We start from the raw sequence: 108,612 nt of genomic DNA on the forward strand, positions 1-108,612 counted from the left end.
ATGTATTTCGGGAAGACATGGTATCAACAGAGTCATAGGAATGTGGGTATTAACAAATGAGTAGGTCCTTTCGTGGCCGTTGTTAGTAGTGGAAGATTTATACAACACAGATCAGTGTAGCAAGAGTAGAAATACCTACAGACATGTTCGAAGTGGATGCTACTGTAAACATTTTACGAAACTGAGGAGGCACAAATAACGTCACTTGTGGATTTGAAGAAAAACTTCCAATAAGAGTATTCTTAAATGTTTCTATGGTACCGTTTCCAGCTATTTCAACCAGTAAATGATTCCATTTGTTTGAAAATCCTGTTGAAGAAAAAGTTTCACCACATTCAGAGTAAAACGTCACCAACGAGATTATGTCCAGAACTACGAATGAAATCAGGCGAAATTCTCAATAATTAGCTTATCAGATCGAGGGTAACGAAGCCTTTGATGATCTTGAATCCCTGTATTAGATGAACTCTTAACCTTCTATTTTCTGAAGCTAGATAGATAAGTCGTCCAGTCAGATCTCACGAGGTTTGCTTCTCAGTCATATTACCTCGCCTCTATATTAAATTCTATCCATATCTTTCTTCATGTATAGTGTCGTAACGTCATTGAATCTGTCTTAATTGCTAATGCTAAGAACTTTAATTTCTCCCCAAGCAATTTCAAAGCCATACTATCATGAACCAAATTATGATGAGAGCATTGACAAAACACGAAAACATAAAAAATGTCGCGACCGGTCAAATCCTATTAGGCCCGCATTGCAAGTCGTTAGCAATTTTACAGAACTTACTGTTAAACGTGGTGGTATATAAGCACGAATATAGTACATATGAACGCACACTTTTCACAGAACGCATAATGTGTTTATAAGAAGTGCGCTGTTTCCTACGTTAGTAAAGCAACGCAAGGAATCTGGCGAAGAAATACCCATTCACTTTCATACACATATTCGCACAGACACGTGTATATATATATATATATATATATATATATATATATATATATATATTTTTTTTTTTTTTTTTTTTTTTTTATACTTTGTCGCTGTCTCCCGCGTTTGCGAGGTAGCGCAAGGAAACAGACGAAAGAAATGGCCCAACCCCCCCCCCCCCCATACACATGTACATACACACGTCCACACACGCAAATATACATACCTACACAGCTTTCCATGGTTTACCCCACACGCTTCACATGCCTTGATTCAGTCCACTGACAGCACGTCAAACCCTGTATACCACATCGCTCCAATTCACTCTATTCCTTGCCCTCCTTTCACCCTCCTGCATGTTCAGGCCCCGATCACACAAAATCTTTTTCACTCCATCTTTCCACCTCCAATTTGGTCTCCCTCTTCTCCTCGTTCCCTCCACCTCCGACACATATATCCTCTTGGTCAATCTTTCCTCACTCATTCTCTCCATGTGCCCAAACCATTTCAAAACACCCTCTTCTGCTCTCTCAACCACGCTCTTTTTATTTCCACACATCTCTCTTACCCTTACGTTACTTACTCGATCAAACCACCTCACACCACACATTGTCCTCAAACATCTCATTTCCAGCACATCCATCCTCCTGCGCACAACTCTATCCATAGCCCACGCCTCGCAACCATACAACATTGTTGGAACCACTATTCCTTCAAACATACCCATTTTTGCTTTCCGAGATAATGTTCTCGACTTCCACACATATATATATATATATATATATATATATATATACATATATATATATATATATATATCACATACAAACCTCCAACATCCAGGATCGAACCCGGGACCCCTGTGACACAGGCGGGAATACTACCGCTAGGCTATTGGCCTGGCTAATAGGAAATAACTATTCGAATACTATGTACTCGAATACCCTTCGTCTCACATTGGTGAGAAACGGGGTCTATACCGGTTATTTCCCAACAGGCGCACACAGCCAGCAGATAACATTTTACAGAACCCAACTGTACAACGCGGAGGTATATGAATACGAATAAAGTGCATATGAACGCGCATCTTCATAGAAAATACAAACCTCCAGCTGACTAGGATCGAACCCGGGACCCCTGTGACACAGGCGGGAATGCTACCGCTAGGCTATGGGCCTGTCTAATAGGAAATAACTATTCGAATACCATGCACTCGAACACCCTTCGTCTTACATTGGTGAGCAACGGGGTTTACACTGGTTATTTCTCATAGCCAGCAGATAGCATTTTACTGAACCTAGCTGTACACCGCGGAGGTATATGAATACGAATAAAGTGCATATGAACGCGTACCTTCATAGAACATACAAACCTCCAACAGCCAGAATCTAACAATGGGCCCCTGTGCCACAGGCGGATATGCTACCGCTAGGCTATGGGCCTGGCTAATACGAAATAACATTTTTCAACGGTCCCAGAACTTTCGCCCCCTCCCCCACCCTATGATTCACTTCCGCTTCCATGGTTCCATCCGCTGCCAAATCCACTCCCAGATATCTAAAACAATTCACTTCCCCCAGTTTTTCTCCATTCAAACTTACCTCCAAGTTGAATTGTCCCTCAACCCTACTGTTCCTAATAACCTTGCTCTTATTCACATTTACTCTCATCTTTCTTCTTTCACACACTTCACTAAACTCAGTCACCACCTGCAGTTTCTCACACGAATCATCCACCAGCGCTGTATCATCAGCGAACAACAACTGACTCACTTTCCAGGAGCTCTCATCCACAACAGATTGCATACTCGCACCTCTTTCCAAAACTCTTGCATTCACCTCCCTAACAACCCTATCCATAAACAAATTAAACAACCATGGAGACATCACACACCCCTGCCGCAAACCAACATTCACAGAGAACCAATCACTTTCCTCTCTTCCTACACGTACACATGCCTTACATCCTCGATAGAAACTTTTCACTGCTTCTAACAACTTGCCTCCCACACCATATATTCATAATACCTTCCAAAGAGCATCTCTATCAACTCTATCATATGCTTTCTCCAAATTCATAAGTGCTACATACAAATCCATTTGCTTTTCTAAGTATTTCTCCCAAACATTCTTCAAAGCAAACACCTGATCCACACATCCTCTACCACTTCTGAAACCACACTGTTCTTCTCCCCTATCGGTGGGGATAGGGGAGAAAGAATACTTCCCACGCATTTCTCACGTGTCATAGAAGGCGACTAAAGGGGACGGGAGCGGGGGGCTGGAAACCTACCCCTCCTTGTATCTTAAATTTCTAAAAGTGGAAATAGAAGAAGGAGTCACGGGGGAAGTGCTCATCCTACTCGAAGGCTCAGATTGGGGTGTCTAAATGTGTGTGGATGTAACCAAGATGAGAAAAAATGAGAGATAGGTAGTATGTTTGAGGAAAGGAACCTGGATGTTTTGGCTCTGAGTGAAACGAAGTGCAAGGGTAAAGGGGAAGAGTGGTTTGGAAATGCCTTGGGAGTAAAGTCAGGGGATAGTGAGAGGACAAGAGCAAGGGAAGAAGTAGCACTACTTCTGAAATAGGAGTGGTGGGAGGACGTGATAGAGTGTAAGAAAGTAAACTCTAGATTGATATGGGTAAAACTGAAAGTGGATGGAGAGAGATGGGTGATTATTGGTGCATATGCACCTGGGCATGAGAAGAAAGAGCATGAAAGGCAAGTGTTTTTGGAGCAGTTGAGTGAGTGTTTTAGTAGTTTTGATGCACAAGACCGGGTTATAGTGATGGGTGATTTGAATGCAAAGGTGAGTAATGTGGCAGTTGAGGGAACAACTGGTGTACATGGGGTGTTCATTGTTGTAAATGGAATTGGTGATGAGCTTGTAGATTTATGAGCTGAAAAAGGACTGGTGATTGGAAAATCTGGTTTAAAATGAGAGATATACATAAGTATACCTATGTAAGTAGGAAAGATGGCCAGAGAGCGTTATTGGATTACATGTTAATTGATAGGTGCGCGAAAGAGAGACTTTTGGATGTTAATGTGCAGAGAGGTGCAACTGGAGGGATGTCTGATCATTATCTTGTAGAGGCGAAGGTGAAGATTTGTAGAAGTTTTCAGAAGAGAAGAGGGAATGTCGGGTTGAAGAGAGTGGTGAGAGAGAATGAGCTTGGGAAGGAGACTTGTTTGAGGAAGTACCAGGAGAAACCGCGTACAGAATGGAAGAAAAGGTGAGAACAAAGGACGTAATGGGAGTAGGGGAGGAATGGGATGTATTTAGGGAAGCAGTGATGGCTTGCGCAAAAGATGCTTGTGGCATGAAAAGCGTGGGAGGTGGGCAGATTAGAAAGGTAGTGAGTGGTGGGATGAAGAAGTAAGATTATTGGTGAAAGAGAAGAGAGAGGAAATTTGGACGATTCTTGTAGGAAAATAATGTAATTGAATGGGAGATGTTTAAAAGAAAGAGACAGGAGGTCAAGAGAAAAGTGCAGGAGGTGAAAAAGAGGGCACATGGGAGTTGGGATGAGAGTATCATTAAATTTCAGGGAGAATAAAAAGATGTTTTGGACGGAAATAAATAAAGTGCGTAAGACAAGGGAACAAATGGGAACTTCAGTGAAGGGGGCTAATTGGGAGGTGATAAGAAGTAGTGGTGATGTGAGGAGATGGAATGAGTATTTTGAAGGTTTGTTAAATGTGTGTGAGGATAGAGTGGCAGATATAGGGTGTTTTGGTCGAGGTGGTTTGCAAAGTTAGACGGTTAGGGAGAATGATTTGGTAAACAGAGAAGAGGTAGTAAAAGCTTTGCGGAAGATGAAAGCCAGCAAGGCAGCGGGTTTGGATGGTATTGCAGTGGAATTTATTAAGAAAGAGGGGGGGACTCTATCGTTGACTGGTCGGTACAGTTATTTAATGTATGTATGACTCATGTATACATTTAGACACCCCAATCTGAGCCTTCGAGGAGGATGAGCACTCCTCGCGTGACTCTTTCTTCTGTTTCCCCTTTTAGAAAGTTAAAATACAAGGAGGGGAGGGTTTCCAGCCCCCCGCTCCCGTGCCCTTTGGTCGCCTTCTACGACACGCAGGGAATACGTGGGAAGTATTTTTTCTCCCCTATCCCCAGGGATATATATATATATATATATATATATATATATATATATATATATATATATATATATATATATATATATATATATATATATATATATATATATAAAAGAAAGAGACAGGAGGTCAAGAGAAAGGTGCAAGAGGTGAAAAAAAGGGCAAATGAGAGTTGGGGTGAGAGACTATCAGTAAATTTTAGGGAGAATAAAAAGATGTTCTGGAAGGAGGTAAATAGGGTGCGTAAGACAAGGGAGCAAATGGGAACTTCAGTGAAGGGCGTAAATGGGGAGGTGATAACAAGTAGTGGTGATGTGAGAAGGAGATGGAATGAGTATTTTGAAGGTTTGTTGAATGTGTCTGATGACAGAGTGGCAGATATAGGGTGTTTGGGTCGAGGTGGTGTGCAAAGTGAGAGGGTTAGGGAAAATGATTTGGTAAACAGAGAAGAGGTAGTAAAAGCTTTGCGGAAGATGAAAGCCGGCAAGGCAGCAGGTTTGGATGGTATTGCTGTGGAATTTATTAAAAAAGGGGGTGACTGTATTGTTGACTGGTTGGTAAGGTTATTTAATGTATGTATGACTCATGGTGAGGTGCCTGAGGATTGGCGGAATGCGTGCATAGTGCCATTGTACAAAGGCAAAGGGGATAAGAGTGAGTGCTCAAATTACAGAGGTATAAGTTTGTTGAGTATTCCTGGTAAATTATATGGGAGGGTATTGATTGAGAGGGTGAAGGCATGTACAGAGCATCAGATTGGGGAAGAGCAGTGTGGTTTCAGAAGTGGTAGAGGATGTGTGGATCAGGTGTTTGCTTTGAAGAATGTATGTGAGAAATACTTAGAAAAGCAAATGGATTTGTATGTAGCATTTATGGATCTGGAGAAGGCATATGATAGAGTTGATAGAGATGCTCTGTGGAAGGTATTAAGAATATATGGTGTGGGATGCAAGTTGTTAGAAGCAGTGAAAAGTTTTTATCGAGGATGTAAGGCATGTGTACGTGTAGGAAGAGAGGAAAGTGATTGGTTCTCAGTGAATGTAGGTTTGCGGCAGGGGTGTGTGATGTCTCCATGGTTGTTTAATTTGTTTATGGATGGGGTTGTTAGGGAGGTAAATGCAAGAGTCTTGGAAAGAGGGGCAAGTATGAAGTCTGTTGGGGATGAGAGAGCTTGGGAAGTGAGTCAGTTGTTGTTCGCTGATGATACAGCGCTGGTGGCGGATTCATGTGAGAAACTGCAGAAGCTGATGACGGAGTTTGATAAAGTGTGTGGAAGAAGAAAGTTAAGAGTAAATGTGAATAAGAGCAAGGTTATTAGGTACAGTAGGGTTGAGGGTCAAGTCAATTGGGAGGTGAGTTTGAATGGTGAAAAACTGGAGGAAGTGAAGTGTTTTAGATATCTGGGAGTGGATCTGTCAGCGGATGGAACCATGGAAGCGGAAGTGGATCATAGGGTGGGGGAGGGGGCGAAAATTTTGGGAGCCTTGAAAAATGTGTGGAAGTCGAGAACATTATCCCGGAAAGCAAAAATGGGTATGTTTGAAGGAATAGTAGTTCCAACAATGTTGTATGGTTGCGAGGCGTGGGCTATGGATAGAGTTGTGCGCAGGAGGATGGATGTGCTGGAAATGAGATGTTTGAGGATAATGTGTGGTGTGAGGTGGTTTGATCGAGTAAGTAACGTAAGGGTAAGAGAGATGTGTGGAAATAAAAAGAGCGTGGTTGAGAGAGCAGAAGAGGGTGTTTTAAAATGGTTTGGGCACATGGAGAGAATGAGTGAGGAAAGATTGACCAAGAGGATATATGTGTCGGAGGTGGAGGGAACGAGGAGAAGAGGGAGACCAAATTGGAGGTGGAAAGATGGAGTGAAAAAGATTTTGTGTGATCGGGGCCTGAACATGCAGGAGGGTGAAAGGAGGGCAAGGAATAGAGTGAATTGGAGCGATGTGGTATACAGGGGTTGACGTGCTGTCAGTGGATTGAATCAAGGCATGTGAAGCGTCCGGGGTAAACCATGGAAAGCTGTGTAGGTATGTATATTTGTGTGTGTGGACGTGTGTATGTACATGTGTATGGGGGGGGGGGGGGGGTTGGGCCATTTCTTTAGTCTGTTTCCTTGCGCTACCTCGCAAACGCGGGAGACAGCGACAAAGTATAAAAAAAAAAAAAAAAAAAAAAAATATATATATATATATATATATATATTTTTTTTTTTTTAACTATTCGCCATTTCCCGCGTTAGCGAGGTAGCGTTAAGAACAAAGGACTGGGCCTTTTTTGGAATATCCTCACCTGGCCCCCTCTGTTCCTTCTTTTGGAAAATTAAAAAAAGAAGAGAGGGGAGGATTTCCAGCCCCCCGCTCCCTCCCCTTTTAGTCGCTTTCTACGACACGCAGGGAATACGTGGGAAGTATTCTTAATCCCCTATCCCCAGGGATAACATATATATATATATATATATATATATATATATATATATATATATATATATATATATATATATATATATATATATATATATATATATATAAGGTGTGGAGAATATATGGTGTGGGAGGCAAGTTGTTGGAAGCAGTGAAAAGTTTTTCTCGAGGACGTCAGGCATGTGTACGTGTAGGAAGAGAGGAAAGTGATTGGTTCTCAGTGAATGTAGGTTTGCGGCAGGGGTGTGTTATGTCTCCATGGTTGTTTAATTTGTTTATGGATAGGGTTGTTAGGTAGGTGAATTCAAGAGTTTTGGAAAGAGGGGCAAGTATGCAGTCTGTTGTGGATGAGAGAGCTTGGGAAGTGAGTCCGTTGTTGTTCGCTGATGATACAGCGCTGGTGGCTGATTCATGTGAGAAACTGCAGAAGCTGGTGACTGAGTTTGGTAAAGTGTGTGAAAGAAGAAAGTTGAGAGTAAATGTAAATAAGAGCAAGGTTATTAGGTACAGTAGAGTTAAGGGTTAAGTCAACTGGGAGGTAAGTTTGAATGGAGAAAAACTGGAGGAAGTGAAGTGTTTTAGATATCTGAGAGTGGATTTGGCAGCGGATGGAACCATGGAAGCGGAAGTGAATCATAGGGTGGGGAAGGGGGCGAAAATTCTGGGAGCCTTGAAGAATGTGTGGAAGTCGAGAACAATATCTCGGAAGGCAAAAATGGGTATCTTTGAAAGAATAGTGGTTCCAACAATGTTGTATGGTTGCGAGGCGAGGGCTATGGATAGAGTTGTGCGCAGGAGGGTGGATATGCTGGAAATGAGATGTTTGAGGATAATATGTGGTGTGAGGTGGTTCGATCGAGTAAGTAATAATAGGGTAAGATAGATGTGTGGTAATAAAATGAGTGTGGTTGAGAGAGCAGAAGAGGGTGTTTTGAAATGGTTCGGTCATATGGAGAGAAAGAGTGAGGAAAGATTGACCAAGAAGATATATGTGTCAGAGGTGGAGGGAACGAGGAGAAGTGGGAGACGAAATTGGAGTTGGAAAGATGGAGGGAAAAAGATTTTGACTGATCGGGGCTGAACATGCAGGAGTGTGAACGGCGGGCAAGGAATAGAGTGAATTATATCGATGTGGTATACCGGGGTGGACGTGCTGTCAGTGGATTGAACCAGGGCATGTGAAGTGTATGGAGTAGACCATGGAATGTTGTGTGGGGCCTGGATGTGGAAAGGGAGCTGTCGTTTCGTTGCATTATTACATGACAGCTAGAGACTGAGTGTGAACGAATGGGGCCTTTGTTGTCTTTTCCTAGCGCTACCTCGCACACATGAGGGGGAGGGGGTTGTTATTCTATGTGTGGCGAGGTGGTGATGGGGATGAATAAAGGCAGACAGTATGAATTATGTACTGTGTATATATATATATATATATATATATATATATATATATATATATATATATATATATATATATATATATATATATATATTTTTTTTTTTTTTTTTTTTTTATACTTTGTCGCTGTCTCCCGCGTTTGCGAGGTAGCGCAAGGAAACAGACGAAAGAAATGGCCCAACCCCCCCCCCCCATACACATGTACATACACACGTCCAGACACGCAAATATACATACCTACACAGCTTTCCATGGTTTACCCCAGACGCTTCACATGCCTTGCTTCAATCCACTGACAGCACGTCAACCCCTGTATACCACATGACTCCAATTCACTCTATTTCTTGCCCTCCTTTCACCCTCCTGCATGTTCAGGCCCCGATCACACAAAATCTTTTTCACTCCATCTTTCCACCTCCAATTTGGTCTCCCTCTTCTCCTCGTTCCCTCCACCTCCGACACATATATCCTCTTGGTCAATCTCTCCTCACTCATTCTCTCCATGTGCCCAAACCATTTCAAAACACCCTCTTCTGCTCTCTCGACCACGCTCTTTTTATTTCCACACATCTCTCTTACCCTTACGTTACTTACTCGATCAAACCACCTCACACCACACATTGTCCTCAAACATCTCATTTCCAGCACATCCATCCTCCTGCGCACATCTCTATCCATAGCCCACGCCTCGCAACCATACAGCATTGTTGGAACCACTATTCCCTCAAACATACCCATTTTTGCTTTCCGAGATAATGTTCTCGACTTCCACACATTTTTCAAGGCTCCCAAAATTTTCGCCCCCTCCCCCACCCTATGATCCACTTCCGCTTCCATGGTTCCATCCGCTGACAGATCCACTCCCAGATATCTAAAACACTTCACTTCCTCCAGTTTTTCTCCATTCAAACTCACCTCCCAATTGACTTGACCCTCAATATATATATATGTATATATATATATATATATATATATATATATATATATATATATATATATATATATATATATATATATATATATATATATATATATATATATATATATATATATATAATATATATACATATATATATATATATATTATCCCTGGGGATAGGGGATTAAGAGTACTTCCCACGTATTCCCTGCGTATCGTAGAAGGCGACTAAAAGGGGAGGGAGCGGGGGGCTGGAAATCCTCCCCTCTCTTTTTTTTATAATTTTCCAAAAGAAGGAAGAGAGTGGGGCCAGGTGAGGATATTCCAAAAAAGGCCCAGTCCTTTGTTCTTAACGCTACCTCGCTAACGCGGGAAATGGCGAATAGTTTAAAAGAAGAAAAAATATTCAACGAATACAAAAGTAACGAGTGTGTATGACTTGTAGGTAAAAGAGCATGTAAACGGATAATGCTCAGTGTCTTGCGCTTTCTTGTAATACACTGTTTAGACTGAGTCAAGAAAAAAATAATAAAAGAAAGCCCTACAGTACAGTAGACCATCCTGGGTACGCAAGGCAAATGAGTCAAGAGATATGTCAATGAATCACGGCACAGTTTGCCCTCGAGCACTTCACCTCGCTTAAGTACATGATCAGGTTACAGTATTAAGATTGTGATTGATATTTTGACGTTTCTGATTCAGTATTTATTCACCTCAGAGATTTTGTTCATCCAATGGACTGGAGTAAGGCTAGGCTTGTCACAATACCTACCTCAGTAATTGATAGAAATATTGTTGAATGGTATTTTTCCAGACAGTTAGCGTATCAATATGAATTAAATTGTTTTTTCTTTAAATTCAATTTGTCAAAGAAATTGTAAACATATTTCCCAGAACATAGATTAAGCTGATCTTCTAACATGATTCATTTACCTGTCTGTTGACTCGTGCCAGAGAGAGAGAGAGAGAGAGAGAGAGAGAGAGAGAGAGAGAGAGAGAGAGAGAGAGAGAGAGAGAGAGAGTTCAAAGTTATATGCCTTCCTCCTTGCCAGGTACGAGCTGGTTCCACAACTGGACAGCATGTGGGGCGTCAGGCTACCTAATGGCTCCTGGACTGGCATGATGGGCCGAGTCCACAGACAGGTTAGTACTGCACACACACACACACACACACACACACACACACACACACACACACACACACACACACACACACACACACACACACACACACATACAGAGGCAGAGGTACAGAGATGTGCTCCCGGACTTAAGAAAGCTTTGCTAAAAATTTTGGTGGGTTTATTTCCAGCAGGAGTACCATGTACAAGTACTGGGGGTAAGTGTAGTGTGAAGATCCCTTACTGATATTAGATAATGGACATTATGTCTTATTGTCTAGATTGTAAGTTCAGTAACACTGCGAGAACGAAGACTGTTTTCAAATCGAATGCCTAGAGTTTTGCCAACCAAAGCAAAACAAAATGTTTAGATACTCTGACTCCAAAGTATCTCCAGATAATGAATTTTGTGACCGGCTGACCTGGGGAGATTATGTGTCTAAGATCATACACATCATTGTCACCGCGAACAACACGTATGGAAAACCAGATGGCAACAATGACAACTGTTATCAAGAAAAATAAAGGCCGGATAAATTCTATTCTTATCCTATTTGTATGGCAAAAAATTATGTTGATCTTGTTCTTACTAATATGGGGTGCAGTTGGAGACCTGAAGCTCTACCTGAAACAGGATAACAAGAGGACACTGGAATAAAGCAGAGCAATTAGTCCAAGTTCTTCAGACTGCAGACCTCTGGGGGCAGTCAAGTTAAAGCCAATGTCACATACTAATACTACTCAAGTTTTCGTTTCTTTTCAACTTCATGTTTATACAGAGGTCCATATAACAGAGAGTATCACTAGCTGGCAGTGGCGATAAGATTTACGGTAGAATAAAGCAAGAGGATGAGATAAGACGTATCACCTGAGAAGAAAGGTTTGGACGAGTTAGTTCAAATGATTAGAACGGAAACACGATAAGAGATGAACACAATTAGATTAGGAAGAGATCATGAGAGGTATCATGAGATGAGAGCAGATCATGAGGGGCGTCATGAGATGAGAGGGGATCGTGAGAGGTGTAATGAGAGGGGATTATGAGAAGTGTCATGAGATGAGAGGGGATCATGAGAGGTGTCATGAGAAAGGAACTCAATAAACTGAAAATCAAAATAGATAATCCTGAACACAGAGAAGGTCGGAGGGAGCTATTCCAGATGTTCTAGAGGCTTTATGACGAGGGGAAATGTGCATTACACAGAGTACAGAAACCAATGAAAATAATGGCTCCAGAGGTGCAGTTTCTGTGGCTGATCAAGAGTCTCGGGGTATGTTGACTGATGTAGTGAGGCAGGAGCCTGGGGCACTAGGACTGAGGTGCTGAAGGCATTGTAAGGCTGCAGAAAGAATAATATGTCCTGTTAGAGATGGAGCAGTCAGCAAAATTTATGATCCGGTGGATGAAAAGTTCAGAAAAGTGAAGAGCAGACAAAATCAGTGTTTGTCTGCAAATATGAAGATTACAGAAAATGCTAGAAGCACAAAGGCTGGTGGATCAAAGCTGATGGACTTCGATGCAAGGTGTGTGGCATCTAGATTAGGAAGATTAGTCAAGCAGGAGTTCGATAGACGTAAATGTTTGATCAGTTTTGAATAGATGAAGAACAAACAACATAAAGAGGAAAAGTAAAAGGAAAAAGAAATGCCCATTAAAGAGTTAAGGCGACAAAATAATTAACAGTTGCAATTTCTCTGATGAAGAAGAATATTAGCAGTTATAATCTAGACGACCCATTAACGTTACGTTTGATTTGGAGCCATCCAACCAGGAGGTACTTACCCCAGGCGGCTATGAAACCTATAAGCGTAATACGTCGAGGGATGAGAAGGGAAATAAAGCAAACAATGCAGTCAGAAGGAAAAATACGAGGAAAACACCAAATTAGGAACGAAGATAGATTACCCTCCCCAACACTGCAGGCAGGTTAGGAATGTAAGGCGATGATAGTGTTAAGCTGAAAGCACTGTGGCAAATGTTGATGGATCAGTGATAAAGGCGGAGAGTTGGAATCTAAGGAACGCTTAGGAGAAACCGCACCTAATTATGTTGTAAGTATGGGAACTAACTTTCTAAAGAGATGAGATCTCATGTTTGTCTAGATGGGTAAGGATAGTAAGGAGGACGAGGGAAGATAAAGGAGGAGGCTTGGGTCTCCTGACAAGAGACAACTTTGAGTTTCAGGAAACAGTAATAGACATATTCAACAAATACCTAACAAGATGGGTAACTGGAGGAAAAAGTGCATAGTAGTGTTGATGATGTATAACTTTCCGATATTTTGAACGATCAGGAATTATGACAACAACGAAAGAACAGTCAGGGTAGTACATGAAGCAGTAAAACATGCATATCTTAAAGATGGTATAGTACTGATGGGCGATTTCACTCATGAAAAGATAGACTGGCAGAATGCAGATTCTCATAGCAATAGAGTATCATGGAGATACAACTTCTAAGAATGTGTTCAGGAAAATTTCTTATACCAACTTGTCGGTCAACATGTTAGTATAATAACTAATACACTGTCATAACTTAATCTTATCTTCACACCATACATGAAACACGAAATGAAAAAAGGAATCATTTAATGCTTAACACGGATTACATGGTAAATGAAGAAGTTACAACAGATGAATCAAGACTTTAGACGATGATTTGATCGCAGAAACTACCAAAGCTTAACAGTTTCTATGATAACTTATATTGAGAGACGGAATCTGGAGTCAAGGAACCAGAGCTCTGCGATGAAAGATAATGTGATATTCATAATGATGGAATGAAAATACATGTATCTCCAGCCTCAAACACAGAGGGAAAGTTAAGTAAGAGGGAAGAATAGTTTCATCAACAAGGCAAGGGAACTTCGATCGGGAAGATGTAGGCGACATTCCAGCAAGCCAATATACGACTTTTATAAGAGAGCAAAGAACGACTACTGCAGGATAGAAAAGAAAGAGCAAAGAAACATTGAAATGAATATTCTGGACATGACGGAAGAAAATTCAACATTCATGAAAATCTTCAGGAGCAAAGTGTCACTTAAAGAGCAGTTGATATGACGAAAGGGATTATGAGAGTAGAATTATGGTGGATAATGTTATAAGGAAGTGTAAAGAACTGGATACAAGTTCGGAATCGTTTCGACAGTGGAAGACATTTTAGCCCCAACACTAGTGTGATGGGGAGGAGATGAGGCTTTGGAGAACACTGAAATCTCTAGGAAAGACATTAGCAGAACATTGAAAGGTCTTGACCTATACATGGCTTATGGAACAAATCAGATTTCAATATATCTACTGAAGATATGTGTAGATACACTGGACAGACACACCTCTTGAAAGACATTCATTTTTTTTCGCTGAAGTATGGAGTACTGCTCACGGTGGCTCATCGTCCTCCTCTTTGTTTTCTGCAGTGGATTTAAGTAATTCTCCGTCTCATCAATTATCCTGGCATCACATATTGCGTGTTAGTTGAAAACGCTAACTGCTCGAATATGATCGCTCCTAATTGGGAAATAACTATTCGATTACAAGTAATCGGATAACCTTCGTCTCACACCCATGAGCGACGAGGTCTACACTGGACAAACTCCATTAGGTTCACATTACCAGCAGACAGAACCTCGCCGTACAAAAGTGGAGACATATCATAACACGGATATGGTGCATATGAACACGTACTTTCATAGAAGACATTACGGGCGTTCATAGTCTACCGTTATCGTTCCCGACTACTAAGCAAAAGGTCCTGGATTCCATCCTGGATTCGATCCTGGCTGTTGGAGGGTATTATGTGTGAGGATGTACAAAAGAAAGCGGCAGGAGGTCAAGAGAAATGTGCAAGAGGTGAAAAAGAGGGCAGATGAGAGTTGGGGTGAGAGAGTATCATTAGAATTTAAGGAGAATAAAAAGATTTTTGGAAGGTAGTACATAACGTGCGTAAGATAAGAGAACAAATGGGAACATCGGTGAAGGAGACGAATGGGGAGGTAATAACAAGAAGTGATGAAGTGAGAATGAGATGGTGAGTATTTTGAAGGTTTGTTGAATGTGTTTGATGATAGAGTGGCAGATTGCTTTGGTGCTTTGGTCGGGTTGGTGTGCGAAGTGAGAGGGTCAGGGAGAATGGTTTGGTAAATAGAGAAGTGGTAGTAAAAGCTTTGCGGAAGATGAAAGCCGGCAAGGCGGCGGGTTTGGATGGCATTGCAGTGGAATACATTAAAAAAGGGTGTGTCAGTGCTGTTGATTGGATGGTAAGGATATTCAGTGTGTGCATGGATCATGGTGAAGTGCCTGAGAATTGGCGGAATGCATGTATAGTGCCATTGTACACAGGCAAAGGGGATAAAGGTGAGTGTTCAAATTACTGAGGCATACGTTTGTTGAGTATTCCTTCGAAATTATATGGGAGGGTATTGATTGAGAGGGTGAAGGCATGTACTGAGCATCAGATTGGAGAGGAGCAGGGTGGCTTCAGAAGTGGTAGCGTATATGTGGATCAGGTGCTTGCTTTGAAGAATGAATGTGAAGAATACTTAGAAAAACAAATGGATTTGTATATAGTAATAATGGATCTGGATAAGGCATACGACAGGGATGATAAAGATACTTTGTGGTGGGTTGTAAGAGTATATGGTGTGGGATGTAAGTTGCTAGAAGCAGTGAAAAAATTTTACCACAGATGTAAGGCATGTGCACGAGTAGGGAAAGATGAAAGTGATTGGTTCCCAGTGATTGTCGGCTTGTGGCAAGGGTGCATAATGTCTCCATGGTTGTTTAATTTGTTTATAGTTGGGGTGATTAAGAAGGTGAATGCAAGAGTCTTGGAGAGAGGGGCAAGTATGCAGTTTGTTGTGGATGAGAGGGTACGGGAAGTGAGTCAATTGTTCTTCGCCGATGATACAGTGCTGGTGAAAAAATGCAGAGGTTGTTGACTGAGTTTGGCAAAGTGAGTGAAAGAAGAAAGGTGAGAGTAGATGTGAATAAGAGCAAAGTTATTAGGTAAAGTAGGGTTGAGGGACAAGTTAATTGGGAGGTAAGTCTTAATGGAGAAAAAGTGGAGGAAGTGAAGTGTTCTAGATATCTGGGAGTGGATTTGGCAGTGTATGAAATCATGGAAGTGGAAGTGAGTCACTGGTTGGGGAGGGGGTGAAGGTTCTGGGAGCGTTGAAGAATGTGTGGAAGGCGAGAACGTTATCTCGGAGAGCAAAATTGGTTATGTTTGAAAGAAAAGTGGTATCAACAATGTTATATGGCTGCGAGGCATGGACATTAGATAGGGTTTGCGGAGGAGAGTGGATATGTTGGAAGTGAAATTTTTGAGGACAATGTGTGGTGTGAGGTGGTTTGATCGAGTGAGTAATGAAAAGGTAGGAGAGATGTATGGTAATGAAAAAGTGTGGTTGAGAGAGCAGAAGAATGTGTGTTGAAATGGTTTGGTCACATGGAGAGAATGAGTGAGGAAAGATTGAGGAAGAGGATGTATTTGTCAGAGGTGGAGGGAACGAGAAGTGGGAAACCAAATTGGAGGTTGAAGGATGGAGCGAAAAAGATTTTGAGCGATCGGGGCTTGAGCATAAAGGAGGGTGAAAGGCGTGCAAGGAACAGACAGATCTGTATACTGAACCATATAAGACATCATCAGCGAGGTCATCAGCAGTGATGACCTCGTCACGGCGACGACCAATAGAGGTGATCCGCACTGCCCTCGTCAGGGTTGCCCAGACATGTTATGTGGGATTAAGGTCAGGTGATTTAGAAGGATGTGGCAGTAGAGTTATAAGTGGATGTTGCCCAGACCATTCCTGAACGACCCGACCACTAGTGTGCATTGAAGTGTTGTCCTGAAGTAAGTAAAAAGTAGAGATTGAGGACGTTTCATCAGAATAATTGCTGCTCCATAACAATTTTCACGTCACCTGCTGGTCTTCCTTGGGGGGTTGTGCAGCGGAGCTGCCCAGGCCTGCGGTGGTTCCTGGTGGCATCTGTGTCTTGGTAGCGACCATCCTAGCGTGGGTGTTGACACGCCAGGCCTCCGCGAAAGCTCTTCCAGTTCCCCCCCCCCCGTGAAGGATGACACACCTTGCTGGCACACCTTCTGAACACTCCATAGTGAATGTCATAATCTTCAGAATTTACAGTACTGACTCGCATGGTGATCCAGATTTTAGCCATCCACAAAGTCTGCCAGTATTGCACTTATAGTAGCTGACCGTAAGTGAATCTAATACATGCCTGCTATTTGGAACAATTCATTTTTAGTGCACTGGTACAAATCATGCAAGTTTGGGGACTCCACAAACTTGTTCACATTTTTTTCTGCCATAATTGTATTTCTTTTTTTTTTTGCACGCAAAACAATAAAGATTTTGGAAATCTAAGACTAATGCTGTGTCAGGATTTGTAATATATTCCTTCGTTCACCAGGAGGTGGAGATGGCCCTGGGTCCTTTCACAATAACCCCTCAGAGGACCAACATCTGTGACTTCTCCATCCCTCTGCGTCATGAGAACTTTGCTATCCTCACCCCACGACCTGACCTGCAAAACGACATGTCAGGCATCTTGAAGCCATTCACTCTCCAGGTATGTTATATGAGAGGATAATGTGGACGTTTTTCATGATAGCTGAGAAGGCATGAGGATGAAGCCCAGAATAGTCGTCGTCAGAGAAGTGTTATGACGAAATCCAAACTCGTCGGTGTCAGAGTGAGGATAAAGAACAGGCTCTTTGTCATTAGAGAGGTAGTGAGGACATAGGCTACGGGCAATGCAGCCCTAATCATGGCCATTTCATTATACACACACACACACACACACACACACACACACACACACACACATATATATATATATATATATATATATATATATATATATATATATATATATATATATATATTGGAAAGTATCACAATTTTGCGAGAGATCAAGATATTCTTATGAGTCCACGTGGAAAACGAAACACGATAAGTTCCCAAGTGCACTTTCGTGTTATAATCACATCTTCAGGGGAGACACAAGAGAGAAATAAAAGTCAGTTGATATACATCCAAGAGACGAAGCTAGGACGACGTTTGGTAAACATGTGGTTGTTCTAAACATACAACGAGCGTTGATAAACTTATCATTTTACAAATTTAATCAACAATAAAGTTATCTAATTTGTACAGACCATCACTAATATAAAGACTAAAATTCTTTGTGTATTTAATGATAGTAGATTCAATGATAATTCTCTTGGTAATAGAGTTAATAACTGACATGGCATTACTCCAGTCAACACAATGATCATAGTTTTAAACGTGATTAAACAAGGCATTTGATTCTTGTCCCGTTCTTATACTATATCATGTTGCTTAAGTCTAACAGAAAGATGCTTACTAGTCTGACCAGCATAGAATTTATCAGTGCCTTGTATTTATCCCCTCCTTGTATTTTAACTTTCTAAAAGAGGAAACAGAAGAAGGAGTCACTCGGGGAGTACTCATCCTGCTCGAAGGCTCAGATTAGGGTGTCTAAATGTGTTGGATGTAACCAAAATGAGAAAAAAGGAGAGATAAGTAGTATGTTTGATGAAAGGAACCTGGATGTTTTGGCTCTGAGTGAAACGAAGCTCAAGGGTAAAGGGGAAGAGTGGTTTGGGAATGCCTTGGGAGTAAAGTCAGGAGTTAATGAGAGGGCAAGAGCAAGGGAAGAAGTAGCACTACTCCTGAAACAGGAGTGGTGGGAGTATGCGATAGACTGTAAGAAAGTAAAACTGAAAGTGGTTGGAGAGAGATGGGTGATTATTGGTGCATATGCACCTGGGCATGAGAAGAAAGATCATGAGAGGCAAGTGTTTTGGGAGCAGCTGATTGTGTGTGTTAGTAGTTCTGATGCACGAGACCAGGTTATAGTGACAGGTGATCTGAATGCAAAGGTGAGTAATGTGGCAGTTGTGGGAATAATTGGTGTACATAGGGTGTTCAGTGTTGTGAATGGAAATGGTGAAGAGCTTGTAGATTTATGTGCTGAGATAGGACTAGTGATTGGGAAAACCTTGTTTAAAAAGAGAGATATACATAAGTATACGTATGTAAGTAGGAGAGATGGCCAGAGAGCGTTATTGGATTAAGTGTTAATTGATAGGCGCGGGAAAGAGAGACTTTTGGATGTTAACGTGCTGAGAGGCGCAACTGGAGGGATGTCTGATCATTATCTTGTGGAGGCGAAGGTGAAGATTTGTAGAGGTTTTCAGAAAAGAAGAGTGAATGTTGGGGTGAAGAGAGTGGTGAGAGTAATTGAGCTTTGGAAGGAGACTTGTGTGAGGAAGTGCCAGGAGAGACTGAATACAGAATGGAAAAAGGTGGGAACTAAGGACGTAAGGAGAGTGGTGGAGGAATGGAATGTATTTAGGGAATCAGTGATGGGTTGCGCAAAAGATGCTTGTGGCATGAGAAGCGTGGGAAGTGGGCAGATTAGAAAGCGTAGTGAGTGGTGGGATGAAGAAGTAAGATTATTAGTGAAAGAGAAGAGAGCGGCATTTGGACGATTTTTGGAAGGAAATAATGCAAATGGGTGGAATATGTATAAAAGAAAGAGGCAGGAGGTCAAGAGAAAGTTGCAAGAGGTGAAAAAGAGGGCAAATGAGAGTTGGGGTGAGAGAGTATCATCAGATTTTAGGGAGAATAAAGAGGTGTTTTGGAAGGAGGTAAATAAAGTGCCTAAGACAAGGGAACGGAACAAATGGGAACTTCAGTGAAGGGGGCAAATGGGGAGATGATAACAAGTGGTGGTGATGTGAGAAGGCGATAGAGTGAGTATTTTGAAGGTATGTTGAATGTGTTTGATGATAGAGTGGCAGATATAGGGTGTTTTGGTCGAGGTGGTGTGTAAAGTGAGAGGGTTAGGGAAAATGATTTGCTAAAAAGAGAAGAGGCAACAGGGAAATTTTATGGGAGGGTATTGATTGAGAGGGTGAATGCATGTACAGAGCATCAGCTTGGGGAAGAGCAGTGTGGTTTCAGAAGTGGTAGAGGATGTGTGGATCAGGTGTTTGCTTTGAAGAATGTATGTAAGAAATACTTTGTATGTAGCATTTATTGATCTGGAGAAGGCATATGATAGAGTTGATAGAGATGCTCTGTGGAAGATATCAAGCATATATGGTGTGGGAGGCAAGTTGTTAGAAGCAGTGAAAAGTTTTTATCGAGGATGTAAGGCATGTGTACGTATAGGAAGAGAGGAAAGTGATTGGTTCTCAGTGAATATAGGTTTGCGGCAGGGGTGTGTGATGTCTCCATGGTTGTTGAATTTGTTTATGGATGGGGTTGTTAGGGAGTTGAATGCAAGAGTTTTGGAAAGGGGGGCAAGTATGCAGTCTGTTGTGGATGAGAGAGCTCGGGAGGTGAGTCAGTTGTTGTTCGCTGATGATACAGCGCTGGTGGATGACTCGTGTGAGAAACTGCAGAAGCTGGTGACGGAGTTTGGTGAAGTGTGTGAAAGAAAAAAAGCTGAGAGTGAATGCGAATAAGAGCAAGGTTGTTAGGTACAGTAGGGTTGAGGGACAAGTCAATGTAAGGTAAGTTTGAAAGGAGAAAAACTGGAGGAAGTGAAGTGTCTTAGATACCTGGGAATGGATTTGGCGCAGCGGATGGAACCATGGAAGCGGAAGTGAATCATAGGGTGGGGGAGGGGGCGAAAGTTCTTGGAGCGTTGAAGACTGTGTGGAAGTCGAGAACATTATCTCGGAAAGCAAAAATGGGTATGTTTGAAGGAATAGTGGTTCCAATAATGTTATAAAGTTGCGAGGCGTGGGCTATGGATAGAGTTGGGCGGAAGAGGGTGGATGTGCTGGAAATGAGATGTTTGAGGACAATATATGGTGTGAGATGGTTTGATCGAGTAAGTGATAATAGGGTAAGAGAGATGTGTGGTAATAAAAAGAGTGTGGATGAGAGAGCAGAAAAGGGGGTTTTGATATGGTTAATCACATGAAGAGAATGAGTGAAGAAAGATTGACCAAGAGGATATATGTGTCAGAGGTAGAGGGAACGAGAAGTGGTACACCAAATTGGAGGTGGAAAGATGAAGTGAAAAAGTTTTTGAGTCATCAGGTCTGAACATGCAGGAGGATGAAAGGAGTGCAAGGAACAGAGTGAATTGGAACGATGTGGTATATCGGGGTCGACGTGCTGTCACTGGATTGAACCAGGGCATGTGAAGCGTCTGGGGTAAACCATGGAAAGTTTTTTGGGGCCTGGATGTGGAAAGGGAGCTGTGGTTTCGGTGCATTATTACATGACAGCTAGAGACTGAGTGTGAACGAATGTGGCCTTTGTTGTCTTTTCCTAGTGCTACCTCGTAAACATGAGGGGGAGGGGGTTGTTATATCATTTGTGCCGGGGTGGCGATTGGAATGAATAAAGGGAGATAGTATGAATTATGTACATGTATATACATATATGTATATGTCTATGTGTGTATAAATATGTATACATTGAGATGTATAGGTATGTATATTTGCGTGTGTGGACGTGTATGTATATACATGTGTATTTGGGTGGGTTTGGCCATTTCTATCGTCAGCTTCCTTATGCTACCTCGCTAACGTGGGAGACTGCGACAAAGCAATATATATATATATATATATATATATATATATATATATATATATATATATATATATATATATATATATATATATATATATATATATTAGAAAGGATCACAAATTTGCGCGATTAAGATATTCCTATGAGTCCACGGGGAAAATGAAACACTCTAAGTTCCCAAATGCACTTTCCTATAATAATCACATCATCAGGAGAGACATAAGAGAGAAATAAAAGTCAGTTGATATACATCGAATGGACGAAGCTAGGAAGCTATTTGGTAAACATGTGATTCTCCAAAATATTCAACGAACGTTCATAAACTTATCATTTTACAAATTCTATCAACAATAAACATGTTTACCAAATGGCTTCCTAGTCAACTGACGTTTATTTCTCTGTTGTGTTTCCCCTGATGATATCATTATTACACGAAAGTACACTTGGGAACTTATCATGTTTCATTTTCCCCATGGACAAATAGGAATATATATATACCTGCTGCCTTAATTCATTCCCGTCGCCACCCCGCCACACATGAAATAACAGCCCCCTTCCCCGGACGTGTGCAATGTAGCGCTAGGAAAAGAAAACAAAGGCCACATTCGTTCAAACTCAGTCTCTAGCCGTCATGCATAATGCACTAAAACCGCAGAACCCATTCCAGATCCAGGCCCCACAAAACTTTCCATGGTTTACCCAAGACGCTTCACATGCCCTAGTTCAATCCATTGACAGCACGTCGACCCCGGTATACCACACCGTTCCAATTCACTCTATTCCTTACACGTCTTTCACCCTCCTGCATGTTCAGGCCCCGATCGCTCAAAATCTTTTTCACTCCATCCTTCCACCTCCAATTTGGTCTCTCACTTCTCGTTCCTCGACCTCAGACACATATATCCTCTTCGTCAATCTTTCCTCACTCATTTTCTCCATGTGACCAAACCATTTCAAAACACTGTGTTCTGCTCTCTCAACCACACTCCTTTTATTACCACATATCTCTCTTACCCTTTCATTAGTTACTCGATCAAATCACCTCACGCCACATATTGTCCTCAAACATCTCATTTCCAGCACGTCCATCTTCCTCCGAACAACTATAGCCCACACCTCGCAACCATATAACTTTGTTGGTACCACTATTCCTTCAAACATACCCATTTTTGCTTTCCGAGATAATGTTCTTGCCATCCATACATTTTTCAACGCTCCCAAAAATTTCGCTCCTTCCTCCACCCTGTGACTCACTTCCGCTTCCATGGTTCCATTCGCTACCATATCCACTCCCAGATATCTAAAACATTTCACTTCCTCCAGTTTTTCTTCATTCAAACTTACCTCCCAGTTGACGTGTCCCTCAAACCTACTGTACCTAATAACCATGCTCTTATTCACATTTACTCTCAGCTTTCTTCTTTCAAACACTTTGCCAAACTCAGTCACCAGTTTCTGCAGTTTCTCATCTGAATCAACTACCAGCGCTGCATCATCAACGAACAACGACTGACTAACTTCTCAAGCTCTCTCATCCAGAACAGACTGCACACTTGATCCTCTCTCCAAAACTCTTGCATTTACCTCCCTTACAACCCCATCTATAAACAAATTCAAGAACCATGGAGACATCACGCACCCCTGCCGTAACCCGACATTCACTGAGAAACAATCACTTTCCTCTCTTCGCACTCGTACACATGCCTTACATCCTCGATAGAAACTTTTCACTGCTTCTAGCAACTTGCCTCCCACACCATATATTCTTAATACCTTCCACAGAGCATCTCTATCAACTCTATCATATGCCTTTTGCAGATTCATAAATGCTACATACAAATACATTTGTTGTTCTAAATAATTTTCACATACATTCTTCAAGGAAAACACCTGATCCACACATCCTCTACTACTTCTGAGACTTGTTCTTGTCCTGTCAACAACCCCTGACTTAACTCCCTTGAGCATTACCCCGCCACACATGAAATGACAACACGCGCGCGAGGTAGCGTTAGGAAAAGACAACAAAGGCCACATTCGTTCACACTCAGTCTCTAGCTGTCATGTATAATGCACCGAAAGCTCAGCTCCCTTTCCACATCCATGCCCACAAAACTTTCCATGGTTTACCAAAGACGCTTCACATGCCTTGGTTCATTCCAATGACAGCACGTCGACCCCGGCATACCACATCGTTCCAATTCACTCTATTCCTTGCACACCTTTCATTCTCTTCATGTTCAGGCCCCGATCGGCCAAAATCATTTTCACTTCATCCTTTCACCTCCGATTTGGTGTACCACTTCTCGTTCCCTCCACCTATGATACATACATCCTCTTCGTCTATCTTTCCTAACTCATTCTCTCCATGTGACCAAACCATTTCAAAGCACCCTCTTCTGCTCTCTCAACCACACTCTTTTTATCAAAACACATCTCTCTTACCCGCTCATTACTTACTCGATCAAACCACCTCACAAACATTTGTCCTCAAACATCTCATTTCCAACACATCCACCCTCCTTCGCACAACCCTATGTATAGCCCACGCCTCGCAACCATATAACGTTGTTGGAGCCACCATTCCTTCAAAATACCCATTTTTGCTTTCCGAGATAATGTTCTCGCCTTCCACACATTTTTCAACGCTCCCAGAATTTTCGCGCCCTCCCCCAGGCTGTGACTCACCTCCGCTTCCATGGTTCCATCCGCTGCCAAATCCACTCCCAGATATCTAAAACACTTCATTTCCTCCAGTCTTTCTCCATTTAAACTTGCTTCCAATCCAGCACGTGTCCCTACCCTACTGTACCTAATAATCTTGCTCTTATTCACATTTACTCTCAGCTTTCTTCTTTCAAACCCTTTGCCAAACGAAGTCAGTAGCTTCTGCAGTTTCTCATCCGATTCAGCCACCAGCGCTGTATCAATAGCGAGCAACAAGTGACTCACTTCCCAAGCCCTCTCATCCACAACAGACTGCATACTTGTCCCTCTCTCCAAAACTCTTGCATTCACCTCATTAACAACCCCCATCCATAAACAAATTCAACAGCCATGGAGACATCACGCACCCCTGCCGCAAAACGACATTCACTTGGGGCCAATCACTTTCCTCTGTTCCTAATAGTACATATGCCATACATCCCCGATAAAAACTTTTTACTGCTTCCAGCAACTTGCCCTCCAAACAATATACTCTTAACCCCTTCCACAGAGCATCTCTACAAACTTTATGATATGCCTTCCCTAGATCCATAAATGCTACATACAAATCCATTTGTTCTTCTGAATATTTCTCACATACATTCTTCGAAGGAAAAACTTGATCCACACATCCTCTACCACTTCTGAAACGACACTTCTCTTCCCCAATCTATACATGCCTTCACCCTTTCAGTCAATACACTTCTATAAAGTTTCCCTGGAATACTCAACAAACTTATACCTCTGTAATCTGAACACTCACCTATATCCCCATTGCCTTTGTACAATGGCACTATGCCTGTATTCCGCCAATCCTTAAGCACTTCACTATGAGCCATACATACACTGAATATCCTCACCAACCAATCAACGACACAGTCACCCACGTTTTAATAAAATTCCACTGCAATACCATCCAAATCAGCCGCCTTTCCGGGTTTCATCTCCCGCAAAGCTTTCACTACATAGTTTACCAAATCATTCTCCCTATCTCTCACTTCGCCAGAGAGCGTTATTGGATTATGTGTTAATTTATAGGCGCGCGAAAGAGAGACTTTTGGATGTTAATATGCTGATAGGTGCAGCTGGAAGGATGCCTGATCATTATCTTGTGGAGGCGAAGGTAAAGATTTGTAGAGGTTTTCAGAAAAGAAGAGAGAATGTTGAGGTGAAGAGAGTGGTGAAAGTAAGTGAGCTTGGGAAGGAGACTTGTGTGAGGAAGTACCAAGAGAGACTGAGTGCAGAATGGCAAAAGGTGAGAGCCAAGGACGTAAGGGGAGTGGGGAAGGAATGGAATGTATTTAGGGAAGCAGTGATGGCTTGCGCAAAAGATGCTTGTGGTATGAGCGGCGTGGGAGGTGGGCAGATTAGAAAGGGTAGTGAGTGGTGAGATGAAGAAGTAAGATTATTAATGAAAGAGAAGAGAGAGTCATTTGGGCGAGTTTTGCAGGAAAATAATGCAAATGAGTGGGAGATGTATAAAAGAAAGAAGCACGAGGTCAAGAGAAAGGTGCAAGAGGTGAAAAAGAGGGCAAACGAAAGTTGGGGTAAGAGAGTATCATTAAATGTTAGGGAGGATAAAAAGATGTTTCGGAAGGAGGTAAATAAAGTGCGTAAGACAAGAGATCAAATGGGAACATCGGCGAAGGGGGCTAATGGGGAAGTGATAACCAGTAATGGTGATGTTAAAAGGAGATAGAGTGAGTATTCTGAAGGTCTGTTGAATGTGTTAGATGACAGAGTGGCAGATATAGGGTGTTTTGGTCGAGGTGGTATGTGAAGTGAGAGGGCTAGGGAGTATGATTTGGTAAACAGAGAAGAGGTAGTAAAACCTTTGCAGAAGATGAATTCTGGCAAGGCAAAGGGTTTGTATGGTATTGCAGTGGAATTTATTAAAAAAGGGGGGTGAATGTATTGTTGACTGGTTGGTAAGGATATCTAGTGTATGTATGACTCATGGTGAGGTCCCTGAGGATTGGCGGAATGCATGCATATTGTGATTGTACAAAGGCAAAGGGAATAAAGGTGAGTACTCCAATTACAGATGTGTAAGATTGTTGAGTATTCCTGGGAAATTATATGGGAGGGTATTAATAGAGAGGGTGAAGGCATGTACAGGGCATCAGACTGGGGAAGAGCAGTGTGGTTTCAGAAGTGGTAGAAGATGTGTGGATCAGGTGTTTGCTATGAAGAATGTATGTGAGAAATACTTAGAAAAGCAAATGGATTTGTATGTAGCATTTATGGATCTGGAAAAGGCTTATGGTAGAGTTGATAGAGTTGCTCTGTGGAAGGTAAGTTGCTATTAGCAGTGAAAGTTTTATCGAGGATTTAAGGCATGTGTACGAGTAGGAAGGGCGGAAAGTGATTGGTTCTCAGTGAATGTCGGTTTGCAGCAGGGGTGCGTGATGTCACCATGGTTGTTTAATTTGTCTATGGATGGGGCTGTTAGGGAGGTACATGCAAGAGTTTTGGAGAGAGGGGCAAGTATGTAGTCTGTTGTGGATGAGAGGGCTTGGGAAGTGAGTCAATTGCTGTTCGCTGATGATACAGCGCTTGTGGCTGATTCGTGTGAAAAACTGCAGAAGCTGGTGACTGAGTTTGGTAAAGTGTTTGATAGAAGAAAGCTGAGAGTAAATGTGAATAAGAGCAAGGTTATTAGGTACAGTAGGGTTGAGGGACAAGTCAACTGGGAGGTAAGTTTGAATGGAGAAAAACTGGAGGAGGTGAAGTGTTTTAGATGTCTGGGAGTGGATTTGGTAGCGGATGGAACCATGGAAGCGGAAGTGAGTCACAGGGTGGGGGAGGGGGCAAAAGTTCTGGGAGCGTTCAAAAATGTGTGGAAGGCGAGAAATTTATCTCGGAAAGCAAAAATGGGTATGTTTGAAGGAGTAGTGGTTCCATGAATGTTATATGGTTGCGAGGCGTGTGCTATGGATTGAGTTGTGCGCAGGAGGGTGGATGTGTTGGAAATGAGATGTTTGAGGACAATATGTGGCGTGAGGTGGTTTGATCGAGTGAGTAATGAAAGGGTAAAAGAGATGTGTGGTAGTATAAAGAGTGTGGTTGAGAGAGAAGAGGGTGTTTTGAAATGGTTTGGTAACATGGACAGAATGAGTGAGGGAAGATTGACGAAGAGGATATTTGTGTCTGAGGTCGAGGGAACGAGAAGTGAAAGACCGAATTGGAGTTGGAAGGATGGAGTGAAAAATATTTTGAGCGATCGGGGCCTGAACATGCAGGAGAGTTAAAGGCGTGCAAGGAATAGAGTGACTTAGAACGATGTGGTATACTAGTGTCGACGTGCTGTCAGTGGATTGAACTGGGGTAAACCATGGAAAGTTTTGTGAGGCCTGGGTGTGGAAAGGGAGCTGTGGTTTCGGTGTATTATACATGACAGCTAGTGACTGCGTGTGACCGAATGTGGCGTTTGTTGTCTTTTCCTATCGCTACCTCGCGCGCATGCGTGGTGAGGGGGGGGTTGTCATTTCATGTGTGGAGGGATGGCGACGTAAATGAATAAAGGCAGCAAGCATGAATTATGTACATATGTGTGTATTTATATGTATACGTTGAAATGTATAGGTATGCATATGTGCGTGTGTAGACGTGTATGTACATACATGTGTTTGTGGGTGGGTTGGTCCATTCTTTCGTCTGTTTCCTTGCGCTACATCGCTGACGCGGGAGACAGCAACAAAGTATAATGGAAAAGAAAAAAAAGAATATATATATATATATATATATATATATATATATATATATATATATATATATATATATATATATATATATATACATATATATATATATATTCCTGGGGATAGGGGAGAAAGAATACTTCCCACGTATTCCCTCCGTGTCGTAGAAGGCGACTTAAAGGGAAGGGAGTGGGGGGCTGGAAATCCTCCCCTCTTGTTTTTTTTCCTTTTCTTTTCTCAAAGAAGGAACAGAGAAGGGGCCAGATGAGGATATTCCCTCAAAGGCCCAGTCCTCTGCTCTTAACGCTACCTCGTTAACGCGGGAAATGGCAAATAGTATGAATATATATGTATATATATATATATATATATATATATATATATATATATATATATATATATATATATATATATATATATATATATATATATATATATATATATACAGAGAGAGAGAGAGAGAGAGAGAGAGAGAGAGAGAGAGAGAGAGAGAGAGAGAGAGAGAGAGAGAGAGAGAGAGAGAGAGAGAGAGAGAGTATCATTGAATTTTAGGGAGAGTACGAAGACGTTTTGGGAGGAAGTAAATAAAGTGCGTTTGATATGTGAACAAATGGGAACATTGGTGAAGGGGGCTAATGGAGAAGTGATAACGAGTAGTGGTGATGTTATAAGGAGATAAAGTGAGTATTATAATAGAGTGGCAGATATAGGGTTTTTTGTTCGAGGTGGTGTGCGAGGTGACAGGGTTAGGGAGAATGATTTGGTAAACAGAGAGGAGGCAGTAAAAGCTTTGCGGAAGTTGAAAGCCAGCAAGGCAGCGGGTTTGGATGGTATTGCGGTGGAATTTCTTAAAAGAGGGGGTGACTGTGTTGTTGACTGGTTGGTAAGGACATTTAATGTATGTATGACTCATGGTGAGGTGCCTGAGGATTGGCGGAATGCATGCATAGTGCCATTGTACAAAGGCAAAGGGGATAACAGTGAGTGCTCAAATTACAGAGGTATAAGTTTGTTGAGTATTCCTGGTAAATTATTTGAGAGGGTATTGATTGAGAGGGTGAAGGCATGTACAGAGCATCAGATTGGGGAAGAGCAGTGTTGTTTCAGAAGTGGTAGAGGATGTGTGGGTCAGGTGTTTCCTTTGAAGAATGTATGTGGGAAATACTTAGAAAAAGCAAACGGATTTGTATGTAGCATTTATGGATCTGCAGAAGGCAGATGGAAGGTATTAAGAATGTATGGTGTGGGCGGCAAGTTTTTAGAAGCATTGAAATTTTTTTATCGACTATGTAAGGCATGTGTGTGAGTGGGAAGAGAGGAAGTTGATTGGTTCTCAGTGAATGTCGGTTTGCAGCAGGAATGTGTGATGTCTCCATGGTTGTTTAATTTGTTTATGGATGGGGTTGTTAGGGAGGTGAATGCAAGAGTTTCAGAGAGAGGGGCAAATATGTAGTCTGTTCCAGATGAGCAGGATTGGGATATGAGTCAGTTGTTGTTTGCTGATGATACAGCGCTGGTGGCTGATTCGGGTGAGAAACTGAATATGGTGACTGAGTTTGGTAAAGTGTGTGAAAGAAAAAAAGCTGAGAGTAAATGTGAATAAGAGCAAGGTTATTAGGTACAGTAGGGTTGAGGGACAAGTCAATTGGGAGGTAAGTTTTAATGGAGAAAAACTTGAGGAAGTGAAGCATTTTAGATATCTGGGAGTGGATTTGGCAGCGGATGGAACCGTGGAAGCGGTAGTGAGTCACAGGATAGGATAGGGGACGAAAGTTGTGACGGGAATGAATAAAGGCAGCAAGTATGATCTATGTACCTGTGCATATATGTATATGTCTGTGTATGTATATATATGTATGCCTGGAGATGCATAGGTATGTATGTGTGCGTGTGTGGACGTGTATGTGTATATATGTGTATGTGGGTGTGTTGGGCCATTCTTTCGTCTGTTTCCTTGCGCTACCTCGCTAACGCGGGAGACAGAGACAAAGTACGATAAATTAATATAAATACATAGGTATGTTTTATTCATGTATTTTATTGCACTTTGTTGCTGTCTACCACGTTAGTGAGGTAGCGCAAGGAAAGAGACGAAAGAATAGCCTAATCCCCTCAAATGCACATCTATATACATCAACGCCCACAAACGCACATATTCATACCTATACATTTCAAAGTGTAAGTACATATACATATACATATATACACATGTACATATTCATAAATGCTGCCCTCATCCATTTTCGCCGTTACCCCGCCACACATGAAATGGCAACCCTCTCCTCCCGCGTGCCCGCGAGGTAGCGCCAGGAAAAGACAAGAAAGGTCATATTCGTTCACACTCAATCTCTAGCTGTCATATGTAATGCACCGAAACCACAGCTCCCTTTCCACATCCAGGCTCTACAAAACTTTCCATAGTTTACCCCAGAAGCTTCACATACCCTGGTTCAATTCACTGACAGCACGTCGAACCCGGTATACCACATTGTTCCAATTCACTCTATTCCTTGCACTCCTTTCACCTTCCTGTATGTTCAGGCCCCGATCGCTCAAATTCTTTTTCACTCCATCCTTCCACCTCCAATTTGGTCTCCCACTTCTCGTTCCCTTCATCTCTTACACATATATACATTCTGTCAATCTTTCTTCGCTCATTCTCTCTATGGGACCAAACCCTTTCAATATACCATCTTCTGCTCTCTCAACCACACTTTTTACATTAACACAAATTTCTCTTACTCTTTCATTACTTACTCGATCAAACGACCTCACACCACATATTGTCCTGAAACATCTCATTTCCAACACATCCACCCTCCTGCGCACAACCCTATCTATAGCCTATGCCTCACAACCATGTAACATTGTTGGAACCACTATTCCTTCAAACATACCCATTTTTGCTCTCCGAGATAATGTCATCGCCTTCCACATATTTTTCAACGCTCCCAGAACCTTGGCCCCCTACCCCACCCTGTGACTCACTTCCGCTTCCATGGCTCCATCCGCTGCCAAATCCACTCCCAGATATCTAAAACACTTCACTTCCTCCAGAGTCTCTCTATTGAAACTTGCCTCCTAATCTACTTGTCCGTGAACCCCACTGAACCTAATAACCTTGCTCTTATTCACATTTACTCTCAGCTTACTTCTTTAACACATTTTACCAAACTCAGTAACCAACTTCACCAGTTTCTCACCCGAATCAGCCACCAGCGCTGTATCATCAGCGAACAACAACTGACTCACTTCCCAAGCCCATTCATCCACAACAGACTTCATACTTGCCTCTCTCTCCAAAACTCTTGCATTCATCTCCCTAACATTACTCAGTCCATCCTGGCCACAACATCTCTCAACGCGAAACTCATTCCATGCCTTGCCATCACTAGCCATCACACCTCTTAACGCCACTACTCACTCCATCTTGGCCATCTTACCTTTCACCACCACTACTCACTCCATTCCTGGCCACCACATCTCTCCCTGCCACTACTCACTTCATCCCTACCAACACACCTGTAATCACTACTTCTCGCTCCCTCTCTTGCCACCACATCTCTCACCCTCACTATTTACTCCACCCTGGCCATCACACCCCTTACCGACACTACTCACTCCATCCCCTGCAACCACACCTCTCACCCCTACTACTCACTCTATCCTGGCCACCACAACTCTCCTCGCCACTGCTTACTCCATCCATGACTATCACACCTTCTACTGCAACTACTCACTCTTTGCCTCGCCATCAAACCTCTCAACACCACTACTCACTCCATCCTGGCCAACACACCTCTTACCAACACTACTCACTACATCCCTAGCCAACACACTTATCCCTGCCACTACTTACTCTACTTCTGGCAACCACACCTGTCACCACCATTACTCACTCCAACCCTGACCAACGCCACTTTTCACTCCTTCACTGACCATCACAACTCTCACCTACCACTACTCACTCCATCCCTGGCATACACACCTTTCACTGCCACTACTCACTCCATCCCTGGCTACCACACCTCTCACCTCTACTACTCATTCCATACCTGGCCACCACATCTCTCTCCTTCACTTCTCAGTCCTTCTCTGGCTACCACACCTCTCCCCGCCACTGCTCACTCCATACCGTGCCACTGCTCACCTTGCCACTACATCTCTCACCAAAACTACTCATTCCACCCTGCCCACTACATTTCTCCCCAACAAAACTCACTCAGTCACTGCCCATCAAAACTCTCCCCGCCACGACTCACTTCATCCCCTGCAACAACACCTCTCAACGGCACTACTCACTCCACACTTCTCCCCTTCACTGTTCAATCCTTCACTCGCTACCACACTTCTCACTGCCACTACTTACTCCATCCTTGGCCATCACACCTCTTATTGCAACTTCTCACTCCATCATTGGCCACCACACCTCTCACCGCTACCACTCACTCCATCCCTCGCCGCCACACGTCTCCCTGCCACTACTCACTCCATCCTGGCCACCAAACCTCTCGCTATAACTACATACTCCATCACTGGCCCCAGCACCTCTCCCCGCCACTACTCACTCTATCCTAGCCACCACGTCTCTCATCGGCAAAACTCACTCTACCCTTGGCCACCACACATCCCCCGGCCACTACTCACTCCATCCCTGGCCACAACACTTCTCATCACTACTACTTACTTCTTCCCTGGCCACCACACCTCTCCGCCACTACTCACTTCGTCCTGGCTACCCCACCCCTCGCCGCCACTACTCACTCCATCCCTGGCCATTACACCTCTCACCGCCACTATTAACACCATCCTCGCTACTACCTCTCTCACCGCCACTATTCACTCTGCTATGGCCACCGCACCTCTCCCTGTACTAATCACTCCATCACTGGCTCTCGCACCTCTCCAAGACATGACTCACTAAACCCTAGCAATTATATTTCTCCCTACCACTGCTCAATCCATCCATGGCCAACACAACTCTTACAACCAATACGCACTTAATCCCTGGCCAGCGCGCCTCTCCCTGTCACTACTCACTCAATTCCTGGCCACCGCCACAACTCACTCCATCCCTGGCTACCACACCCTCTCTCACCGCCACCTCGCCCTACCTCCATTGCTCACCATCACCATCCCTCTCTCTCTCTCTGGTTACCATACCCTCCCTTATCCCCGTCACTCCATCCCATTCTGGCTACCGAAACCTCCCTCATCGCTATCACTCCCTCTTTCCCTGGCCACGACATTGTGAGCAGTGAATTGCATTGTCTTAAGGTTCAGTCATTCGTCCAGTCATTTTTCCCTCTCATTACCCCCTCATATTACCGGTACAGCCTTCCCGCTCATTAATGAGACATTATCTTAAATCTACCTCATCCCACCCGCCTGCAGCTTCTATCGTACCGAGGAAATGGATGAATCATGTATTGGGGCTTAGTTACCATGTCTCTGGCATTTTTCTCGCCGAGTGCACAGACTGGAGACAAAGACACATGAGAGCCTATTTATAGTATTGATTGAGAGTCTCGCAAGTTTTCAGTATTGCTACCATATTGAAAGTACCTGTAGAATGACGTCATTCACTTGTTGTTCCCATTTTGAGTTGGTTACAAAAGTTGTGTCAGGTGAACCATTCATCTCTTACGATCTCTCTCCTCAACAGGTGTGGCTGCTGATCCTAGCCAGCTTACTAGGCGTCAGCAGTACCATGGTGTGTGTAGTATGGTCTGAGGGCAAGATCTTCAAGCTAGTGACGAGAAATGTGGTCACAAAGTCTCTCACTTGGATGTTACTTACACTTACACAAGAAAGTAAGTCTCACAAGTACAAGACCATCGTTTACCTCAATATCTAATTTGAAATTGATCAAGCATCTTCAAACATGTCTAAGTTACTTAAAGCGGAAATTTTCATTCATGCTGTTGATGAAATCGGGAAACATGATCACAGTCTTTCCAATTTTACATAAAATTCATCTGCAACTAACTCTGTCCATGAGTCACTGAGTAATGATACCTCGTATGCAGGTCTCACCAGCATGTCCTTTGGCATCTGGAGAGAGAGTCCACCTGGAAGTGTTATAGAGTTAAATAGTATACAGATGTTCCTTTACTGCTACATGCTATAACACCGACTCCATGGTTTAATTGCCTTATCTATATGAGAGGAGTTTATCCGAGACTTTCTCGTTTAGAAGCAGATAAATTTCTTTCTCGTTTGGTCTGCAATTCGCTCGAGTAAGTGCATCTAGAAAGGAAAAATGATAATGAAGTAGAAAAGTTAGATGAGGATGAATCTGGAAAAGTGATGTGGATTTTGTTACTGAAAGGCAGTGGAATATACACCAAAGTGATTCATTAGTGAGAATTATGTACTCGGACAGTGGCCATACAGATGAAGAGAATACCTTCCAGCCCGCTGGGAAGACCTGACGGCTCGCAGAAGTTTAATAAAAGGAAATCGACTCAATACAATAGGTTTGGAGCACTGGATGGTCGGGGATTTCTTCGTTACTGATCAGGACAAAGAGTTCTGTGTTAAAGGAAATGGAAGAAGTTTGTCCTTTCCTGGTACTAGAATGCGAACATAAGAACATAAGAAGTGAGGACACCGCAAGAGGCCTATTGGCCCATGCTAGGCAGGTCCTGAGTCTGTCACCCTACAACCGACCGCCTGAACCCATAAACACATCCAACCTTCGTGAAAAGCTATCTAAAAACCAAGCTTCCACTACTGTACTTGACAGCTTGTCCCATAAATCTACTACCTGATTCCCGAATCAATATTTACCCACATTCGACCTGAATCTATTTTTCTCTATTTCAGATCCATCATCTCTTCTCCTACCCGGTGGCGCCATTCTAAGAATTTTATTCAAGTTACCTTTACTAATGCCCTTCACCCATTTCAAAACCTCAGTCACAACCCCTCTAGCCCTCCTCCTCTTTTTAACCTTTCTTCATAACTGAGACTTCTAATTCCAGGGATCATTTTTGTCATTCGCCTTTGTACTCTCTCTAAATAATCTATATCAACTGCATAGTATGGAGCCCAAAACTGTACGGCATAATCCAAATGTGGTCTCACCAACACCAGATAAAGTTGCAATAATACTCTGGGAGTTCTATTGCTAACCGTACTATTAATGAACCCTAACATCCAATTAGCCTTATTACACCGCTTTGATACATTGCTGCCGCGGCTCAAGATCTTTGCTCATCAGTACTCTTAAATCTCTCTCGCATTCTGGTTTACCAATAGTAATATTATCCAGTTTATAATCAGTGTTCCTGTCTTTACCCACACTAAGTGTTCTGCATTTATTCATGTTGAATTCCATTTTTTATGTATCCGCCCATTCTGATAGTCTATTTTAGTCCATCTGCAAATTCACTGAATTGTCATCTGAGACACTACGGCCCCTATTTTCGTATCATCAGTAAATCTACTTAAGTGCCTGGTAATTCCCATATCGAAATCGTTAATATAAATAGCGAACAAGAGCGGTGCCAAGACAGAAACATTGGAAGAGATTTTTGAAAACTTTGATGATATTGTCTTAACCGTTCCCACGAATACGACTTTTTATTGTGCAGATGAGGACGACGAGGCTAACACAATGGTAGAACAGAAGACAATACTTTAACGAAGTATAAGGATCTGCTGTGTAAGTTTATAGAGACATAAGAAGTATGTTTTATTGGATTGCTGCCGATAAGATGCAAATCGTGTTTCCTCAGGTAAGTGCTGGGTCGACCTGAGGCTATCTGTGCGGAGGAGGATTTTCTTCTTTTCTTACAAATGTTTGGGATCATTTTAATCAACATAAGAACTTCTCTGTCAGGGATAGATTCCATTTGAATGAAATAGGAAGACCCCACATTGTCAGGGTGTTAGACAAGAATATTAGACTCTTATTCGATGGTCATGGGTAGGTTAGGTACTTAAGAAATAGGATAATGAAAAGAAGGGTTCAAGATGACAGGAGACATGGCAGGAGAGGTAAACCAGAAATCACGGACCAGATGCTAGTGGAGAATAGAACTGCGACTGCTCACTTCCCAGGTACTAAAGGTCACTTCACAGGTCGTATAGCTGGGTGACGGGAGGTGGGGGTATAATATGGTAGGATGGTCAGCAGGCGCCGTAAGGTAACGAGGCAGGTAAGGGCATGGGTAGGATGCTGCCGCTTGATGTCACTTCGCAGGTACTAGAGGTCACACTACAGGTAAAGGCAGGCAGTAAGGCGTGAGAGGGAACATGACAGGATAAGTCATCTAACGCAGGTTGGGGATGAGCCAAGTAAGAGAAAAAACAGACTACGGCAGCTTGAGGCTAATTCTCAGATGCAGTCAAGTAACAATGCAGGTAGTGAACAGGGTAAACCAGGTCAAATGGAGATTATGGACCAAGTTTCAGATAGACGGGATAGGAATGTACACGTCATAGCATACAATACTCAGCATGGTTATCGACGAAACTGTCTAACAAACCTGCTTGATCTCTTTTATATGATCAGTAGGTGTGATGAGAGAGGCAGCTGATGTCATTCAATTGAATTTCTAAGAAAGAATTCATCAAAGCCTCACATTAAATGTTATTGACAAAAGACAAATTATATAGCATACATTAGGTTGTACTTCGATGGTTGGGAAATAGGCTGACTGACAATAAAAAAAAAGAGAAGTGATAATTGTCAAGCTTAAGAATAATTAGACAAATCAAGGATCAATCTTCGTATATTTGTGATACAGATAACGTGTTGTGTTATAAGATATTGGCATCAGTAGACGATATCAAGTTAAGAAAGCAGTCTATAACAAAAATTGTAAGTCAGCAGCCCTAGAGGTATATGGAAAATTGATGTATTGGCAGATAGATTTCAAAATCCATAACCGCAAAGATGTATATAACCGTAATATGAAAACGTGAAGGTAAGCTGCAAAGGGTAATGTGGGAACAGACTTGGACGTAAAAGGAAAGGCGAACAGAATTCTTGGATTCATAGACAGGACTAATGAATTAAAGTCTCGGGGAAAATATCTTCACTATTTGCAAGTTATTGGTGCGTCCTCAACATGAATATTGATTTATTTTCTGTCACCTTACTTGAAAAAAAAGAAGAAAAAAATGCATAGAGAGAATACACAGGCAAGCTACCAAGATAATTCCCGAAACGAAAGACACTTCCTAAGAAAGCCGACCAAACGATTTAAATCTATTCCTCTTGGAAAATCGACGGTAAGAAGTGATCTAACTCTGGTATAAAACGATTATATCTAAAACTTCGACCGTTTCGACCTAACATGATACTTCAGGATGGATCTGTCTAATTTCACTTGTCGTGCTGAATATATAAATAAACTCCTGAGCATTACCTCTAATGAGGCTTAACATCTATTCTTCAACAGGATTGTTAACATATGGAACGGATTTCCACCTGCTGTTCTTGAAAGCAGTGCCAAGGATATGTTAACACTAGAATTGATGACTACATCACTGCAGTTCAGCGACCGACATTATTTGTGCTTCTTTAGTTTTAAGAAATGTATACGGATGCTGTCACTATGAAACGTTTGTATATCTGTCCGTTCTCAATGCACTAATCTATGATTTTCTGATCTCTTCTGCTATTACAAAAAGCATCGTTACAATCTAGTGTTCTGTTGGTGTTTGAATTCCTTTGTATCTTGTATTCTTAGCGAAAGTGTGACACGGGTTAAGCGTATAGGCTTGTACGGAAGAGGATGTCACCATCACAAGAAGTCGGTATCTGTAAAGCCATCATCACATCCAACCCAAGTATAAGTGTCGTGAAATTTACACGATTTACACAATAGGTTCCTTGAGCTTAATCGAAAAGAAAATGGATGAGAAGTTAAGCACAACTATAAGTATGGCTAAATCAGATTAGTAATAACTGTTAGAATATTTAATTCGGTGCCTTAGGTAGTCTTAATATATTTTCATTCTATTTATTTATTCACTATACTTTGTCGCTGTCTCCTGCGTTAGCGAGGTAGCGCAAGGAAACAGACGAAAGAATGGCCCAACCCACCCACATACACATGTACATATATATATTTATACAGATACAGCTCATATACATATCTATACATCTCAACGTATGCATATATATACACACACAGAAATATACATATATACACATGTACATAATTCATACTGTCTGCCCTTATTCATTCCCGTCGCTACCCCACCACACATGAAATGAAAACCTCCTCCCCCCAAATGTGCGCGAGGTAGCGCTAGGAAAAGACAAGAAAGGCCACATTCGTTCACACTCAGTCTCTATCTGTTATGTATAATGCACCGAAACCACAGCTCCCTTTCCACATCCAGGCCCCACAAAACTTTTCATGGTTTACCCCCAGCGCTTCACATGCCCTGGTTCAATCCATTCTCAGCACGTCGACCCCGGTATACAACATCGTTCCAATTCACCTTATTCCTTGCACGCCTCTCACCCTCCTGCATGTTCAGGCCGCGATCCCTCAAAATCCTTTCCACTCCATCTTTCCACCTCCTGGTCTCCCACTTCTCATTCCCTCCACCTCTGACACATATATCCTCTTTGTCAATCTTTCCTCACTAATTCTCTCCATGTGACCAACCATTTTAAAATACCCTCTTCTGCTCTTTCAACCACACTCTTTTTATTACCACACATCTCTCTTACGTTTTCATTACTTACTCGATCAAACCACCTCACACCATATACTGTCCTCAAACATCTCATTTCCAGCACATCCACCCTCCTCCGCACAACTCTATCTATAGCCCAAGCCTTGGAACCATACAACATGCTTGGAACCACTATTCCTTCAAACATACCAATTTTGGCTTTCCAAGATAACGTACTCGACTTCCACACATTTTTAAACGCTCCCAGAACTTTCGCCCTCTCCCCCACCTTATGATTCACTTCTGCTTCCATGGTTCCATACGCTGCCAGATCCACTCCCAGATATCTAAAACACTTCACTTCCTCTAATTTTTCTCCATTCAAACTTACCTCCCAATTGACTTGTCCCTCAACCGTATTGTACCTAATAACCTTGCTCTTAGTCACATTTACTCTCAGCTTTCTTCTTACACACACTTCTCCAAACTCAGTCACCAGCTTCTGCAGTTTCTCACCCGAATCAGCCACCAGTGCTGTATCATCAGCGAACCACAAATGACTCACTTCCCAAGCTATCTCTCATCCACAACAGAATGCATACTTGCTCCTCTTTCCAAAACTCTTGCATTCACCTCCCTAACAACCCCATCGATGAATAAATCAAACAACCATGGAGACATCACACACCCCTGCCGCAAACCAACATTCACAGAGAACCAATCACTTACCTCACTTCCTACACGTACACATGCCTTACATCCTCGATAAAAACTTTTCACTGCTTCTAACAGCTTGCCTCCCACACCATATATTCTTAATACCTTCCGCAGAGAATCTCTATCAACTCTATCATATGCCTTCTCCAGATCCGTAAATGCTACATACAAATCCATTTGCTTTTCTAAGCATTTCTCGCATACATTTTTCAAAGCAAACACCTGATCCACACATACTCTACCACTTCTGAAACCACTCTGCTTTTCCCTAATCTGATGCTCTGTACACGCCTTCACCCTCTCAATCAATACCCTCCCATATAATTTGCCAGGAATAGTCAACAAACTTATACCTCTGCAATTTGAGCACTCATTCTTATCCCCTTTGCCTTTGTACAATGGCACTATGCAAGCATTCCGCCAGTTCTCAGGCACCTCACCATGAGTCATACATACATTAAATAACCTTACCAACTAGTCAAAAATACAGTCACCCGCTCTTATGATAAATTCCACTACAATAACATCCAAACCCGCTGTCTTGCAGACTTTCATCTTCCGTAAAGCTATTACTACCTCTTCTCTGTTTACGAAATCATTCTCCCTAACACTCTCACTTTGCACACTACCTCGACCAAAACACCCTGTATCTGAGACTCCATTATCAAACACATTCAACAAACCTTCAAAATACTCGCTCCATCTCTTTCTCACATCACTACTACTTGTTATCACCTCCCCATTAGCTCCCTTCACTGATGTTCCCATTTATTCACTTGTCTTAGGCACTTTATTCACCTCGTTCCAAAACATCTTTTTATTTTCCCTAAAATTTAATGATACTCTCTCACCCCAAGTCTCATTTGCCCTCTTTTTCGCCTTTTGCACCTTGCTCTTGACCTCCTGCCTCGTTCTTTTATACATCTCCCAGTCATTTGCATTATTTCCCAGCAAAAATCGTCCAAATGCCTCTATCTCTCTTTCACTAATAATCTTACTTCTTTATCCCACCACTCACTACCCATTCTAATCTGTCTACCTCCTGCGCTTCTCATGCCACAAGCATCTTTTGCACAAGCCAACACTGCTTCCCTAAATACATCCCATTCCTCCCCCACTCCCCTTATGTCCTTTGTTCTCACATTTTTCCATTCTTTTCTCAGTCTCTCCTGGTACTTCCTCACACAAGTCTACTTCCGAGGTTCACTTACTCTCACCACTCTTCACCACAACATTTTCTCTTCTTTTCTGAAAACCTTTACAAATCTTCCCCTTCGCTTCCACAAGATAATGATCAGACATCCCTCCAGTTGCACCTCTCAGCACATTGACATCCAAAAGTCTCTCTTTTGCGCGCCTATCAATTAACACGTATTCCAATAATGCTCTCTAGCCATCTCTCTTACTTACATACGTATAATTATGTATATCTCTCTTTTTGAACCAGGTATTCCCAATCACCAGTCCTTTTTCAGCACAGAAATCTACAAGCTTTTCGCCATTTCCACTTACAGCACTGAACACCCCATGTACACCATTTATTCCCTCAACTGCCACATTACTCAACTTTGCAGTGAAATCGCCCATCACTATAACCTGGACTCGAGCATCAAAACTACTAACACACTCGTTCAGCTGCCCCCAAAACATTTGCCTCTCATGATCTTTCTTCTCATGGCCAGGTGCATATCCACCAATAATCACCCATCTCTCTCAGTTTTACCCATACCAATCTAGAGTTTACTTTCTTACATTGTATCACATACTCCAGTGAGTCCACGGGTAAGATGAAACACGATAAGACAGTGTTGGACAATCGCATGTTTACCAAATGGCGTCCTACCTTCGTCTCTTCGATGTCTATCAACTGACGTTCACATACCTTACATCCTCGATAGAAACTTTTCACTGCTTCTAACAACTTGCCTCCCACACCATATATTCTTAATACCTTCCACAGTGCAACTCTATCAACTCTATCATATTCCTTCTCCAGATCTATAAATGCTACATAAAAATCCATTTGCTTTTCTAAGTATTTCTCACATATATTCTTCAAAGCAAACACCTGATCCACACATCCTCTACCACTTCTGAAACCACACTGCTCTTCCCCAGTCTGATGCTCTGTACATGCCTTCACCCTCTGAATCAATACCCTCCCATATAATTTCCCAGGAATTCTCAATAACCTTATATATCTGTAATTTGAGCACTCACTTTTATCCCCTTTGCCTTTTTACAATGGCACTATGGAAGCATTCCGCGAATCCTCAGGCACTTCACTATGAGTAATACATACATTAAATAACCTTACCAGCTGCAATACAGTCACCCCCTTTTTTTAAAAGTTCCACTGTAATACCATCCAAACCCACTGCCTTGCCGGCTTTCATCTTCCGCAAAGCTTTTACTACCTCTTCTCTGTTTACCCAATCAATCTCCCTAACCCTCTCACTTTGCACAACACCTCGACCAAGACACCTTATATTGCCACTCTATCATGAAATACATTCAACAAACCTTCAAAAGATTGACTCCATCTCCTTCTCACATAATCACTAATTTTAACACCTTCCCATTAGCCCCCTTCACTGAAGTTCCCATTGATTCCGTTGTCTTACTTAAATTATTTACCACCTTCCAAAACATCTTTTTATTCTCCCTAAAATTTAATGATACTCTCTCACCCCAACTCTCATTTGCAATCCTTTTCATCTATTGCACCTTTCTCTTGACCTCCTGCCTCTTTCTTTTATACATCTCCCACTCATTTGCATTATTTCCCTGCAAAAATCGTCAAAATGCCTCTCTCTTCTCTTTCACTAACAATCTTACTTCTTCATCTCACCACTCACTACCCTTGCTAATCTGCCCACCTCCCACGCTTCTCATGCCAAAAGCATTTTTTTGCGCAAGACATCACTGCTTCCTTAAATACATCATATTCCTCCTCCACTCCCCTAAAGTCCTTTGTTCTCACCTTTTTCCATTCTGTACTCATTCTCTCCTGGTACTTCCTCAAACAAGTCTCCTTCCCAAGCTCTCTTACTCTCACCACTCTCTTCACCCCTACATTCTCTCTTCCTTTCTGAAAACCTCTACAAATCTTCACCTTCGCCTCCACAAAATCATCATCAGACATACCTCCAGTTGCACCTCTCAGCACATTAACATACAAAAGTCTCTCTTTCGCGCGCCTATCAATGAACACGTAAACCAATAACGCATTCTGGCCATCTTTCCTACTTACATACGTATACTTATGTATATATATATATATATATATATATATATATATATATATATATATATATATATATATATATATATATATATATATATATATATATATATATATATATATGCATATATATAATCATATATATATATATATATATATATATATATATATATATATATATATATATATATATATATACATATATATATATATATATATATATATATATATATATATATGTATATATATGTATATATATATATATATATATATATATATATATATATATATATATATATATATATATATATATATATTATCCCTGGGGATAGGGGAGAAAGAATACTTCCCACGTATTCCATGCGTGTCGTAGAAGGCGACTAAAAGGGAAGGGAGCGGGGGGCTGGAAATCCTCCCCTCTCGTTTTTTTTTTTTTTTTCTCAAAAGAAGGAACAGAGAAGGGGGCCAGGTGAGGGTATTCCCTCAAAGGCCCAGTCCTCTGTTCTTAACGCTACCTCGCTATCGCGGGAAATGGCGAATAGTATGAAAAAAAAAATATATATATATATATATATATATATATATATATATATATATATATATATATATATATATATATATATATATATATATATATATATATATATATATATATATATGGGTGTCTAAATGTGTGTGGATGTAACCAAGATGTGAAAAAAGGAGAGATAGGTAGTATGTTTGAGGAAAGGAACCTGGATGTTTTGGGCCTTAGTGAAACAAAGCTCAAGGGTAAAGGGGAAGAGTGTTCTGGGAATGTCTGGGGAGTAAAGTCAGGGGTTAGTGAGAGGACAAGAGCAAGGGAAGGAGTAGAACTACTCCTGAAACAGGAGTTGTGGGAGTATTTGATAGAATGTAAGAAAGTAAATTCTAGATTAATATGGGTAAAACTGAAAGTTGATGGAGAGAGATGGGTGATTATTGGTGCATATGCACCTGGGCATGAGAAGAAAGATCATGAGAGGCAAGTGTTTTGGGAGCAGCTGAATGAGTGTGTTGAATGGGGTGTTCAGTGTTGTAAATGGAAATGGTGAAGATCTTGTAGATTTATGTGCTGAAAAAGGACTGGTGATTGGGAATACCTGGTTTAAAAAGTGAGATATACATAAGTATGCGTATGTAAGTAGGAGAGATGGCCAGAGAGCGTTATTGGATTACGAGTTAATTGACAGGCGCGCGAAATAGAGACTTTTGGATGTTAATGTGCTGAAAGGTGCAACTGGAGGGATGTCTGATCATGATTTTGTGGAGGCGAGGGTGAAGATTTGTATGGGTTTTCAGAAAAGAAGAGAGAATGTTGGGGTGAAGAGGGTGGTGAGAGTAAGTGAACTTGGGAAGGAGACTTGTGTGAGGAAGTAACAGGAAAGACTGAGTACAGAATGAAAAAAGGTGAGAACAAAGGAGGTAAGGGGAGTGGGGAAGGAATGGGATGTATTTAGGGAAGCAGTGATGGCTTGCGCAAAAGATGTTTGTGGCATGAGAAGAGTGGGAGGTGGGTTGATTAGAAAGGGTAGTGAGTGGTGGGATGAAGAAGTAAGATTATTAGTGAAAGAGAAGAGAGAGGCATTTGGACGATTTTTGCAGGAAAAAATGCAATTGAGTGGGAGATGTATAAAAGAAAAGACAGGAGGTCAAGAGAAAGGTGCAAGAGGTGAAAAAGACGGCAAATGAGAGTTGGGGAGAGAGAGTATCATTAAATTTTAGGGAGAATAAAAAGATGCTCTGGAAGGAGGTAAATAAAGTGCGCAAGGCGAGGGAGCAAATGGGAACTTCAGTTAAGAATGCTAATTGGGAGGTGATAACAAGTAGTGGTTATGTGAGAAGGAGATGGAGTGAGTATTTTGAAGGTTTGTTGAATGTGTTTGATGATAGAGTGGCAGATATATTGTGTTTTGGTCGAGGTGGTGTGCAAAGTGAGAGGGTTAGGGAAAATGATTTGGTAAACAGAAAAGAGGTAGTAAAAGCTTTGCGGAAGATGAAAGCCAGCAAGGTAGCAGGTTTGGATGTTATTGCAGTGGAATTTATTAAAAAAGGGGGTGACTGTATTATTGACTGGTTGGTAAGGTTATTTAATATATGTATGATTCATGGTGAGGTGCCTGAGGATTGGCGGAATGCGTGCATAGTGCCATTGTATAAAGGCAAAGGGGATAAGAATGAGTGCTCAAATTACAGAGGTATAAGTTTGTTGAGTATTCCTGGTAAATTATATGGGAGGGTATTGATTGAGAGGGTGAAGGCATGTACAGAGCATCAGATTGGGGAAGAGCAGTGTTGTTTCAGAAGTGGTAGAGGATGTGCGGAACAGGCGTTTGCTTTGAAGAATGTATGTGAGAAATACTTCGAATAGCAAATGGATATGTATGTAGCATTTATGTATCTGGAGAAGGCATATGATACAGTTGAAAGAGATGCTCTCTGGAAGGTACTAAGAATGTATGGTGTGGGAGGCAAGTTGTTAGAATCAGTGAAAAGTTTTTATCGAGGATGTAAGGCATGTGTACGTGTAGAGAGAGAGGAAAGTGATTGGTTTTCAGTGAATGTAGGTTTGCGGCAGGGGTTTGTGATGCCTCCATGGTTGTTTAATTTGTTTATGGATGGGGTTGTTAGGGAGGTGAATGCAAGAGTTTTGGAAAGACGGGCAAGTATGTAGTCGACCCCGGTATACCACATCGTTCCAATTCACTCTATTACTTGCACGCCTTTCAGCCTCCTGCATGTTCAGGCCCCGATGACTCAAAATCTTTTTCACTCCATCTTTCCACCTTCAATTTGGTCTCCCACTTCTCCTCGTTCCCGTCACCTATGACACATATATCGTCTTAGTCAATCTTTCCTCACTCATTCTTTCCATGTGACCAAACCTTTTCAAAACACCCTCTTCTTCTCTCTCAACCACACTCTTTTTATTTCCACACTTCTCTCTTACCCTTACATTACTTACTCGATCAAACCATCTCACACCACATACTGTCCTCAAACATCTCATTTCCAGGACATTCACCCTCCTCCGCACAACTCTATCCATAGCCTACGCCTCGCAACCACAAGAAATTGTTGGAACCACCATTCCTTCAAATATACCCATTTTTGCTTTCCGTGATAATACTCTCGACTTCCATACATTTTTCAAGGCTCCCAGAATTTTCGCCCCCTCCCCCACCCTATGATTCACTTCTGCTTCCATGTTTCCATCCGCTGCCAGATCCACTCCCAGATATCTAAAACACTTTACTTCCTCCAGTTTTTCTCCATTCAAACTTACCTCTCAATCGACTTGAACCTCAACTCTACTGTACCTAGTAACCTTGCTCTTATTCACATTTACTCTCAACTTTCTTCTTTCACACACTTTACCAAACTCAGTCACCAGCTTCTGCACTTTCTCACATGAATCAGCCACCAGCGCTGTTTCATCAGCGAAAAACAACTGGCTCACTTCCCAACTTCTCTCAACCACAAAAGACTGCATACTTGCCCCTTTTTCCAAAACTCTTGCATTCACCTCCCTAACAACCTCATCCATAAACAAATTAAACAACCATGGAGACATCACACACCCCTGCCGGAAACCTACATTCACTGAGAACCACTCACTTTTCTCTCTTCCTACACGCACACATGCCTTACATCCTCGATAAAAACTTTTCACTGATTCTAACAACTTGCCTCCCACACCATATATTCTTAAAACCTTCCACAGAGCATCTCTATCATCTCTATCATATGCCTTCTTCAGAATCATAAATGCTACATACAAATCCATTTGCTTTTCTAAGTACTTCTCACATACATTCTCCAAAGGAAACACCTGATCCACACATCCTGTACCACTTCTGAAACCACACTGCTCTTCCCGAATCTGATGCTCTGTACATGCCTTCACTCTTTCAACCAATACCCTCCAATATAATTTACCAGGAATACTCCTCAAACGTATACCTCTGTAATTTGAGCACTCACTCTTATCTCCTTTGCCTTTGTACAATGGCACTATGCAAGCATTCCGCCAATTTTCAGGCACCTCGCCAATAATCATACACGCATTAAATAACATTACCAACCAGTCGACAATACAGTCACCCCCTTTTTTAATAAATTCCACTGCAATAACATCCAAACCCGCTGCCTTGCCAGCTTTCATTTCCCACAAAGCTTTTACTACCTCTTCTCTGTTTACCAAATTATTTTCCCTAATCCTCTCACTTTGCACACCACCTCGACCAAAAAATCCTATATCTGCCACTCTATCATCAAACACATTGAACAAACCTTCAAAATAATCACTCCATCTCCTTCTCACATGATCACTACTTGTTATCACTTCCCCATTAGCCCCCTTAACTGTGGTTCCCATTTCCTCCCTTGTCTTACGCACTTTATTTACCATCCATCCAAAACATCTTTTTTTTCTCCCTAAAATCTAATGATACTCTCTCACCGCAACTCTCATTTGCCCTCTTTTTTTACCTCTTTCACCTTTCACTTGACCTCCTGTCTCTTTCCTTTATACATCTCCCACTCATTTGCTTTTCTTCCCGGCAAAAATCGTCCAAATGCCTCTCTCTTCTCTTTCACTAACAATCTTACCTCCTCATCCCACCACTCACTACCCTTTCTAATCAATCCATCTCCCACGCTTCTCATGCTACAAGCATCTTTTGTACAAGCCAGCACTGCTTTCCTAAACACATCCCATTCCTCCCCCACTCCCCTTTCCTCCTTTGTTCTCACCTTTTTCCATTCTGTACTCAGTCTCTCCTGGTACCACCTCACACAAGTCTCCTTCCCAAGCTCACTTACTCTCACCACCCTCTTCACTCCAACATTCACTCCTCTTTTCTGAAAACCCATACAAATCTTCACCTTCGCCTCCAAAAGATAATGATCAGATATCCCTCCAGTTGCACCTCTCAGCACATTAACATCCAAAGGTCTCTTTTTCGCGCGCCGGTCAATTAACACGTAATCCAATAACGCTCTCTGGCCATCTCTCCTTATTACATACGTATACTTATGTATATCTCGCTTTTTAAACCAGGTATTCCCAATCACCAGTCCTTTTTCAGCACATAAATCTACAAGCTCTTCACCATTTCCATTTACAACACTGAACACCCCATGTATACCAATTATTCCCTCAACTTCCACATTACTCACCTTTGCATTAAAATCACCCATCACTATAACCCGGCCTTGTGCATCAAAATCACTAACACACTCATTCAGCTGCTCCCAAAACACTTGCCTCTCATGATCTTTCTTCTCATGCTCAGGTGCATATGCACCAATAACCACCCATCTCTCTCCATCAACTTTCAGTTTTACCCATATCAATCTAGAATTTACTTTCTTACATTCTATCACATACTCCGACAACTCCTGTTTCAGGAGTAGTGCTACTCCTTCCCTTGCTCTTGTCCTCTCACTAACCCCTGACTTTACTCCCAAGACATTTCCAAACCACTCCTCCTCTTTACCCTTGAGCTTTGTTTCACTAAGATCCAAAACATCCAGGTTCCTTTCCTCTAACATACTACCTATCTCTCCTTTTTTCACATCTTGGTTACATCGACACACATTTAGACACCCCAATCTGAGCCTACGAGGAGGATGAGCACTGCCCGCGTGACTCCTTCTTTTGTTTCCCATTTTAGAAAGTTAAAATACAAGGAGGGGAGGAATTCTGGACCCCCGCTCCCGTCCCCTCTAGTCGCCTTCTACGACACCTGAGGAATGCGTATGAAGTATTCTTTCTCCCCTATCCCCAGGGATGATATATATATATATATATATATATATATATATATATATATATATATATATATATATATATATATTTTTTTTTTTTTATACTTTGTCGCTGTCTCCCGCGTTTGCGAGGTAGCGCAAGGAAACAGACGAAAGAAATGGCCCAACCCACCCCATACACATGTATATACATACGTCCACACACGCAAATATACATACCTACACAGCTTTCCATGGTTTACCCCAGACGCTTCACATGCCTTGATTCAATCCACTGACAGCACGTCAACCCCGGTATACCACATCGCTCCAATTCACTCTATTCCTTGCCCTCCTTTCACCCTCCTGCATGTTCAGGCCCCGATCACACAAAATCTTTTTCACTCTATATTTCCACCTCCAATTTGGTCTCCCTCTTCTCCTCGTTCCCTCCACCTCCGACACATATATCCTCTTGGTCAATCTTTCCTCACTCATTCTCTCCATGTGCCCAAACCACTTCAGAACACCCTCTTCTGCTCTCTCAACTACGCTCTTTTTATTTCCACACATCTCTCTTACCCTTACGTTACTCACTCGATCAAACCACCTCACACCACACATTGTCCTCAAACATCTCATTTCCAGCACATCCATCCTCCTGCGCACAACTCTATCCATAGCCCACGCCTCGCAACCATACAACATTGTTGGAACCACTATTCCTTCAAGCATACCCATTTTTGCTTTCCGAGATAATGTTCTCGACTTCCACACATTCTTCAAGGCCCCCAGAATTTTCGCCCCCTCCCCCACCCTATGATCCACTTCCGCTTCCATGGTTCCATCCGCTGCCAGATCCACTCCCAGATATCTAAAACACTTCACTTCCTCCAGTTTTTCTCCATTCAAACTCACCTCCCAATTGACTTGACCCTCAACCCTACTGTACCTAATAACCTTGCTCTTATTCACATTTACTCTTAACTTTCTTGTTCCACACACTTTACCAAACTCAGTCACCAGCTTCTGCAGTTTCTCACATGAATCAGCCACCAGCGCTGTATCATCAGCGAACAACAACTGACTCACTTCCCAAGCTCTCTCATCCCCAACAGACTTCATACTTGCCCCTCTTTCCAAAACTCTTGCATTTACCTCCCAAACAACCCCATCCATAAACAAATTAAACAACCATGGAGACATCACACACCCCTGCCGCAAACCTACATTCACTGAGAACCAATCACTTTCCTCTCTTCCTACACGTACACATGCCTTACATCCTCGATAAAAACTTTTCACTGCTTCTAACAACTTTCCTCCCACACCATATATTCTTAATACCTTCCACAGAGCATCTCTATCAACTCTATCATATGCCTTCTCCAGATCCATAAATGCTACATACAAATCCATTTGCTTTTCTAAGTATTTCTCACATACATTCTTCAAAGCAAACACCTGATCCACACATCCTCTACCACTTCTGAAATCACTCTGCTCTTCCCCAATCTGATGCTCTGTACATGCCTTCACCCTCTCAATCAATACCCTCCCATATAATTCACTAGGAATACTCAACAAACTTATACCTCTGTAATTTGAGCACTCACTCTTATCTCCTTTGCCTTTGTACAATGGCTCTATGCACGCATTCCGCCAATCCTCAGGCACCTCACCATGAATCATACATATATTAAATAACCTTACCAACCAGTCAACAATACAGTCACCCCTTTTTTTTATAAATTCCACTGCAATACCATCCAAACCTGCTGCCTTGCCGGCTTTCATCTTCCGCAAAGCTTTCACTACCTCTTCTCTGTTTACTAAATAATTTTCCCTAACCCTCTCACTTTGCACACCACCTCGAAGAAAAGACCCTATATCTGCCACTCTATCATCAAACATTTTCAACAAACCTTCAAAATACTCACTCCATCTCCTTCTCACATCACCACTACTTGCTATCACCTCCCCATTAGCCCCCTTCACTGTAGCTCCAACCTGTTCCCTTGTCTTACGCACTTTATTTACCTCCTTCCTAAACATCTTTTTATCCTCCCTAAAATTTAATGATACTCTCTCACCCTATCTCTCATTTGAACCCTTTTTTACCTCTTCATTTACTATACTCTGTCGCTGTCTCTCGCGCTAGCGAAGTAGCGCAAGTAAACAGACGAAAGAATGTCCCAACCCACCCACATACACATGCATAGATATGCACGTCCAACCACTCACATATACATACCTATACATTTCAAAGTATATATACATAAACGTACACGGACATATACACATATACACATGTACATAATTCATACTTGCTGCCTTCATTTAATCCCGTCGCCACCCCACCACACATGAAATGATAACCCCCTTCCCCCGCATGTGCGCGAGGTACCACTAGGAAGAGACAACAATGGCCACATTCGTTCACACTTAGTGTCTAGCTGTCATGTATAATGCATCGAAACCACAGCTCGCTTTCCACATCTAGGCCCCAAAAATATTTCCATAGTTTACCCCAGACGCTTCATATGCCCTGGTTCAATCGATTGACAGCACGTCGACCCCGGTATACAACATCGTTCCAATTCACTCTATTCCTTGCACGCCTTTCACCCTCCTGCATGTTCAGGCCCTGATCGCTTAAAAATTTTTCAACTCCATCCTTCCACCTCCAATTTGGTCTCCCACTCCTCCTCATTCCCTCCACCTCTGGCACATATATCCTCTTGGTCAATCTTTCCTCACTCATTCTCTCCATGTGGCCAAAACATTTCAGAACACCCTCTTCTGCTCTCTCAACCACACTCTTTTTATTACTACACATCTCTTTTACCCTCTCATTACTTACTCGATCAAACCACCTCACACCACATTGTCATCAAACATCTCATTTCCAACACATCCACCCTCCTCCGCACAACTGTATCTATAGCCCACGTCTCGAAACCATATAACATTGTTGGAACCACTATTCCTTCAAACATACCCATTTTTGCTTTCCGAGATAATGTTCTCGCTTTCCACACATTTTCAACGCACCCAAAACTTTCGGCCATGAATCACCCTGTGACTCACTTCCGCTTCCATGGTTCCATCCGCTGCCAAATCCACTCCCACATATCTAAAACACTTCACTTCCTCCAGTTTTTCTCCATTCAAACTTACCTCCCACTTGACTTGTGCCTCAACCCTACTGTACCTAATAACCTTGCTCTTATTCGTATTCACTCTCAGCTTTCTTTTCTCACAAACTTTACCAAACTCAGTTACCAGCTTCTGCAGTTTCCCACCCGAATCAGCCACCAGCGCTGTATCATCAGTGAACAACAAATGACTCACTTCCCAAGCCCTCCCATCCACAACAGACTGCATGTTTGCCTCTCTCTCCAAAACTCTTCCATACTCCTCTCTAACAACCCCATCCATAAACAAATTAAACAGCAATGGAGACATCAAGCCCCTTACCGCAAACCGACATTCACTGAGAACCAGTCACTTTCCTCTCTTCCTACTCGTATACATGCCTTACATCTTTGATAAAAACTTTTCACTGGTTGTAACAACTTGCCTCCCACACTATATATTCTTAATACCTTCCACAGAGCATCTCCATCAACTCTATCATATACCTTCTCCATATATATATATATATATATATATATATATATATATATATATATATATATATATATATATATATATATATATATATATATATATATATATATATATATATATATATATATATATATATATATATATATATATATATATATATATATATATATATATCCCTGGGGATAGGGGATTAAGAATACTTCCCACGTATTCCCTGCGTGTCGTAGAAGGCGACTAAAAGGGGAGGGAGCGGGGTGCTGGAAATCCTCCCCTCTCGTTTTTTTTTTTTTTTAATTTTCCAAAAGAAAGAACAGGGGGCCAGGTGAGGATATTCCAAAAAGGCCCAGTCCTCTGTTCCTAACGCTACCTCGCTAACGCGGGAAATGGCGAATAGTTTAAAAATATATATATATATATATATATATATATATATATATTATCCTTGGGGATAGGGGAGAAAGAACACTTCCCACGTATTCCCTGCGTGTCGTAGAAGGCGACTAAAAGGGGAGGGAGCGGGGGGCTGGAAATCCTCCCCTCTCAATTTTTTTTAATTTTCCAAAAGAAGGAACAGAGAAGGGGGCCAGGTGAGGATATTCCCTCAGTGGCCCAGTTCTCTGTTCTTAACGCTACCTCGCTAACGCGGGAAATGGCGAATAGTTTGAAAAAAAAAAAAAAAAAATATATATATATATATATATATATATATATATATATATATATATATATATATATATATATATATATATATATATATATATGTATATATATATATATATATATATATATATATATATATATATATATATATATATATATATTCATATATATATATATGTGTGGTTCAGGTGTTTGCTTTGAACAATGTATGTGAGAAATACTTAGAAAAGCAAATGGATTTGTATGTAGCATTTATGGATCTGGAGAAGGCATATGATAGAGTTGATAGAGATGCTATGTGGAAGGTATTAAGAATATATGGTGTGGGAGGCAAATTGTTAGAAGCAGTGAAAAGTTTTTATCGAGGATGTAAGGCATGTGTACGTGTAGGAAGAGAGAAAAGTGACTGGTTCTCAGTGTATGTAGGTTTGCGGCAGGGGTGTGTGATGTCTCCATGGTTGTTTAATTTGTTTATGGACGGGGTTGTTAGGGAGGTGAATGCAAGAGTTTTGGAAAGAGGGGCAAGTATGAAGTCTGTTGGGGATGAGAGAGCTTGGGAAGTGAGTCAGTTGTTGGTCTCTGATGATACAGCGCTGGTGGCTGATTCATGTGAGAAACTGCAGAAGCTGGTGACTGAGTTTGGTAAAGTGTGTGAAAGAAGAAAGTTAAGAGTAAATGTGAATAAGAGCAAGGTTATTAGGTACAGTAGGGTTGAGGGTCAAGTCAATTGGGAGGTGAGTTTGATTGGAGAAAAACTGGAGGAAGTGAAGTGTTTTAGATATCTGGGAGTGGATCTGGCAGCGGATGGAACCATGGAAGCGGAAGTGGATCATAGGGTGGGGGAGGGGCCGAAAATTCTGGGAGCCTTGAAGAATGTGTGGAAGTCGAGAACATTATCTCGGAAAGCAAAAATGGGTATGTTTGAAGGAATAGTGGTTCCAACAATGTTGTATGGTTGCGAGGCGTGAGCTATGGATAGAGTTGTGCGCAGGAGGATGGATGTGCTGGAAATGAGATGTTTGAGGACAATGTGTGGTGTGAGGTGGTTTGATCGAGTAAGTAACGTAAGGGTAAGAGAGATGTGTGGAAATAAAAAGAGCGTGGTTGAGAGAGCAGAAGAGGGTGTTTTGAAATGGTTTGGGCACATGGAGAGAATGAGTGAGGAAAGATTGACCAAGAGGATATATGTGTCGGAGGTGGAGGGAACGAGGAGAAGAGGGAGACCAAATTGGAGGTGGAAAGATGGAGTGAAAAAGATTTTGTGTGATCGGGGCCTGAACATGCAGGAGGGTGAAAGGACGGCAAGGAATAGAGTGAATTGGAGCGATGTGGTATACCGGGGTTGACGTGCTGTCAGTGGATTGAATCAGGGCATGTGAAGCGTCTGGGGTAAACCATGGAAAGCTGTGTAGGTATGTATATTTGCGTGTGTGGACGTATGTATATACATGTGTATGGGGGTGGGTTGGGCCATTTCTTTCGTCTGTTTCCTTGTGCTACCGCGCAAACGCGGGAGACAGCGACAAAGAAAAAAATATATATATATATATATATATATATATATATATATATATATATATATATATATATATATATATATATATATATATATATATATATATTCCTACCAAAGGGCTTCCTAGCTTCGTCTCTTCGATGTATATCAACTGACTGTGTCAGTTGATATACTTGTGTCGCCCCTGATGATGTGATTATTACACGAAAGTGCACTTGGGAAATTTTTGTGTTTCATTTCCCCGTGGACTCATAGGAATATCTTGATCACGCGCATAATTGTGATCCTTTCCAATATATATATATATATATATATATATATATATATATATATATATATATATATATATATATATATATATATATATATATATATATATATATATATATATATATATATATATATATATATATATGTGCGTGTGTGTGTGTGTGTGGATGTAATCAAGATGAGAAAAAAGGAGAGATAGGTATTATGTTTGAGGAAGGGAACCTGGATGTTTTGGCTCTGATTGAAACGAAGCTCAATGGTAAAGGGGGAGAGTGGTTTGGGAATGTCTTGGGAGTAAAGTCAGGGGTTAGTGAGAGGACGAGAGCAAGGGAAGGAGTAGCACTACTCTTGAAACAGGAGTGGTGGGAGGACGTGATAGAGTGTAAGAAAGTAAACTCTAGATTGATGGTTGATGGAGAGAGATGGGTGATTATTGGTGCATATGCACCTTGGCATGAGAAGAAAGATCATGAGAGGCAAGCGTTTTGCTGACAGCTGAATGAGTGCTTTAGTGGTTGTGATGCATGAGACCGGGTTATAGTGATGGGTGATTTGAATGCAAAGGTGAGTAATGTGGCACTTGAGAGAATAATTGGTATACATGGGGTGTTCAGTGTTGTAAATGGAAATGGTGACGATCTTGTAGATTTATGTGCTGAAAAAGGACTGGTGATTGGGAATACCTGGTTTAAAAAGAGAGATATACATAAGTATACGTATGTAAGTAGGAGAGATGGCCAGAGAGCGTTATTGGATTATGTGTTAATTGATAGGCGCGCGAAAGAGAGACTTTTGGATGTTAATGTGCTGAAAGGTGCAACTGGAGGGATGTCTGATCATTATCTTGTGGAGGCGAAGGTGATGATTTGTTGAGGTTTTCAGAAGAGAAGAGAGAGTAATGGGGTGAAGAGAGTGGTGAGAGTAAGTGAGCTTTGGAAGGAGACATGTGTGATGAAGTACCAGGAGAGACTGAGTTCGGAATGGTAAAAGGTGAGAACAAAGGAGGAAAGGGGAGTGGGGGAGGAATGGGATGTATTTAGGGAAGTAGTGATGGCTTGCGTAAAGGATGCTTGTGGCATGAGAAGCGTGGGAGGTGGGCAAATTAGAAAGGGTAGTGAGTGGTGGGATGAAGAAGTAAGATTATTAATGATAGGGAAGAGAGAGGCATTCGGACGATTTTTGCAGGGAAATAATGTAAATGAGTGGAAGATGTATAAAAGAAAGGGCAGGAGGTCAAGAGAAACGTGCAAGAGGTGAAAAAGAGGGCAAACGAGAGTTGGGGTGAGAGAGTATTATTACTTTTTAGGGAGAATAAAAAGATGTTTTGGAAGGAGGTAAATAAAGTGCGTAAGACAAGAGAACAAATGGGAACTTCAGTGAAGGGGGCTAATGGGGAGGTGATAACAAGTAGTGGTGATGTGAGAAGGAGATGGTGTGAGTATTTTGAAGGTTTGTTGAAAGTGTTTGATGATAGAGTGGCAGATATAGGGTGTTTTGATCGAGGTGGTGTTCAAAGTGAGAGGGTTAGGGAAAATGATTTGGTAAACAGAGAAGAGGTAGTAAAAGCTTTGCGGAAGATGAAAGCCAGCAAGGCAGCAGGTTTGGATGTTATCGCTGTGGAATTTATTAAAAAAGGGGTGACTATAATGTTGACTGGTTGGTAAGGTTATTTAATGTATGTATGATTCATGGTGAGGTGCCTGAGGATTGGCGGAATACGTGCATAGTGCCTTTGTACAAAGGCTAAGGGGACATAGGTGGGTGTTCAAATTACAGAGGTATAAGTTTGTTGAGTATTCCTGGTAAATTATATCGGAGGGTATTGATTGAGAGGTTGAAGGCATGTACAGAGCATCAGATAGGGGAAGAACAGTGTGGTTTCAGAAGTGGTAGAGGATGTGTGGATCAGGTGTTCGCTTTGACGAATGTATGTGAGAAGTACTTAGAAAAGCAAATGGATCTGTATGTAGCATTTATGGATCTGGAGAAGGCATATGATAGAGTTGATAGAGATGCTCTGTTGAAGTTATTAAGAATATATGATGTGGGAGGCAAGTTGTTAGAAGCAGCGAAAAGTTTTCATCGAGGATATAAGGCATGTGTACGTGTAGGAAGAGAGGAAAGTGATTGGTTTTCAGTGAATGTAGGTTTGCGGCAGGGGTGTGTGATGTCTCCATGGTTGTTTAATTCGTATATGGATGGGCTGGGTAGGGAGGTGAATGCAAGAGTTTTGGAAAGAGGGGCAAGTATGCAGTATGTTGTGGATGAGAGAGCTTGGGAAGTGAGTCAGTTGTTGCTCGCTGATGATACAGCGCTGGTGGCTGATTTATGTGAGAAACTGCAAAAGTTGGTGACTGAGTTTGGTAAAGTGTGTGAAAGGAGAAAGTTGAGAGTAAATACGATTAAGAGCAAGGTTATTAGGTACATTAGGGTTGAGGGTCAAGGCAATTAGGAGGTACGTTTGAATGGAGAAAAACTGGAGGAAGTGACATGTTTTAGATATCTGGGAGTTCATTTGGCAGCGGATGGAACCATGGAAGCGGAAGTGAATCATAGTGTGGGGGAGGAGACGAAAATTCTGGGACCGTTGAAGAATGTGTGGAAGTCGAGAACATTATCTCGGAAAGCAAAAATGGGTATGTTTGAAGGAATAGTGGTTCCAACAATGTTGTATGGTTGCGAGGCATGGGTTATGGATAGAGTTGTGCGCAGGAGGGTGGATGTGCTGGAAATGAGATGTTTGAGGACAATATGTGGTGTGAGGTGGTTTGATCGAGTTAGTAATGATAGGGTAAGAGAGATGTTTGGTAATAAAATGAGTGTGGTTGAGAGAGCAGAAGAGGGTGTTTTGAAATGGTTTGGGCACATGGAGAGAATGAGTGAGGAAAGATTGACTAAGAGGATATATGTGTCGGAGGTGGAGGGAACGAGGAGAAGAGAGAGACCAAATTGGAGGTGGAAAGATGGAGTGAAAAAGATTTTGAGTGATCGGGGCCTGAACATGCAGGAGGGGGAAAGGCGTGCAAGGAATAGAGTGAATTGGAACGATGTGGTATACCGGGGTCGACGGGCTGTCAATGGACTGAACCAGGGCATGTGAAGCGTCTGGGGTAAACCATGGAAAGTTGTGTGGGGCCTGGATGTGTAAAGGGAGCTGTAGTTTCGGTGCATTATTATATGACAGCTAGAGACTGAGTGTGAACGAATGTGGCCTTTGTTGTCTTTTCCTAGCGTTACCTCACACACATGAGGGGGATGGGACTGTTATTTCATGTGTGGCGAGGTGGCGATGGGAATTAAGAAAGGCAGACAGTATGAATTATGTACAAGTGTATATATGTATATGTCTGTGTGTATATATATATATGTATACCTTGAGATGTATAGGTATGTATATTTTGCGTGTGTGGACGTGTATGTATATACATGTGTATGTGGGTGGGTTGGGCCATTCTTTCATCGGTTTCCTTGCGCTACCTCGCAAACACGGGAGAGAACGACAAAGCAAAATAAGTAAATATATAAATAAATAATATATATATATATATATATATATATATATATATATATATATATATATATATATATATATATATATGTATATATATATATATATATATATATATATATATATATATATATATATATATATATATATATATATATATATATATATATATATATATATTAATTTTTGTAACATATTTGTCGAACAGAAGACTTTATCAGAGTAACTGCGTAAAATACTAATATACAAGTGTATGTATCCCCACCGGACGTCGGCGAGGTAGTACTATGTTGCAGGGATGTATAGGCTTGTATGCACACAATTTTAATAATGAGCAATTGATATGTACTGTATATACACCTTAACATAAAAGAAGTAACCTAATATATTGGCCACGCCATTGCGGAGGATGAATATCTGGACTGACTTCTGCATGAAGGATTAGAATATATGCGCTCGTCTCCGAACGGCCTATGATTGCACCATGGCTAGGATCGCTAACCGCTACACCACGTCCATGCTCATGTTCCTCCATCCCGCTAACAGGCAGTGAGTGGCTGCCCCAGAGGGACGGGGGTCGCCTCATAGTGACTACGTGGCTGCTGGCGTCCCTAGTGTTCATGACCTCCTACAGCGGCATCCTGACAGCCATGTTGACGGTTCCTCGAGTTACAATTAAGATTGATTCTTTGGCCGACCTTGTCACGCAGTCCGCCCTGCCTTGGCGAATTGAAGCAGGTGTTGTTATGTTGACGTATCTTAAGGTTAGTCTTATGTAATCAAAAGTCAGACTAAGTGTGCATCTTGGTTGTACGTAAGACTAGTATTATGTGTAGTTGAAAATGAAAGCGTGTTATGATAGAAGTGTAACTGTTGTGTTTGTTTACCTGGTAGCGAGAGGAGGGAAGAAGAGAAGCGGATTATTATTGGGAGAATATGAGTCAATAGGTCAACAACGTTAATGCAAGCGATCGAGTTTTAGTGATGTGGCAGTCGAGAGTATAAGTGGCTTGCATGGAGTACCGAGTGTAAAGAAAATGATGAACTGTTCGTTGAGTTGTGCTGAAACATGTCCCGTGATGGGTAAAGCCTGGGTTGCAAAAAGGTCAGCATAAGTGGGATAAAGTTACAGGTGAACGGGTTAATATTGGATTACATACTTCCTGATCGGCGTGCCAAGTGAAACTCCTGGATGTTCTGCGTGGGACAGCAGGGAGACGTTAAAGAGTCATTACACACTCAGTTAGGTCATTACCTGCAGAAAATACTGACTTGTCAAGATATGGAAGCTGTGGTATAGGTTTAAAAAGAAAGTATATACTACTTTATTTACATAACTGAAGACACAACTTACGTCCTACAATCAAGTACATTGCTACGTGGGGAAAACGTTTTACAACGTAATGAAATGAAAGATAAAGATGTACTATCACCACTGAATGAAATAAAAGTAAATGAAAACAGCAGGCCCAGGTGACTTTTATCTGAGGACAATGAAAGAGACGAAATTGAGAGTTAATATCTTGGCTGCTCTTTTCAATAAGTCTTTTGCTACGAAAAATGTTCCAGAGGAATGGAAATTTATCGAAGTAACAACGACATTTAAAAGGCCATAAATCACCACCGTAAAATTATTCTTCAAGTAGCTTAACGTTGGTAAGCTAGTGGAAAGTGTCATTGGGGATGCGGGTGAAAACCATTCAGAGGAACCAATACTATACAAACGACTTTTAGTACAGTTTTGATTATCATATCTGGTGATCTGTCCACCACAACATATGCAGCGACAGTTATCTCTCAACCGAGGTCCTTCAAACCTCTCCAATTTCCATATGTGCCCAGTTCGCCTATTTCCTCTAGGTCGCTCTTTCTGCGGTTCCTGTAATGTAACTCTCCTGTGTGAGGCCGATATTTCCCACACAAAAAGCTTTAACCAGAAACCTTAGATTGACGTCCTTACCTAAAGCAGCTCCATTCTCAGGTCGTCACTTGCCTTCCCTGGTTTATTATGGGAAAAGCCATATAGTTCCCAGCCTCCTCTTGCTTCACTGTACTGGTCAGCAAGTTATACCATTCCCTCTGTAACACAAGGCTTATGTTAACAGTCATGTATACTTCCCTTTATCCAAGTTTGATCATTTCTCTAAATGACTCCGCATCCTCATCAAAACTGTGAGGCCGACCCACCCGACTCATGTCCGATGAACTTCGTTTCTGTCGATAACCTTTTGCCGTAAGGTCGAACCTCACCATCACTGCTTCCTCTACGGTGTGGGAGAACGTATTCTGCGTCACCCACACGACAGTATGATTATAATGCCTTACCTGGCAATATAGAACTCAAGACTGTGGTCCACTTTTCTTTCTCTAAACCCTATAATGTGACATTATCTTATATCGAAGGTGCGTATGAATCCATGTAATCTGACTGCTGAAATTTTTGTACTTGCACTCTGTCCTCCCGACACTGCTCTCCAAATGTACCCTTATCATCACCCTTATCTTCTCCCTTGTGTAACAATACTTGCAATTTCATAAGCTCTGTCTTCTCTCTGACTGATTCCTGCTGTGCAGATCACTTTATCCTGTTTCAAACTTGTTCTCTCTCAGCAAATGTCCGATTTTCTCAACAAACGCCAAAAGAGTAACACAAATGACATTTTCATACCTCAGCAAACTTACCAAAGTCCATGATCTTCCTAGCTGCTCCTATGTATAGAGTAGCATAAAGAACGAACATAGAGTTTAGAAAGCTATAAACTGTATTATAGGAAAGGAAATATTAAGTAATCTGGAATCATTTCCGCTTCACCTTAGCAGTAAAGTTGACCATCCTGGTAGGGATGGTTTCAGTCATGGCAAAGTAACCAATATCAGTACCACACTCAGGAATGAATTTTTCAGGGTGATCAGTCAGTTCTGTATGTTTTCGCTCAGTCTGAAGGGGTAGCAAAAGAGTCAAAACTATACCTGACAAATCTAATAAATCACTCATGAAAAAAAGAATATTGACAAAATCTAAAGCACTAAGTCTCATCGTAAACCCACAGTTAACAGGATCTACATGTTGACAGGACACGAACAAATTAGTAGGGACTGAGTCTACGTCGACTCCTATGCATCCATCCTCTGTATGGAATAATATAATCAGGAGATGTGACTTGCGTAACGGAGGCATATGGACTTCCAACACAAAGAAGGTTGATCTGGGTTCCATATAAAGCTCCCAGCCGATCTTATGAGTCCTCACCCTATTCTCTCACGATCCCGGCGCAGTCCTCGAGAGACCTCATTCTCTCCTCCACTAGGTTACCATAGACCACCGTCGACTGAGGAGCATCACGTCTTCACACTAGCAACTTAAGACAGATCACGGGACTCCTCAACACCTCTGGTCATGGGAAATCAAAAGCCTCGCCAAAGATACACAATTGTTAACCACAGTTTTTCACTATTCTGTAACTACCTTAAATGTTTGTAGTTCAGGATAATCATGCAAAACACTCCTCCAAAACTTATAATCTAACAACTTGACAATTTGCTTTACAACCTATAATGACAATCATTATCACCATTTTCTTTATCATAATTAATCACCGTCTTCCGCGTCAGCTAAGTAGCGCAAGGAAACAGATGAGGAATGGCCCAACCCACCCACATACACATGTATATACATACACGTCCATACATGCACATTTACATATATATATATACATTTCAACATATACATACATATACATACACAGACATATACATATATACACATGTATATATTCAAACGTGCTGCTTTCATCCATTCTCGTCGCCACCCCGACACACATGAAATAGCATCCCAACCCCCTTCCAGCGAGGTAGCGCCAGAAAAAGACAAAAAAGGCTAAATTCGTTCACATTCAGTCTCTAGCTGTCACGTATAATGCACCAAAACTACAGCTCCCCCTCCACATCCAGTCCCAAAAGACCTTTCTATGGTTTACCCCAGACGCTTCACATGCTCTGGTTCAACCCCTTGACAGCACGTCGACCACGGTGTACCAGATCGTTCCAATTCAATCTGTTCCTTGCACGCCTTTCACCCTCCTGTATGTTCAGGGCCCCGATCGCTCAAAATCTTTTTCACTCCATCCTCCCACCCCTAATTTGGTCTCCCGCTTCTTCTTGCTCCTTCCACCTCTGACACATATAACCTTTTTGTCAATCTTTCCTCACTCATTCTCTCCATGTGACCAAACCATTTCAACACTCTTCTGCTCTCTCAACCACACTTTTTTTTATCACCACACATTTCTCTTACCATTTCATTACTTACTAGATCAAACCACCTCACACCACATATCGTCCTCAAACATTTCATTTCCAACACATCCACCCTCCTCCGTACAACCCTATCCACAGCCTATGCCTTGCAATCATATAACATTGTTGGAGCCATTATTCCTTCAAACATGCCCATTTTTGCTCTCCGAGATAACTAACAGTCATAATCGAAGAAATTTCTTACAAACCACATTAACCTAATAGTACAACATTAACAATTACAATTAATCGGTGAAGCAAAAGATACGTAGAACTTTGTTACAAGCATATGAGAACTAAGATATTGAAGTAAACGTTGTGCAGCTGGAAAAGTCTGTCTCATCGTACCTAGGCCAGTGTTGCAACCACTCATGCATATCCAAACTGCGTGTAGCCTACATACTGTGAATGTTCACAACATCGAGAAGATACGAGAAGATCACAATCCTGGAGCCCATGGTGACCTAGTGTCTGAGTCTCTGTTGTGGACTTGTTTCTGTCTACCTCTGGTCTTCAACACCTTAATTTTCGACTTTCGTCTTCCACATCTCAACGTCGTTACATATGGCGCACATCAGCCGGCAGCCATATCAGTCCCCCTGACTGACTCGGCACTTGTGTACCTAAGCGGTTGTGGCGTCAGGGATCACTGAAATTGCTAGCTAGGCATTTTCACTGCTATGTCGCTAGTTAACTTGTTGCAATCCATTATTGTAAACGCTGACATACATGTGGCTTCATACGTCGCACTTCTACGACATCGGACAGATGTCTTAACTTTACTGCATTTTATGATACTCCCGTACCACTCTTAAACTGGCATACAGACATAGGAGATAGTAGCGGAATCGTCATGTTTCAGTATGCGATATTACTGGAAGTAACACATGGTCAGTCTCTTAATAAACCATCAGTTCTGATTCATGAACGGAAGGAGTGATGTATTTCGTGACAGACCACTAGATAGTAATGTAAAAAAGAGTACAGACGAGGGTGGGTATTCCACGAATAGAATACCTGAGGTCATATGAGGTGTGAAGTGAGTTGATCGAGTAAGAAACGACAGCGAGAGAAAGTAGTGGAAACATAAAGGTAAGGTTGTGAGAGAGATGAAGAGGGTGACTTAAAATGGTTTCGATATATGGAGAAGATGACTCAGGATACGTGTTAGAAGTGGAGGGAATGAGGAGGTGAGATTGTAGACGAGAGGGAAGGACGTAATGGAGAATGTGTTAGGTTGTCGGGGCCTGAACATGCAGGAGGGTGTGAGGCGTGGATGGGATACAACGAACTGGAGTGAAGTAGTATACAAGGGCCAACGTGCTGTCATTGGGCTGAACCAAGGCATATGAAGCTGTTAAGAGAAACAACGAAAAGGTCTTTAGGGTTTTGCTGTGGATACAAGGTTTTAGTTTCGGTGGATTATGCATGACAGCTTGAGAGTCAATTTGTACAAAGGAGGCCGATACTCGTCTCTTTCTGGCGCTACTTTGCTGACGGTGAAAAAGAGAAACATTAATGAAAAATAATACCTCTAGTCTACTCAACTTAATTCTGTCAAAATTGTCTCAAAATTCACATCATTATTTAGCTGATAAGACCTTGAAAAACTAGGTCTCTTGACAGACATGAAGAAAGAAATTTCAATCTTTTTCCATTGACTCTAAACCACGATCTGTTACCAATAATTGCACGAATTTCAAGGAGTCGAAGGACGAGGTGCGTCAGAAGGCCTACAGAGAGATGGGTCCGACCATCGTCGCTTGCTTGTCGGAGCGCCAGGCCATCGCTGACGGCAAGTTCGCTGCCATCTGCGACGAGACCACCATGATGAAAGCCATGGCTGTAGACTTCAGGTATGTGAGCGGTGACCACCATGATGAAAGCCATGGCTGTAGACTTCAGGTATGTGAGCGGTGACCACCATGATGAAAGCCATGGCTGTAGACTTCAGGTATGTGAGCGGTGACCACCATGATGAAAGCCATGGCTGTAGACTTCAGGTATGTGAGCGATGACCACCATGATGAAAGCCATGGCTGTAGACTTCAGGTATGTGAGCGGTGATCACCATGATGAAAGCCATGGCTGTAGACTTCAGGTAGTGACTGAAGGACATTTCCTGAAGATCCTTTTATGCGTGTTTGCGTTGAGTTTAAGACTTCGTTTTAATCTTTTCTTCCATTAGTTGTGTGATACTGTGTTTCAGACCGTTAACTGGTGCTCAAAAGTAATGCAGATATCAATACGGGTTTGTAATTACCTTGATGTATTTACTTATCTATACCTCCTGGACATCATCTCTTGAACTTGCTCTACCATCGTATAGCTTCTTAAGCTTATGTACGATGTTCTCTTTCATATTTTCATTATTCATCTTATCCTCTTCATCCACCACTCTTATCCTGTAAAAGTAGCCTTTTATATCTTTTTAAAAGAAGTTTCCTACACGATTTCATGTTGGGTCATATATCAAATTATCCTTTTCTCTTCTCTCTTTCATGGTCGACAAATTGATGACCTTTAGTCTCTCACTGTATCTCAGCTGTCGTAATTTTGGCACCATCTTTGCTGCCCTCACCTGGACCATTTCTATTAGCTCTTTGAACATTTTCTTAGTGCTTTAAGCAAACTTGGGAAAGTTTTAGTTCTGGTCAAGTTTAGGGTGGAATAGATTGCTAAATGATACTGTCTCTGTTCCTGAACGCGGTTCTGATACTTGCCAGCAGACAGTTTGTCTCCCATTATCTTTCTCCTGAGGCGGGGCTCAAGTGACAGGTTAGGTAAAATGCCCCTTTGCAAGTCCCTATGACATACAGACTCCCGCAAATTATATACTACTAGATGATATTCTTATCGAGACTTTTCTAATTTTTTCCACTGTGTCCTACTTTCATTATTATGTCTAGGTCCTGTTGTGAGCTGATGCAGTTCTCATCACATTTTTGTTCTCTTATGACCTTGGCATCATCTACAAACGTATCCAGAAAGGAATCCAGCCTTTCTGATTGGTCATTTACATAATCCAAGAAGAGCAACAGTCGCGACACGCCACTGGTGATCCATTCCATCTCGAGAAGGCTCTTCTGAAATACATCCTGTAATCTCTCTCACGAAGATCATTTTCTGTCCATTCGACCACCCACTCACTCCTGCCTGTTATACTGTTATATAGCTCTTGTACCAACTTTCTATGTAGCATGTCGACAGCATCAAATGCTTCTTGACGATCGGGATACACAGTCCACCCAACCTTCGCTAAGTCTGAGCCGTTGGTTACACACACACACACACCCTCTTTCCCTGAACTTATGTTGTCAGGGTTATAATGTATTCCTTTATGAAAATGATTTTGAACATATTCATATTCCTGAACATCTCTACATCACACTCGACATCTATTCCTTATGAACCACCTTACTCAGATCAGCTATTACTGGCAGTCTGTTCTTGATGAAGTAATCCAATCATTGCTGTCTTCAAGCTCTCAAATGTTGACTGGCTGGTGTCTCTCCCATGGCTTCAAAGTATATTCTTAAGCTTCTCACTTTCTTACATTTTTTACTGAATCAAATCTCTCTTTTTTCCAACCTTTCTTCTGTATTTGAAGCTGGAGCTGCTTTGGTGTTCACTTCTTCATTATCATTTTCACAGAACCTTCTAAGACACAGACCTCTTACCATGTCCACTGGACTCCTGAGTGTTAGGTAACAAGGGAAACTGAAAGAATCTAGTTTTCTCAACTCCAGTAACTTCGAGAAACTCTCTTTCAGGAGAAAAAATGTACATCAGGTCAGGTACACGAGCTTACTTACAAAATTTACAAATCCCTACTGCTCACAGCACCAGTGGTCAGTGTCACCTGTACATGACACGGGAGAAGGTGAGGAGCAACGCCATGATGAGTCTGGCCTTCAAGAAGGACTCCCAGTACCTCGCCACAGCCAATCATCTGTAAGGTTCATGATTTAGTACCTGGTGGTCTAGTATGCAGTCTTAATTGTTAAATATTGCTTTTGATTCTTACGTTAAACACTTTGTTATAATTTCTATTGAAGCCTTACAAAAAATCTTGTTACTCAGTTTAAACAGTTTATTCATATTTTTCGGTAATTATGAAGGCTTCTTGTGAGTTCTCTTTATGTCTTGTGCGGTATTTATCACACCGCTACGTGTTTACTTCACAATGATGTCTTTATCCTGATACATCAAATTTTTGGTATTTGCTGAATCTAAGAATATCGAGTTGTCTGATATTTCATTCGTACATCTATTTACATGAAATATTTTCTTTAATGCCATTTATAGAATTTCATTTAATTCATTAAATTTCTAAAGTAAGTATCTCTCTTACTGCTCGTGTATCCATGTGTAGGGTGCGGGTGTTGCTGGAGTCAGGACTGTGGGACAAGTGGCTGGGGGACCAGCTGGCCAACTCCTCCCACTGCCTCCGCCACCCAAGGCTGGACCGCAGAGATGGTATCCAGCCACTCAACATGGAGGCTTTCACCGGTCCCCTCCTCGTTCTCTTCGCAGGTCAGCAGCCTAACCACTGATTTCGTCCTTAGTGTCTTGATCAGAAGTACGGTTCCCTTGCTATATATATGTAACGTAATCCTTGTGGCATAGCTAATGACGGAATGATTTTAGGAATACTGCCCATGACTGGCACCGGGAACACTTTCTTCAGTGAGGCGTTCAATCTTGTTCATAGAGTATTGAACCTTCACTTCCGGGATGGAGTTCAATTCAAAAATTTGCTGCAGCATTTTTACATATTATCTGATATGTTTACGAAGGATGACTACACCTGAACGAACTGAGCGATGCGCTTTTTGGTGGGCTTCTTGATTGCACGAGGACATTTTGGTCAAATATTGTGGCAGGCTTGGAGCAGACCTCTCCCCCTCTGTGAATACTTCACGAAGCAAATCTCAGTAGCATACCAAACTACTGCATGGTAATGCAAGGAGTAAGCGTAACATGTTATTAGTGATAGAGAAAATAGCACTGAAAGAATATTGTAATATGATTCGTATTTCTGATTCTTTGTTAACTGTCAAAAATACAGATTCTCTCGTCGAATACGCACTTCCTGGGTACGTTTTTTTTTTTTTCCAGTTTTCGGGGAAATGGAGTAGGTTACTGTGGCTTGCTCTTTGTTAAAGCTCATTCTAATTCTATGCTGAAAAATGTTGCAGTTGATGATAACGAAATGATCTTCGTAAAAATCAAAGACGAGCTTCAATAGGTCTCGTCTATAGGCCACTCATGCATCAGGCCTCAGAGGAAGATTAAAGACTTTATGATCACTAAGCAGAAATCTGTAATGAGCAAAATTCTTTCATAGTCGATGTTAACATACCGGTACTTAGGTTGTGAGAGTCCACTATCAGTGGCTGTGGACGCAGACCTAACCGACATTTGCTTGATGGCTCCTTAATGCAATTAGTTGAGAAGTTACATGCGGAAAGAACATACAAGATTTAGTATTAGTCACAAATGAAGTTCTTGTTAATGATACTGAAGTTTGCGAAAGGTAGGTACAAGTGATCGCCGACAAATTACTTTTGAGGTGACTTTCAGCTTTGCATATATCGTTAGTCAACAAGAAATTGACTTGCAATTTTAACGATCTTCGCACATAGCTTGGCGGGCAAATCTGGGCCGATTATCGTCACTGAAATGGTGTGATCGACGTTCCGAAAAGTTTCAGTAAAACTTTCAAAGTAGTGGAGAGAGAATATGCGCCTTTGCGTAGATGATCTTTTTTTTTTTCAAATGGAACCAAATTGATGGGACGATGAAATAAAGAAGTGCCTATCTTCTTCGTAAGCAGCATGTAAGAAAGTCAAGCACACCAGTAAGTTTCATGACTCAGAATATCATGTAAATAAGGCCATAGAAAGTAAGAGACTTATATCTATTTCAAAGTAAACGCCAGTATAAAGGGTATATAGCAGAGAGTAGCAGGAGACTCGCAGGGTTTGTATAATTATATTAGAAGCAAAAGAATCATAACTCAGTCAACTGTTTCCTTCATTCCAAGACAAGAAAAGTCACGGGAAAAGATATCGTATAATTATTTTGTTTTTTGTTTTTTTGTACAGCTAATAAGCGGAAAAGGTCTGCAACATAGTAATATAAAAGTTTTTGATATGCGAATTGCATCAAACACAGGAAAATGAGAGAACAAAAAGGTTCAAAAGTAAGTTTACCCTTGATAGCTACTTTCAATAAGTCATTTGCTACGTGGAAAGCTCTAGAAGAATGGAAGCTTGTCGTGTAACACTGATGTTTTAGAAAGGATATAAGTCACTGCTCGGAAATTATCGTCCAATCAACATAGCGTCTAAAGTTGGAAAACTCAAGGAAACCATCATTCGGGACAAAATTGTAAAGCAATATAAGACCATCACTTAATAAAAGATTCTCAACATAGTTTTTGACGAAATCTCTTATGTCTGAGAAACATGTGTGATGAGGTAAAGTAATTGATGTCATCAATTTTGATTCTCAAATAACATTCGATGAATTTCCCCATCAAAAGTTAGCATCAAAAATTGAGTCACATGGTATTGATAGCGTTGTATATCATTGGTCAGGAAACTGGTTGACCAGCAGCAGACAAACAGCTGTGATTAATGGTCAGCCCTCAGAACGGTTAGACGTGATAAGCGGCGTGCTACAGGGACCACACATTAATGATAATGAAAATGAGTTACATAGTAAGATATCGATATTCGCAGATCATACAAAGTTGGTAAATAAATCTGAAAGTGGAAATGAAACGTCTGCAGCTTTGAAATGATATAGAGAAATTGATGGACTCATTTCATAAGTGACAAATGAATTTTGATATCGTTCAGTACGGTTTTACAATTCGTTAAGAAAATGAGAAGACAAGCTACAGTATGAATTCTGTTGATCTACAAAAGGTAAATGGGGAAAAAGAACTGGATGTATTGTTCTATGATGACTTAAACACAAGAAAGCAGTGCACAAAAGCAGTGAAAAGGGCGAGAGAAAGTTTTGGATTCATTGGTAGGGCTTTAGAATTTAAGTCCAGAGAAAACATATTGACTCATTATAATTCAATAGTGTTTCCCCGCTTTGAATATTAGCTTTTAGTCGCGTTACTTACGAGAAGACAAACAGAAAGGTTGAAAATAGTTCCATAGAAATGTTTAATGATAACTTTGATAAATATTTCGCTTTGGGGTGTATATGGGGTGTTCAGTGCTGTGAATGAAAATGGTGAAGAGCTTGTAGATTATGTGCTGAAAAAGGACTGGTGATTGGGAATACCTGGTTTGAAAAGAGAGATATACATAAGTATACGTATGCAAGTAGGAGAGATGGCCGGAGAGCGTTATTGGATTACGTGTTAATTGATAGTCACCAGAAAGAGAGACTTTTGGATGTTAATATGCTGAGAGGTGCAACTGGAGGGATGCCTGATCATTATCTTGTGGAGGCGAAGGTCAAGATTATTTGAGGTTTTCAGAAAAGAAGAGAGAATGTTGAGGTAAAGAGAATGGTGAGAGTAAGTGGGCTTGGGAAGGAGACTTGTTTGAGGAAGGACCAGGAGAGACTGAGTAAAGAATGGAAAAAGGTGAGAACAAAGGACGTAAGGCGAGTGGGGGAGGAATGGAATGTATTTAGGTAAGCCGTGATGGCTTGTGCAAAAGAAGCTTTTGGTATGAGAAGCGTATGAGGTGGGTAGATTAAAAGGGTAGTGAGTGGTGGGACGAGGAAGTAAGATTATTAGTGAAAGAGAAGAGAGAGGCATTTGGACGATTTTTGTAGGGAAATATGCAAATGATTGGGAGAAGTATAAACGAAAGAGACAGGAGGTCAAGAGAAAGGTGCAAGAGGCAAAAAAGAGGGCAAATGAGAGTTAGGGTGAGGGAGTATCATCAAATTTTAGGGAGAATAAAAAGATGCTTTGGAAGGAGGAAAATAAAGTGCGTAAGACAAGGGAACAAATGGGAACATTAGTGAAGGGGGCTAATGGAGAGGTGATAACAAGTAGTGGTGATGTGAGAGGAAGGAATGAGTATTTTGAAGGTTTGTTGAATGAGTTTGATGATAGAGTGGCAAATGTAGGGTGTTTTGGTAGAGGTGGTGTGCAAAGTGAGAGGGTTAGGAAGAATGATTTGGTAAACAGAGAAGGGGTAGTAAAAGCGTCTCGGAAGATGAAAGCAGGCAAGGCTAGGATGGTATTGCAGTGGAATATATTAAAAAAGGGGCTGACTGTATTGTTGACTGGTTGGTAAGGATATCTAATGTATGTATGATTCATGGTGAGGTGCCTGAAGACTGGCGGAATGCTTGCATAGTGCCAGTGTACAAAGTCAAAAGGGATAAGAGTGAGTGCTCAAATTACAGAGGTATAAGTTTGTTGAGTATTCGTGGGGAATTATATGGGAGGGTATTGACTGAGAGGGTGAAGGCATGTACAGAGCATCAGATTGGGGAAGAGCAAAGTGGTTTCAGAAGTGGTAGAGGATGTGTGGATAAGCTGTTTACTTTGAAAAATGGATGTGAGAAATACTTAGAAAAGCAAGTGGATTTGTATGTAGCATTTAGGGATCTGGAGAAGGCATATGATAGATTTGATAGAGATGTTCTGTGGAAGGTATTAAGAATATATAGTGAGGAAGGTAAGTAGTTAGGAGCAGTAAAAAGTTTTTATCAAGGATGTAAGGCTTGTGTACGTGTAGGAAGGGAAGAAAGTGATTGGTTATCAGTTTGCAGCAGGGTGCGTTATGTCTCCATGGTTGTTTAGTTTGTTTATGGATGGGGTTGTTAGGGAGGTGAATGCAAGAGTTTTCGAGAGAGGGGCAAACATGTAGTCTGTTGTAGATGAGAGAGCTTGGGAAGTGAGTCAGTAGTTGTCCGCTGATGATACAGCGTTGGTGGCTGACTCGGGTGAGAAACTGCAGAAGCAGGTGACTGAGTTTGGTAAGTGTGTGAAAGAAGAAAGCTGAGAGTGAATGTACATAAGAGCAAGGATATTAGGTACAGTAGGGTTGAGGGACAAGTCAATTGGAAGGTAAGTTTCAATGGAGAATAACTGGATGAAGTGAAATGTTTTAGATATGTGGGAGTGTATTTGGCAGCGAATGGAACCGTGGAAGCGGAGGTGAATCATTGGGTGGGGGAGGGGGCGAAAGTTCTGGGAGCGTTGAGAAATGTGTGGAAGTCGGGAACGTTATCTTGGAAAGCAAAAATGGGTGTGTTTGAAGGAATAGTGATTCCAACAATGTTATATGGCTGCAAGGCTTAGGCTATAGATAGAGGTGGAGGGTGGATTTGCTGGAAAAGAGATGTTTGACAACAATATATGGTTTGAGGTGGTATGATCGAGTAAGTAATGAAAGGGTAAAAGAGATGTGTGGTAAAAAAGAGAGTGTGGTTGAGAGCGTAGAAGAGGGTGTTTTGAAATGGTTTGGTCACATGGAGAGAGTGAGTAAGGAAAGATTGACAAAAAGGATATATGTGTCAGAGGTGGAGGGAAAGAGGAGAAGTGGGAGACCAAATATGAGGTGGAAAGATGGAGTGAAAAAGATTTTGAGTGATCGGGGCCTGAACATGCAGGAGGATGAAAGGCGTGCAAGGAATAGAATGAAATTGGGACGATGTGTTATACCGGGGTCGACGTGCTGTCAATGGATTGAACCAGGGCAAGCGTCTGGGATAAACCATAGAAAGTTTTGTAGGGCCTGGATGTGGAAAGGGAGCTGTGGTTTCGGTGCAATATATATGACAGCTAGAGACTGAGTGTGAACGAATGTGGCCTTTGTTTTCTTTTCCTAGCGCTACCTCGTGCTACCTCGTCTGTATCCTTGCGGTACCTCTCTAACGCGGGAGACTGGGACAAAGTATAATAAAAAATGATAAAAAAATAATGATATATATATATATATATATATATATATATATATATATATATATATATATATATATATATATATATATATATATCATGTGTCGTAGAAGGCGACTAAAGGGGACGAAAGAGGAGGGCTAGAAACCTTCCCCTCTTTGTATTTTAGCTTTCTAAAAGGGGAAACAGAAGAAGGAGTCACGCGAGAAGTACTCATCCTCCTCGAAGGCCCATATTGGGGTTTGTAAATATGTCTGGATGTAATCAAGATGAGAAAAAAGGAGAGATTGGTAGTATGTTTAAGGAAAGGAACCTGGATGTTTTGGCTCGGAGTGAGTGAAACGAAGCTCAGGGAAAAAGGGGAAGAGTGGTATGCGTATGTTTTAGGAGTAAATTCAGAGGTTGGTGAGAGGAGAAGAGCAAGGGAAAGTGTAGCACTACTCCTGGAATAGAAGTGGTGGGAATATGTGATAGGGTGTAAGAAAGTAAACTCTAGATTGATATGGGTAAAACTGAAAGTGGATGGAGAGAGATGGGTGCATATGCACCTGGGCATGAGAAGAAAGATCATGAGAGGCAAGTGTTTTGGGAGCAGCTGGGTGAGTGTGTTAGTAGTTTTGAAGCACGAGACCGGGTTAAATTGATGGGTGATTTGAATACAAAGGTGAGTAATGTGGCAAATGAGGAATCAATTGGTGTACACGGGGTGGTCAGTGTTGTTAATGGAAATGGTGAAGAGCTTGTAGATTTACGTTCTGGAAAAGGACTGGTGATTGGGAATACCTGGTTTGAAAAGAGATATACATAATTACACGTATGGAAGTAGGAGAGATTGCCAGAGAGCGTTATTGGATTTCGTGTTAATTGATAGACGCGTGAAAGAGACGTTTGGATGTTGAAGTGCTGAGGATGCAACTGGAGGGATGTCTGATCATTATCTTGTAGAGGTGAAGGTCAAGTTTTCTAGAGGCTTTCAGAAAAGAAGAGAGAATGTTTGGGTAAAGAGAGTGGTGAGCATAAGTGAGCTTGGGAAGGAGACTTGTGTGAGGAAATACTAGGAAAGACTGAGTACAGAATGGAAAAAGGTAAGAAGAAAAGACGTAAGGGGAGTGGGGGAGGAATGGGATGTATTTAGAGAAGTATTGATGGCTTGGTCAAAAGATGCTTGTGGCATGAGAGGTGTGGGAGGTGGGCAGATTAGAATGGGTAGTGAGATGTGGGATGAAGAAATACGATTATTAGTGAAAGAGAAGAGTGGCATTTAGGCGATTTTTGCAGGGAAATAATGCAAATGACTGGGAGATGTATAAAAGAGAAAGATGCAAGAGGTGAAAAAGAGGGCAAATGAGAGTTGGGGTGAGAGAGTATCATTAAGTTTTAGGGAGAATATATAGAGGTTTTGGAAGGAGGTAAATAAAGTGCGTAAGACAAGAGAACAAATGGGAACATCAGTGAAGGGGGCTGGTTGGGAGGTGATAACAAGTAGTGGTGATGTCAGAAGGAGATGGAGTGAGTATTTTGAGGGTTTTTTGAATGTGTTTAATGATAGAGTGTCAGATATAGAATGTTTTGGTTGAGGTGGTGAGAGGGTTAGGGAGAATGATTTGGGAAACACAGAAGAGGTAGTAAAAGCTTTGCAGAAGATGAAAGCCGGCAAGGCAGTGGGTTTGGATATCATTGCAGTGGAATCTATTTAAAAATGTGGTGACTGTGTTGTTGACTGGTTGGTAAGGTTATCTAATGTATGTATGACTGATGGTGAGGTGCCTGACGATTGGCGGAATGCTTGCATAGTGCCATTGTACAAAGGCAAAGGGGATAAAGGTGAGAGTTCAAATCACAGAGGTATAAGTTTGTTGAGTATTCTTGGGAAATTATGTGGGAGGGTATTGATTGAGAGGATGAAGGCATATACAGAGCATCAGATTGGGGAAGAGCAGTGTGGTTTCAGAAATGGTAGGGATGTGTGGATCAAGTGTTTGCTTTGAAAAATGTATTTGAGAAATACTTAGAAAAACAAATGGATTTGTATGTAGCATTTATGGATCTGGAGAGGGATTATGATAGAGTTGATAGAGATGCTCTGTGGAAGGTATTAAGAGTATATGGTGTGGGACGTAAGTTGTTAGAAGCAGTGAAAATTTTTTATCGAGGATTTGAGGCATGTGTACGAGTAGGAAGAGAGGAAAGTGATTGGTTCTCAGTGAATGTCGCTTTGCGGCAGGGGTGAGTGATCTCTTCATGGTTGTCTAATTTGTTTATGGATGGGGTTGTTAGGGAGGTGAATGCAAGAGTTTTGGAAAGAGGGGCAAGCATGCAGTCTGTTGTGGATAAGAGAGCTTGGGAAGTGAGTCAGTTGTTGTTCGCTGATGATACAGCGCTGGTGGCTTATTCGGATGAGAAACTGCAGAAACTGGTGACTGAGTTTGGTAAAGTGTGTGAAAGAAGAAAGCTGAGAATAAATGTGAATAAGAGCAAGGTTATTAGGTACAATAGGGTTGAGAGTCAATTCAATTGGGAGATACTTTTGAATGGAGAAAAACTGGAGGATATGAAGGGTTTTAGATATCTGGCAGTGAATTTGGCAACAGATGAAACCATGGAAGCAGATGTAAGTCGTAGGGTGCGGGAGGGGGCGAAAGTTCTGAGGGGGATGAAAAATTTTGGAAGGCGAAAACGTTATCTCGGAAAGTAAAAAAGGGTATGTTTGAAGGATTAGTGGTTCCGATAATGTTATATAGTTGCGAGGCGCAGGCTATAGATACATTTGTGCGGAGGAGGGTGGATGTGTTGGAAATGAGATATTTTTTGGAAAATATGTTGTGTGAGGTATTTTGATCGAGTAAGTAATGAAAGGGTAAGAGAGATGTGTGGTAATAAAAAGAGTGTGATTGGGAGAGTACAAGAGGGTGTTTTGAAATGGTTTGGTCACATGGAGAGAATGAATGAGGAAAGATTAACAAAGAGGATATATGTGTCTGAGGTGAAGGGAGCAAGGAGAAGTGTGAGACCAAATCAGAGGTGGAAAGATGGAGTGAAAAAGATTTTGAGTGATCGGGGCCTGATCATACAGGAGGGTGCAAGCCATACAAGGAATAGAGTGAATTGGAACGATGTGGTATACCGTGGTCGACGTGCTGTCAATGGATTGAACCAGGGCATATAACATTCTCGGAAACACTACACCTTCAAACATACCCACTTTTGCTTTTCAAGAAACAAATTTCAACGCTCCCAGAACTTTTGCCCCCTCCCCCATCCTATGATTCACTTTCGCTTCCATGTTTCCATCTGCTGCAAAATCCACTCCCAGATATCTAAAACACTTCACTTCCCCCAGTTTTTCTCCATTCAAACTTACACTACAGTTGACTTGTCCCTCAACCCTACTGTACCTAATAACCTCGCTCTTATTCACATTTACTCTTAACTTTCTTCTCTCACACACCTTACCAAACTCAGTCACCAGCTTCTGCAGTTTCTCACATGAATCAGCCACCAGTGCGGTATCATCAGCGAACAACAAATGACTCGCTTCCCAAGCTCTCTCATCCACAACAGACTTCATACTTGCCCCTCTTTCCAAAACTCTTGCATTCACCTCCCTAACAAACCCATCCATAAACAAATTAAACAGCCAAGGAGACATCGCGCTCCACTGTCGCAAACCAAGATTCACTGAGAAGCAATCACTTTCCTCCCTTTCTACACGTACACATGCCTTACATCTTCGATAAAATCTTTTCACTGCTTCTAACATATTGCCTCCCACACCATATATTCTTAATACCTTCCACAGAGCATCTCTATCAACTCTATCGTATGCCTTCTCCAGATCCAAACAAATGCATTTGCTTTTCTAAGTAATTCTCACATACATTCTTCAAAGCAAACACCTGATCCACACATCCTCTACCACTTCTGAAACCACACTCCTCTTCCTCAATCTTATGCTCTGTACATGCCTTCACCCTCTCAATCAATACCCTCCAATATAATTTCCCAGGAATAATCAACAAACTTATACATGTGTAATTTGAGCACTCACTCTTATCCCCTTTGCCTTTGTACAATGGCATTATGCAAGCATTTCGCCAATCCTCAGGCACTTCATCATGAGTGATACATACATTAAATAACCATACCAACCAGTCAACAAGACAGTCACCCCTTTTTTTAAATTCTACTGCAATACCATCCAAACCCGCTACTTTTCCGGCTTTCATCTTCCGGAAAGCTTTTACTACCTCTTCTCTGTTTACCAAATCATTGTCCCTAACCCTCTCACTTTGCACACCACCTCGAGTAAAACACCCTATATCTGCTACTCTATCATCAAACACATTGAACAAACCTTCTAAATACTAACTCCATCTCCTTGTCACATCACCCCTACTTGTTATCACTTCTAAATTAGCCCCCTTCACTGATGTTCCCATTTGTTCCCTTGTCTTACGCAATTTATTTACCTCCTTCGAAAACCTCTTTTTATTCTCCCTAAAATTTAGTGATACTCTCTCACCCAACTCTCATTTGCCCTCTTTTTTAACTCTTGCACCTTTCACAAGCATCTTTTCCGCAAGCTATCATTGCTTCCCTAAATACGTATCATTCCTCCCCACTCCACTTATGTCCTTTCATCTTATCTTTTTCCATTCTGTACTCAGTCTTTCCTGGTACTTCCTCACACAGGTCTCCTTTCCAAACCCACTTACTCTCACCACTTTCTTCACCCGAAGAATGTCTTTTTTTTTTCTGAAAGCCTCTACAAATCTTCACCTTCGCCTCCACAATATAATGATCAAACATCCCTCCAGTTGCACCTCACACCACGTTAACATCTCATATATATATGTATATATATATATATATATATATATATATATATATATATATATATATATATATATATATATATATATATATATATATATATATATATATATTTATATATATGTTTCAGGAGTATTGCTACTCCTTCCCTTGCTCTTGTCCTCTCACTAACCCCTGACTTTACTCCCCAGACATTCCCAAACCACTCTTCCACTTTACCCTTGAGCTTCGTTTCACTCAGAGCCAAAACATCCACCTGTGTGAGGAAGTACCAGGAAAGACTGAGTACAGAATGGAAAAAGATAAGATGAAAGGACATATATGTGTCGGAGGTGGAGGGAGCAAGGAGAAGAGGGAGACCAAATTGGAGGTGGAAAGATGGAGTGAAAAAGATTTTGTGTGATCGGGGCCTGAACATGCAGGAGGGTGAAAGGAGGGCAAGGAATAGAGTGAATTGGAGCGATGTGGTATACCGGGGTTGACGTGCTGTCAGTGGATTGAATCAAGGCATGTGAAGCGTCTGGGGTAAACCATGGAAAGCTGTGTAGGTATGTATATTTGCGTGTGTGGACGTATGTATATACATGTGTATGGGGGGGGTGGGTTGGGCCATTTCTTTCGTTTGTTTCCTTGCGCTACCTCACAAACGCGGGAGACAGCGACAAAGTAAAAAAAAAAAAAAAAAAAAAAAAAAAAATATATATATATATACATATATATATATATATATATATATATATATATATATATATATATATATATATATATATATATATATATATATATATATATATATATATATATATATATATATATATATATATATATACAGATATATACAGATATATACCTCCCTAACAACCCCATCTATAAACAAATTAAACAACCATAGAGACATCACACACCCCTGCCGCAAACCTACATTCAGTGAGAACCAATCACTTTCCTCTCTTCCTACACGTGCACATGCCTTACATCCTCGATAAAAACTTTTCACTGCTTCTAACAACTTGCCTCCCACACCATATATTCTTAATACCTTCCACACAGCATCTCTATCAACTCTATCATATGCCTTCTCCAGATCCATAAATGCTACATACAAATCCATTTACTTTTCTAAGTAATTCTCACATACATTCTTCAAAGCAAACACCTGATCCACACATCCTCTACCACTTTTGAAGCCATATATATATATATATATATATATATATATATATATATATATATATATATATATATATATATATATATATATATATATATATATATATATATATATATATATATATATATATATATATATATATATATATATATATAGATATATATATATATATAGATATATATATATAGATAAATATATATATATATATATATATATATATATATATATATATATATATATATATATATATATATATATATATATATATATATATATATATAAATATATATATATATATATATATATATGTATATATATATATATATATATATATATATATATATATATATATATATATATATATATATATATATATATATATATATATATATATATTGGTGACTGAGTTTGGTAAAGTATGTGAAAGAAGAAAGTTAAGAGTAAATGTGAATAAGAGCAAGGTTATTAGGTATAGTAGGGTTGAGTGTCAAGTCAATTGGGAGGTATGAATGGAGAAAAACTGGAGGAAGTAAAGTGTTTTAGATATCTGGGAGTGGATCTGGCAGCGGATGGAACCATGGAAGCGGAAGTGGATCATAGGGTGGGGGAGGGGGCGAAAATTCTGTGAGCCTTGAAGAATGTGTGGAAGTCGAGAACATTATCTCGGAAAGCAAAAATGGGTATGTTTGAAGGAATAGTGGTTCCAACAATGTTGTATTGTTACGAGGCGTGGGCTATGGATAGAGTTGTGCGCAGGAGGATGGATGTGCTGGAAATGAGACGTTTGAGGACAATGTGTGGTGTGAGGTGGTTTGATCGAGTAAGTAACGTAAGGGTAAGAGAGATGTGTGGAAATAAAAAGAGCGTGGTTGAGAGAGCAGAAGAGGGTGTTTTGAAATGGTTTAGGCACATGGAGAGAATGAGTGAGGAAAGATTGACCAAGAGGATATATGTGTCGGAGGTGGAGGGGACGAGAAGTGGGAGACCAAATTGGAGGTGGAAAGATGGAGTGAAAAAGATTCTGTGTGATCGGGGCCTGAACATGCAGGAGGGTGAAAGAAGGGCAAGGAATAGAGTGAATTGGATGGATATGGTATACCGGGGTTGACGTGCTGTCAATGGATTGAATCAGGGCTTGTGAAGCGTCTGGGGTAAACCATGGAAAGCTGTGTAGGTATGTATATTTGCGTGTGTGGACGTATGTATATACATGTGTATGGGGGTGGGTTGGGCCATTTCTTTCGTCTGTTTCCTTGCGCTACCTCGCAAACGCGGGAGACAGCGGCAAAAAGAAAATATATATATATGTATATATATATATATATATATATATATATATATATATATATATATATATATATATATATATATATATATATATATATATATTTATATTTATTTATTTTGCTATGTGGCTGTCTCCCGCTTTAGCGAGGTAGCGCAAGGAAACAGACGAAAGAATGGCCCAACCCGCCCATATACACATGTATATACATACACGTCCACACACGCAAATATACTTACCTATACATCTCAATGTACACATACATATACACACACAGACATGTACATATATACACATGTACATAATCAATACTGTCTGCCTTTATTTGTTCCCATCGCCACCTCGTCACACATGGAATATCAACCCCCTCCCCCTCATGTGTGCGAGGTAGCGCTAGGAAAAGTCACCAAAGACCCCATTCGTTCACACTCAGTCTCTAGCTGTCATGTAATAATTCACCGAAACCACAGCTCCCTTTCCACATCTAAGCCCTACACAACTTTCCATGGTTTACCCCAGACGCTTCACATGCCCTGGTTCAATCCATTGACAGCACGTCGACCCCGGTATACCACATCGTTCCAATTCACTCTATTCCTTGCACGCTTTTCACCCTCCTGCATGTTCTGGCCCCGATCACTCAAAATCTTTTTCACTCCATCTTTCCACCTCCAATTTGGTCTCCCACTTCTCCTCGTTCCCTCCACCTCTGACACATATATCCTCTTGGTCAATCTTTCCTCACTCATTCTCTCCATGTGGCCAAACCCTTACATTACTTAATCGATCAGACCACCTAACATCATATATTGTCCTCAAACATCTCATTTCCAGCACATCCACCCTCCTGCGCACAACTCTATCCATAGCCCACGCCTCGCAACCATACAACATTGTTGGAACCACTATTCCTTCAAACATACCCATTTTTGCTTTCCGAGATAATGTTCTCGACTTCCACACATTCTTCAAGGCTCCCAGAGTTTAAGCCCCCTCCCCCACCCTATGATTCACTTCCGCTTGCATGGTTCCATCCGCTGCCAGATCCACTCCCAGATATCTAAAACACTTTACTTCCTCCAGTTTTTCTCCATTTAAACTTACCTCCCAATTGACTTGACCCTCAACCCTACTGTACCTAATAACCTTGCTCTTATTCACATTTACTCTTAACTTTCTTCTTTCACACACTTTACCAAACTCAGTCACCAGCTTCTGCAGTTTCTTACATGAATCAGGCACGAGCGCTGTATCATCATCGAACAATAACTGACTCACTTCCCAAGCTCTCTCATTCACAACAGACTGCATACTTGCCCCTCTTTCCAAAATCCTTGCATTCACCTACCTAACAACCCCATCCATAAACAAATTAAACATCCACGGAGACATCACACACCCCTGCCGCAAACCTATATTCACTGATAACCAGTCACTTTCCTCTCTTCCTACACGTACACATGCCTTACATCCTCGATAAAAACTATTCATTGCTTCTAACAACTTGCCTCCCACACCATATATTCTTAGTACCTTTCGCAGAGCATCTCTATCAACTCTATCATATGCCTTCTCCAAATCCATAAAAACTACATACAAATCCATTTGTTTTTCTAAGTATTTCTCACATACATTCTTCAAAGCAAATACCTGATCCACACATCCTCTACCACTTCTGAAACCACACTGCTCTTCCCCAATCTGATGCTCTGTACATGCCTTCACCCTCTCAATCATTACCCTCCCATATAATTTACCAGAAATACTCAACAAACTTATACCTCTGTAATTTGAGCACTCACTCTTATCCCCTTTGCCTTTGTACAATGGCACTATGCAAGCATTCCGCCAATCCTCGGGCACCTCACCCTGAATCATACCTACATTAAATAACCTTACCAACAAGTCAACAATACAGTCATCACTTTTTTAAATAAATTCCACTGCAATACCATCCAAACCTGCTGCCTTGCGGGCTTTCATCTTCCGTAAAGCTTTTACTACCTCTTCTCTATTTACCAAATCATTTTCCCTAACCCTCTCACTTTGCACACCACCTCGACCAAAACATCGTATATTTGCCACTCTATCATCAAACACATTCAACAAACCTTCAAAATACTCACTCCATCTCCTCACATCACCACTACTTGTCATCACCTCCCCATTAGTCCCCTTCACTGAAGTTCCCATTTGCTCCCGTGTCTTACGCACTTTATTTACCTCCTTCCAAAACATCTTATTGTTCTCCCTGAAATTTAATGATACTCTCTCACCCCAACTCTCACTTGCCCTCTTTTTCACCTCTTACACCTTTCTCTTGACCTCCTGCCTCTTTCTTTTATACCTCTCCCACTAATTTGCATTCTTTCTCTGCAAAAATCGTCCAAATGCCTCTCTCTTCTCTTTCACTAATAATATTTCTTCTTCATCCCACCAGTCACTACCTTTTCTAATCAACCCACCTCCCACGTTTCTCATGCCACAAGCATCTTTTGCGCAAGCCATCACTGCTTCCCTAAATACATCCCATTCCTCCCCCACTCCTCTTACCTCCTTTGTTCTCACCTTTTACCATTCTGTTCTCAGTCTCTCCTGGTACTTCCTCACACAAGTCTCCTTCCCAAACTCACTTACTCTCACCACTCTCTTCACCCCAACATTCTCTCTTCTTTTCTGAAAACCCATACAAATCTTCACCTTCGCCTCCACAAGATAATGATCAGACATCCCTCCAGTTGCACCTTTCATCACATTAACATCCAGAAGTCTCTCTTTCGTGCGTCTATCAATTAACACGTAATCCAATAACGTTCCCTGGCCATCTCTCCTACTTACATACGTATACTTACGTATATCTCGCTTTTTAAACCAGGTATTCCCAATCACCAGTCCTTTTTCAGCACATAAATCTACAAGCTCTTCACCATTTCCATTTACAACACTGAACACTCCATGTATACCAATTATTCCCTCAATTGCCACATTACTCACCTTTCCATTCAAATCACCCATCACTAGAACCCGGTCTTGTGCATCAAAACCACTAACACACTCATTCAGTTGCTCCCAAAACACTTGCCTCTCATGATCTTTCTTCTCGTGCACAAGTGCATATGCACCAATAATCACTCATCTCTCTCCATCAACGTTCAGTTTTGCCCATATCAATCAAGAATTTACTTTCTTACATTCTATCACATACTTCCACAACTGATTCAGGAGTAGTGCTACTCCTTCCCTTGCTCTTGTCCTCTGAATAACCCCTGACTTTACTCCCAAGACATTCCCAACCCAATCTTCCCCTTTACCCTTGAACTTTGTTTCACTCAGACCCAAAACATCCAGGTTCCTTTCCCCAAACATACTACCTATCTCTCCTTTTTTCTCATCTTGGTTACATCCAAACACATTTAGACACCCCAATTTGAGCCTTCGAGGAGGATGAGCACTCCTCGCGTGACTCCTTCTTCTGTTTCCCCTTTTAGAAATTTAAAATACAAAGGGGAGGGTTTCTGGCCCACCGCTCCCGTCCCCTTTAGTCGCCTTCTACGACACGTGGGAAATGCGTGGGAAGTATTCTTTCTCCCCTATCCTCAGGGATATATATATATATATATATATATATATATATATATATATATATATATATATATATATATATATTTTTTTTTTTTTTTTTTTGCTTTGTCGCTGTCTCCCGCGTTTGCGAGGTAGCGCAAGGAAACAGACGAAAGAAATGGCCCAACCCACCCCCATACACATGTATATACATACGTCCACACACGCAAATATACATACCTACACAGCTTTCCTTGGTTTACCCCAGACTCTTCACGTGCCCTGATTCAATCCACTGACAGCACGTCAACCCCGGTATACCACATCGCTCCAATTCACTCTATTCCTTGCCCTCCTTTCACCCTCCTACATGTTCAGGCCCCGATCACACAAAATCTTTTTCACTCCATCTTTCCACCTCCAATTTGGTCTCCCTCTTCTCCTTGTTCCCTCCACCTCCGACACATATATCCTCTTGGTCAATCTTTCCTCACTCATTCTCTCCATGTGCCCAAACCATTTCAAAACACCCTCTTTTGCTCTCTCAACCACGCTCTATTTATTTCCACACATCTCTCTTACCCTTACGTTACTTACTCAATCAAACCACCTCACACCACACATTGTCCTCAAACATCTCATTTCCAGCACATCCATCCTCCTGCGCACCACTCTATCCATAGCCCACGCCTCGCAACCATACAACATTGTTGGAACCACTATTCCTTCAAACATACCCATTTTTGCTTTCCGAGATAATGTTCTCGACTTCCACACATTCTTCAAGGCTCCCAGAATTTTCGCCCCCTCCCCCGCCCTGTGATCCATTTCCGCTTCCATGGTTCCATCCGCTGCCAGATCCACTCCCAGATATCTAAAACACTTCACTTCCTCCAGTTTTTCTCCATTCAAACTCACCTCCCAATTGACTTGACCCTCAACCCTACTGTACCTAATGACCTTGCTCTTATTCACATTTACTCTTAACTTTCTTCTTTCACACACTTTACCAAACTCAGTCACCAGCTTCTGCAGTTTCTCACATGAATCAGCCACCAGCGCTGTATCATCAGCGAACAACAACTGACTCACTTCCCAAGCTCTCTCATCCCCAACAGACTTCATACTTGCCCCTCTTTCCAAAACTCTTGCATTCACCTCCCTAACAATCCCATCCATAAACAAATTAAACAACCATGGAGACATCACACACCCCTGCCGCAAACCTACATTCACTGAGAACCAATCACTTTCCTCTCTTCCTACACGTACACATGCCTTACATCCTCGATAAAAACTTTTCACTGCTTCTAACAACTTGCCTCCCACACCATATATTCTTAATACCTTCCACAGAGCATCTCTATCAACTCTATCATATGCCTTCTCCAGATCCATAAATGCTACATACAAATCCATTTGCTTTTCTAAGTATTTCTCACATACATTCTTCAAAGCAAACACCTGATCCACACATCCTCTACCATTTCTGAAACCACACTGCTCTTCCCCAATCTGATGCTCTGTACATGCCTTCACCCTCTCAATCAATACCCTCCCATATAATTTACCAGTAATACTCAACAAACTTATACCTCTGTAATTTGAGCACTCACTCTTATCCCCTTTGCCTTTGTACAATGGCACTATGCACGCATTCCGCCAATCCTCAGGCACCTCACCATGAGTCATACATACATTAAATAACCTTACCAACCACTCAACAATACAATCACCCCCTTTTTTGATAAATTCCACTGCAATACCATCCAAACCTGCTGCCTTGCCGGCTTTCATCTTCCGCAAAGCTTTTACTACCTAGTCTCTGTTTACCAAATCATTTTCCCTAACCCTCTCACTTTGCACACCACCTCGACCAAAACACCCTATATCTGCCACTCTATCATCAAACACATTCAACAAACCTTTAAAATACTCACTCCATCTCCTTCTCACATCACCACTACTTGTTATCACCTCCCCATTTGCGCCCTTCACTGAAGTTCCCATTTGCTCCCTTGTCTTACGCACTTTATTTACCTCCTTCCAGAACATCTTTTTATTCTCCCTAAAATTTAATGATACTCTCTCACCCCAACTCTCATTTGCCCTTTTTTTTTCATCTCTTGCACCTTTCTCTTGACCTCCTGTCTCTTTCTTTTATTCATCTCCCACTCAATTTCATTTTTTCCCTGCAAAAATCGTCCAAATGCCTCTCTCTTCTCTTTCACTAATACTCTTACTTCTTCATCCCACCACTCACTACCCTTTCTAATCAACCCATCTCCCACTCTTCTCATGCCACAAGCATCTTTTGAGCAATCCATCACTGATTCCCTAAATACATCCCATTCCTCCCCCACTTCCCTTACTTCCATTGTTCTCACCTTTTTCCATTCTGTACTCAGTCTCTCCTGGTACTTCCTCACACAAGTCTCCTTCCCAAGCTCTCTTACTCTCACCACCCTCTTCACCCCAAGATTCACTCTTCTTTTCTGAAAACCCATACAAATCTTCACCTTAGCCTCCACAAGATAATGATCAGACATCCCTCCAGTTGCACCTCTCAGCACATTAACATCCAAAAGTCTCTCTTTTGCGCGCCTGTCATTTAACACGTAATCCAATAACGCTCTCTGGCCATCTCTCCTACTTACATAAGTATACTTATGTATATCTCGCTTTTTAAACCAGGTATTCCCAATCATCAGTCCTTTTTCAGCACATAAATCTACAAGCTCTTCACCATTTCCATTTACAACACTGAACACCCCATGTATACCAATTAATCCCTCAACTGCCACATTACTCACCTTTGCATTGAAATCACCCATCACTAGAACCCGGTCTTGTGCATCAAAACCACTAACACACTCATATATATATATATATATATATATATATATATATATATATATATATATATATATATATATATATATATATATATATATATATATATATATATATATGTATATATATGTATATATATATATATATATATATATATATATTTTTTTTTTTTTTGTTTATCTATTATATATTTATCTTGCTTTGTCGCTGTGTCCCGCGTTAGCGAGGTAGCGCAAGGAAACAGGCGAAATAATGGCCCAAACCACCCACATACACATGTATATACATACACGTCCACACACGCAAATATACATACCTATACATCTCAATGTACACATAGATATACACACACAGACATATACATATATACACATGTACATAACTCATACTGTCTGTCTTTATTAATTTCCATCGCCATCCCGCCACACATGGAATAACATCCCCTTCCCCCTTCATTTGTGCGGGGTAGCGCTATCAAAAGACCGTAAAGGACCTAATCGTTCACACTCAGTCTCTAGCTGTCATGTAATAATGCACCGAAACCACAGTTCCCTTTCCACATCCAAGCCCTACAGAACTTTCCATGGTTTACCCCAGACGCTTCACTTGCCCTGGTTCAATCCATTGACAGCACGTCGACCTCGGTATACCACTTCGTTCCAATTTACTCTACTCCTTGCACGCCTTTCACCCTCCTCATTGTTTAGGCCCCGGTCACTCAAAATCTTTTTCACTCCATCGTTCCACCTCCAATTTGGTCTCCCACTTCTCGTTCTCTCCACCTCCAACACATATATCCTCTTGGTCAATCTTTCCTCACTCATTCTCTCCATGTGACCAAACAATTTCAAAACACCCTCTTCTGCTCTCTCAACTACAATCTTTTTATTTCCACAGATCTATCTTACCCTTACATTACTTACTCGATCAAACCACCTCACACCACATATTGTCCTCAAACATCTCATTTCCAGCACATCCACCCTTCGGCGCACAACTGTATCTATAGCCCACGCCTCGCAACCATACAACATTGTTGGAACCAGTATTCCTTCAAATATACCCATTTTTGCTTTCCGAGATAATGTTCTCGACTTCCAAACATTCTTCAAGGCTCCCAGAGTTTTCGCCCCCTCCCCCACCCAATGATTCACTTCCGCTTCCATGGTTCCATCCGCTGCCAGCTCATCTTCCAGATATCTAAAACTCTTTACTTCCTCCAGCTTTGCTCCATTCAAACTTACCTCCCAATTGACTTGACCCTAAACCCTACTGTACCTACGAACCTTGCTCTTATTCACATTCACTCTTACCTTTCTTCTTTCACACATTTTACCAAACTCAGTCACCAGGTTCTACAGTTTCTCACATGAATCAGCCACCAGCGTTGTATCATCAGCGAACAACAATTCACTCACTTCCCAAGCTTTCTCATCCACAACAGACTTCATACTTGGCCCTCTTTCCAAAACTCTTGCATTCACCTACCTAACAACCCCATCCATAAACAAATTAAACAACCATAGAGACATCACACACCCCTTCCGCAAACCTACATTCATTGAGAACCAATCACTTTCCTCCCTTCCTACACGTACACATGGCTTACATCCTCAATAAAAACTTTTCACTGCTTCTAACAACTTGCTTCCTACACCATATATTCTTAATACCTTCCACAGAGCATCTCTATGAACTCTATCATATGCCTTCTCCAGATCCATAAATGCTACATACAAATCCATTTGCTTTTCTAAGTATTTCTTACATACATTCTTCAAAGCAAACACCTGATCCACACATCCTCTACCACTTCTGAAACCACACTGCTCTTCCCTAATCTGATGCTCTATACATGCCTTCACCCTCTCAATCAATACCCTCCCATATAATTTACCAGGAATACTCAAAAAACTTATACCTCTGTAATTTGAGCACTCATTCTTATCCCCTTTGCCTTTGTACAATGGCACAATGCAAACATTCCGCCAATCCTCAGGCACCTCACCATGAATCATACATACATTAAATGACCTTACCAACCAGTCAACAATACAATCACCCCCTTTTTTAATAAATTCCACTGCAATACCATCCAAACCTGCTGCCTTGCCGGCTTTCATCTTCCGCAAAGCTGTTACTACCTCTTCTCTGTTAACCAAATCCTTCTCCCTAACCCTCTCACTTTGCACACCACCTCGACCAAAACACCCTATATCTGCCACTCTATCATCAAACACATTCAACAAACCTTCAAAATACTCACTCCATCTCCTCACATCACCACTACTTGTTATCACCTTCCCATTAACCCACTTCACTTAAGTTCCCATTTGCTCCCTTGTCTTACGCACTTTATTTACCTCCTTCCAAAATATCTTTTTATTCTCCCTAAAATTTAATGATATTCTCTCACCCCAACTCTCATTTGCCCTCTTTTTCACCTCTTGCACCTTTCTCTTGATCTCCTGCTTCTTTCTTTTATACATCTCCCACTCATTTGCACTTTTTCCTTGCATAATCGTGCAAATGCCTCTCTCTTCTCTTTCACTAATAATCTTACTTCTTCATTCCATCACTACCCTTTCTAATCAACCCACCTCCCACACTTCTCATGCCACAAGCGTCTTTTGCGCAAGCCATCACTGCTTCCCTAAATACATCCTATCCCTCCCCCACTCCCCTTACCTCTTTTGGTCTCACCTTTTCCATTCTGTACTCAGTCTCTCATGGTACTTCCTCACACAAGTCTCCTTCCCAAGCTCACTTATTCGCACCATTCTCTTCACCCCAACATTCTCTCTTCTTTTTTGAAAACCCCTACAAATCTTCACCTTCACATCCAGAAGATAATGATCAGACATCCCTCCAGTTGCACCTCTCAGCACATTAACATCCAAAAGTCTCTCTTTCGCGCGCCTTTCAATTAACACGTAATCCCATAACGCTCTCTGGCTATCTCTCCAACTTACTCACGTATACTTATATATATCTCGCTTTTTAAACCAGGTATTCCCAATCACCTGTCCTTTTTCAGCACATAAATCTACAAGTTCTTCACGATTTCCATTTACAACAGTGAACACCCCATGTATACCAATTATTCCCTCAACTGCCACATTACTCACCTTTGCATTCAAATCACCTATCACTATAACCCGATCTTGTGCATCAAAACCACTAACACACTCATTGTTCCCTATAACCGGGTCTTGGCAATCGAAACCACTAACACACTCATTCAGCTGCTCCCAAAACACTTGCCTCTCATAATCTTTCTTCTTATGCCCAAGTGCATATGCACCAATAATCACCCATTTCTCTACATCAACTTTCAGTTTTACCCATATCAATCTAGAATTTACTTTCTTACATTCTATCACACACTCCCACAACTACTGTTTCAGGAGTAGTGCTACTCCTTCCCTCTCTCTTGTCCTCTCACTAACCCCTGACTTTACCCCCAAAACATTCCCAAACCACTCTTCCCGTTTACCTTTAAGCTTCGTTTCACTCAGAGCCAAAGCATCTAGTTTCCTTACCTCAAACATACTACCTATCTCTCCTTTTTTCACATCTTGGTTACATCTACACACACTTAGACACCCCAATTTGAGCCTATGAGGAGGATGAGCACTGCCCGCGTGACTACTTCTGTTTCCCATTTTAGAAAGTTAAAATACAAGGAGGGGAGGATTTCTGGCCCCCCCCGCTCCCGTCCCCTCCCTCTCTCTCTCTACATATATATGTTATTTATTTTTTTATTATTTTCCTTTGTTGCTGTCTCCCGAATTAGCGAGGTAGCGCCAGGAAGCAGACGAAAGAATGGCCCAATCCACTCACATACACATGTATATACATTCACGTCCACACACGCAAATATATACACCTATACATCTCAACGTATACATATATATACACACACAGACATATACATATATACATATGTACATAATTCATGCTGTCTGCCTTTATTCATTTCCATCGCCACCCTGCCACACATGAAATAACAACCCCCTTCCCCTGCAAATGGGCGAGGTAGCGCTAGGAAGACAACAAAGGCACCATTCGTTCACACTCAGTCTCCAGCTGTCACGTAATAATACACCGAAACCACAGCTCCCTTTCCATATCCAGCCCCACAGAACTTTCCAAGGTTTAGCCCAATTGCTTCACCTGCTCTGGCTCAATCCATTGACAACACGTCGACCTCGGTATACCACTTCGTTCCAATTCACTCTGTTCCTTGTACGCCTTTCCTCTTCCTGCATGTTCATGCCCCGCTCACTCAAAAGTTTTCTCACTCCATCTTTCCACCTGCAATTTGGTGTCCCACTTCTCCTCGTTCCCTCCACCTCTGACATATATATCCTCTTGGTCAGTCTTTCTTCACTCATTCTCTCCATGTGACCGAACCATTTCAAAACACCCTCTTCTGCTCTCTCAACCACACTCTTTTCATTACCACATATCTCTCGTACCCTATTATTACTTAATCGATCAAACCAACTCACACCAGATATTGTCCTCAAACATCTCATTTCCAGCACATCCACCCTCCTGCGCACAACTTTATCCATAGCCCACGCCTCGCAACCTTACAACATTGTTGCAACCACTATTCCTTCCCTCAAACATAGGCATTTTTCTTTCCGAGAAAATGTTCTCGACTTCCACACATATTTCAAGGCTCCCAGAATTTTCGCTGCTTCTTTTCACTGCTTTTAACAACTTGCCTCCCACACCATATATTCTTAAAACCTTCCACAGCGCATCTCTATGAACTCTATCAAATGCCTTCTGCAGATCCATATATGCTACATACAAATCCATTTGCTCTGCTAAGTATTTCTCACATACATTCTTCAAAGCAAACGCTTGATCCACACATCCTCTACCACTTCTGAAACCATACTGCTCTTCCCCAATCTGATGCTCTGTACATGCCTTCACCCTCTCAATCAATACCCTCCCATATAATTTCCCAGGAATACTCAACAAACCTATACCTCTGTAATTTGAGCACTCACCTTTGTCCTATTTGCCTTTGTACGATGGCACTATGCAAACATTCCGCCAATACTCAGGCACCTCACCATGAATCATATATACATTGAATAACCTTACCAACCAGTCAACAATACAGTCACACCCTTTTTTTAATAAATTTCACTGCAATTCCATCCAAACGCGATGCCTTACCGTCTTTCATCTTCCGCAAAGCTTTTACTACATCTTCTCTGTTTACCGAATCATCCTCCCTAACCCTCTCACTTTGCACACCACCTCGACCAAAACACCCTATATCTGCCACTCTATCATCAAACACATTCAACAAACCTTCAAAATACTCACTCCACCTCCTTCTCACATCACCACTACTTGTTATCACCTACCCATTAGTCTCCTTCACTGATGTTCCTATTTGTTCCTTTGCCTTATGCACTTTACTTACCTACTTCCAAAATATCCTTTTATGCTCCCTGAAATTCAATGATACTCTCTCACCCCAACTATCATTTGCCCTGTTTTTCACCTCTTGCACCTTTCTCTTGGCCTCCTGCCTCATTCTTTTATATATCTCCCGATTATTTGCATCATTTCCAAGGAAAGATCGTCCAAATGCCTCTCTTCTCTTTCACTAATAAACCTATTTTTTCATCCCACCTCTCACTCCCCTCTCTAATCTGCCCACCACCCACGCTTCTCTTGCCACAGGCATCTTTTGTGCAAGCCATCACTGCCTCCCAAAATACATCTCTTTCTTCCCCCACTCCTCTTGCGTTCTTTGTTCTTACCTTTATCCATTCTGTATTCAATATCTTCTGGTACCTCCTCACACAAGTCTCCTTCCCAAACTCACTTACTCTCACCACTCTTCACACCAGCAATCTCTCTTCTTTTCTGAAAACCTCTACATATCTTCACCTTCGCCTCCACAAGATAATGATCAGACATCCCTCCAGTTGCACCGCTTAGAACATTAACATCCAAAAGTCTCTCTTTCGTCCACCTATCAATTAACACGTAATCCAATAACGCTCTCTGGCCATCTCTTACTTACGTATGTATACTTATGTATATCTCTCTTTTTAAACCAGGTATTCCCAATCACAAGTCCTTTTTTCAGCACATAAATCTACAAGCTCCTCACCATTTCCATTTACAGCACTGAACATCCCATGTACACCAATTATTCCCTCAACTGCCACATTACTCACCTCTGCATTCAAATCACCCATCACTATAACCCGGTCTCGTGTATTAAAACTACAAACACACTCACTCACCTGCTCCCAAAACACTTGCCTCTCATGATCTTTCTTCTCATTCCTAGGTGCATATGCACCAATAATCACCCATCTCTCTCTATCCGCTTTCAGTTTTACCCATATCAATCAAGATTTAGTTTCTTAGACTCTATCACCTACTCCCACCACTCTTGTTTCAGAAGTAGTGCTACTCCTTCCCTTGCTCTTGTCCTCTCAGTAACCCCCGATTTTACTCCCAAGACATTCCCAAACCACTCTTACCCTTTTTCCTTGATCTTCGTTTCACTCAGAGCCAAAACATCCAGGTTCTTTTCCTCAAACATACTACCTCTCTCTCCTTTCTTCTCATCTTGGTTACATCCACACACATTTAGACACCCCAGTCTGAGTTTTCGAGGAGGATGAGCACTCCAGGCGTGTCTCCTTCTTCTGTTTCCCCTTTTAGAAAGTTAAAATACAAGAGGGATGGGGGTCCAGCCCCCCGCTCCCGTCCCCTTAAGTCGTCTTGTACATGTGAGGTATGCGTGGGAAGTATTCTTTGTTCCTTATCCCCAGGGATATATATATATATATATATATATATATATATATATATATATATATATATATATATATATATATATATATATATATATATATATATATATATAACTTTTGTGCGCCTCATGCGTCTCTTGCACATGTGAGCACTACTTCCCTAAACACTTCCCATTTTTAACCCACTTTTCTAGTTTCATTTACTCTCACCTGTAGCCATTCTGCACTCAGTCTCTCCTGGTATTTCTTCACACAAGTGTCTTTTCCAGGCTCACTTACCTGCCACTTTCTTCTCACCAATAACATTTTATCTTTTCAGAAAACCTTTACACATCTTCATCCTCTCCTCCACAAGATAGTGATCAGACATCCACCAGCTGCCCCTCTCAGCACAATCACATACAAAAGTATCTATTTAACATATATATTATTAAATATAGGGAGCGGGGGGCTGGAAATCCTCCCCTCTCATTTTTTTTTAATTTTCCAAAAGAAGGAACAGAGAAGGGGGCCACGTGAGGATATTCTCTCAAAGGCTCAGTCCTCTGTTCTTAACGCTACCTCACTAATGCGGGAAATGGCGAATAGTATGAAAGAAAAGAAAGATATATATATATATATATATATATATATATATATATATATATATATATATATATTTTGCTTCGTCGCTGTCTCCCGCGTTTGCGAGGTAGCGCAAGGAAACAGACGAAAGAAATGGCCCAACCCACCCCCATACACATGTATATGCATACACGTCCACACACGCAAATATACTTACCTATACATCTCAATGTACACATATATATACACACAGAGACACATACATATATACTCATGCACACAATTCACACTGTCTGCCTTTATTCATTCCCATCGCCACCTCGCCACACATGGAATACCATCCCCCTCCCCCCTCATGTGTGCGAGGTAGCGCTAGGAAAAGACAACAAAAGTCCCATGCGTTCACACTCAGTCTCTAGCTGTCATGCAATAATGCCCGAAACCACAGCTCCCTTTCCACATCCAGGCTCCACACAACTTTCCATGGTTTACCCCAGACGCTTCACATGCCCTGATTCAATCCAATGACAGTACGTCAACCCCGGTATACCACATCGATCCAACTCACTCTATTCCTTGCCCGCCTTTCACCCTCCTGCATGTTCTGGCCCCGATCACTCAAAATCTTTTTCACTTCATCTTTCCACCTCCCATTTGGTCTCCCACTTCTCCTCGTTCCCTCCACCTCCGACACATATATCCTCTCGGTCAGTCTTTCCTCACTCATTCTCTCCATGTGCCCAAACCATTTCAAAACACCCTCTTCTACTCTCTCAACCACGCTCTTTTTATTTCCACACATCTCTCTTATCCTTACATTACTTACTCGATCAAACCACCTCACACCAAACATTGTCCTCAAACATCTCATTACCAGCACATCCACCCTCCTGCGCACAACTCTAGCCATAGCCCACGCCTCGCAACCATACAGCATTGTTAGAACCACTATTCCTTCAAACATACCCATTTTTGCTTTCCGAGATAATGTTCTCGACTACCAAACATTCTTCAAGGCTTCCAGGATTTTCGCCCCCTCCCCCACCCTATGATTCACTTCCGCTTCCATGGTTCCATCCGATGCCAGATCCACTCCCAGATATCTAAAACACTTTACTTCCTCCAGTTTTTCTCCATTCAAACTTACCTCTCAATTGACTTGACCCTCAACCCTACTGTACCTAATAACCTTGCTCTTATTCACATTTACTCTTAACTTTCTTTCATACACTTCACCAAACTCAGTCATCAGCTTCTGCAGTTTCTCACATGAATCAGCCGCCAGCGCTGTATGAACAACAACTGACTCACTTCCCAATCTCTCTCATCCACAACATACTTCATACTTGCCCTTCTTTCCAAAACTCTTGCATTCACCTCCCTAACAACCCCATCCATAAAAGAATTAAACAACCATAGAGACATCACACACCTCTGCCGCAAACCTACATTCACTGAGATCCAATCATATATATATATATATATATATATATATATATATATATATATATATATATATATATATATATAAATCAATGTATCATTTCTGATTATTTTGTTATGTCTTGTTAGATATAGTTTTTCGACACATAACACATTGTGATCTTATCCCAATAGGTTATCATTTCTAAGGTCATCAATATGGCGCAGTCCTAAGTTCATATCAGTACTGTTCAATACATCTTTTGTCTTTATGAATAAAAATTTGATAGATTGATTGGAACATCACTTAACTGCGCCTCTGACTCAGTCTCTAACCTCCTTACCTGTTGCAGGCACCACGCTGGGGTTGGTTATGTTCGCATGTGAGCATGCGAAATCCCTAAGTCTTCAGCCACAGCTTCCAGGTGCTTAAAACTCTCGGGACGTAAATTGATCAGCTGTGTGATATCATTATGTAACTTCCTAATTTGTTGATTACTCTGATCCTCGATTATGCAGGTTTTAATAAAGTTTCCTATTCGATAATTATTGTATCTTTTATGATATATTTGGAATTATTGTTTTGAAAAAAGATTTCAGTAATTAAATTTTTTCCACATGTTTCTTAATTCATTTGCCTCTCTTACCCATTGGCGCCTAGTACATTGTATTCTGGTTTCTCTATCTGTATTTAATCTTGACGATATAATTATAAGAAAGAGTTTGACACTTTGTATTTATCGTTTTTCTGTTTTACCTGCATCTGATGAACCTCTCTACTTGTGTACATTTTGCAGACACAAACATACACACATACAGACACATACACACACACACAGACACATAGACACACAAACACACACACACACATATATATGTATATATATATATATATATATATATATATATATATATATATATATATATATGTATATATATATATATATATATATATATATATATATATATATATATATATATATATATATATATATATATATATATATATATATATATATATATATATATATATATATATATATATATATATGTATATTGATATGGGTAAAACTGAAAGTTGATGGAGAGAGATGGGTGCATATGCACCTGAGCATGAGAAGAAAGATCATGAGAGACAAGTGTTTTGGGAGCAGCTGAATGAGTGTGTTAGTGGTTTTGATGCGAGAGACCGGGTTATAGTGATGGGTGATTTGAATGCGAAGGTGAGTAATGTGGCAGTTGAGGGAATAATTGGTATACATGGGGTGTTCAGTGTTGTAAATGGAAATGGTGAAAAGTTTGCAGATTTATGTGGTGAAAAAGGACTGGTGATTCGGAATACCTGGTTTAAAAAGAGAGATATACATAAGTATACGTATGTAAGTAGGAGAGATGGCCAGAGAGCGTTATTGGATTACGTGTTAATTGATAGGCGCGCAAAAGAGAAACTTTTGGACGTTAATGTCCTGAGAGGTGCAACTGGAGGGATGTCTGATCATTATCTTGTGGAGGCGAAGGTGAAGATTTGTAGAGGTTTTCAGAAAAGAAGAGAGAATATTTTAGTCATGAGTATGGTGAGAGTAAGTGAGCTTAGGAAGGAGACTTGTGTGAGGAAGTACCAGGAGAGACTGAGTACAGAATCGAAAAAGGTGAGAACAAAGGAGGTAAGGGGAGAGGGGGGAGGAATGGGATGTATTTAGGGAAGTAGTTATGGCTTGCGCAAAAGATGCTTGTGGCATGAGAAGCTTGGGAGGTGGGCAGATTAGAAAGGGTAATGAGTGGTGGGATGAAGAAGTAAGATTATTAGTGAAAGAGAAGAGAGAGGCATTTGGACGATTTTTGCAGGGAAATAAAGCAAATGAGTGGGAGATGTATAAAAGAAAGAGGCAGGAGGTTAAGAGAAAGTTGCAAGAGGTGAAAAAGAGGGCAAATGAGAGTTAGGGTGAGAGAGTATCATTAAATTTTAGGGAAAATAAAAAGATGATTTGGAAGGAGGTAAATAAAGTGCGTAAGACAAGGGAACAAATTGGAACTTCAGTGAAGGGGGCTAATGAGGAGGTGATAACAAGTAGTGGTGATGTGAGAAGGAGGTGGAGCGAGTATATTGAAGGTTTGTTGAATGTGTTTGATGATAGAGTGGCAGATATAGGGTGTTTTGGTCGAGGTGGTGTGCAAAATGAGAGGGTTAGGGAAAATGATTTGGTAAACAGAGGAGAGGTAATAAATCCTTTGCGGAAGATGAAAGCCGGCAAGGCAGCAGGTTTGGATGGTATTGTAGTGGAATTCGTTAAAAAAGGGGGTGACTGTATTGTTGACTGGTTGGTAAGTTTATTCAATGTATATATGATTCATGGTGAGGTGCCTGAGGATTGGCGGAATGCTTGCATAGTGCCATTGTACAAAGGCAAAGGGGACAAAGGTGAGTGCTCAAGTTACAGAGTTATAAGTTTGTTGAGTATTCCTGGGAAATTATATGGTTGGGTATTGATTGAGAGGGTGAAGGCATGAACAGAGCATCAGACTGGGGAAGAGCAGTGTGGTTTCAGAAGTGGTAGAGGATGTGTTGATCAGGTGTTTGCTTTGAGGAATGTATGTGAGAAATACTTCGGAAAGCAAATGGATTTGTATGTAGCATTTATGGATCTGGAGAAAGCATATGATAGAGTTGATAGAGATGCTCTGTGGAAGGTATTAAGAATATATGGTGTGGGAGGCAAGTTGTTAGAAGCAGTGAAAAGTTTTTATCGAGGATATAAGGCATGTGTACGTGTAGGAAGAGAGGAAAGTGATTGGTTCTCAGTGAATGTAGGTTTGCGGCAGGGGTGTGTGATGTCTCCATGGTTGTTTAATTTGTTTATGGATGGAGTTGTTAGGGAGGTGAACGCAAGAGTTTTGGAAAGAGGGGCAAGTATGCAGTCTGTTGTGGATGAGATTGCTTTGGAAGTGAGTCAATTGTTGTTCGCTGATGATACGGCGCTGGTGGTTGATTCATGTGAGAAACTGCAGAAGCTGGTGACTGAGTTTGGTAAAGTGTGTGAAAGAAGAAAGTTGAGAGTAAATGTGAATAAGAGCAAGGTTATTAGGTACAGTAGGGTTGAGGGTCAAGTCAAGTGGGAGGTAAGTTTGAATGGAGAAAAACTTGAGGAAGTGAAGTGTTTTAGTTATCTGGGAGTGAATTTGGCAGCGGATGGAACCATGGAAGCGGAAGTGAATCATAGGGTGGGGGAGGGGGCGAAAATTCTAGGATCCCTATACATGTGTGGAAGTCGAGAACATTATCTTGGAAAGCAAAAATGTGTATGTTTGAAGGAATAGTGGTTCCAATAATGGTATATGGTTGCGAGGCGTGGGCTATGGATAGAGTTGTGCGCAATAGGGTGGATGTGCTGGAAATGAGATGTTTAAGGACATTATGTGGTGTGAGGTGGTTTGATTGAGTAAGTAATAATAGGGTAAGAGAGATGTGTGGTAATGAAAAGAGTATGGTTGAGAGAGCAGAAGAGGGTGTTTTGAAATGGTTTGGTCACATGGAGAGAATGAGTGAGGAAAGATTGGTAAAGAGCGCTTTTTATCACTGTCCGTAATCGCTTCAAGCACGTTATCTGTGAGGCAAGGTGTTCATTTATGTAAAGGAAACGAGATAACCTATCCTCGTCATCCACTGATACGTCTCTCTGGGCTTTACCTATGGGCATCTCTAACAACTTCTTTTGCTCTATCTTCCCTGCACTTTTCCGCTCTGACGGTACTATGGCTGTATCTCCCGTAGAGAAAGCAATTCTCTTTGGTTTCCGTTTTTCCTCTAACTCCACCTTGGATGACTCTAACATTCCTTCACCCCCTGTTGCTCCTCTTATCAGTCTATGACTAATGGCCCTTCCTGTAATCTCTTTTCGGACTGTCCGAACACAAGCAATGGTCATGATGGGATCCATCCCTGTATACTGAAAGAGTGTGCCTCTGAACTTGCACCTGTGCTTGCTCGTCTGTTTCGTTTCTGTTTAAAAACCAAAACCTTTCCTTTTCCTTGAAAGCATGCATCCAGTCTCTAAAAATGGGAACCGTTCTGACCCTTGTAACTGTATTGTCCTATTGCTTTGACACCAACCATTTCCAGTCTTTGAATCCCTCCTCAACTCCCGTATCCTTAAACACTTCGAAAATCACAGTCTTCTCTCTGACCACCAGTATAGCTTCCATAAGGGGAGATCCACTAGTGATATTCTTTTCTGTCTTACTAAAGTCTGGTCATCTTGCCTGAAAGACTTCATGGGAGTTATGTGTAATTGCCCTTGACATATCGAGGCTTTTGCAGGGTATGGCATCGGGGTCTCATCTCTAAGCTTCCCTCTTTTGGCTTCCCTCCCTCACTTAGCCTCCTTCATATCTAGCTTCCTCTCCGGTCGATCTATCTCTGTGGTTGTTGATGGATCAGCCTCCCCCTTTTCTCCATCAACATTGGTGTCCCCCAACTTTCTGTTCTGTCCCTTACACTTTTTCTCCTTTTCCTCAATGATTTCTGTCCTCAAATTTTCTAATGCACTCATACGCTGACGAATCAACACTGCATTCATCCACACACTTCATTTCTGCTCCATTTTCTCTTACTTGATCTGCATTTCGTCTTGAAACGGCTTCCTTAATAAACTCAGACTTGGACAGGATATCTCAGTGGGGTATACAAAATCTTGTTAAGTTTAATGTCTTCAAGAACCAGTTTCTACCCTTCTCTCTAACGTGAACTCCTCACAACTCTCGTGTCTCCTTTGACGGTTCTGTAATTCCACCTCTTGACTCAATGACCATGCTTGGCATTACTGCAACATCCACTCTTTCTTGAAAACCCCACATTACGGGAATAGCTAAGTGTTCCTCTAAGAAACTGGGTGTCCTGCTTAGATGTCGAAACTTCTCTTTTGAACAGTTGCTCCGTTTATACAAGTGGTTGATTCGTCCTTGTATGGAGTACTGCTCTCACATTTGGGGTGGTTCTAACTCTGTATCCTTAGTTGACAGAGTTGAATCGAAATCGATCTGCCTTATAAGCTGCCTTAGCCAACTTCCAAACTTGTCCCTTTGCTCTACGCCGCAATTTTGGTTCCCTTTCCCTCATCTATAAGTATTACTTTGGTTTTGCTCCTAGGAGCTGGCTGCTTGTGTGCCCACACTACTAGCTAGACTAAACAATATTACGCAAGCTGCTGCGTCACATAATCATTGTGGCATCAGCAACTCATGTTTGGGCAGTTTTTATATTTACTTCTTTCCCTACACTTCAAAGCTTTCGAACTCTTTACCTCTCATGTCTTTCCCAATAAATATGACCTGGCATATTTCAAATAAGTTTGTCATTTTCTCGAAAATTCGTAATGCTTTCCTTTGTCTTTCTTTTTCCCGTTTCATAATTTTCTCTACATTTCAATTAAGGCCCGGCCTGGATGTGGATTTCTGTCCGTGACTGGAGCCCTTAACATATAAAAACTCAAGAAATAATAGAAACTAGATATCGTTTCATCAGCATCCTAGACTACGCCAACTCCTACGGCTGGACGCATGCTCGATATTGTAAAATTCTCTAGTAAACCTGAATGAAAAAAACAAGAACAGAAACATAATCTGCATTAGGAAAATACGATCAAATCCTTAGCGCAGAAATATGGTTACAAAAATATTCTGGCAAGAAGTTAGACTCTTACAAGTAAATGCCAGATGTAACATTAAATATCAACAGTGAAAGAGCTGATGATGATATAAGTATAATAACAGAATTAATGAACACATGGAAAACAGTGTTCAAGATTACGCCTGAAGAAAACAGAGACCATAACCAAAATCATGAGAAAAAAACAACGACTTGCTGAGTTGGAGCAGAGTCATGCCACACCAGTGGCTTTGACTTGTCGAAATTTTGCACAGCCATTTAGAAAACCTAGAACTCACTTCAGGGAAAAAGTAGAATATATAGAGACAAATCAACAAGCTACTTTGAAAAGCACTTCAGTAACTTCTCAACATCTGCGATACTACGCTATGTACAGGATACTTTCCCTGAAGGTTCAAAGACGCCGGAGTAACAATGATACCAAAACCAGAAACGTCAGAAACAGACCCAAACAACTACCTATCTATATCCCTCCCAGAAGTCCCAGGGATACTTTTTGAAGGATTGACGAACCTAACTATATTCCTCGTAGTAGTTCCAGGGATACCTTTTGAAGGAATGACAAACCTAAGTTTAAAAAAACACCTTAAAAACACCAACCCATATAACCTTAATCACGATGTCTTCCGCCGGGGCAAAAAGCAATCGTTGAAGTGGGAGAAAAAATTGCTACCTCCAGAGAACAAGGAATAGTGTCTAGTTATACAAAGAAACATAAGCAAAGCCTTTCACAAAGTGCGGACAAACGGCATACAGTATAGACCATTGCAATTAGGCAAGCATGAGGTCACAAAGACTACTGTGTGCCTTCCTAAACTAACGCAGCGCAGAAATCATCAGTTCTGCAACGTCGTCATCCCACGGCAGCATCCACCTCACCATCACTGTTCATAACTTACACAGCTGACATTCCCCAACCAAGTGGAACTATGAGTAATGACATTTTCCACGTCGACGGCAGCACTCACATAACAGTCTCGACCAATACACTCTTCTAGTGCAGTCAGAGACAACCAAACTGAACAGATTCGAAAAAGACTGGAAGACGAAAATAACATTAACAGTTTATCATGCTATTGCCAGTGAGAATAAAATTCAACGACATAACTGCAGGAGATAACAAACCAGCGCATAAGAGGAGCTGTATAATCCTGGGTCTCACACGCTAATATCGAGGGGTATGATTATTATATCAATCAGCAAGAGATCCGTACCAATAAAAGCAGCCCAGACCGGAGTGTTTAGGTTGTGGCACTCACAGGGAACCAAAAATTACACATAGTCAAGAGAGAGAGAGAGAGAGAGAGAGAGAGAGAGAGAGAGAGAGAGAGAGAGAGAGAGAGAGAGAGAGAGAGAGAGAGAGAGAGAGAGAGAGAGAGAGAGAGAGAGAGAGAGAGAGTTGCACAGTTACAAAAATATACACACCACGTAGATCCAGAGCCAAAGGAAGGTGCTCTGGCCTTAACGCTAAAAAATAAGCCCCCTTGTATGCAGACGAAAAGCATAGCACAAGCAAAGATTCTCTTCCCTCCCTCTACTCCCTCCACCACACACCGGCAGGAAGACAGCTAGAAAAAAATGCCTTGCAGGATTAATAACCCTGAAGGCAATTTTTATGGGAAAGTCGTAAGGTAGAATGAACATGAATATATCATGCATCCCATCCCCAGCAACGTGCATCACTTCACTTTTTGTTATAAAGATAACAATAAGGATAACTTGAGCACCAGCCTCTTGATTCATCATAGCTATATTATTCCTGATGTTGAAAAATGACACAGCAATTCTTATATACTCTCTCAAATCAGGCTACATGGGTTAATCAATGTTAGTATGATACGGCAACATGGCCAGGGAGAGATCAGTGGTTGAGAAGGTAGCATGATGTACCACTGTGTTATAATTACAGATTAAATGAATTACTCAGTACCAGAGAGTAACAAGTGATCAGACCTAATCTTGAGGATATCTAACATGTTGCTCTGAAAGTTTTCTGTGAGCTTATTACATTCATCAGTAATGTCGTTAGTAAAAAGGTATTTTTCGTGCAGTCCAGATTAACTCGGTGTCCTCTGAGTTTTAGTCCATTTTCTCTCGTCGGTAATGCTGGCGCTACTGTAGAAATGTTCAATCTCGACGCTGTTGAATCTTTTTTGTATTTTGAGACATTCTATTGATTTGCCCCGGAGGTGCCTCTTGCTTAGGGAGAATAAGTTTAATTCTCGCAGTCGCTCCTCATATGGTTTGCTACGCAAGGAGGAAGTCAATCTAGTTGCTCTTCGCTGCACTGCTTCTAGCTCAAAATTGTCCTTACTTGATTGGGGGGCTCAAAATGCACTGCATACTCAAGGTGTGGTCTAACTAGACTAAGGTATAATGGCAATATCACATCCTACCTTTTGTACGTAAAGATTCGGTTAATAAATCCTAACTTCTTCTTGTTTTCCTAACCCGCTTCATTACAGTGCAGGGAGAATTTGAACTTAATGGAGACACTGACCCCTAGATCTCTCACACTAGGGGTGTCCTTTATCTTTAAGCCAATCAGTTCATAATCATTTTCTTTTGTTTAAGTTTTCTATTTGTAACAGCTGACATTTATTGACGTTAAATGGCATTTGCCATCTACAAGACCATTCAGCTATTTCATCTAGATCCTCTTGTGATCTTAGCCTATCCTGATCAGTTGCTATGGAACTACCGATTTTCGTGTCATCTGCAAATTTGGACGCCGGATCAGTAAGCCCCTACGTCATTATCGTTCATACAATTGATGAAAAATATAGGTCCAAGTATGGATTCCTGTGGGACCTCACTAGTAACGGGTGACCACGGTGATGATTCACCATTCATTACGACTCTGCTTCCCATCAAATAAAACCAGGATTCTATCCATTTTCCTATGCAACCAGTGAGCCCCAACGCCTGCAATTTGTGCATTAGTTTAACGTGGGGGACTTTCTCTAATGATTTTTGGAAGTCCAGAAATATTGAATTCATTGCTTTAGTCTTGTCCTGGGTACTGAATAATGTATGGTAAAACTCAAGGTTTGTAAGGCACGAGCTGCGTCTTCTAGAACCATGCTGAGTATTATTGAAGAGACTGTGTTGTTTCAGATAAGCTCCAATTTTATTATATTTATTTTCATTTTACATAATCGCTGTTTCTTGCGTCGACTAGATAGCGCCAGGAAACAGACGAAGAAAGGCCTACCCACTCATATACACATATATGTACATAAACACCCATACGCAAATTGACATGCATTTACATATCAACATATACATACATATAGCACACATTACACATATACACATGTACATATCCATTTTTGTCGCTACCCCACCCCACAGGAAAACAGCATCGCTACCCCCCATTTCAGCGAGGTAGCTCCAGGAATACAGACAAAAAAGCCTCATTCATTCACACTCTAGCTGTCATGTGTAATGCACCAAAAGCACATCTCCCTATCCACATCCATGCCCCACAGATTTTTCCATGGTTTACCCCAGACGCTTCACATGCCCTGTTTCAATCCATTGACGGCACGTCGACCCCGGTATACCACATCGTTCCAATTCACTCTATTCCTTGCTCACCTCTCACCCTCCTGTATGTTCAGGCCCCAATCACTCAAAATCATTTTCACTCCATCCTTCCACCTCCAATTTGGTTCATTCCCTCGTTCCCTCCACCTCTGACATGTATATCCTCTTTGTCAATTTTTCCTCACTCATTCCCTCCATATGTCCAAACCATTTCAACACACCCTCCTCTGCTCTCTCAACCATACACTTTTTATTTCTACACATCTCTCTTACCTTTACATTACTTACTCGATCAAACCACCTTATACCACATATTGTCCTCAAACATCTCATTTCCAGCACATCCACCCTCCTCAGTATAATCCTATCTATAGCCCATGCCTCGCAACCGTATGACATTGTTGGAACAATAATTCCATCAGACATACTCATTTTTGCTCGCCGAGATAACGTTCTTTCCTTCCACACATTCCTCAACGCTCCCAGACCTTCTTCCCCTTCCCCACCCTGCGACTCAATTCTGCCTCCATGGTTCCATCTGCTGCTAAGTCCACTCCCAGATATCTAAAACACTTCACTTTCTCCAATTTTTCTCCATTGAAACTTACATCCCAGTTAACTTGTCCCTCAACCCTATCGAACCTAATAACCTTGCTCGTATTCACATTTGCTCTCAGCTTTCTCCTTTCACACACTTTTCCAAACTCAGTCACCAACTTCTGCAGCTTCTCACATGAATCCGCCGCTAAAGCTGTATCATCAGCAAACAACAGCTGACTCACTTCCCAGGCCCTCTCATCCACAACAGACTGCATACTCGCCCCTCTCTCCAAAACTCTTTCATTTGCCTCCCTAACCACCCCATCCATAAACAAATTGAACAACCACGGGGTCATTACACACCCCTGCGGCAGACCGACATTCACTGGGAACCAGTCACTCTACTCTTTTCCTAGTCGTGCATATGCCTAACATCCTTGATAAAAACTTTTCACTGCTTCCAGCAACTTACCTCCCACACCATATACTCTTAAGACCTTCCACAAGGCATCTCTATCAACCTTATCATATGCCTTCTCCAGATCCATAAATGCTACATACAAATCCATTTGTTTTCCTAAGAATTTCTCACATACATTCTTCAAAGCAAACACCTGATCCATACATCCTCTACCGTTTCGGAAACCACTAAGCTCTTCGTTAATCTGATGCTCTGTACATGCATTCACCCTCTCAATCAATATCCTCCCATATAATTTCCTTGGAATGCTTATCAAACTTATACCTCTGTAGTTCGAACACTCACTTTTATTCCTTTTGCCTTTGTACAGTGGCACTATGCATGCATTCCGCCAATCTTCAGGCACTCCACCATGGTCCATACATACATTAAATATCCTTACCAACCAATAAAGAACACAGTCACCCTCTTTCTTAATAAATTCCACTGCAGTGCCATCCAAACCCCGGTGCCTTGACGGATTTTATCATCCGCAAGCTTTCATTGCCTCTTCTTTTTTCACCAAATCATTCTCTCTGACTCTCTCACTTCGCACACCACCCCGACCAAAGCACCTCATATTTGCCACTCTATCATCAAACACATTCAACAAACCTTCAAAATACCCAATCCATCTTCTAACTCCATCACTATCTGTTATCACTTCCTCACTTGCGCCCTTCACCAATGTTCCCATTTGTTATCTTGTCTTACGCACGTTGTTTACCTCCTTCCAAAACATCTTTCTATTCTCCCTAAAATGTAATGATACTCTCTCACCCCAACTCTCATTTGCCCTCTTTTTCAACTCTTGCATCTTTCTCTTGACCTCTTGCCACTTTCTTTTATACATCTCCCATTCATTTACATTACTACCCTGCAAATATCGTCCAAACGCCTCGTTTCTTTTTCACTGAAAACTTTATTTCTTCGTCCCACTACTGACTACCCTTTCTAATCCGCCCACCTCCTACCTTTCTCATGCCACAAGCATCTTTTGCGCAAACCATCTCTGCTTCCCTAAATACATCCCATTTCTCATCCACTACCTTCAGGTCATTTGCTCTCACTTTTTGCCATTCTACGCTCAGTCCCTCCTGACATTTCCTCACACAAGCCTCCTTTCCAAGCTCACTCTCAACACTCTGTAATAATCGACTCCAGAAGTTTACATATAATTGATGTGAAGCTAATAGGACCGTAATTACCAGGCAATTCACGGCTTCCTTTTTTTGTATATAAAAGTGACGTCTTCCAGTTTCTAGTCCTGTGAGACTATTCCATCTTGGAGAGGTTCTGGGTTAACTGTCCAGCAATTTCGTGTTTGACGTTTTAAATTACTCGCGGATAGAAACGATCAGGACCAGGGCTTTTATTAGCCTTCAACTTATCTTAGTGCTGTAACTGACTTGAATTCTTGAATCATTTAGGAGCTATCTATCAGCATCAAAATTCATGTCGTCGTTTTCTAGCGTTGAAACAAATCTGAGCAGCTTGTTCAGGGTTGTTGCTATGGTTCTATCATCCATAATCTGGTTCCATATTCTCGTTTACTAAGGATCCTATTCCACTCCGTAAATGTTTCTTATTACTGATATATCTATAAAATCTTTTAGGATCTCTATTACTATCTCTTACAACCCTCACTTCGTATACTCTCTTGGCATTCTTATAAGAATTTTCACTTGTCTTCTCATTGTGTTATATTGTGTTGCAATATCTGAGTCATTGTTCAATTTCTTAAGTTTACAAAGTTTAATTCTGAACCGTATAACTCTTGCAATATCTTGGGAACATCACTCAGGCTTGCCGTTAGTTCTATTGTTTCTGTTGTGCATAGAAATGAATGTGACTTAATGGTGCATAAATTGACTCTTAACACCGGCCCATAATTCCTCTGGGCGTGAGTCAACAATGATGACACTCTTCAATGCGTCGCGCAGCCCATCAAAATCCGTCTTTTCAAAGTTAAGGGATAATTATACTGGTTTTGATATGTTACGTCCAACCTAATAACGTCATGGCATTTTGGTCACAAGTGCCCATATGTTCTCCAGCAAGGAGAACATATGGGCCTCTGAGGGAACATCCTCACCTGGCCCCCTTCTCTGTTCCTTCTTTTGGAAAATTGAAATATATATATCTATCTATCTATCTATCTATCTATCTATCTATCTATCTATCTATCTATATATATATATATATATATATATATATATATATATATATATATATATATATACATATATATATATATATATATATATATATATATATATATATATATATATATATATATATATATATATATATATATATATATATATATATATATATATATAAGAGGAAAGTGATTGGTTCTCAGTGGATGTAGGTTTGCGGCAGGGGTGTGTGATGTCTCAATGGTTGTTTAATTTGTTTATGGATGGGGTTGTTAGGGAGGTGAATGCAAGAGTTTTGGAAAGAGGGGCAAGTATGAAGTCTGTTGGGGATGAGAGAGCTTGGAAAGTGAGTCAGTCGTTGTTCGCTGATGATACAGCGCTGGTGGCTGATTCATGTGAGAAACTGCAGAAGCTGGTGACTGAGTTTGGTAAAGTGTGTGAAAGAAGAAAGTTAAGAGCAATGTTATTAGGTACAGTAGGGTTGAGGGTCAATTCAATTGGGAGGTGAGTTTGAATGGAGAAAAACTGGAGGAAGTGAAGTGTTTTAGATATCTGGGAGTCGAGAACATTATCTCGGAAAGCAAAAATGGGTATGTTTGAAGGAATAGTGGTTCCAACAATGTTGTATGGTTGCGAGGCGTGGACTATGGATAGAGTTGTGCGCAGGAGGATGGATGTGCTGGAAATGAGATGTTTGAGGAAAATGTGTGGTGTGAGGTGGTTTGATCGAGTAAGTAACGTAAGGGTAAGAGAGATGTGTGGAAATAAAAAGAGCGTGGTTGAGAGAGCAGAAGAGGGTGTTTTGAAATGGTTTGGTCACATGGAGAGAATGAGTGAGGAAAGATTGACCAAGAGGATATATGTGTCGGAGGTGGAGGGAACGAGGAGAAGAGGGAGACCAAATTGGAGGTGGAAAGATGGAGTGAAAAAGATTTTGTGTGATCGGGGCCTGAACATGCAGGAGGGTGAAAGGAGGGCAAAGAATAGAGTGAATTGGAGCGATGTGGTATACCGGGGTTGACGTGCGGTCAGTGGATTGAATCAAGGCATATGTATGTGGGTTGGTTGGGCCATTTCTTTCGTTTGTTTCCTTGCGCTACCTCGCAAACGCGGGAGACAGCGACAAAGCAAAAAAAAAAAAAAAAAAAAAAATATATATATATATATATATATATATATATATATATATATATATATATATATATATATATATATATATATATATATATATATATTATCCCTGGGGATAGGGGAGAAAGAATACTTCCCACGTATTCTCTGCGTGTCGTAGAAGGCGACTAAAAGGGGAGGGAGCGGGGGGCTGGAAATCCTCCCCTCTCGTTTTTTTTTTTTTTCAATTTTCCAAAAGAAGGAACAGAGGGGGCCAGGTGAGGATATTTCAAAAAAGGCACAGTCCTCTGTTCTTAGCGCTACCTCGCTAACGCGGGAAATGGCGAATAGTTTAAAAGAAAGAAAGAAAAGAAATATATATATATATATATATATATATATATATATATATATATATATATATATATATATATATATATATATATATATATATATATATATATATATATATATATACGCGGGGAGTGCTCATCCCCCTCGTAATCTCAGATTGGAGTGTCTAAATGTGTGTGGATGTAACCAAGATGTGAAAAAAGGAGAGATAGG

General features: G+C 41.2%; 1 protein-coding gene across 1 annotated transcript; it reads left to right on the top strand.

Annotated features, from left to right (window-relative positions):
• The first annotated feature begins 10,842 nt into the window (after positions 1-10,842).
• Positions 10,843-95,185, top strand: LOC139765787 (glutamate receptor ionotropic, kainate glr-3-like). The gene is made up of 8 exons (XM_071693581.1): positions 10,843-10,929; positions 17,340-17,498; positions 33,581-33,728; positions 58,423-58,640; positions 63,877-64,028; positions 66,016-66,126; positions 66,548-66,708; positions 94,916-95,185. The coding sequence occupies exons 1-8, from the start codon at positions 10,867-10,869 to the stop codon at positions 94,993-94,995; spliced, it is 1,092 nt and encodes a 363-aa protein (XP_071549682.1). The 5' UTR covers positions 10,843-10,866; the 3' UTR covers positions 94,996-95,185.
• The last annotated feature ends 13,427 nt before the right edge of the window (positions 95,186-108,612 follow it).

This window comes from Panulirus ornatus, chromosome 56, assembly GCF_036320965.1.
Source record: "Panulirus ornatus isolate Po-2019 chromosome 56, ASM3632096v1, whole genome shotgun sequence".
Taxonomy (NCBI): domain Eukaryota; kingdom Metazoa; phylum Arthropoda; class Malacostraca; order Decapoda; family Palinuridae; genus Panulirus; species Panulirus ornatus.

Bases quoted from the DNA above. Each gene is read 5' to 3' on its own strand.
- LOC139765787 (XM_071693581.1), top strand. From the start codon at position 10,867: ATGTGGGGCGTCAGGCTACCTAATGGCTCCTGGACTGGCATGATGGGC. The intron at 33,729-58,422 runs GTAAGTCTCACA...TCCCGCTAACAG, and splicing joins ACTTACACTTACACAAGAAA to GCAGTGAGTGGCTGCCCCAG. The intron at 66,709-94,915 runs GTCAGCAGCCTA...TACCTGTTGCAG, and splicing joins CCTCCTCGTTCTCTTCGCAG to GCACCACGCTGGGGTTGGTT.